At 46.1% G+C, this 136,254-nt stretch overlaps 1 protein-coding gene across 6 annotated transcripts; it reads right to left on the bottom strand.

Moving 5' to 3' along the window:
* Positions 1 to 25,296: 25,296 nt before the first annotated feature.
* On the bottom strand, positions 25,297 to 84,718 carry LOC103530912. Of its 6 annotated transcripts, none has more exons than XM_030448158.1 (6): positions 84,530 to 84,678; positions 84,126 to 84,445; positions 66,407 to 66,482; positions 64,613 to 65,103; positions 40,161 to 40,214; positions 25,297 to 27,621 (listed from the first exon to the last, which is right to left on the bottom strand). In XM_030448158.1, the coding sequence occupies exons 2-6, from the start codon at positions 84,192 to 84,194 to the stop codon at positions 27,493 to 27,495; spliced, it is 819 nt and encodes a 272-aa protein (XP_030304018.1). In that variant the 5' UTR covers positions 84,195 to 84,445; positions 84,530 to 84,678; the 3' UTR covers positions 25,297 to 27,492. The 6 variants fall into 6 exon arrangements, with proteins under 6 accessions (XP_030304018.1, XP_030304019.1, XP_008494738.1 ...); XM_030448160.1 differs by adding an exon at positions 29,793 to 29,878 and having other exon boundaries at positions 27,539 to 27,621; positions 84,126 to 84,680; XM_030448159.1 differs by having other exon boundaries at positions 40,161 to 40,211; positions 84,126 to 84,678.
* Between the last annotated feature and the right edge of the window lie 51,536 nt (positions 84,719 to 136,254).

A 136,254-nucleotide genomic window follows, 5' to 3' on the forward strand; every position in this document is an offset into this window, starting at 1 on the left:
TCAGCAAAAGAGGCAGAGAAACAACGTGTGAACAGTTATTATGGTGAAGAGCTGGTAATTCATTGTATACATAACAAATCTGTCCATTAAGCTGGGTAACAGTATTTCACTCTAGTCCTGTGACACAGCCAGGGGTTTTCCAGGCAGCTGCCTGGGTTTGGATGGCACAGCCTGGAGAGAGGAGCCAGGGCAGGGAGAAGATAGCAGGATGCCTTGTAGAGGTCCTCTGCTTGTCCACAAGAGGGACACCAGGGATGTGTGGGGTCCCTCCTTCAACCCAGCTGTGGTTACAAGCCCTGCATGTGCCACAGGAGAGGGAGCAGCTTCACCAAGGTGTCCATCACCTTCTTTTGCCAGTGTAATTAAAAGTACAGGGTGTTTGTTCTTCATTCCCCCAACAGGAATTACCTGACCAGGGATGTCAAGTCTGCTGCTTCCTCCAGAGGTTCTCCAGATGTCTCCAGCCCCTGCTGGTGCCAGAGCATGCAGGTTTGACCATGCTGTGGCAGGATGCCCCAAAGCAGCCAAGTGTAATGGACAAGCACAAGCTGGTCCCTGGTTTTCTTCACCCAGTCTAAGCCCAGGCAGGTGTCAAGTGAGGTGAGTGGTTAGGCACTGTTCAAACAAGCTGCTTCATAATAAGAAAAGTTACTTCCAGAGACTGAGTAACTCTATCCCTGTGACTTTGGCAGTTTTAGTGTCATTGAAAGGAAAGGCCTGGGGTAAGCACAGGAGGAATGGTTCAATAAACCTCAGAGTGGCATTATTCCTGCTAGGCAAATCTTGCTATTATTTGCCACTAAGGTTTCCAGTAGCAGAGGGAAGGGATGACCTATCTCAGTGACATTTGAACATGTCCTTTCAAACCCCTCTCATCACAGCAGCATTGCTGAGTCAAGAGACAGTGTAGATTGTCAAGTATGTGATGTTGGGGAACCAGGAAGGACATTACCCACCACAAAAAGAAGTCCCTTTTCAAGGGACTCGGGAGCAGTTGGATGATGTTGGAGCTTTTCCTCCCCAGCTGCTGACACACCAACCTTCTGAGTCAACCAGCAGCTCCTGATCCCTTCTTTTCCCTTTGATACTGACTGGGTTGAGTAAACCAAACAAGAAAGTTTGGTGCAGAGGAGAGTCCACTCCAGACTATGACCTCCTGGAGTAATCTGGGTGCCGTGTCTGTTCAGGGAATTGTCCTCTTAACCCTTGTTTGTGATTTGTCCCCTCCCATCCAGTGGCACATGCTTGCTCTGAAATATGCACATGTAGGTCATCATTGACCAGGGCATGGAAAGTGAAGAAGGAAGAGGCTGAAATCCATCTCAGAATCAGCTTAGGTCTGCTCCAGCAGCAGAAGCTGCTCACTCATAGCCAAGTGAGCAAAGAAGAAGCTGTCTGGGCAGCTGCAGGGGCAGGCAGACTGGTGGCTGTTTGACCTGACCACTCAAACATAGCTACTCCAGCCTGCTTCCAGCTTTTCTTCCTTGCCTCAGGCAAGCTGCATCCTGGTCAAGACCCTGTGCATTGCCACCAGTGCTTTCATCAACTCCAAACTGACATAGGAGAGCTGCTGGAAGAGGCAAATGGTGAATGTACACTGCTGCACTAGAGAGTCAAGAAATCACAAAAAATATACCCAGGATCAGGAGCAGGGCAGATTGTGTCTATGATCTGCCATGCTGAGTGGAGTGATAGGGGTCTGTCTCTGGTTTTGTGTCCATCTTAGTACTTGCTTGCTGTACTTTTATGGGGTGTCTCCCTGCCACCACGGAAGGCAGAGAGAAGGGGGGGGGATGAGAACACAGTTCTTAGATTTAGAGAAAGGCTGGAGCTGTAAATCAAGATCTTCAATGCATTTCATCTCCTTCCCTTTCAGTATTTAGCAAGAAAACAAATGCACAGGCAGGAAATAAGGAACAGATGCACAAGCGCATCTTGGGACAAAAAAATTAACATGCAAGTAAAGCAAGCAGGAGAGAGCAGCAGCAAAGGGTAATTAGACCACACGAGGACCACCAACATGGGGATGGATCTCCAAATATTGCCAGCACCCAAGAGGACCACTGCAAAGCAAACTCTACCATTTTTGGCAGTGATGGTCCAGGTCCCTGGACAGGACTTCGGCTGTGGATACAGACAAACTTGCAGAATCAAACTGCTTTGGGTTGGAAGTTTCAGCCCCCCAACAGGGGGGCATGGACAGGGACACCTTCCACTAGACCACGTAGCTCCAATTCCCATCCAACCTGACCTTGAATACCTCCAGGGAGGGGGCAGACACAGCTTCTCTGGGCAACCTGTTCCTGTGTCTCAATAACTCCATCATAAAATATTTTGTCCTTGTACCCAACCTAAATCTCCCTTCTTAGTTCTTAAAACCATTTCCCCCCCCTCACCCTATCACTACATGTCCTGTAAAAAGTCTCTTCTGGCTCTCCTGTAGTCCCTTCTGGTACTGGAAGGTTCTCTAAGGTCTCCCAGGAGCTTTCTCTTCTCCAGGCTGAACACAGCTCTACCAGCCTGTCTCCAGCTGGTGCTCCAGCACTCAGATCATCTTCCTGGCCTCCTATGGATTTGCTCCAACAGGTCCATGTCCTTCTTGTGTTGGGGGCCCCAGAACAGGGCACAGAAAGCATTGGTACTACTCTTTTTCTTTTTATTTGGTCTTTTAAAATTAGACAATAAACACTCTTGAAAAAAAACCTCCTAATGAAGCAACTAGAAGGAACCTGAATGCTGAAGGCCAGCACTGCTTTGTGGCAGACTTGTGCTCATCTTCTCCTTCAGAGGAACAGCTCTCTCTTATTTCCATGCTCAATCTGCTGCTGTTCTTTTTGCATGGCTACAGAGGGTTTGTCTTCATCTTCAATCGCCCTGGTCCTCAGAGTATAGGGATCCCACCTCCAGACCCCAGGGACCTTGGTGACCCTCTGAGGGAGAACTCCTGCTGCCTCAGCACAGCAACCTGGTAGCTGTGTTGTCTTGTCCCCTTTTGTAGGGCTCAGAGCAGTGGAGATGGCATCTCCTCAGGAGGGGTGGGGATAGGGGTAGGGGGCTGGGAGACAAGGGCTCATGCTGCCCATGGCTATCGACAGCATCACTCTTGGTTGCCAAGGGGTGGAATGGGTTAGACCACAGGGTGACCAGGCATGGAGGCTGGGCCAGTGGCTTGGCACTGGCTGGGCCCTGCTGTGCTGGGGTTGATAAGGTGTCTTGGAAGGGAGCCCTGGTACAGTGGTGTGGTGACGAAGAAGCCACGCTGGAAGTGGGTCCACTTCCATCGTTTTTTCTTGGGATTCAGGTGGATTGATTGTTCCTTTTTGGTCTTTGGGCTCACTGATCTCCATAGGCTCCACAGTGTCAGCCACATGACACTGCCTCCTTTTCCTCCATGGGTCCTCCAGCCATCTCATGCCCCACACAAGGGCAGGAGGCCACTAGCATCACCACTATGAGACCTCGACATGGGAGTCTTTGAAGTTCATCAAGAACTGTGGGCCAGCTCCTGAGGTCCCTCTGTCTATAGCACCTGACAATGAGGTGGCTTGTGATGTCAGGAGGCCACTGTGATGGTGATGTCTGTGACCAGATGTGGCTGTCTGAGGAGCTGTGGCATGAAAGATGAATCCAACCCCTCCATGCACAGTCCTCCAGGCAGCTCCTTCCCAGCTGTGCTGGAAGACTGAGATGGCATTTCTTTTAACCAGATCTCTTGCAAAGTTTCCCCAAGGTGGTGTCTGACCAAGGATTTTGCCCAAGGCCTGAGAGGTCCCTTCTCCTGCTCCCCACTGTGGTGACTGAAGGGATTCAGAGAGGCTGGACAGGGATGTGCCCTGAGCATGGCAAACTAGAGAACTGGCAAAAAAATATTAATGTCCTCCCTGTGACCAGCCCACCTCCCACCTCTGCTTCTCCTGCCTCACTTGCTCCAGATAACTGCATTCGGTTTCCAGCTAGACCAAAGCATTTCCTTAATAACTGAGTTCATTCTTGTTTTCCCCAGACAGGGTAAAGGTTGAGTACTTGGTATAAAATATCTGTGCAAGGCCTCCTTCCCAAGTTACAAATGACACAACTGTGCTCTTCCTTTCTTTTATCCCTCCCTCCAACCTCAACACACATTGTTCCTCCTCTGCCTCCTTTATCTGTAATCTACCTCCCCTGGACCTTGCTTTTCAAGTCCTCCTGGCATTGTCTTTTCTCCTGATCCTCCCTCCTCTCCTCTCCACCTACATTGCACAGACACTCAACAGTGCACTTGGCAGGAGCTGGGGTTCATTATATCTCTTCAGCTATCATCTGCTTTCAGGAGCTGCCCAGAGACCTGCTGGAAGCACACTGCAGGCTGTCCTCCAGTCATCAAGCATCTTGGTGAGGTGTTGGCACGAAGGTCTCAAGTTAGCAGGAGCAGTCTGAGTAACAACAGCTAGCACTGAATGCTGGACATCCCCAGCATGAGGCCATGTGCCTGCAGGGGGAGATGCCACTTTCTATTGTCAGAAGGGCATTTTGCTCCATATCCTTTGGACTTGTGCCCCCAGAACTATTTTTTTTTCCCCTCCATGTCTCCTGACTGAGAGGACTCTTGCCCCTTCCTGCCAAACAGACCATCTAAATGGGCATGCAAGTGGTACCACAAGGCATTTTCCCACAACTGCTGAAGCTTTTTGCTGCTGTGTGAAGGTTTCCCCTGAGCAGTCTGCTCTGGGAAATCTTGCTCTTTAATTACAGGACAACACAAATGGAAGGGAGCTGCTGGGCTGTATCTAATGCTTTGATACTTGGTCATAAAGTCCTCTGCAGAGACCTATCCGTAGCTCCATGGAGCTACACTGGTGAATGGTTGATTAGCAAGAGTAATATTTACATTAAGCATGAACCAGAGTCAACCCAAAAGCATAGGGTTTGGTTCTGGTTCTGCATTTCCTGAGCCAAATCCCAACAACACATGAAATCTCTGACTCTTCAGGTTTGAATTTCTCACTTCTTTTTACATGAGTGGCACCTCCAACCAGGCCATCTTGGTGTTCCACAGTGGAGAAATAACAAGAACTCCCATATATCACCCATATATCTTTGGCAGTGGTCCCAAAGATCATGACAAGCTATGGCAAGGTTTCTAGAAACCACTAGAAACCTTGCTGAGAAGCAGCCACCTCTGAACACATTGCAGCACTCACTGAATGGTTTCTAACAATGAGAGAGCTTCATTTGTGAGACTCCTAAGAAAATTGCATCCAGTTGTCACTGCAAAAGAGAGAATTTAAGGCATGCACAATGTAATTATTGCCACTGGGAACTTCCAAAAAAAAAAAAAACCAACAGAGGCACCCCATTGCTCTGAAGGGAAAAAAATAAAGAAAAGAAAATTAAAAATAAAAAAATTTAAAAATAAATTTTAAAAAAAAGCTGTACAATATCTACTGCTGTGTAGGGCCAGGACTTTGATGTCCCATCTCCTATGAGCACAGCACCCCCCATCATGCCTCCCCCTCTGCCAGCCTCCCAACCCCCCAAGTGCCACAGGAGAGCACCCACCAGGCTGGAGGCACAGGAGGAGTCCCAGCAAGCAGCCACAAATACTTGGGTGTCTGCTGTGGGAGCACAGACATGCACTCTGGCAGGAAAAGGTGCCTCAGGGTTACACCACCAGATGAAGGTTTGGAAGGTCAAAAATTTGCAGGATTTTATCAGCAAATCACTCAGATCCAGGAAGGGATTTAGGTAGCCAGTTCTCCTGTATTTAATTGGGAAATTTGATGCCTAAATACTTTTGAGGATCTGTCTGGAAAATGAAGGTAACAGTGCCTCAAATTTTCACAGAGGTTTGTGAGGAGACAGAAGCTCTAGCTGGTGAGGAGGGCAGCACTGGCAGACTTGGGCAGGGTATGTTTTAGGGGAACTGCCCTTCTGCACCAGGAGATCCCAAGCCAGAACCAGAGCAGGAGGCTCAGTCCCACTGCTCTGCTGCTGCCCTCCTGTCCAGAGGACATCCCATCAACAACCACAAGCCACAAGGCTTCCTACTCAGGCAGCTTGCTTCTTTTTCAGAAGTCCTGATGCCATTAACCAAAGACAGGCATCACTGGACTATCAGGCTGGAAAGGTCAGGACAATCACTTATCTATAAGCAGTCCCAGGACTCCCCACCACCCTCTGGGCTCTGGAAAATGTCTTTTTTAACCAGAGTTTTAAAAGACATGGGAAGCAACACCTGCATCAGATCTAGGCTTCATTAATCTGCAAAATGCCCTCTTCTTTCTTCTCTAACCAAGCTCCTCTCCCAACATACAAAGCAAAACATAGCAAAGAGCTCTGGGGGGAGGCTGAGCCTGGAAGAGGCTCAAAAGAACTTAATCTCATTTTTCTATGTATGTTTTTGCTTCATGCAACATTCTGCATTTGCTGTTGCTCCAGACGTCAGCAGCAGAACCGAGTAGCCGAGATGTGGGCAACAGAGCAGCCAGAGCAGTGGCAGGGCTGTCACTGGTGTGCTGGCCAGGCAAGGTGTCCATCCCAAACAGAGGCAGCATCACTCTCACTCTGCCCCATGGCAGCACTTGCAAGGCTCTTCGCAGTCTGACTTTGTCAGGATGAAAGACACCCCAGTCCCCTTTTGTAAGGACAAGCAATGTCTCATCTGATCCCATGAGGACAACAGCTCAAGTGAAACCTCTGGCTTTGGCTGATGCCAGAACCAATGGCAGGGGATGACCAGCACGGGAATGACACAGTCACAGGGAGCATCCCACTGATATTCAGTTGTACAGTGAGATGGCCAAAGCCCACACTGATTAATCTTCAGCACTGGCTTCAGATTTCAGTAGTTGTTTTGATCTCTGTGTTAAATAATACCAGTGCCTTTCTGGAAGCACATTTGCAGAGGTTTAACAGCAATTAAACTCATATGTATCTCACATAGGAGCTCAGCTTCAGTGAATATGGTTTCAATAATCAAGTGGTATTTTGTTTACATGCCATAATTACAGTATTAAAATCTATAGGCAAACATCACTGGAGACAACAGTCTTTTAATGTATGGCAGTCTTTGCAGCTGACAGCAGGATGGAGAGGTAAAAGATGACAAGATGTGGTGTGGGTACCCATAAGATTAACCCACAGTGCAGACACAGCTGAGTGGTGTCTCTGGTGACTGGCAAGATAGGCACAGCTTCCATCTATTCAGCTGAAAGCTACTAGATGACTAGCTGGAATTCCCAAAAGATGAGCACTAGCAGGAGACCAATTTAGGATGTTCTGTGACCCAACAGCCACAGCATGGATGAAGTATTTATCCTGGTAGTTGTGGTTGTAGACTTCACACAGCCAGGACTCACATTTAGCATGAAGATGATGCTCCTCTCAAACTACAGGATGCAGAGTCCTGAACCTCATCCCTTTAAAATTGCCTAGGGCTGCTAGAAATTTCTCAGAGAGGCACAGGGGAATTTTTTAACATTTTGAAGAACCAGAGAGAATTTGAGCAGACCAACAAACCCAGTATTATGCAGCATCAACCACCATAAATCAAAAGCAAGTGTCTCTGTACCGGTTCTGGTTCAAAGGCCTTCAGCACCTCACTTTCCCTCTCTAGATTTGTATGTTTGTGTGGCAAACTTCTCTACCTCAGTGTGACCTTTTGGAGACAGCTCTATTGAAACCCAGAGATTATACCAAGTTGTAGCCAGTGGCCCAGTGGGGACACAGCCACCACACTTAGCATGGGAGACAATCAATGGTGGTCTGGAGAAGTATCTTCAGATCTTGAATTCTCCATCCGTTCTGAATGTGGACAACACTGCCTCATTCCTGGGCAAAGTCAGATCACAGTGCTATGAACAAACCTCTGTCTTTCCGCTAGCACTAGAGGAAAGAACTCAGTACATGTAAGTAATGGTGAAAAGAAGTTATATTTTCATGCTTTTCATATCTCCACATCACAGCCCATGCTTCTCCCTGCCATCCCATCATCATCACTCCCAGCCACAATGCAGACAGGAGTGACCTGTGACTGCCTGGTTGGGGTTTCCTCCTCCGCCAGCCCCAGCCCAGGTGTTTTCTGAGCAAGGTCTGTGTACAGGGTCAAAGTATAGGGTGAAGCTCAGGCAAAGCCTCTGCATGGACCCAGGCAAAGGGTCTCCCTGTAGGAGAACAGCTGAAGAGGAGGCCTGTGTGGGATAGAGGAGTGCTGCAGATTCCCTGGCACTCGCTGACCCTGAAGGAGAACAAAGAGCTGTAAATAACTTAAGGAATTTGCCATCTGGCTGACATTATGTCCTGGTACCAGGTGAAAACGGGTAGATAAGGTTTTATGTTAGTAGAAAGAGCATTTTGAGGTGTAAGTTGCAGATCAATCAATAGATATTGAGATACTATGTAAGTGTAACAAACCACACAATAAGCTGATTCTGATTGTGCACAGCAATTGAGGTCCTTGCCTTCATGTCCTTTGTCATCTCCCCAGCAGCACAGGGGACATGTCTGCGTCTGCCTGTGGACACCATCACAGCTGGCACCAGGCACATCCCACAGGGAACACATCAGTCTTGCTGTGCCCATCAGCTGTACACCACTGCTCAGGCTCTCCAGGTTGCATTGCAAGACCACCTGAGCAGGATCCAAGGGTGGGATCACCTCCTCTCCTCAAAAATCTGTGGTCACAAAGGAGAGCTGATTTCTTTTTCATGTGTTGAGGCAATGACTTTTCTCTGAGCAGAGGAGTTGTGGGAAGAGAAACAGTCAGGGGCTGAAATTAAATGGAACCTCCGGTAATAACAGTGAAGCAGATATGCCAATAGTGACTTTTCCTTTCCAAGAACCTTGCCTGGATAATCTCAGTTTCTACCTAAGAGATAGCAGAGCTGTCAGGAAATCCTCCATGTGGTCACAAGAAAACACAGACAAGACCTCTTGGCTTTTAGGAACAAATGTAAGGGGAAGGGGGGAAAAGCACTAGAAGGGGAAGAGAAAACAATAAAACACACATTCATACAACAAACAAATGTAAGAGCTCCTATTTTTACTCAATAATTTACACACGTGGCCCCCTTCCTATTTCTTCCGTTTTTAATCTACAACAAATATCTCTGAGCTGTGTTGAGACAATAAATCTGGGCTCCTTTGAAGGCCTTGGCCAGCAGTGCAACAACAATACTCTTTATAAACCAAGCATTTCAGAGGTTTTTTTCCCCTTTGATCTGCAGCACGGCACCCCCACCGCAGACGCGTGCACAGCCACATCCTGCTGAACCCCCACATCCTGCTGAACCCTCCAAACTGCCCTCTCCTGCTCCCTGGCCACAGGAGATGGACACCAGGGAGCTCAGATGTGAGATGCAACACACACCCTTGCAGAGATGCACGTGTGAGCAAAGCCTTCTTGGTACAAGAGAGAAGGGACACCTCCGAAAGCAATAAACAGGAGAAATTAAGATCACAGTGGGAGAATTAATTGTTCAGTGGTGGGGGCAGGAAGTGATTGTAAGCAATTTTAAAGTTTGTTTATTTTGAATGAATGGTGAGAGAAAAGGGAAGAAACTTTACTGCATTATCTCTGTCTCGTACTCCTAGGGACCATCAGCAGGGCCATGTCCGTGAGATCTGCTGTGCAGAATTCAGCCCCTGAAATAGCAGAACAAGTGAGGGCAAAAGTTATTTGCCATCCTTTGTGTAAGTGTGCTCTGGACACTTTGCTATAGGTTTCATCACAGGCAGTTGTTGACAGTGAAAAAAATAACAAGGCACAGATCAGCCTTGCTGCTCTAGTAGCTGTACATCTGAGTCTACAGGCCTCCCACAGCCACTGAGCTGAAGGATGCAAAGTATTTATGAAATGCATGTCACTCACAGGTGCATCACCCATCTACTTCCCAAGTACTGCTCCCTTGGGACAGCAAGATGGATGTAAATTATCAAGCAAGCATGATCTCCAAACACAGCAATTTGGATCAAGAAATAAAAAAAAATCCACAGCTCAAAACAAAGAGACTGAAACCTGGTGTGTCATGGAATGTCGGGTTGAAAGGACCTCAAGGATCATCTGGTCCAAGTAATATTATTGTTTATATGATATGTCTCAGCACCCCATCAAGCTGAGACTAAAAACTTTCCAAATCCACCACTTCTTCTGCGTGGGAATACATGGCTCATGCTCATATTTCCCTGTCACAGTGATGTGGAGTCCCCATTTCATCAGATCAGTCTCCAGCAGCTTCAAGACAATACAAAAAACAAACCCAGAGGGCTAGGAATGGGGGGTAAGTTTGTCCCTGGTGTCTCAGGCTGCATCCTGGGGCTGTGTGTACTGGGGGTAGCCAGTATTTTCCTCCAAACAATTACAGAATCACAGAATCATCCAGGTTGGAAAGGACCTCTGAGATCATGAAGTCCAACCCTTGATCCACTACCACTGCAGTTACCAGACCATGGCACTGAGTGCCACATCCAGTCTCTTTTTAAATATCTCCAGGGATCGAGAATCCACTACTTCCCTGGGCAGCCCATTCCAATGCCTGAAATTAATTTTTTCAAATTATTCATGTGGGCAGTAAACAGGGAACTAAACACTGTCTCCATCCTCTGTGTGGTACAGCCTCTAGAGGGATGTCACTTCTCACCCTCCCTGCTCACAGTTTGCCCTCGTATCCACACCAGCACAGCAAACCATAGCACAGTAGTGACTGGATTCCACACAACAAGAGTATGATATTCATGAGTGAAAAACAAATACCAAAGTATGATGGGCTTCTGCCACTGGACACTCCTTAGAATATTCCCAGGGCCTTGCTGCCATGCCCTTTGCTGAGGATCAGAGGAGCTCAGAAATTAAGGCTTGAAAAGACCTCAATAGTTTCTGTAGCCCAGCACCAGTAGCAAGACATTTCAACTATCCCAACACTGTTCCTGACTCGTGTTTGTCTAACTTCTTCTTTAAGGCACCTCTGTAGACAGGCGAACCTTTCTTGGAGTACGGTGCTCCAATATCAAAGAGGTGTTCTCACCAAGGGGCACAGTCAGTGCTCCCATTTTGCTGCCTTTCAGACTCAGCTAGCCTCATTCTGTGGTTCTGCTCCAGACTCAGCTGACCTCCTCCTTTGGCTGCTCCAGAGGGAGCTGAGCATGTGTTGGGAAGCTCCCCTTTTATTGGCCCCCCAGTCCTGCTCATGTGCAGCTGAGGCAAACCCTGACTGGGAAGGGGGGGGGGGGGCTTAACACAGGTGGGCTTGACACAAGCTCACGCCTCCCACCTCGTAATTAGCACCTGAGTGCCTCAAACTTGGGGCTGTGTATGCATGCTCAGGCCATTCCTCTACACATTCTGCTACATGCCTCCATCAACTTACTTCAACCACTCCCTTGTTGTGATCCATTAGCAAGAATGACCTAGAACATGCTTAACAGCTTGGACAGGGAACAGAGAAAGAAAATTCTGGAATGATTTTACTTTCCAGGCTGAGAGAAGAGAAGAAAGGCAAACAGAAGGAAGGATGGGAAAACTGAGAGGAGCAGCAGAAAAATCTGCAAAGATTTTGATACATGTGTCCTTAGAGCCCCCAAGAGATGCAGAAAGCCCAGTCCTCTCATCACATCTGGAGGCCCAGGAGGCTTCCAGATGGTCTACAAATTACAAGTCAGAGACATGCCAACACTCCACAAGGTCACATCACCACTGGGAGGTGTGCGTGAGAGCATGACTGTCAAACCTAAGTCTTTGCCACGAGCTGGTGCTGACCCCAAGAGTAAGATCATGTTGGGGAAGACAGTCACTGGCAGATGCCACTGCTCCCTGATGTTAAAGCAGCTTCCTCAGGTTGTCAGACATCGATGGTACCAACGTCAGGGCCTCAATGCCACAGCAGCTCTCCAGCACTTGACTTGTTTCAGTGCAAGGTTTCCAAATGGCTTCAGGGCTGCACAGCAGAGCAACTCCACTCAGTACATTTCAACATTACCACTACTGTTGATCTTGGCATGTTATTTATTCATCTTCCCAGCCATAAATTTCCTCCCTGGACTCTGTGACTTTAACCATACTCTTTGCGCTGAGACTGCAAAGCCCTGGGGACAAGACCTTTGCCTCTCTGCTTTCTATTTAGGGCTATGCAGTTTTATGACACTAACAGAAGGAGTAACTTCTCAGATGACTTTGCAGCCACCACAGAAGTTTTCTGAAATGCTACTTTTTGGCTACTTTGAAGGACATCAATAAGAGTAGGCATAAATCTCCAGCCTGAGCTGCTACCACATGGTGGGGAGGAGACCCTGGTAGTTTGCTTGCAAATACGACCTACAACAAACAGTAAAGTCTTTGCCCTGTTCTCCCAAATGGATCAGCATGAAAGTCCACTCCACAGCCTCATTACTCAGCCTCTGTTTCCCAAGCTTGAGCCTGGAAGGAGGTGAGTAGCCTCACCATATCATCACCAGAGGCTCAGCTGCCGGCACAGATCTTTACACCAAGTTTTGGGAGCTCAGGCAAGACCATGGTTTGGACTGCCTGCCTTAACACCTCTTTCTCAGAAAGGCCCAGAGCTTACCCAGCTCCTGGCTCATGATAATCTCAGAATGCATCTGATAACAGCACCAGCCAGCATCAGTTGGGTCATGCTCCAGTACCCCTCCTGAAGTCAACCCTTCCTACCAGCTTTCTTGCTCTGGACCTCTGTGAGCAGACTGTTGTGGTTCTCTTTTCCTTGGGATGAGTAAATTTGAACAATGCTTTCCATCCTTGCCTGCCTCAACTCAAGTGTGCCATGAAAGGGGAGGATCTGAGCTGGATTACAGGGTGGTTCAGTAGCTTTTATAGCTACAGATTCCTGCATATGTTTCCAAGCAGGATGTATATATTCATACCTCAAAGTACAGAGAGCCCCCAGGGTTGAAGGCTCTCATTTATACCAGTCGTTCTTGGTTGTTCCCTCTTTGGAGGGCACAAAGAACACCTTGGTGGGCTGGGATCAGCAGGAGAAGATGCTCTAGGCTGCTGATATCCATCCCTCCAACTGGGCAAAGGGAATTGCTTTCTTTTGAGAACAGAGGCCAAATGGAGGGAATTATTTACACCATTGAGAAGTGGGTGTAACACTGCGATTTACTGGCATATTACAGTCACAAAGGCACTGACGTTACATGGGTAAGGACAACTGTGAAGAAAAGAAGGGAGGAGGCAATGAGGCTCAAGTAAATCCACAGAGATCAATCTTACATCAGATTTATGCTGGTTAGTAATCCGGTCTCAGATTTATGCTAGTTAGTCTGCTCTCTGCAGCACTGGTTTATCACAGCTCCAGATTATACACTACGGCCACTGGAAACAGGATCTGTCCTCTGAGGTTTGAGAAATAACCTCTTTTTCTCAAAAATCTCTTCTTTAGCTATCTGTGGGTTTAGAAAAGGAGGCAATGGTGTGTGGATGGAAAAGCAACAAAAAGAGAAATAAATTAAAATTAAAACACAGGAAGGTTCCAAAGAACTTACAGATGTCTCTGCTCTCCTATCCCCCACCCCCCACCCTATTCTCTGTGGTCAGCTGTAAATATTTATCTGGCAGGCTGCAGTGAAAGGCATGGGCCAAAACACTTCATCATCATTTCAGTGTGGCTGCCCTCCATAGCACCCCAAACACATGGGATGGTGGATTTGGTCCTTCAGCTTTGTAAGAGGAAGGTACCTCCATCCCTACACAAGAAAACAAACACTTTCAAAAGCAATTCATTACATCTCAAACATGGGATGCTTGGTGTTTGTTTTTCAATTCTTTCTTTTGATTTTTTTTTCTTTCTAAGGGCCCTGATTTTCTTTTATAACCCAAAATGAGAGAGATGAACGAGTCCTGCAACCCCACTGACAGCAGCCCAGTGCTGATTGCTGAACAGCAGTGGTGAAAGTGGAAATGTGAAGTTGGATGGGATCAGTTGGGAGCTTTGAAAAATCTTCCTCAGAGGCAAAGGAGTCATTATATTTCTATAATACACCCCACAGTGTTTCACAACAGTTGGTGAGACACAAGCCCATCTTCCCCGGCCAGGGTGGCTGCTCCTGGGATGGAGCCTGGCGGCTCCTATGGGATCCTCAGCTCTGCTCAGCAGAAACTTGGACAGGTAGAAGCACTGTCGATCCTGGTAATCATAGGAGCTTCAGTTTTGAGGATTTTTAGCCAGAAAAACCATTGTCCCAGGCTTCCTACACAGCAATAGGTTGTCAGAAAATGAGGAGCAAATCCCATGGGATCAGGGACTCCCGAGCTTCACTCTCTGGTTTTCACTCCCACAGTAAGTCTGGCCTTCTTCCTTCCCTCCGAAGACACCCAGAAAATTTCCCTGTCTTTGACTGCACCATCCCTCCCTGCACATGGAAAACCAATCTAAATATACGCTGTATATTTATATTTTTCTGTACAGCTGTATATGCTTGGTCCTACTGTGGCAATGGACTGCTGCAGAAATTTCCTTTCCGGTTGTTCCCTAAATGATCCTGTGTCCCCCTCACTCTCACATCCACACATCATAACCAATGGCAAAAGCTGAGGGTCATGTAAAAAAATTAAAAAATACTTCCAGCATTTATCATGACTCCATTTGCCAAAAGCAACTGCCTCCTCCTTTGGTTGTGATTAAGAGAACACTTTTCGTGTTTAACAGGGAAAAAAAAAGAATATAAAAGCTTCCTTTAAAAGTCTCAGCAAACACTTGTATACTTGGGTAGTGGGATGGAACCCAGGAGAAGAAGTTGGGGAACATCTTGGCTGGAGTCCCCAAGCTGAAAGAGCAGCTGGACCTCCTTAGCAGGTGGTGGTTAGAGGTGTGAGGAAGGGCATAGATCATTGCCTTCAGCTAGCACCAATGGGACGTGCAGGATGCTTCTATTTTGTCCTGTCCAAACTATTCCTCCTTTTCTTCATTTAACTTCTTCCTGCCCCTTCCTCTCTGCTCAAATCCAGAGCAGTATCTAGGCCCTATAAACAGCCAGCTGCTGACTTCCCTCAAAGGAGATACTGTGCTGAGACTCTTCCAAGGGCTCAATCTCTGATTTGATGTGCGGGAGATGGGAGAAGAGAAAAGGGAGACAGAACCATAACACAAAAAGCAGTGGCCCCTGTGGGACCACTCTCAGGGTCTTTCTCTAGGTTTGCTCTAGCCCCACAGCTGCTCAGAGGCTTGAGCACATAAAGGGGTGCTCAACATTCTCTTTGTGTCCTGGTGTTTCTGAGCTTCCAGACTCCCTGACCAACATGTGGCAGCATCTTTCTTTGGAGACAAACCCAGATGTCCAACCAACAGCTCTGTTGATACTTCACCATGACTATTGCCTCAGTCTCCAGCTGAAACATGAATTTATTTTGTTTTTACAGTTCATTGCAATTTTCTGCAGGAAGCAGCACAATTTGCCAAAGCAGAGGCATGCAGGACACCACATGTTCTTGTTGGCCTTTATTGCACTGAGATTCCCTCACCACTTATTGCCAAGTAGCTGGTTCACCACCTTATTATTTATCAGTCTGCCTTTATGCTTCCCTGGGCAGTGAGATTCACTTCATGATCTTCCTCCTTGCCACTTCTTCCAGTGGAAATGCTGCTTTGTTGGCACACCCACAAAGATGCAGATTTCCTTGAAAAAGAAAGTCCACTTCTTGCCATGAGCCAATTTAGAGCAGGTGATCAGTAACCACACACGTAATTAGGTTTAAGGTTAATCTATTATCCTTTCGGTGGCTCTTGCAATTTTTAACACTCTCAGAGCCTAGAGAGCTGTTTAACTCCCCTGTCTGTAAATATAAATACAGGAGAGTCTCAGCTCCCTTCAAAAAATAAGCAATGCTGTAACTGCCTTCTCTGCAGTTGTTATTGTGACCTTGCAATGCAAAGGGAAGATGAAAATTTCAGCTGTATCTGAAAGTTTTAAAAAACAGAATAGAGGGTAAGTAATTAGACTCCAAGCTGCACAGTTTTTAATGTCCTGGTTTTTTAAGCCAGTGCTGTGAAATTCAGGAAATTTGAAATCTCTGGGGCTGGCAATACTCTACTGGCTTAACTGTGTGCACTGATCACAGCATATTACCTGGGGGCTGTTGGATGCTCTGGGAGACTCGTGCCCTCTTAAGGCAGGCTTTTCCAAATAGCTCTGACTAAGAGAGGCAACTGGCTTTTTATTGCACACAGGGCACTGTGCCGTGAGGGATTTCCAATCTCCCCAGCCCTGCCACACTCAGAACCTACCCTAGTGCACCATGAAATCCCTGAAGGCTCCAAGCTCACCTTCTCACCCAGGAAAGGCAGCACACAGAGGTACGGGGGGCAAGGCTGATTTTAAGGCAGGGTGCTCTGAGCCTGGGAAGAGCCAGGATGTTACATGTTGCAGAGGACTGTTGAGGCCAGGCCACTAATGGACTCTGTGTAAGAGGGAGAGCCATGGGATAGGAGCAATGCCAGCATCTGCAAAGCGTGCTGGGGGCTTCCAACCTGTACTGGTCTTAAAAGATGCATTTCTGTGTGGCTGTTGTAAGGAAAGGGTTAAAGCTTTGACAGAGAGCTACAAGGTGCCATAGGAAGGTGGGATGAGAAGAAGTTACCTGGTCTGTGATACCCAGCTTCTTGCAATTGAAAGTAACCATGTATCAGGTGGCCCCAGCTGAAAAGAGCAAAGTCTATGGAATGTGGCCAGAGCATTTCCCAGCATCCTGCAATGAGCCCAGGAGCCTTGGTCAGCCTCATCTACACTGAGCAGCAGCAGCACCCAAAGAGCAAAGGACTGGTTGTGCAAGAAGCCCTTGGTGGCATTCCCAGCTCAGCACCAGGAGGTGCCTTTTGTGGGCTGCTCCTAAGCCTGGGGCTCCCTTGGTTATCCCAGACAGAAGAAGCTGGTTAGAGCAGCTCTTTCTCCCTGCTGGCCTGTGTTCCCAGGTTTGCTTTCAATATTGAGAGGAGCTGGAGAGGTACAGAGAGACTCTCAGGCCTCATCCTGTGCAGCCTGCATGGGACTGCAGTCCAAGCTCCTGCAGTTCAACCCAGTGCTTGGCAAAGCCCTTCTGCTGCCCCAGCTTCCCAGCTCTGCTGAGGAACTGCTGGGACACTCACTGGTGCAGTGACAAAGCTCCTTGAAGGAGCAATGCAAAGTGTGAAAACCTTGTTTAGGGTCATGGCTGCAGACAGTGCTGCCCATGGAAACAAAGAGAACTGGGTTCTCATGACCCACAAATTATAGGACATGTTCTTCTTTTAACTGGTGATGCAGATGATTCCAGGTAACTGGGATCACATGAAAAGGTTTTGGTGGTTAATCACTCTGCAGTATCTACCTCAAGCACCTCAGGTAGAGTGGATGCTCTGACCAAGTGCTTCCCTTTCCATTTCAGCCACAGCTGTAAAGCCCAAGTCAGCCCCGGGTTGAAGCACAGCCTGAAAGGATCAGCCTGGAATCTCCCAGGCTTGGCCCTCTGCACACCACATACAGACAGCACTGTGGCTCCTCAGGAAGAATTCCTTTCAGGCATCAAGAAAAATGGGATTTCCTTTCCAGTTTTTCCTGAGCCCATCTGCCTTAGGCAATCTGTAAGCAGCTGTGAGCAGCAAGGGGTGGCATCCACCCCTGGAGGACAGCAGTGTTCCTGGGGTGGGAGAGTACTCCAGGTCCTGCCAAGCGCCTGTTGCTAATGCTCTGCAGGGACCTCGTCTGTGCTCGGGGTGTTCTGCAGCAGTGGGAGAGGAGGTGCCTTGGCATTGCCCAGGCAGGGGAGCAGCTTGGTGATGAGGAAGAGATGGCAAGAAAATGTGAGAAGGAGCTGAGGCACTGGGCAAGACGCATGGCCAGTGTTAGATAGGGCAGCTGACATATTGCTGTGCCTGAGCTGCCAGCCAATCTACCCCACAACTGGGCCTGGGACCATCAGAACCTCCCTATCCCCAGCACAGAGGACATTTGACAGCTGAGCGGTTTGGTGGCAAATAACTCATTTGTGGACAAGCAAGCTTGGGAGATGGGAAATTGCACCCTGCACTTTGGAAGGAAGATGTTCCTTGCTGTGAGACCATCAAGACAGAATCTAGAGATGCAGGGTAAAGGCTTTGTGCAACCCAACAGTTTCACTAATGACCTAAAAGATTTGCTTACTCTGCTTGTGTTTCAGCTCCAAAGATCTTTCTTTGTGCAGTACGACTACAGTTCAGATATAGAAGGAAAAGTCAGATTTTGGTGTGCACAGGTAATAAAATCCTATTTACCTCGGATATTGCTCTGTCTCCCAAACGCAATTACAAGGTTACAGTTTGTAGAGCAGCACAGTAATGAAAGCCCCAGAAATACCACTGGAGATAGAAAGGTTGGATGATTTAATATGAACCATACGTGCTGCTCAGAGTTTTCTGAGTAATCCACCTTCTGCATGTCCTCACTACATTACAGAAATGATGCATCGTCTCCCCTTTTCTTGGCTTCATTGTGGGAAAGAATTTCCCCCAAGACCCTAATTGCTTCAAATGCTCTCTGCTCTATTTATATTTGATTTTACCCAGTGGTTTCAAGCAGTTCTGATCCTGAATTACTGTTGATCTAGGGCTGTACCCTGGCTAACATCTGCTTTGAAGGAGTTGCGTGCAGGTCTGTTTGAATAACATTACACAGGGCAGAGAGAACTTGGCTCTTCAATTAAAGGCTTTATTAGGAGCCAGTCAATACAGTGTTTTTCTTCACAGATAAAGCCATATGACTGCCATGGTTTTCATATCTGTGGATGCAATTTCAGGCCAATATGTATCTTTGTTATCTTTTTGTCAGGTCCTTGTTTTAGCCAGCCCTGACCTCAGTTTCCCCCTGACAAACTGGCTGTACCTCCCCCAGCTTGGGCCACAGGGGAACCAAAGCTTTGAAAACTTGCCACATCACACCTAAAATGGACTTTTTTCTTTCCCTGCCTAGTGGAAATATCTGCAGCAGGCAACATTGCTGGCATCCCTGGCATCCAGAGGTGAGCAGCACTGCTTGCTGCTTCTAGGCAGAGCAGTGTGGGGGGGAAATTTGTACTCTGCTCTGGGCACACCAAGACCTGCTGTATGAGGAGAGCAAAATGATGCCTTCCCTCCCTCCTGTCACAAAGACAGAGACAGGGCTTGGTCTGCTCGGTGGTGGAAGGTGGTGGGCAGGAGGAGCAGATAAAGCAGACAGATGGCTACACAGCCAGCCTGGTTATTACCGGAATAAATTGGGTAAATCACAGGCTAAGCAGTTGCTCTCCCTGTGGTAGAAGAGGATCTGACACTGTGATTGAAAATTATCAGCATCTCAGAGGCAGTCATGGCTGGGAAGCTTGCTGTGCTGTGAAGCTCTGCTCAAGCGGGTGCTGCGCTTGGACTGTGTTATTATTGCTCTTTAAACCACAAGAACAAAATGTTTGGGACATGCTAATGACACCAGGAGAAACAGAAGCATTTTGATTTGGTAGTAATTGTTGTAATTATTTTCTACCAGAGCAGACACAAATATAATATAATGGGTCTGATTATTTATCAGCATTCGACACAAGAAAGCAAGCAATGCCAGTAAATAGCACAGGGTTTATTCTGGGGAACTGTTTAAAGCCAGTAAAGGACAAAACATCCCTCTTCAAAACAAGGCCTGTGGAGGCTTTGCATTGAAGATCTGACAAGGGTTTTCAGAATTCAGAAGAGCTGTACATGACTGCGCTTTTACTCTGCCAAATTTGGCTTGGTTGTTCTGCCTGAGGACAGGTTTGCCAAGCAGCCTTCCACTGGGCAAGACCCTCACCAGCATCTGGCCAAAGGTCACCTGTTGGCAATGAATCTGTCCAGGGTGGAAGACTCTGGCTGTTCTCAGAAAAAAAAAATGGCAAAGAGGCTCCAACCATTTCCAGGAGTGGTACAGAGCTTGTCTACATGAAAACTTTCTCACTGCTAAGACTAAAGACTGAAACAAGGTGTCTAAGGAAGGGAGGATGAGAAAAACTGAGGGAAAAGAAATTGCACCAAGACACAGTCCCCAAAGCCTCTGGGTCTGCTCACTGCAGGGTCTTAGAGAAACTTGGAGAGAGTGAAGAAACTGGGAAGGCCATGAAAAAGACATGGTCAGGTGGAGGAAAGGCATTCACAGAGGGAGAGGAGTAGGTCCAGGAGGACAAAAAGGAGTGCTGTGTGCACATAAGGACAGGTGTCTCACCAGCAACACAGGGGAGTCTCTCAAATGGGGTCACTCAGTGGGGTCCCTCAAATGCCTGTGAGACCCCCCTGTGTGCTCTAAGGCCATGCTACATGGAGGACAGATGCTGGTTAACCCATCTTGGGGTGTCTGCAGGATGTGCCACAGTGACAAAAGCAGAGCTCCCAAGGGACCCTTTGGTAGAAAGTAACTTTCCTCCTGCTGCAGGTGGTGACCACTTTCCTTGTCAAAGGGATTTATTGTCTCTGTTTCTCCCCTCCCAACTTTGCACCCCTCTCTCATGGTACACCCAGTTCCTCCACTCATCTGACCACCAAGATACTGTGCTGTGAACATCAGATGGGAACGTGCAGTCAGTGCTGGCCAACCCACTAACAAACAGAGCTATTATTACAGCAGGCACTGATGTGAGCAGCCACAAAAAAAGGAAAACAAGATTTTTGGGCTTCTCATGTGTTTGGAGCTATCTGCACATCCTGTCCTGGGTTAACTGAAAACATGTGGTCAGGTCCTGCCAGGCTGGCATGCAGCTACAGCCAGAGTCAGCTGTCAAAGCATCTACATCTTCTATTTCCTCATTCCCTTTCTTGAGTAAGTTCACTAAAATCTAGCTCAGGAAATGGTGTGCTACCAACATGGTTGAATGCCCTCCTCGTCACTGATGTCACTTCTGCAGAGCCATGGTGTTACCATACTCTATGCAGCCATAGCCCACGAGTGTTACCAACTGCTGAAGGACACTTCTTGTTTTCCTAACTCATTCCTATACCCCAAAGTATATCATGTACATACTTTAAGCCTGAGACAAGGCTCAAACCAAACTCATGTTGCTATAGCACACAGACACCAGCCTGCTGCCCCATACAGACCTGACTTGCTGAGAGGGGGATGCTTTGGAAACCTGAGCTGAAGCTGGAAGCCCTTGTGACCATCCTCTGTACATGGTGACCTGTTCAGGCTCAGTCTGGCTGCAGCCAGGGGCACGATGGATGCCAGACAGGACCTGATGACCTGCAGTCCTCCTAGCAGGGATCCAGCACCTGCATACTGTGGGCAGACAGGACCTGTAGGATGCCAGTTTGCAGCCATACAGATAGATCAGTCAGCAGCCCAGGGTTCAAGCTACTCCCTGCTTCCAGCAGCTCAGCAGATGCATCAGCTCATCCACAACTCATGAAGGGCCAAAATCATGAGGGCCAAGTCATCACTAAGGCTTCTGTTCACTTCCTGGGAAGGCAATGGGGGGTTTGCCCCATGCTTCGATGAAAGTGAGATTAGGCTTTGTCTAGAACATTTGTTACCAAGACATTAAGTGAGAAAACAAAATACAGTTCAACTGGTTTTATTAATTACAAGAGTGCACTTTCTGAGGAATCAGAGTGCCTGTGTCTGTTTGGAGCCACTAACCTACCCGAACCCTGACAGGAGATGACTCTGTCCCAGACAAGGGTGAGATGGTGCACACAGCAACCCACCCCAGACCTCACCACCTCTGACCTCACCACCTTCCTCAACCAGAAGTAGCATTTGTGAAGGCAGAGTTTCCTGGGGAGTATTTTTTTCCATTTTTCTTTCTTTTCAAGTCTGGAGCTGCATAAACATTGAGCAGCCACAGCGTCCTGTGGCATAGGGTTCTTCTCTAGCACAACCCTGTGCTCTGTGCAGATTTGCCTCTGGTTGTTTGCTTTGAACCTGCCACCTGCTACTTTTATTTTATGTCCCTGAAGTCCTTGTCTGAGAAGGAATAGTGTACAATCACTCTCTATTCTGTAATGAGGGCACTTTGTTTTGGGTCATGGTTGTCCAGGTGCCTGCTTCTGTGTAATTCAACAGTGAAAGATCCCAAGTGCCTCAAGGACATAGATAAGGCATCTATAATTCTTTTCTTCACTTTTCCTAACTATTACTGCTGTAATTCTTTGCAAAAGTCTTCCAGTTGTTACCACAAATGGCTGAGGTTGCAGAAACAGCAAAGAAATACTCACTACCCTTGCCTTGGCATACATAACCTATTTGTACATCCTCCGTGCATCACCATCTGCAGACACCCACAAGCACACGGTCTCCTTCATGCCCCTCAACAGCACAAACTCTTCTGCCCATGCCCCAGAGGTACAGCCAGGCCCACACTTGTTCTCATGAATGCCTATTGCCTTTACTCCTCCAAGATTTCCTACCATGCCATAAATATAAAAGCCACAACCAACCAACCACAACTCAACAGTGGTGAGGCCACACCACAAATACTGTGTTCAGTTTGGGGACCCTCACTACAAGGGGGACATTGAGGTGTTTCCAAAGGAGGGTAACAAAGCTGGTGATGGGTTTAGAGCTCAAGTCTTACAAGGAGCAGATGGGGGAACTGCAGTTGTTTAGCCTGGAGAAGAGGAGGCTGAGGAGAGACCCTATCATTCTGTACAACTACCTGAGAGGAGGTTGAAGCGAGGTGGGGGTCGGTCTGTTCTCTCAAGTAACAAGCATAGGATGAGAGGAAATGACCTGAAGTTGTTACATGTCTGTACACACACACACACCTGTAAAAAAATGTCTGGACAGCACAAGAAGAGCCAATCTTGTGTGCTGTCTGCAAAGGGACTCAACAAGTCTCAGACTACACATGAAACAACTCACTTTGCTGCTGCTGTGAGCTTGGTTCATTTCTGTTATTTTTATAAGGCCACAGCATTAAACTAATTAACTAACTTTAACTGGAGAACAATATTAGCCTAAATTGTCCCACTTAAATCATGGGGAAGCCTTGGCTAAGCTCTTCAAACAGCCGCCTGTCCCCATTCACCCTTCTACAGGTGGTTAAGTCAGGTGAGTTCAGCACACCTTGGCACAACAGTCCTCTCTGTTTTCTGCTCTGAAGGAAAACACCTGTATGTCTTCAAGCAAGATCTGCTCAGAGCAGAGCAAGGTCTGATCTTAGAAGTTACGGGCTCCCCCACTGTGCCAAAACCCAAACCTAGTGGGAGGACTTGCTCTGGAGCTGGCAGCTCCAACAAACCAGAGCTCCTGAGGGACCTACGTTAAGCTGACCATGCTTGCAAAGTGCTTTGCTCACAGCCCAGACGGTGCCCCTGCCTGTTCCAGCAGTGGAGGGGGTGTTTGCACAAGGTGTTTGGCAAGCCACAGGGGTGAACAGCCCCACGCTGACATATGCCAGAGGCAGCCACAGTGGCTACATCAAGGAACAACCTTTGGAAGAGCACAACTAAGGTGGTGTTTCCCTGGTTTCTGCTGAGGGCTTCCTCAGTGGTCTTTGTCAAACAAAGAATCTGGCATCCAAAGGAGGCCAATGTTCTCAGCATCCTTTGTCAGCTATCCTGGTAACTTACTGCTGAAAAGTACCCCAATAAGATCTTCAGGAATACCACTAACCTGTTTTCTTTTAGCTTTAGAGTCATAGTTTGAGCATGAGGAACTAGAGGAGGAGGATTTTCAGACTCTGTAGGGACTGATCACCAAGGGGTCAATTCCCTCCCATTCCCTGCCCATACTCTATGCAGCTCAGGCAGACCACAGCCCCTCCTCCCTTTCCTTCGGTCTGCGCTTTGCTGCTTTTTCCCTGTGCTCCTTTATCCCCATCTGAACACTGCTCCTCAGAATCCACATCCAGAGGTGCTGGGAAGAGCTGTGGAGCCCCCTTGCGAGTTGGCCCTACCACAAGGGGCCCTCAGGCCAGCATCGAGATTGGGTTGTATCTATATTTATATATTTGTTCCTTATCCTGTGTGTTACTACCTTTCCTTTGTTCTGGTAAATGTTTTAGTTTCAAACTTTAAGTCTTCTGTCTTTATTCCCATTTTATCTTCCCTTGGGAAAGTTGAGTGGGGTAATAGAGAACAATTTTGACCTCTGGTTTTTGGTCTGCCCAAACCACTAAACTGTGACACCATATCAAAGTTTATCATGTTTTACCACAACACCTGCACTATTTTGTCATTAGCTCAGAGGCTTAGCTCTCAGAGGGACTGGAGGGGTGGGCATGATTTGATTTGATTTAACCCGAACACATGCCCTGGGTGCAGGATAAGCAGTTCTACACCCCAGCTTACCCCAACAGATTTAACTGAGCACACACTGCAAAGCTTTATGGCAGCTTTGTGCCATTCTGCCCGCTGCACTCTGGCTTTGGTGCACCAGGCATCCATACCTACACCTGGCTGATACAAGGTCAACACATCCCTCTCTGCACAATTGTTGACTTGTAAACAAGCTCAGCCTGGCAGAAGACTCCAGATAATCAGGGTTTGTGGTGCCATAGCAGCCCACCATGGTTTTGAACAGCATCTGGGGCCCCAGAAGTGGGGGCCACCACTGAACAATCGGGCTTTTTTTGGAAGAAACATCACAGAAATGAGAAAAAGGAAATTCTGTATGGGAGGTATGAGAGCATAGGGCTTAGGGGAGGCAGCAAGTCCACCTTGCAATGCTTGGAAAATGGGCCAAAGCCAATTAACAATGAGCTGCAGCTGTCAGAGAGGGGAGGATTTCAAGATAAGAGACATGGCAGGAAGCCTAGAGGAGATTGGAGCTTGGAAGGAAGAGCAGAAAAGGCCTCCTGGGAATGAGTCTAAGTAGGACTGCTAAGGGAATTTAAGCTAGTTTCTTTTGGGGGGCCTTGGGAAAGGGGACATAAGTAATAGCATTCTAAGATGCTGGTTAAGATAGGGAGCCAAGTCTGTGGGGGAGAGATGGGAATTAGCTCAAGGAGCTAACAAGGGGGTGGGTATTAGTATTAGCATTAGTATGAGCATTGCAAGTACCTGAGATGGAGCTTCTACAGCAAGATCCAGAGGAAGGGGTGAGCTAAAGTCATGCTGTGAAAGAGCATGAGGGCCCAGCTGTAAGCAAAAGGGCTGCCGAGATTCTTGGGATAGAGTTGCAAGACTTACCAAGGCTAAAATTATAAGCTAAAGACCAGCTGTGTGGGCATCCACCCTTCTGTTTTGGAGGGATGAAGACCTCCAACCAGGTCACATTCAACCCCCAAGCAATAAGCAGGTCACTTGAAAGCCACTTGAGACTGGCAGTGCTGTGTCACAGCTCACTCTATTTCATTCCCTCCTAAACCCCTGCCCACAAACACGCAGAAGATGACAAACAGACCCACCAGAGGAGGGAATATAGCAGCTGTTACACTTTAATTCATTGTTGCGTTTTTATTATTCCTTCTGATTGAATAAGAAAAGACAGAAAAGTTACAAAAGTACTAAAAGGCAACAACACTGGCAGGACATCCCTGTCCCCCACTCCCACACAGGGGGAGGCAGCCTGCTGCACCCACAGGCTGGCAAAAACACATCTCTGGAGCCAAGCACCTCAGCAGCTTTCAGTAAGCAAAGCCCAGGGGCATGAAGCCATGCAGGGGCTGCCACCCCAGCCATCTGCATGGGGAATGTGCCTCTTCAGTTGGGTACCAGGCTACAGATGTCCCTTCTCCTGAGCACAGGGATTTGGTCCGAAAGGTCAACGCTTCCTGTTCTGCACTGGTCAGCTTGATCTGGCAGCAGTTAAAAAGCTGAGGAGTGCCAGCAAAATGAGACAAGCAGAGTCTTTACGAGGGCAGAAGGAATGGGCAGAAGAATCAGTCTCTATTGAAAGGACTTCTTGCAGGGAACCAATATGCTCTGCCAGAGAGGCTCCTCACCAGCAAACCCAAGTGACCTCTTGGAGGTGCTGCTGGTGGAGGGACTGTGATCATCTGGAGCAAAGGAACATGCAGAGATGGGGCCTATCAGGACAGGTATCTCCTCACGGCCTTGCCCAGCTGCTCTGCCTGCCTGAGTGAGAGGAGGTTGGGGAAGGAGGAGGGCAGGGGTGAGGGATTCAGGTCCCCAGGACTAAGTGGCCTTTGGGGCTCAATGAAGGGCCCAGAAAGAACCAGTGAATGCTGGTTCACTGTGTGGCCTCCTGCTGGCAGCTGGACTGATCATTGGTCTCATCCAGAGTCGCATCAAAGACCTCCACACTGGAGCAGATTTTAAATTACTTTGTATTACTCATAGTTGCTCCTCTTGATCCAGACAAGAAGTAAACTACTCACTCCCTCTTGTACCTGCTAGACAGAGGCTCAAGGTGGGGAATACCATAGACAAAGAGGTTACTCTCCCTCCCAGGTGCAGCAAGGGGAAATACCTCACCAGGAAAGGTGAGAATTTGTCCCATTAGCTGTTACCTTGTAGCATGAAGCATATACACACACACCTCAAGACCAAATCTCAATCACAGTCCAGTGGTAGCTAACTGCCTTAGGACTGCTTGTAGAAAAAATATCCCACAGTCTCACCCAAACTCCCCTCCCGTTTCTTCTATCATCAACAGATGGCAAAAAAAAAGAGACCCTTTCTCCCACCCCATGCTACGTCTGGGAACACTTGTTCTATTGGTACAAGGTGGGTCTACATGAATTTATTAGCCATCATAAAAGGGAAATTAAAAGCTTGCTAGAGACTTTAGGTTGAGTTTGGTGATACAGTTACCTTCAGAATCATGCTAGGGCAGGAGGACAAAGTTGTGGATGAGTACTGCATAATCCAGGACACAGACATCTCAGCAAAGAGGAGATGCAAGAGCACACTCCACTCCATCAACTTCTCTCTGATGATGCTGAGACAACTGAAAGTGGCCACTATGTTTCCCTGGATGGCTGAATGCAGACCCTCCATTCTAGAATCTTAATCCCTGATCTACAACTTTCAACCCATTTTAGGTATCACCGAGTTGTTGGCAGACCAGCTGGAACACGCAACTAGATTTGCCAGCTGGCCTCTCCCACCTCCCTCTCCTAAGGTCTTCCACACAAGAGAGCTTGAAGTAGATCCAACAGTAACAGTGTCAGCGAGGGATTTTCTTGCTTTGCAGGCAGCCTTCTAGAGCCTCTTTTCTCCATCCTGAGCTCACTTTTGTGTGGGAGAATGATCAGGTACTCCTGGGGAACTGATTTGGTTTGGTTTCACTCTGATCAATCACCCCTGCTGTGTAAGGCCATGCTATCCCCTGAACTCCTCAGGGATATCTTCAACTACCACCAGGTGTTTGACACTGCCCTGGTGTCTGACCTTACATTTTCCGGGCCTGACTGGTTTGTTGTGCCCCAAAAGACTAACATCTCACCCTTTGCCACTACTCAGATATGGCAATGATAGGAAAACAGGCACTGCTGCAAAGCCACGTGCTTCCTGCTGCCAGAGAGGCTGTATTGCAAAGATGTGTCATTGTCCTCTTCTGCTCTCACCCATCCCCTTGGGTATCACCACCTCCCTTTCTCCCTGCCAGGCAGGTGGTTGGCTGATAGTTCCTGAGGTTTTTGGAGAAACTCCTTCAGTAGGCACATGATGGTTCTTCCACTGGAGCTATCGGGCTCAGCGGCTTCAAGGTGCTGAGGGACCGGAAGGCAAAGGTGGAGGGATCATACACAAAGTGGGGCGGCGGGCGGCCTCCGCTGATGCTCTGGAGGGGAATAAAAAGAGGGATGAAGTCAGTGCTCATATAAGCTGCAAACAATTAAGTTCTTGCTCAAGTGCTTTGTCACGTCCCTTTCTGGTACAATTACACCTCCTCAAATGAGTGATTTTTATTGTACTTGAAGCAAATGGCACTAACATAAGCAGTGAAGTGCTTTTCTTACTCTCTTGCTCCTACCCCTCAAGAGAAAAGAATGCATCCCCATTCCAGGACTGAGGGCTCTGGGATCCATGTGAATAGAACTCATGGCACCTGTAGATGCACTTAGAGTCTCAAAGTCAGAACAGCATCACTGTCCATAGATAACATGAAAAAGCTAAATTCTGATTCACTTGGCCTTGAAGGAGGATCTACTAAACTTTTAGAGCAGGGATATAAACCAGGTCACCTCTGAGGACACATTCCTTTATTCTACACTCTCCAGGAGGGATTTACAAATTACTCTTTCTGAATCTATGAAGTCCCCGACACACTGAAACACTCCAGAATTTTGTCTTCAGACTTCCCAGTTCAATGAGGAAAGGCTGGGGAATGCTTGGAGAAAAAGATCCCACATGAAGGACTTAAAGCCTCATTTGTACCATGGCCACCAAAAACATACTCCCTCCTTCCCTTTTGCTCCCGGTGTTCAGAGCAAGGTCAGAACAGATCCAGAGTCAGAAGGCCAGAAACCTGTGTGTTCCTTGTGCTGTGTGACAGAACAGAAATGTTGTTCCCCACTAGGCTCTGATGAGACTATAGATCCCAGAGGAACTACAGTGCCAAGGAAGTGATTCCACTTAAATATGAAATGTTTTCCATTTCCTGCTTGGGAACATTTTTTCTTTCCTTAAGCAAGCAGAAGCAGCAGTAAAGCACTCCCTCAGTCACTCTTTGGCCAGGAGAGGAGATCTTACTGCTCAATGGGCCAGCAGAGTAGATCTTACTGCTCAATGGGCCAGCAGAGTATTTAATCATGCTCCTGCAAAGTTCATTACCCAGGGATATGTGTGAGCTACCAAGTGCCACGTGATGGAGAATTCAGCAGCTCAGAAACTCAAACAAATGTCCCCAACTCTCATGTCACTCCAGTCCCTGTTGGGAAGGACTTGACCATTGTTTTCATGGGGGCCGGAAAAAACCCAGTGAGAAGACATCTGGCCTGAGCTCTGGTGTTTTGTACCTCTCTGCTGCTTCTAGGCCTTTCCTAGCAAGGTCCATTGTTTCCCTTGCTCAGTCTGCACTAAAGGACTGTTCCTCAGAAGAATTACACTTTTTAGGAAAAACCATCAACTTTGCTGTCTTCTTTAAGACAGCTGACATTTTGGCACTTCAAAGTCAGGTCTATCAGATTGCTGAAACCAAATATCAGCATGAGCAAGGTGCTGCTTTCATGCCACCTGCCTCTGCCCTGGCTGGGTTTTAACTTGTTATCAAAGGACAAGCACAGGTAACCTTTCCCAGAAAGCTGTTCAAATTGTCAGGTTTGTTCAAACAACCACACCAAATCACAGAGTGCTACAGAAGTGTCCAAGCCAGGCCCCAGGTGCTGCAGTCTCTGCAGCAGGATCTGGAAGCCCCTGTCTCCAGGATCCTGGCCTCAGCTTGGCCCCATGGGGCAGCCTTTATGTCAGAAAGGGCCTCCTTAAAAGCCAGTATGGCTAGCATGTTCCTGCCTAGTCAGTACCTCCTCTGCAAATTAAGATGGGCACTTGAGAGTAGAAACCACCAACATGGTGCTTGGCATCAGCTGTACCTGGAGTTTCAGCCAGCTACATGCTTCATGCCCTGCTACATCCCCCCTGACACCTTGGCCAGCAGCATAAGAAACAAGAGAGGCAGATTTAAGGGCCTTTACTCAATAGCCACCTGCTGTGGGGTTATATATGGTGTGTGCTCTGGCAAACCTCAAAGCTGGAGGGTAACATAGCAACCCCTATTCAAAGCTAAGGGGCAGAATAAATCAGCACATTTGTCCTTCTCCAGAGCAGAGAAGGTCCCCTGTCAGTGCCAAGAGGGAATGGGAACAAAGAACCTGGCAGTCCCCTCCATTTTGAAATGCCAGACAGGATTAGGGAAGGCAGCTGAATCAGTTCATTTCTGGCTGACAGCAGATGGAGAAGAGGCTGGGGAAAGAGGGGTCCAGAGGACAGATGAAAGTCATCAACAAAACTCACCAGGCTTTGGGTGCCAATGCATCCTGGGGTTCTCTCTGGGCTGCCTTCTGGGGCCAATGCATGGGGCAGAGAGCTTTCCCAGTGCACTTCAAGGGAGACAAGCACAGAACAAGGGCTGAGGAGAAGAACGGGGATGTCAGAAGACACAGGAGCATGCAGAGATTCTCAGGTGGGTCAGGCAGCTGCAAGTAAAGCTCAAACTTGCACCCAATCCTGCTTCTTTGTCATGAGATCTCTCAAGCAGCCACAAGATAATTGCTGGCCTTCAACAGCACATCCACAACAGCAGGCAAGGGCAGGGTCAGAAGGGCTCTGTACCCAACTGCAGGCACTAATAGGAGAGGCAGGAATGCAACTGCTGTCATTCATGGGGGCATCCTGATTGATCTGCTGGCATTTATAACCCTGAGCAGTACTGAGGCCTGTCTTGCACCTACTCCATGACTGGCAGAGGAGCACCTCTGTTAGGGATCTTGCTGGAGCAAAGAAATAGCACCAGCACCAAAACACTCTTCCTGGAGATGAGCGTGCTTTCTTTGGAGCTCCTGTTTTGCTTTGGGGAGAACAAGACTCGATCTGGCGCAGTCCTTGACACCATTTGGTATCACAGCATGTGGTGGTCTGGCTCAGATGAGCAGTGCAAAGCAAAGCTGGGTAGATGTATTCCCAGAAAGAAGACAGATAGGGCTGGCTGCCAGAGAGGGGAACACATTCCTCCCACCCCCTTGCTTGGGCCAGCTGCCTCCTTATAGTCCGAACAAGCATCCTAGCCAGCCTGACCCTCTCTCCTTGGGTGTCCAGTGCCAGCCTGTGACACCCAGGACATTGCTTTGACTAAGGAGGGCTGTTAAGATTTGCTGTTACTGCAGCAGGCACCCCAGGGAGCTTGCTGAAACCTGCCTGACAGCTCCTGCTGAGGTACCCCAGGCCCAGCTTCTGCAGAAGCTCCTTGGAGCACAAACACTCCAAGCTTGACATTAGAGGCTGGTGCGTTCACTCTAATGGCATTTGGGCAGCTGGGTAACGCACAAAATGGAGCCTAATATGGGCCCTGCACTAATGGCAATCATTAACCAGAGCCCTCAATTTGTTAAGCCATGTATTTACACAGCTGGAGAGCAGCCTCAGATACTAGCACTGGGCTGCCAACAGGAAGGCACATGTGCTCAGATGCACACTGGCACATACACACTCACCTGCTCTCACACGCCTCAGGGTCTCCCCACTACACGCTGCCCTTCCCTGGACACACAGACCTCTTCCTGTCTTGGTAATCACAAGGAGAGCTGTTCCCACTCAGACATCTCTTGTCTGCTCACATCTTAACTCAAGCCAAGCAGGGCCCCAAAGGCCACCAGCATCCATGGACAGTCCAAGAGAGCAGAGCTCATTGCTTGCTCGTACAGCTGCCCAGAGCAGAGGGCAGCTTCAGAACCTGCAGACACCTATGCTGCCTCATTTCTGTTAAATGAGCTCCTAAGGGAGTTTTATTGTGTTAAGATGTTCCAAGCAACTAGGAGCAGACCATCTCAGTCACACATATTTGTCAGCATGTGCTGAGACACACATTTCTTCCCTTATATGCATACACCTGTGCATATACTGCTGCAAACCCATTCTGTGGTCACCATTTGCTTTATTACCATTAAATAAATACAGGTGGCAAATAAGCAACAGGCTTGAAACATATCTGAAGCACATTAACAAAGAAGCACACCTAAAAATGGCACAGATAGTGACCAGATGCAGGTGTCACACAGAACACCTGTGAGATTAAATACCACAAAAAAAAATCCAGGATTTCAGTAATATTGGCAGCCCTCAGAAAACAGAAATAGGCAACTTCTCCATAAATACATCTGTAACATAATTGAACATTTCATCAAGGAGAAAGCACACAAGAAGATAAATAGGTAAAGGGTAAATCTACTAATACAAACCTGCATCCACCTTGAACCAGTCCCCTACACCTAGGAAGTCTGGGAAAATCTCATATGCAGATTGTGATATCACTTAATTTTTGTCTCATGGTGCCACAGAAAGGTGGTTCTTCTCTTCAGACAAAGCAAAAGCAAGCACAGCTCCAAGAGTTGTGGACTCAGCTGTGGGAATGACAATCCCCACAGGAGAAGGAGGGGAAATGAAGTTACCTAACACAACAACTCTTAGAAGGGAGTGGTGTGCTAGGGGTGATACAAAACTAAGCCACACTTAATACCCTGGTCCTCTTTCATAAGAGCTCTAGTATCCCATCAGGATTCAAGATTGGATCAGCTTGTGTGCTCGGCCCCTATGCTCAGGGCCAACCCAGCACAGGAGTCCCTTCTTTCCTATCTCTGAGCCCCGACAGTTGGGAAACATTGCTGAGCTCTGTTTAAAGGATGCTGCCTACCAGTGGTGGATTCCTCTCAGTAGTGGGTGAGTGATCCCTTTGCAGTCTGTAGAGTCACTTGTTAAAAGTCCTTTGGGGTGAAAGGCACCATGTAATTGCAAGTTGTAAAGGCGCATCCGATTCCCACCACTGCGCTGCGTGAAAAGAAATAAATCCCCAGAAGAGCCTTGGCAAAGACAGATGCCTGCCTGCAGTGCTGCCTGCAATGCTGCCTGCCTGCAGTGCTGCCTGCAGTGCTGCCTGCCTGTGAGACAGTCACCTTGCACAGGAGTGGGCAGAGCCAGAGGTATCAATATTCAAGCAGGACACAGAGAAGGTAGAGGCTGTCAGACTCCACAGTGGAGCATTTACAAGTACACTGCTTTTAATTCCACTTTGTCTTCCTCCCTCTCACCCCTGCCAGGTGGTTAGAAATGAAATGGTGACACCTCAGTGTGTGAAACCATGAGCTACAAGCAAGGAAAGGGCACCCTCAGGCCTCCTCCTAGCTATCTCTAATTCCAAACAGTACTGGCAAAGCTGCTTCCCACCATCTGTGCCTCAGTTTCTCCTGTGTATGATATGTACACCTCAGTCAGGCAAGGCAGGATGAGCTAATTAACATCTAGGTGTTGTGACCTTCTGATGAGAGGTGATTTCCTTTCAATTAACAGTCTCACTCCAGGCAGTTTTCAAGAAACAGTAGCTGACAAGCAGGACCAGCTTCTCCAGTGGAGCAGCAATTCCCATTTAACTGCTGCTTCATTAATTCCAATAGGGCTTCTGAAAATTTATTCCAGTCACAGACCTGGAGCAGCTCAAAGAATAACTTTTCAAAGGCAAAAACCTGCCCTTCTAAAAGTCTCTCCTCCACCTCCAGGTTCATTTGTGGTTTAATTTCAGGGGATAGTTAAATGATACACTATGGCAGAACTTGGTTTTGAGACTACTTTTCTCCCTTCCCTTCCAAGAAAAGAAGATCAGCTCCAAACACTGTTCTGACAAGGAAGAACAAAACACTGCAGTTAGCGCTGTTTTTCTGTGTTCTCTGTTATCCTTCCCTACAAGGCTGAAAAGCCTCCCTTCCTCTAACAGAATAAGGCTGCCTAATGCTTACTTCCTTCTATGCAACCACATTGCAAAGACCAGTTCAAATAGTTTATAAACACATCACTGTTCCTCTTAGGGAAAAAAATATATATAAAAATCTAACATTTGCAAATATGCATTCAGAGCTGTCACATGGCAACTACCAGACTTTGAGAGGTGCCACCAGACAGATGACACTGAACTTTTTTGGAAGGTACTTCAAAGAGCCTAGCAGATGGTTGCTGGTCACTTGCCCAAAAGCAGAAATAGGCCAACTTCAGATTTGGGTCTTGTTGGCACCAGTGCAATAAGCTTTTCTTCTCCTCTCCCACACAGCTTTGAGATGTGTCTTTGAGAAAGCTGACTGCAAGCTTTGATTTTGCCTGCCTGACAATCTGAAGGAAGGAGACTCCACGATGAAAAGGGACAGATGGGTCATTCAGAGGGGCAGGTTGTCAATGCACCCTGGTGAACCTGGGAAACTCACCACTACAGGGTCATGGTGAAAATTGTGCTCTGAGGGCCACACAGATCTCTTAAGAACAACTAAATGAATCACATTCCCCAACTAGTGGGCTGTGCCCTCTCTTCCCTTCCTCTCCTGCTCATATGAAATGGCCCATGCTGCCTTGCACACACCTGCAGCAGTTCCTACACACATCCCAGGGTCTGCATCTGCCTAAGTGGGAGGAAGACCAGGCACGAGAGGAGCTCTAAGCAAGAACAGATACTGCCAAGGCATGATCTGTCCCTAAATCTCTCATCTATACCCTGGTAGAATCCTTAGCAGTCTGTACACATGGGATACTACCTTGTCATCTCCTTCCTTCACATTCTTTTTCCATCCCTTCCCTGTGTGGCAGGAACATCCCCCTCCAGAGGAATCAGAGCTGTCTGCTCTCAGTCCTCAGCCAGGAACCCCAGGTACCATGACCATGCTTCTCACAGAGCTGACACATGGGGTGCATCCTTAGGCACGTGCAGCTTCCAGTTTCCATCAGGCCAGGACAACCTCACTCCTGGCCAGGCAGGCTGGCACAGAGCAGCACACAGCTTTCAATTTAAAGGGAACAAAAATTAAAACTGCAAAGTGAGTATTAATTACCCTGGCAGGAACAGGCTGCAAATGGATGCTGACACACTGTGCTTGCCTCTGGACAAACTGCCCCAGCTGTGGAAATCAAGTGCAGGAAGGAGATGTGTAATGGGAGAGGTGTGTGGGAAAAGAGGATTACAGCTCTGCAGACTGGGAGGGTGAATGGGTGCCAGGTTCCCCCAGCCATGCAAAAAGAGGAGCAGGGAGCAGCTGCAATGGGCCTGGATGGAGTGGTAAAAGCCATGCCTGATCTGCCATCTTGGACTTCAAGCTTTGCCAGAAACGGTGTCCCGCTCTATTCTCTAACACCCAAGGTGAGCCAAAAATCACAAAATCTGTCCCATTTTCTGTGAAACATGCCTTACCACTTCCCAGACCCTTAGCCCCACCAGCCACAGCCACCACCAATTCATAGGGCTGTCCTGGGAGCAGCCAGTCACTGGGCTGCACCTCAGTCCTAAACTCCTTTCTACCCCTCCCCATAGTTTCATTCTTAAATCAGATCAACAACCCACATCAGATACCCAGAGTGTGCTGAAAACAGGATGTCAGCCTCCTGACTCACTCATTATTCACTAACTTTCATGGTGCTGTCTGGATTTCAGAGTTCTTGGTTATTCCAGTGTCTATTCTGCAAGCATTTACACAATTTAATAGCTGCATGGATTATGGCAGAAATTTATGAAAAGCAGGCAGCAATAAAAATTCTTTTATTTAAGGAAGCAGAAGAGAGACATGACAGTCCCTCTTCTGGCTGCTATGGACAGGCTGAGTGCTGGTTAGTCTTTGCCATGAAATCCAATAAAAGCAATGGTAGATAAAACAATTATCTGTAGCTACTGTTTGGGATTGTTTTTAACAGACAGAGGCATTCCCACCTTGATCCTTGAGGTACACTTAATCCTTCCCCATGATGAAGCAGCTCTGGGATTTGGAACTAGATGATCTTTAAGGTCCTTTCCAACCCCAACCATTCTATGCAAGTCTCTTGTCAGAAATTATCCAGACCATTCCAACTTATAGCTCCCCAGCACCAGCTATCACTGCACTGAGACCTTAAGCAGACAGCACAGTGGCTGGGCTGGGAGGAACATGGAGAGAACTGGTTTAGCCAATAAGCAAATAGATATTTGTGCTCTCACTTAGCAGAGGACCTCTGTTTTGCTCAAAAAGATATGCCCATCCAAGCTGAGGGACTGGAGTGCTACAGTTTCCATGAGGGGCCTTTGCCCAGCAGATAACCCAAGGATGCAGATCATCAAGAAGGGAAGTCCCTCATGTTGCTTCTAAAGGGCAGATTCATGTTTAGGCTCTCAGTCACAAATTGAAGACACCCAGGAGGGTTTGACAAACTGCTAGCAAACTGCAGTTTAGGATCTCTGCTACCTGAGACTTCAGAGCTGCATGATATGGTATGAATACAGACACAGCTCAAAGCCAGACTTCAGTTCCCCTCACACTGACTCCCTTTGAGCAAGTCACATTCTCTGCTGGTTTCTTAGTTTAACTTGTTCTGAAATTGCCATCATGATGTCTATCTGCCTCTGACATACTATAGCACAGCTTGCAAAACACCTTGAGAGCCTCAGATGGAAGGGACAACATATGCGTGTTGTCCCTTGTTCTTACTCTTCTTATTTCTGAGAAATCTTTACTTCTTACTGTGCAGCCAGAAACAAAGGTTTGCACCAATACTGCTCTGTCACCTACTATGTCTTGTGTTTGTGACTAGCTCAGGTGTCTGCCAAGACGGCTCAGGTCAGCATATCTACTGCTCAGCTCCACTCTGAAAAGGTCACTTGTTTTAGAAGGGAACCCAGCATGTTTCTACAATGGCCTTATAGGATGCAGACACAAGAGATAAGAGATAGGGAAGTCATTCCAGAACTCTGGCCCCTATCCAAGCAGAGGGTGTTCTCAACATTGATAAGATCAAGGCAAGAGCACAAGAGGTTTATGTTCCGATTTAAAATTCTTATTTTATTTTTACATAGCAGAAAATATCTATCTGATCAACTAGGTTATCAGATTAACCTTGAAATCCCTCCTGCCTCTCTGCCTGTCCCAACAAGAGCTGTCAAGATACTCAGGGGCTTGCCAGCTGTGTCTTCTACCCACCTACTGCTGCTGAGATAAGCCCAGCTCCACCAATCCCATTCAGAGACTGCATGTAGGAGTTTGTGAAGGAAGAACAAGAATAGGACAAGATTACAGGCTTCTAACCCTCATCCCAAGAGGGCCTGGGGAACAGAAGACTTACAGAAAGACTCTGGAAGATGGGTCTCTGCATTCAGAGCTGTGGCTACAGCTGACCAAGCCTGGTGCAGGGTAGAGTTAGTTAAACCCTGCAAACACGTGCTCATACAGCCATCCTCCTTCCAGTGCTAAGGAAATATCTCCACCTAACATCCAACTGCATCATCCTAAAATACAAACACACACACGTGTACCCAATCCCACTGATATCTAGCACTTTGCTTCCAGTTAGACATTACACTGGCTGACAGTTTGGGGCACCAGCGACCAAGTCTGCAGACACACACATCACCCACCGTACTGTGCAGCACCCATGTAGGCCCACATTTACCTCTCACCTTGCACTGACATATACTGTGCTACATATATCATTCTACAAATCCATACTTCATACACACACTGTCACCTTCAATTTGTCTCTGCTCCCTTGTCTGCAGAGGCTGATTCTCTTGTTCCATTATCCTTTACTCAGGGGGTGAAGGGGTGGCACAGAGAACTTTAAATTATTTTCTCTTTACAGTCAGGCTCTGACCCATCAACAGCTGCTATTCCTGAAAACATTTCAAACATGACTGAGCTGCTACACATCTGAGAAGTTTACTAATCTCTCTGCCTTAATCTGCCTAGGTTTATAGATGTGTCACATCACTGTCCCATCAACCCATTTAAGAACTTCTGAGTGGAAAGGCTGTAATCCAACATCACCTGAATTGACTTCTGGGAAGCTGAAGTACAGGGAAAAATGACAAGGTGTCACCCTAGTTTTAAAACAGCATGTGGAGAAGCAAAGCCCAGCCTAGATCACCTCCTTGAGAACAACTCCCAAGGACCATGAATGAACCAGGGCTGAAACTGTGTTTCAGTGCCAGAGTGCAAAGATGCTGAGTCTCCATCTCACCTTTCCGTGGAAGACTTTCAGCAGAAGGAAGAGTATAACTGGAATGATGCATGAGAGAGCATCATCTTGCTTCCCAGTGTGGCAGCAAAGCTCCAAGATGTCAAGGCAACCAAAATATTAGTCAATAACAGACTATTTTTAAAACCATGCATTGCCTCACAACCACATGAGGACAGTGTCCTCAGCAAGAGCAGTATGAAAATGCTTCACTGATGTTACTAGCAGGTCACTGTCATCATCTGCCTCACACAGGACGCATAATATTTTGTTCTTCAAGCTATTCAGCAGCAGGGAAAATGGGGGAAGAAAGAAAGGATCCTTACTTAAAACCCTTAGTATACACCATCAGACAGCCTGCCTGCTCCTCAGATGAGTCCTCTCTCTGCATCCCCATTCAGCTGCACGCTGTCTGGATGTCACTGCCACCTCAGGCTCAGAAAGAGACTGCACATACTTACCTTGTGTTGAAACAGGAACACTTCTGCATCAGGGTTTCTACAGTGACACAAGCAAATTGGTTCACATGGTGATGTTTCCTGTTGTGACACACTTGTCAGGTTCCTCCTGTAACAGCTCATCTACCCATTTGCTATGAGGGCTCTGTCTTTGTCTTCCACCCTCAACAAAGTGACAAAGTGCCAATACTGAACCTGCGTCACCAGACCCTCAGCACCAGAGAACCAAGCCTCTCGCCTTGCCTCCTGCTATCATACTTTGCAAAAGGCCATATTCAGTAGAGCCTCAGAACAGCCTTCCCAAGTGAACTAAGGCCCCTGGTGTGGCCTGACTCCATTACTGAGTGCTGGGCAAGAGCCAGAAATCAAAGAATAGTTGAGGTTGGCAGGCACCACTAGAGATAATCTAGTTCAGCTGCCCTCCTCAGAGCGGGGTCAGCAAGAGCACATTGCCCAAGAACATGCCCTGGCATGCTTTGAATACCTCCATGGACAGAGACTCCACAATTTCTCTGGGCAACCTGAATTTCCTTTTGTTTGAACTTGTGTCCTCTATGTCTTGCCCTGCTGCTGGGAAAACACCGAGAAGGAACCCTGTGCCAAGCATGTGTTACAGGCTGGATTGAGGTTTCCCTTTATATGATGAGAGCACATAATCATCCTTCAGAGGTACTGACCCTTCTCAGCTGCTCCAAGAGTTCAGACACCTCAGCAATGCAACCAAGGACTTGATGCCTCCTTTCTAAGATAGGTACAAAAAAGTGGGCAGTTGCTGTAACTTGAAAAATTGAAGTAAAAATGCTCTGCCACCATGACAGACCAACAAGAGACTGTGAAGTATCATATGCTATTGTCATGGAAACCACAGGAGCACCTGAGGTAGAGATGCACTGTCCTAACTTGGCAGGGCTAGCCAGAAAAATGTGGCTTCTGTGCCATCTGTCAGAAGGGTGTACTCTCAATTTGTGTTGTTTATTTTAGCATGAGATGACATGGGCTTAGCAGGGAGAGAAGGGCTAATTGTGCCTCTCAGATTCTCCAGGGGCACAAGTATAAAGTCCAATAATGAGCTCAAGGTGTAAGGAGAAATGCCCCCCCCTAAGGCACTGCTGAAACCCCAGGGGCTGGGGACTGCCACCAATCAGCACTGGAAAGAGCTGCAGTCCAGGGACACCCAGAAAAAAAGCAGCAGTCACATGGGGCAGGCATAAAGGAAGGTGATAAACAAGCTGTGCTGAAACATTGCAGCAGGATTAGACTATCAGTAGGTCTGATAGGCACAGCCTGGGGAAAGCTCACAGGGCACAGGAGGAGACAGCTCTACTGACAACAATCAAGGCAAGAGCACAAGAAAATCCATAACAAATTAGGATTAATTTTGCAATCAGAAGTACCAGGTCATTGTGGGGCTGCTGGAACACAGGACTGAAGTGCCCTGGCAGAAGCCATATGAGGAGTTTGAGAATACTGTCCAGCTCTGCACAAGGCTCTAGCCAGCTCTACCTGCTTCTCTCTTCAAATGCCAAATTCACCCACAAAGCAGTGATGGGCCAGGGCACCAAACAGCATGCACAGAAACAGTGGCACTTCCAGGTACACAAAGGCACAAGCCCCACTTCCTGCTGGGCAAGGTGTAAGCCCTGAAGGGTTCTGGTCTCTCATTCATCCCTCTTAAAAGGCTGTAATTACTGTAGGGAAAGTAGGGGGTTTATCACAAAGTATATCAGTTTTCTTCACCCTAACATGTTTTTGCCTGTGTATCACAAACATGTGGAGGATCCTATGGGGCTCAATAGACTCAAGGCACTTGTTTTGGCTGCAGTGTACAAGGTCACACACATCTCCTGCAGCATCATACAGCACTGACCAAAAGAAAGCCAAGGTACCCCCAAAGAAGAGAAGCTGGCTGAAGATTCAGAGGATGGGGAACCAGAGACAGACTCAGAGTGCAGCTCCTCATTCATTTCAAGGAACTTTTGAGTGCAGTCTCCAAAGTGAAAAAGCCAATGTAGTATTAGCCTTGGCAGCACCTAACCTAAATTGCAACTACAGTCTACACTCCAGACTAAAAACTTTTGATATGAAAGCTCATAAAGCCACAGGAAGCCTCCAGAAATAATCTGCTGGGCTTAGATGTTCAAAGAGAATCACCACAGATACATGTGGAAAACTGAAAGAATAGCACCAGAAAACAGAAACTTACATGAATTTTAATAACTCTAGTCTTCGCTCCACAATTCTTCCTAAGCAGCATCTTCTGAAAGAGAAGCAGAATCCAAGGATTAGTAGCAGTAGCATGAGGGAACAGAGAGAGAAGTTGTAGGACATCTCTTTTTATCAACATTTAATCAACAAACAAGATGGATAGGTAGTTGAGATATGAAAGACTAAGAATTACTAAAGATGGCCATCAAGTAGTCATCCTAATCAGAGACTGTCTCATCCAGCCTGCACAGAGACCTTTGGTAGTGGCTGATCCCTGGGTTTAAAAAGAATATGCAAGAAATTCCACAGGGAAAGAGATGGAATAACTCCCTGCAAGGAAGCTTCTCTCTATTTTCTCTCAATTAGTGGTTAGACTCTGCCCTGAAGCAGGTGAATTTATCTTCCTTTTATGAAGAAAAATAGTCTATTTAATGTAAATGTAGATGTTCCCTTAAATTATTTTCATTATGCTTATTTTAAATTAAAAAAAACACTGTAAAAAGCACCTGCCCACAGTCCTAAATCCTTTTGCCATATACTGTAAAAAAACATGACAGTTTTCATAACCACACAACCTAGGGAACAGGATGTACTTAAAACAGCAATTACTCTGTGTGAGTGCAGAAATAAAAAGGTGAGTTGTAGCTCTACCCCAGTTTGGAGGCAGTGATCTGAAAGTTGGAAAGTAAATAAAATCATCCTTTCACCTAAAAAAAAATTCAAAAAAATTCCTGCTAACTAGGAAAACAAGGCTTCAAAAGAGAACAGTTTTCCTGAAAAGAGTACTTCAACCACATTTTTCACAGTGAAAAGCTTTGTGGTGGAAACATGTCTGGAAGAAACTCCTCATCAGCTTTTGAAAGAAATAATAGATTTTTCTAGCTCCTGTTTTCTACCCTTTTCCAGTTGGAAAGGTGCATGAAGTCTTGTCTTGGGTTAGTGCAGTGGTGTTTTGGAAGCAGGGGGGTTGGGAGGTGGTGTCCATAGAAGTGGCTCCAGTGAGAAGCTGCTGGAAGCTCCCCCAGTTCCAACCCCAGCCCCACTTCTGGCCAAGGCCAAGCAGATATGGGAAGCTGCATGTGCCTCTGCAAGTAACATACTCAAGAAAGGGAAATAAAACTGCAAAAAAGGCCTGCACAGGAGAGGAGGAGGAGAGAGCAATGCCAGAGCAGAGACACCAGTGTCAATGAGGAAGGAGGGGAGGAGGTATCCAAGCAGAGATTTCCCCACAGCCCATGGTAAAATGGCAGGATGTCCCCCTGAAGCCCATGGAGGAGCAGTCCCTGAAGGAGCACGGTGGGGCAGACAGGAATCTGCAGCCCATAAAGGATCACAGTGGGCAGGCATGAAGCTGGAGCTGTGAAGGGTCACAGGGAGGGCGGATGTGAAGCTGCAGCCATTGAGGACCATGGTGGGACAGACATGGATCTCCATGCAGGGGAGGTGACTGTTCCTGAAGCAGGCTGTGACTCTGTGGGCAGCCTGTGCTGGAGCAGTCTGTTCCTGGGAGGAATCATGTCAGGGGTTTCCTGAAGGACTCTCTCCCATGAGAGGGACTCTGTGTTTGTCACGGTTTAACACTGGCCCGGCGATTAAACCGAATAACAGACGCTCTCTATTAATCTCTCTCTATCCTTGATAGAGAAAGGAGAGAGAATAAGGGAGAGAGACTTATGGGTTGGAAACTAAACTACACAACTTTAATGAAACAGTAATGATAAATAGGTAAAATTACTAAATATATACAAATATACAGGAAAATGGAAACCACATTCCTCCCCCCTCTCCCCCAATAACTCTCACGTCACCACCGAGGCTGTAGGGCAGCCCTAGGAAAGTCCAGGCTGGACTCCTGGAGTCGGCAGCAGTCGGGAACCGGAGGCAGGAACACACAGATATGGGCTGGCATGGATCAGGACCACAGGCAGACGAATGGACAGGATCCTTCCAGGATGCCGGGGAGGAAGGGAAGCAGGAAAAGATCTGGCTCGGCCCACGTGATGCCTCAAATTTATACTGAGTGTGACGTATATGGGATGGAATACTCTGTTTGGTCAATTCTGGCATCTATCTTGTCCGTTCCTTCCTAAAGGAGGGCTCAGGTGGGGCCTCTGTGTCCTCCTGGACGGTAAAATGTTTTCCTCAGAGCTGAGTGTCCTTGGCTCTGCATACCAGTCTCTAGCAGTAACTATAAACATCAAGTGTTATCAATCCTAGAAACAGACACTGAGAAACTTGCTGTTAGTTTCAGCAAGTGCAGCTACTTACAAGGGACTTAGCTAAAAGCAAAAGTACAGAAACAGAAAACCACCTTTATCCTGGTCCAAACCAGGACAGTGTTGGAGCAGGGGAAGAGTGTGAGGAGTCCTCCCCCTGCAGAGGAAGGAGTGGCAGAAACTTGTGGGGAACTGACCCTAAACCCTCACTGCCCATCCCCTGTGCAGCTGAGGGGAGGCAGCAGGGAAGCAATTCCAGACCAGGAAGAAGGGAAGGGTGGGAGGGAAGGTACTATGATCTGGTCATGTTTCCTCTTTCTCCTGATAGATTATTTTTTTTTTTCTCCCCAGGTTGAGTCTGTCTAGTTTTTCCAGTTACTCTAAGTGGGGAGCAAAAAGCTCCCTGGCCTTGTCTCAATTACCCAGCCTTTGGGTGGATTTCCTCCTCCCTGTCGCACAGTGGGGGTGTGTGGGGTGAGGGAGAGGAAGCCTGGCTGATACCAGCTGGGCATAAACCACAACAAGAGCAGGGAAATGCTTACACACACACTTTAAACAAAGCAAGAAGAGTGTTTTTCAGATTAAATTCTTAACCAAGAAGACCTGTGGAAAGACCCACCACCACCTTACCAATATAGGCAGTAAACAGCAAGACCTTCCTCTCTTCTTTTGTTTGTAGTCTTCCTACTTTTCCCAGTAGAAGACTAGATAAAAGCTACACGGTAAAGACAACCTTGGAAACTCAAAAAGATTAAAATTCCCCCCAGATATATAGATCACTCCAAAAAAACTCAGAAGAAAAAATAAAACTAAAGACTGCTCAGGTGAGAATATACACGACTATTTTTCCAATACAAAGTACTACTGGGGGATGGGGCAAGAAGTCCCTAGTCCTCCATCACCTTGTCATTCTACACCCCATGAGAAAGTCCTTGCAGTGCCAATGAAGACAGCTGCCCAAAACTTGGGGAGGGGGCTAGAGACTCACCCACCATTTCTACACATGCCAGCCTCATGGATATAAAATCCATCCCTCGGCACGCTCACAGCCCACTTACATGCCTAGAAAAGAGATGGGCACTACAGCAAGTCTTGAAACCTGTACATGGGCAGTAGAAATACACTAAGGAAAGTATATTTCACTGTCCAAGCATGCACTGAGTGGAGAAGGGAGGTGATGCAAGAATTTTGACCTCTTTTTTTTTTTTTCCCCCCACACCCCTATGTCCTTAAGTAGGTGGATGCTAATGATATTATTCATCAAAGAGCTCAACAGTAGCCATGCCTGATTCTTCTGCCCCCAGGTCTGACCTGGCAGCACTGACTGCCTTGTCAGTGTAGCACCAAGGTTTCTAACCTGAAAGGACCCAACAGGTCTTCACAGAAACCAGGTAGAAGGAGACAAAGGGAATTGCTGAACTCAACTAACCCAAGCCTGTGCTGTCCAACTAAACAAGTAATTCTCCAAGAATTCCTATAAACAACGCAGGGTTCTGCTCCCAGCCAGGCTGTGAAGCAGTTATTGTAAGGCTGGTATTTACTGTGAGGTTACTGCTTTTCTTAAGACACCCTACAACTACAAAGTGAAAAAGATTGAGGAGAAGGAGGGAGAACTTGGTGGGGCTGACATACCCCAGGGGTGCAGGGAAAGGCAATGTGAGGACTTGCAGAGTTTTGGTCACTCCATAAGCTTTTCTTCAAGACTGCTGTAAAATGTTGGCTGGTGGTGATGAGGAAGGGCAAACTAGATAGCCACAAGCCTGCTGCTGGGGTAAAATATACAAGACAAAGGAGGATTGAGCAATAAAAATGAGAATCAGAACTCCTGATTTCAAGCCCCATCCTTTACACTCACTTCTTGATGCACTTAGTAGTAAAATGAAAACATAGCATCCTTTTATCGAGAGGCTGTAAAACTGGAGCATAAGTATCAGCAGAGGAAGTTCTCTGGACCTCCTTTCACTTAGACAGAAAAGGGGAGAAAGACCACTTGTGCTTCACTTTTCCAGCTTCACTGGAAGGGTCCAAGATCATCATAAGAGACAAAACAGAGGGACAGAGAGCAAGCCAGTGATATGATCTTGCAGCTGAGAATGAATAAATAGAAAGCCAGTTATCAAATGTTATTCTATTTAATCAAATCACTTCCACCTCACTTGCCACCACATGCTCTCTGCACCCAGCACATAAAGCCATGCTTTACAAAAAGTCAGTCAAACATCTTAGTATGGTTTTCCATCCCTCAGTTTTTCCTTTCCTTGCCAAATCAGAGTGCAGACTTTCAGAGGAGGAAGCTAAAATGCAGTGCTGCCTAGCAACAGCTGGGGACTTTCCACAAGAGCCTCTCCTCATCCTCCCTCTGGAGACCTCCACGCATCACAAGCTCACCACGAGATGCAGCAACTCATTAGCTCCTATTTACATAGATACAAGCTGAAATAACATTTATTTGGCTACATGACTTGCTGTAGCCTAGAGCCAGAGGAATGGTCTATAAGGAAGGTGATATATTCAGTTTAGTAACTCCAGGATTACTTCTAACTACTTGGCCAAAAAGGAAGTGCAGTTTTATTTCCTGGGAGCTGTGTGAAGAGCAGAGATTTGTCAATGGTCATGGAGAATGTTAGTAGCAGAGCTGAGGACAAGCCATAGGACTTGGTTTCTTCCACCTGCAGAAAAGGAAATGGAGGAAAGAGAGGAAGCATCTGTGCTCAGCCTCCCTATTTCAATTAAAACATCCCTCCCATTGCTCTCCATGGAACTCCTGGCATCAGCCTGAACACTATTATTTGCACAAAGGAAAATTTATTTTATGATCAGCTGTGGATTCTACTTAAGAGGAGGAAATGACAGGACTAAGGAAATGTTGAAAGTCTTTTTGAGGGCATAAGAGTTACACATTGCTCCAAAAACATGGCTGAATTGGAACATTTTAGTGTTAAGCTCACAGAGAACAGCCTAAGAACCCTCTCACCAATCTCACCTCCTGTTATACAAACCCTCTCTGCTCATAACCCAGTGATTCTCTCCTGGCCCTGGATTCATAAGAAACTTGGAGGGACTGGAAATGATCACATATTTACTGAATGACATGTGGTAATGATCCCCAGGACTGGCTCATGAGGACTTGCAGCACATCACTACACTGCCACATCAAAATACCACATTAGTAGCAAAGATGAACCACCACCCCTGCTCCTCTTGGAGCACAGCCCTCTGGTCCAGCCTTGCTTCAGGAGACATCTGCAATTAAGCAGTAGCAGTACAAGTCCTCCAATACTGACCTGAGAAGTTCTGAACTAACCCAGTCAAAAAGTGGCAAACAGATGTATTTGCTTATGCACATAAATCTACTTTATCCAGAACCATTATATACAAACTGCATCATTGAGATGTCTGTAGTATGTATAAACAAACAAAATATAGGTATTCTCAATGCAAGGTCATTCTGGGAATAGTAGAATCATCAAGAAAGATCAATTCATGACACACTATTGCAGTTCCAAAATACTCAAAACTCTGGCATTTAACAGTTTAAAGGCAGGTATCAGTTTAATTTTCAAACATATAAGAGTTTGAAAAAGTGCTTAAATTAGTATATAATGCAAAATACCGGCTTGAATAGTAATAAACACCTTTCCTCTTACACCTGCTTTTTATGGGCATATTTCTGGTTTTAGCATAGTTCTATTTTCACTACCTTCATAGGACAAAGCAGCTGCTCTTTTGTCTGCTGGAGGATTTTTTAAATTATAATTTATTTCAGTCTATTATCTGGTTATAGTTTTAAACCTAAGGGCCTGGCTAGAGTTGCATGCAGTTTAAATATGACCATTTTTTTTTAAACCATTTTAGTCTATTCCATGCAAGCAATCAGAGGAACTTGCAGTTCAATTTAATTCATAATTAAATTTACAGTAAATCAGCACACTCCATCAAATGCTGCATAGTGATATACAATCAGCTTTTTATGACTTATGATTATTTTTTCAGGGATTTTCAGTTGTTTAATGGAAAAAAAAATTTTAAGGAAGTCTGTATTGAGCAGCTGTGCTATAACTTGACTCAAGGACTAGACTTCCAGAACATCAAGGAGGCCAGAAGTGTGCCTTTTGCTGAGGACCCTCCACAGAAGAGCTGACGCACTTTAAGTATTGTTATGTCACCTGTTTGACATCTTAAAGCTCTTGATAGAACAAAGTTTTAAGCAGCCCAAGTTTTAAGAAAAAGTCAACTCTGTAACTCTTGTTTTACTTCCATGCTGTTAACCCTATCAGCCACTTTCCCAGGTTTCCAGAGTCTTCCACAAACAAGGCTGGTCAAACTTGAAAGTCTATCTCAGAAAATAAATATAGAAACAAACTGATGATGTCGCCTTGGAAAAAGAAAGAGGAAACATCACAAAGTGAAGAGAAACTGGAAACTGCACTCTTTAATTCATAGCAGAAGGCTGATGCAAAGGAAAAAAACAGAGCCAGGGATGCAAAGTATCCATGGCCCAATAAGCAGAGGGCTGAAGGGATGCCCAACACAACTCCCAAGACATGTGCTGAGCTTGTTGCTGGACCATAGCCCCATGGCCCTTCTCTCCTGGGAAGGGGGTCTGAGAGCAAGAGGCCTGCCCAACCTCCTTCCTTAACAGGCCCCCAGAGGCAGGTTTGGGCCAGGAGGAGCAGCCTTTCCCACTAGCCAGCTGCTGAACAGAACCCCTGCTCAGGCAGGGGAGTGCGCGGGGGGTTAAGGCGCAGGGCAGGGTGGGAAGATGAGGTCAGGCAGCCCCACAAAGTGGCTGTTGTGTGGCACACTGAGGCTGCAGGCTTCTACCTCACTGAGTCTCACCACCTTCATCCCACCACATGGCAGGGGGCAAATGGCCCAGGGGGCCACAGGCCAACAGCTACTGACTACCAGGGAATGGGGAGACACACTCGCAGGCAAAGCAGCAGCATCCTCGTGCTACTGATCATAGAATCGGCTGGGTTGGAAGGGACCTCAGAGATCATCAAGTCCAACCCTTGATCCACTACCGCTGCAGTTACTAGACCATGGCACTGAGTCTCTTTTTAAATATCTCAAGGGATGGAGAATCCACTACTTCCCTGGGCAGCCCATTCCAATGCCTGATCACCCTCTCGGTAAAGAAATTCTTTCTAATGTCCAATCTAAACTTCCCCTGGCACAACTTGAGACCGTGCCCTCTTGTCTTGCTGAGACTTGTCTGGGAAAAGAGACCAACCCCCACCTGGCTACAGCCTCCTTTCAGGGATTTGTAGAGAGTGATGAAGCAGGGGATTTCAGCAGGGCTCTTTTTACAGCACAAACTGAATTAAAGTAAGGGAACCTGCTGCCCCAGAGGCAGCATTCTGACAAGCCCAGTGTACAAACCCACACAGCCCCAGCCAGCAAGGCTGAAGGCTTTTGTTGCCTCCCTGACCCAGCAGCAAGGTACCTCCACACTAAAACACCAGAGCAAAACACCACAGCCTTCTGCTTTTGCAGACATCTGCCATGCAAGGAAGCAGTGCCCATGCTGCAGGGTGTGAGGGAGCTGAGCTGGGGCTTCTGTATTTTCACCAAGATGGTGATGAATTCTCTTCTAGGGCAAAGCCAGGTTTGCCCCTTCCAATCTGTTTAGGAGAGTAAGAAAAACTCCCCCAAAAAATAAAAAACCAAACCAAACAAAAAACAAAAAAAGTTTTAAAGCTAATTTGAAGACTGATTTTGGACTGGGTTTTTTAATTCCTTGGCACTGAGTGGTGCTGCTAGGGGATGGGCATCACCTCATCAGCTCTGCAATACAAAAACTGTAATGAAGAAGTGTAGGGCACAGGCTCTGCCTTCCTGCTGTAAAGCTGAAGCAGCTCCAGCTGACCTTACCCCCTACCCAAGCACACATGACTTTAATCAGCAGAGAAAAGGGGGGCCAGGCCTTCCCCACAATCACCTGAGGGTACTCTGCATTTGCACTGTTCCACACAGCCCTCAGCCAGGATGCCTGTGCCAGGGGAACACCCCCTGTCCAGGCCCAGGGGTGTAAGGCTGCTCACCAGCACATCCATGTGCCAGATACAGACACAAGCTCCCTGTCCAGCCCCTGGCAAAAGAATAACACCAGGATGGCTGCATTTCAGCCACAGCCTTAAATCAATTATCATCTGTCATAGCCTGCAGATGGTTCCCACCAGAAGTTAAACAGCCTCACAGCACTTTAAAATCCAGGCTAATCCAAGTGGTTTGGCCAGTGGTCCCTCCTACAAAAATAAACCCCAGCAACTGAAAACTGTAAGCTGTGGTGATACTGTGGAATATCCTGAAAAGCCTCTGAACTCCTTAGAAAGTTTTTCCTATTTCACATGCAAGTAGTCATTGACACTTTTTTTAGTCACATTTATCCTTAATCTGTCTGAAACCCCTGCAAAACATCAACATATTTGGTCTCTCAACACTGTCGTAAAGAGAGGCATCTCACCCAGCTATGGGATCCCAGTTTTCTGGGGAACACTTCTGCCAGCAAGTGCCATGAGTCCATAGCCCCTGTTCAATGTAAATACAGATTGCTTTGCACATATGGACAGAGTAGTAGAGGAAATGCTGATTACTAAGGAATCATTCAGAATAAATTCAAATTAAAAAAAAAAAAAAAAAAAGACAAACCATACAAGAAAACCACAACACAGTAACATCTGTGGTTACACCAAAATCCTCTCCAGTGTGATGTCAGTCACCTCATTCTTTGCACTCCTGGGAGAGAGAGCTGTCACTACTGAATCACTACTCTCACTCACTACTGAAGTGGGTGAGAGCCTGAACCACAGGTGAGTCTTAACTGGCAGAACAGAAAGTCAGTCCCCCAAATGATTCTTCTCTGAACAAGCCCAATCTGGAACGATGGACAGGTGGTCACCACAGAGCAGCACCAGGCTGCTGGGCCTACCTGATACCTGCTACAGAAGAGTGAGAACTGAAGCCTGGCCAGCAAGGTCTGCTACTTGTCAGAGCTTCCAAATTCCCATCGCTCCCAAGGTACAGAGAGCAGACAAAATTATTCGAACTACAGGCTGGTTTTTGAAGATGTCCCTGAGTATCATGCTAGAGACACAGCTAATGCTTCCTGCTTACACAGTTACTGTCTAAGCAGATACCCTATGTGTCTGAAAGTGACTGGTTTTCCACTGCTTCCATGTCACCTTTGTGGCTTACAGTCTCAAGATACACTCTGGATTCATACAGAAGGCCCATCCCTCTAGGTACAGATAATCAGGGATTTGCCCTGGGACTTTTACCACTAGCCCTTTGATCTGAATTTCGGGATGGAGGAAGTGAACATTCTCTATGGAGCATCTCTGGCTCAGCAGCCACTTCCCCTGCTGGTCTGGCAGAGTCTGAGTCTGCTGATCTGTAGGGTACATCAGATGGTTCATCTATTCACTCCTCGCCAACCCCAAATCCCTTGCTGAGTTTTCTTTGAGGCCTGGAAAAAAAAATGCAAAGCTCCATTTGTGCAGGAAACAGACCTGACCAAAAGCTCCAGCACCTGTGGAGTAACAAAAATACAGAGAAGGGGAAGGATTCATTAATTCCATACCAGTCATCAGCACATGCCAAAGTTACCAAAGTTCAAATGCAGAGCTCACCCCTCCTGCTCACTAGAGCTTGAGAAGGGAGGAGGGATGCAAAAGGGCAGGGGGGTCTAGTTTCACAGCTGGCAGGCATGGTAGCAGCTCCTGAGAAAAAGTTTACAGGGCTTTTAATTCAGGGTTGCCAATGTGAGTGTTTCCTCCCTTCATTCCTGGCCTTGGCTCTAAAGCTGTCCACAGGGAACATTCAGTCTGGTCTAACATATCATCTGATGTCTCTATAGTTTGTTTCTCTTCTGCAGTCCCAGCCTGCAATTATTAACTGAAGCCTTGGCTTGGACATGACTCCAAAAGCCCTCCCCTCCTCACGGACTTTTGCCTTAGGCAGAGCTGGGGCAGAAGGCACGCTGCCTCCTGTGGCATTATCCCATTCCCATCGGCTCTGCTGCAGCAGCACATGGGAGATGGCAGTGCTCAGGGCTTGGAACAAGGAGGCCCATACACTTCCCCTTATTTGCTGTTGAAAAGCTGTCTCTGAGCACACCAAGAAGGGGTTAAGTCATTAGCACAAGTCAAGCAACAGAGTAAACAGTTTCTCTAAGAGACAGAGAGGGCTCTAAAAGTCACACAGCTGTATACCATGGGAAAGAAGAAAAAAATTAAAAATTGGTGAAAGGTACAGATTCTTGTCAGCTGTGATGTTACAGGGACACAAAGTGGAAGAGAATCCATAGATGACTGCTCCAAACCCAAAGGATGCAGGACCCAGTGTGTGTCAGATTACCTTTACACCATTCCCAGGTAACTGGAAAAACTGCAAGGCACTCTGAAGGCTCTGAGCAAGGCACAGGGCACTGTGAGTACCGGTGAGACAGTGAATAGCACCGGCATCCAGAACACCACATTTTCAGGAAGCAGGGCACGCTTGCACAGGTTCACCCTGGCAGAGGAAAGGATAGATGTAGATGCATGGAAGAAAAACAAAAGAAAAGCTCAAAAATTGTTTCAAGTCAAGATTTCTCAGTCAATTTCATGTTTTTAGAGCTAAGCTGGATGTTTTAGATGGTGATGTCGAGTGTTTAACATTAAAGGTATAGTTTCTCAGCCTGCTTGACAGCCCAGAACCAAAAACCTGTCCTAGAGGGTACAGCTAGCACAAGTGACTTTTCAGGAGGTATAAAAAACACACTGTATCTATCTCTGATCCACCACAGAAAATATCCAATGGAGATGACTAGGTTTGTCTGGAAAGAAGATAGAACAAGCAACTTTGCAGCAGACTCTTAGCCAGAGGGTTGGTCTTAGTGTAGGTGCTGAAAAATAAGGCAACATGGGGAATACTCATTGTATTAAACCAGGAAAGGATTTTTCAGTATCCAGGAAGATGCATCTCTTCAGATGAGTGCAAAGGACATTACTCCATGGGAATCCCTTGCACTGGGTTCATCTGCTAGTGCTGAGAATACTCTCAAAGGCACCTTTAACCAGAAAACACACAAAGTTGTGTCTTCAAATGAGAACCTGGATTTGTGGACACAGGAGAAACTTCTAAAAAAGCCAAATGCAGACTGACCACATAAACAGCTCTGCGATGCCAAAACAAACCTCTCTCAAACAAATAAGCAAACAAACAAACATCCTAAGCCATGGGGCTTGCTCAGGCTCCACAGAGTCTGAATGCAGGGCACAGTCCCACCCCTTCTCCCCCCAAGACACACACAGACATATATCATGTCTGCACAGCCCTGCAGCATATTTCAGCATCTTCTCATGGTATCACAGAATTATCACAGTTGGAAAAGATATCCAAGATTGCCAAGTCCAACTGAGTGGAAAAGAGAAAGGAAAAAGAAGAAAAAAGAAATTTCACATGACTATGCCTGTTGGAGATGCTGTTTGTCTGCATGAGCACATGGAAATAATTTTACATAAACAACTACTATATTAGAAATTACTTTCTAGAACATTAGCAAACCAGAGAAATAATTTTTTTCCTTCAAATATACATCCATGAAGTGGGACTAGCAGAACATTAATAATCATGGAGATAAACTGATGGAACCCAACTGTTCCCACATTCATTACTTTTCCCTTTGCTCCCGTGCCCTGCTGAATTTCTCAGGCACAATACAGACAAGAGAACATGCTGAAGGGGGTAGCTAGCTGATAGGATAAAGGTCTCTTACTCTAGGGAGCTGGTCCCTTTACATAGCACATAACTAACCACTACACTTGGAGACCATTCTCCCGTGCTCACTGAAGCAGTGTCTGCCCACACCTGCCTCACAGCACAGAGCTACACAGCACGTGGGGGCTGAGGTGGTGTTTGTAGGGTGAAGCTCTGAGGTTGTGATGGGGTCTGACCCACCAACTGTGAAATGCCTGGCCTAGGCCTGCACCTATCTGAACAGCTTGCCCGGACTTCAGAGGAAGCAGTGTCCCCATCTGGTGCTCTGTCCTTATTCTTAAGCAGCTGCACGGTTGCCTTTAGCACTGGTGGATTCTGGTATCTTGTTGCAACCCCTTTGTCCACATCCTCACGGTACACATGGCTCATAGGCATAGAAGCTCATCCAGGGAAGCCCCTCCAATGCAAGGTAGCAATGTTTTACCCTTCAGTGGGCCGAGCTCCAGCATCTCTATTTGTCCATGGGTGCTAGAACAGGATTTACATTACTCCTGCCAACGCTTACCCTCTCCTATGAGAGAGCAGAGATGTGCCAGCCCAGAGCCAGAAGCAGACCACTCAACTTCTAAACAGGTGTTAGCAGAGCATGGCAACCCTTGGAGCCACATTCAAAGCTGGAGAACTGCTAACCTCATGTATACCACTCCATTGTCTGCATCAAGATCCACTTTCCAAATAGCTGGAAAAAAGCCTTCAACCCAATAACCTGTATAACACATGCCAGTGCTTGTAACACATGCATCAGACTTAACATAGAATCACTTTGGTGTTTCTTTTTTGCAGTTCAGGATTTTGGCCCATCTCATGCTTATGAAAGTCATGTCCCAGGCTCAAGAGAGTTAGGGTTAGGGTTAGGGTTAGGAACAGCACAGATCCAGTATTTTCACAAATTGTAAATTGAATTACAGAAGCAGAGAATGTTAGGGATTGGAAGACACCTCTGGAGAACATGTAGTCCAACCTCCCTGCCAGAGCAGGTTCATCTAGTGCAGGTTGCACAGGAAAGCATCCAGGCAGGTTCTGAATGTCTTCAGAGATGGAGAGTCCACAGCCTCCCAGGGCAGGCTGTTCCAGGACTCTGCCCCCTCAAAGTAAAGAAATTTCTCCTCGTGTTTAAATGGATCTTCCTATATTCAAGTGTGCCCATTACCTCATCCTGTCACTGGGCACCACTGAAAAAAAGACTGGCTTCATCCTCCTGACACCCACCCTTCAAGTACATTTAAGCATTGAAAAGATTCCTCCCTCAGTTTTCTCTTCTCCAGACTAAAAAGACCCAAGCCTCAAGCCTTTCTTCATATGAGAGGTGTTCTAGACCCCTAAATCATCTTCATAGCCCTTTGCTGTACCATCTCCAGCAGTTCCCTGTCCTTCGTGAACTGGGAGGCCCAGAATTGGACACAGATTTCCAGATGGAGCATCACCATGGCAGAGCAGAGGGAAAGGATAAACTCTCAACCTGTTTACCACACCCTTCTTGATGCACCCATGAATGCCATTGGCCTTCCTGGGCACACTGCTGGCTCATGGTCATCCTGCTGTCCACCAGGACTCCCAGGTCTTTTCCCACAGAGATGCTTTTCAGCAGGTCAGCCCATAATCTGTACCAGAATTGTTAAAACTATGTTTCTTAATTGTATTATGCTCAAACATCACACCAGAACCTACAAGAGTGCCTGATGAGTCTCAGAAGTAAAGTGCAAATTATGAAATTCCTAGAGTCTTCACAAGTCAGCAAACAACTTATCTACACTGTCAAAAAATAAGCTTAAAGAAAGATTGCAAAGTAACATAAAAGGCAATTCAGCACTTTATTCTTTGTCTTAACTGCTCAATCTATTTTTTCCACAATCAAAACACAGGAAGGTGAAGTTATAGCTTGCAAGGATATGCCAGAGTTTTAAAACACAAGCACATTTTTAGAATCAAATGTATAGTTTGCACTAGCATAGACATAAACACACACTTCATTTACATTTAAGTTGCTAACACTCTAGAGGATCCTCAGTTCTGCAAATTCATTCCTATGGAAATTGCTTTGTATGGGCAAGCAAACTCCAACAAGAGATTGAAAAGATTATTTTCAATGAGGAGAACAAGCAAACTTCATAGGGCTCCTCCTAAGTATCTTAATTTGTGCTGTTTTTTAATTATACCTGAGGCCCTGAGGACACCTATGCTTTTGAAACCTCAAATTTAGAAAAACTGTAATTACATGGTTTTGCCTTGCAGAGGGAGGGATTTTCTAACTTATTGGTCATCATATCATCAAAACCAACTGCAGCTCAACAAGGAGTACCCGGTAAGACAGCTCTGAAGAAGGACAGGAAGTGTTAGCAGTGAGTCTGCTCTTATTTAACTCTAGTCTCCAGGCACAAGAGAAGTAGATGCCTCTGTCAAATGCCTCCTCCTGTGAGATGAGTTGTGGACCTATGCCCAAAACTCCCATTGACATCAACAGGCTGAAAAGAAAGTGTGAGCAGAGCCCAGCAGTGTGGTTCTTATGTGAGCCAACAATGGAGACACTATTCAGAGCTAAGGAAAAAAAAGAAAATCAGAGCTAAACCCCAGCCCAGACCAAGGCCAGCTGTGTGGTTCACAGCCAGGCTGGCTATTCTACTGCACCAAAGCTTGTATCAAAAAACAGTATTTCCTAGAGTGTTTACTCACAGGCTTGGCCTTAAAACCTCAGCCTCAGAATAGTAATGGCTGCTGCTGTGTTTAAGCCTCAGACATGTTCTGGGACAGGCTGCTTGCATTTAGTCTGTGGTGGCAAAACTGAAGCATGAACACCCAGCATTAATAGTTCATCTGCACCATCACATGACCACGCTGTTTCTTCTGTTTCCAAACCTGCACTACCACCTCCCTCCTTCCTTCTGACTCACAGGCAGTGCCCCATGGGGAGGCTGCAGGGTGCAAAGCACACCTGTGTCACCTCTCAAACACCAGTGCCAAGCTGTGCTAGATGAGGAAGGTGCCTACTTCAGAGATATGGGGCTAAGCAGTGCCAATAGAAAGCAAAGGTAAAAACAAGCTCTTGCTTTCCATTTCTTGCTGCCATTGCTTGTGTATAGTGTTTTGAACAAGTCTCTTATCTGATTTTTAAGCAGTAGCAGCTCCTGTTATCACGTGGGTACTGATTACTAATTGGTTACTTGTGTTAAGTGCATAAGCTGGGAATTCTCTGGTTAGTGGTGGTAGTGGTAGGGTGGGAACAAAGGAAAAAGCCTCACGTATCTCTTCCACTCATTTTGGTTTCTTAATACAATAAAGTCAGAAAAGTGCTGCTGCCACCACCAGACACTATTCCTCTACATGAGGAATACTCAGCTTGGCTCTAATCAGCCATTTACTCTTTCTAATCTCCTCAATCTCACCTCACTGATCCTCCAAAGAAGTGAACTGTAAGGCCTTCTGCTTATGAGAGGTTGCTCCCATAAGCAAAAGATGTAACTTACCACACCTGAAGAGGAATCCACTCATCTGCAGACCAAATATAGCATGGCGAGTGACAGGGTACAGTGAAGCCACCTGCAAGCTCTTTTTCCCCACAGGCAAGCATGAGATATTTTTATCACAATGAGCCATGTGCTGGGGGAGGAGTGGGAAGGGAGAGGTATCTGGCCAACTCAACAGCCACATTGGGACCCAACCCAGGCAGCCCTCCTAGTCCAGACACACCAAGGCTGGGAGAGGTAAGGACAATCCAGCCCTATTCCAGAGACCACCGTAGAGAGGGTCCTGACCTTCACTTCTGAGCAACATCTATCTGTTCTTGCTGGAAAGTATAAACAGGTTGCAGCAAGACTTCTTAATCTGCCAGGCCCTCGAGGCTACTGGTGCTGAGTTAAGAAAGTGGGAAAGAGAACATGCCAGCATTATCCTTCTGCACTGTGTAGTATCAAAACAAGAAACAGAACATCCTTTAGGAAATCTTCTTTAAAAAGCACCTGCAACAGCCAATATACAAGGGACAGAACAGGGATGTGCTGCAGGATGGCCACCCTTGAACATCTAATGCAGCACCCACTCTGTGACTGCCATTCACCCCACCTCAAATCACATTAATCAGTTTGGTTGTTGCAGTTAGGATCTCTAGGTTTTGCTAAGTGATGTTGCTTTGTGGCCTGCTGGCAGCCCACCATAATCCACTGCCAGTAATGTGGGAGACTGGGCTTCTAGACTTCTACTAGTTCAGTTGGAATTATTCTCAATGGTGCTTTGAGAGAAAAATGCTAGAGATCAAGACTCCAACCTTCTCCATTCATGTGCAGAGATCCTGACAGCCACCTTCACACAGAAACACTTTTTTTTTTCTTCCCAAATTCACTCCCCCCAGGCCTACCTACAGTATCACTAGCATCACTCAAGACTTCTCCCTAAGTCACATCCCAAGGACACATGCCAGTGGTGCCCATATGCCCATTTGATCTCATCTCTCTGGTCTGCAGCCAAAGAATCAGCTTTAGTCTAATACCTTCTTATCAGGCTTTAGAGCTTAGAGAAAAAAGAAAGACAGCAGGGTTGGGAAGGTGGCCAGCAAGCCTGCCAATCTAAATGATAAGCCCTTGGCTTCAACCTCAATCTCATAATTTACTGCCACTGGTGCCAGGTGCTATTAGTATCCCTTTGGGAATCTTAATACAACAAAATTACTCTCTCCAGCTCTATCTCCATCCATCTCTATCTCCATCCATTCTTACTCACCTCTTTCCCCATCCCAACCCACAGATCTCTCTTGCCTTCTACACCTACTTTCCCAAACTTTAGCCACATCTAACTTCCTTCCTTATCTTCCTTTTCCTCACCAATCTCTCTGGTGCACTCCAAATAACCCTGATCAATGTAATCCCCACTCTTTTTCAAGATTCAAAGCAGCACCTCAAGGAAACAGGTTTCAGATGTTTCAACAGATGTTCAAGCTACTGGCTCAAGCTTTGAGACAGCCCAGATGGTACTCGGGGCTCGTGGTAGTCCACATAGCTATATTCACCAGCATGCAAGCTCACAGGAAAAGAAAGCAGTCTCATGGCCAGATACCCAGGGAAAAACAGGCAAGATAAATATTTCCAGGCAGAAGTACTCATATAGTGCTCACATGTCCATCTTCCCTTCAAGCTGTTGCCCCTTTGCATGCATTACAAAACCAGATCAAAAATGCATTGTCACAAAAGAAGGAAGGGATCAAGAGAGAAGAGCAGAAGTGTTGGCCCTAGGAATGGCCAAGACAACACTCTGTGCCAGGGCTGACACACTGGTGGAAGAGGTCCAAGGAGAGCTGTTTGAGCAGAATGAAAGTTAGCAAAACACCTGAAAGGTGAACATGGTATCAACAGATGTCCTGGGGCAGGACAGAATTTGAGCAGACTTGTATAGAAATTAATTCTGTATTTCAGCAGTGTACAGAGAACATAGATCCTCATAGAGAAGCTGTTGATATACAGGCTGAATAAGCCGACAGCAAGGTGAACTGAAAACTGTGTGAATAGCTGCATTCAGAAGGTTGTAATCAATGGCACAAAGTCTAGTTGAAGGCCAGCAATTAGTGATGTACCCCAGGAGTCAAGATCAGATGCAGTCCTGTCCAACATCATCATTATTAATCTGGATGATGAAGCAGAATGTACCCTCTGCATATCTGTTGATGACACAAACATAGGAGGAGTAGCTGACATACCAGAAGGCTGTGCTGCCATCCAGGACTCCTTTACAGGCTGGAGAAATAGGATGACAGGAAACACATGAAGTTCAAAGGGAAGTCCTGCACTAGGACTACTTCTACTAGCATAGAAACAGTCCTAGGAATGAGTATATACTGGAGGCCACCCAGGTGGAAAGCTGTTTTACAAGAAAGGATCTGGGGCTCCTGGTGGACGCCAGTTTTAATATAAGCCAGCAACACACCCTTGCTGCAAAAAAGGTGAATGGTATCCTTAGCTGTATTAGAAAGAATGTTACAACCTGGCTGAGAGAAGTGAGCCTTCCATGCTAGTGAGGCCACGTCTGGAGTGGTGCCTCCAGCTCTGGGTTCCCCAGAGAGTCTGATAGAGAGGCCACAAAGATGATTAAAGGACTGGAGCATCTGTCCTAGATGGAGAGGCTCAGAAAACTGAGACTGTTTAGCCTAAAGAAAAGGCTCCGGGGGGATCTTATAATTGCACACAAATATCTGAAGGGAGGATGGAGCCCAACACTTTTTGTTGGTACCCAGGACCAGGGACAATAGGCAGAAACTGAACCACAAGATTCTTTTCCTTTTGAACATCAGGAAACATTCTTGTGCAGGTGACTGAGCACTGGCACAAGTTGCCAAAGGACAACGCAGAGTCTCCATCCTTGGAAATATTCAAAAGAGACCCAGACATGGCCCTGTACAACTAGCTCCAGGTGACCCTGTTTGAGCAGAGAGGTTGGACAAGGTCCCTTCCAACCTCCCCCATTCTGTGAGAATGCTCTAACCTGTCATGCTGGTTGATGCTGAAATATTAGGAATAGGACTAGATTATCCTACCTGCCTTGCCCTTAGTATTTACAAGCTAGCACCACAGCAGCAGGCAAGTCTTACCACCAGTGAAGACACAATCAACTTACTTGCCACCTTCGGGACAGTGGAAATCATTACCCTTTCTAGGAAGCAGCTAAGCCAAGTTCTACGTGGGTTACTGCTCTCCTATGCTACAATTCATCCAGCACCAGCAGCACACAAACATTTCCATTACATCATGTTTTTGCATGGGTTGGATAACCATCCAGGGAACATTTAGGGGACATAGAGAAAGGGACAGATATCTGTTGCCTGGCAGAGTCATAATTGCCTTCTCAGGGCAGGGTTCCTCATGCCTTCCCTCGCTATTGAGTCTCTACCCTCCCAGCCAGTCCCAACCTCCTCTCTGCCCCTGTCAGACTACAAATGCCTTAATCGGCAAACCAGACATCAGCTGGGTGGCAGTCAGCCAAAGAGTCTTTGTAACAGACATCAAATCAAGAGATAACATCTCCTTGGCTCCTCCAAAGGCACAAAGAATGGGAAACCTCTACTATGCCCCATTGCCCACTCATGTGGGATGTCTCTCCTCCCAGAGCCTCCTGCCATATAACTAAATCCTTGCAGTTAAGCAGACTGAACAAGCTAATCAATCATTTCCAGCTCCAAACTTTCTCATGCTAGGACTGCCTCGCAGCAGCCAGGCATAGCATTGGGTTTATGTTGCTGGCTACTTCAGTGTCAAATACTGGCAGGGGTGAGGATAGACAGGGGCTTCTGTACTGGCAGAACAGCTGCTGTAGAAATATTTCTGGGGGTGAAAAATAAAAGCAAAATTGCAGGAGGTTACCAGAAGCAGTATTTCTCATTCTGCAATGGTGAAATGGGTTTCTGTAACAATTTCCTTATTATATTGCTTCAACAAGCACTTAGCTGCACCCGGGGACAAAGATCTGCTGCTATGGCCCAACTTCTCACACCTGGGAGACAAATTTTGGCAACTGTCTCCTTTAGGAAATGGTAAAAGCCACTACACTCAGCACTGTCCCCTGAGCGCTGCTCAGTCACTCTGGATAGCAAGGCCCATGGCAGAGACAGTGAAACTACCACCAGCACCAGCAGTGGGTTTTCCAGCACTCCCTCAGCACACAGGCATCCTCTGTTGCTGATGATGGCCAAACAGATGATAATTTTCAGGAGCAGACAAGGCTAGGATTCAAATGGGAGACCAAGATGTAAGAAGGATTCATGAGCTCACACAGTCTCTATCTGGAAGCTATTTGTTAAGTCCTGAAAAGACAGACGAGGGCAAAGCTCAGCTGTGCTAAGGATATGGAAACCTCACCCTCAAGCCACTGGCAGCCCAAGGCCCAGACCACAGCATACCAAGGATCACACACACTGGTTCTTGGTCACATGTGGCAAGTGCTGTCCTGCAGCCTTTGTGCAACTAGCACGGGCCCAAAGAAAGCTTTCAGTGCCAGTCACTCTAGTGCCAGTCACGCTACCAGGCTCAGTCCAACCAAAATGGCAGTATTCTTATATGCAGCAGGACTTTTGGGCTTCACATCACATAGCTAAGCCTCACAGGCTCACACTGTACCTGGGCCACTTTCTCTCTGTGTCAGCTAAGACAAAATTCTAATCACCTGTCATGCACCAAAACTACTCACCCACCAAAAAGGCAGTGCCTGCAGTGAGAGATCCAGATATGAGAACAGGATGTTTCTCTTCTGTGATAGCTCTTTTTCACCCTAGAATCTCAAAGCATTTAAATTATGCATTAAGCCTCCATGAGACAAAGGTATTATCTACACATAGATGCAAGGCAAACTACAGCATAAAGGTTTCACAGCTTGCTCAGAACTACCTACTGACTTCATAGCATAACCAGAAACGTGCCCAAACTCTCTGCCCTCTACTTCAAAACAAGACTTTCCATACCAGCCACCTACCTACACATACATGAGGACAATTTGGATTGCTTATCATGCCAACTCAAAGCTCTTCTCCTCTGAAAGATCTACTGTGATCTCTCTTTCCCTGCAAACACTACACTCAAGACTTCAAGTGGATGAAAGCAGATTTCAGAGAACTCCAGCCAGTCCCACTAACCAGCACAGGAAAATAGACCCTTATACTTCTTCTCTGTTTACACAATGTGCCAAGATCAATTACTCTCATCCCTTGGGAATGAGCTCAGCAACTCCAAGGAGTCTTTGTGACACCCTAGACTTCCTTACATCTCATCTGCCCCTCATGTCCCCTGGTGCCTTCACCTCAAGTCAAAGTCAAGTCAAGTCCTTCCTTTCTTTGACCTTCTGCTCTCAGCACTGCTGAAAAAGATAGATCTGCTGAGGATAGCAGGGTGGCAGAAGCCAGAATCTTTCTAGGACATGCACAGCCTTCATTAAAGAGCAAGCAGCTGGCAACAGGGCCTGCAAGTAATGACACTGCTGAGCAAGGACCATGATCAAGGGGTGTCTGGGAGAGAGCACTCACTGCAGCAGTACAATTGTCTGCACAAGCCAGGGTATTTCTGCCCAATTAAGGGAAAGAAAAGAAGTCTTCTGAGCTAATTTTCTAGTTCTTTAGAGGAGTTAAGAAAAGCACACACAGCCCTTGGTTGGCCTCAATAGGGAAGAGGCTGGGTGGCCAGTTGACCAGCCAGCCAGAATGGGAAATCTACCTGCCAACTCTTCAAACTCATGGCTGGGGCACAAAGGCAGAATCACACTGCCCCATGAAGCTGGAAAGGCATGTCCTGGCACCTAACCAGACAGCACTTCTCAAACTTGCTCCAGTGCAGCCTTTCCTGATGAGGAAGGCTGAACTAAAAGACCCAGATGATGGAGATTTCCATTTATACACAGGCCAGGGAGTAGAAGCACAGCAATTCCCTAACCCCTTAAATGCACTCGGATTGCCCCCAACCCACTTATATCTCCCAAATTTGATGCTCTTCCTTATCAAAATGCACCAAGACACTAGACCACAGAAGACATTTAGATACCATATGCCACTGATCCACAGCATTTCTTCAAAAGAGCTGCCTTGTCTGTTAAACCTAAGAACAGCTTAAGCATCCCAACACAGAGCTGCTTCACATCATGACTCTCTGGGCCAGTTTTCAATCATCATCCAACACACACAGGATTTGATGCAAAGGCAAAACACTTGGCATCTCTTCATCCACTCTTGAGGAGCCCACACCACATCACACACCTAAAAGTGCCTTGTCTCAGAACACATCTGCTTCTGGCACAAATTAATCTTGCCAGCTATTCCTTGTCATCTGTCAGATCTAGAGCTCCAGGAATGGAAAACAAGGCTCAGGGACATGAGTGAAAACCATATCTGCTGCTTAAAAAAGGTTTCATCTGATCAAGCATCAGGGGAGGTTTAGATTGGATAACTGCAAAAATTTCTTGACCAAAAGGGTTGTCAAACTTTAGAACGGGTTGCCCAGGGAAGTGTTGAATCACAGTCTCTGGAGTTACTGAAAAGATCTTGTAGATGTTGCACTTCAGGACATGATTCAGTGGTGGACTTGGCAGGGCCAGGTTAACAGTTGGATTTGATGATCTTAAACATCTTTTCAAACCTAAACAATTCTATGATTCTAAGCTTTTCAGCTGTATTTTCATGGGCAAGCATATGATAGTAAAGATAAGAATCACAAACTAAGAACAGCTTGATGTTCAGAGCCCAGATGAAGCCCTAGAGTAACAGGTTTAATATCATCATTCCTCATTTGCATTGTTTACTTCACTAAAAAAACCCATGATGTCAAGTGCTGCCCAGGCAGTTAATAAGAGGCATTTTTGGTGGAGAATGAAGACAGACCAATAAACACACATCCTGCTCCTACTTCACAGGTGAGGAATGGAGTTACTGAACGACACTTGCCCAGCTTCAGACAAGGATTTTGTGCCAGAACTCAAAACAAAGCCCAGTTTTCAGATCACACACATAAGAAATATCTGATTTTAGCTAAGCTCATGGAAAACCAAGTGTCAGTGGAGGACTGAATCTACAACACTATTGTTATTTCTATCATTATTTTTGTAGCAGAAACAAGTACACATATCAAACAAGAATTCATCATAAAGCTTCTAGATGCTACTAGAAATTGCTTGACAATTAACCAATACAAACCATAAAAATACAAATGACCAAACACTTACAATACTCAGGCTGCACCTCACTTTGCATGCCTCTTGCTAAAACAAAAAGGTATACCTTCAATTTAAAGCCACTAGCTGTATAGCCTTTCCTATTAACACAGATTCTACAGCCTAGAAGTGTTAATGACGTGCAGTAAAAACATTATTTAAAGAACACACCACCACCTCCACTCCAGATTTCATCTTATTCTGAACATTTTTTTGCCACAATTAATCCAGAAGTGTCATGAGCAGACAGACCAGGAAGCAAATTGTTCTCACAAAGTTTCCCAGAAAAACCCCAGCAGTTTGGAAAGTTTATTTAAATTAGCCCCTAACTTTCACCAGCACACTCCCAAACACACTGCTGAAAGAAATTTAAGGCAGAACAGGTAAATGCTATGTTTGGGATGCAAATCAAAGAAGGACTTGGGCCAAAAGGAACATTTCTCCATTTACTCACATGAATTGTGAAAAATAGAAGGCTGGACTCAAACTTACCAGCTTTCTTCTCCTCTCATTAGGATGTGAGACTAATTAAAGTCCCTCAATATCAGTAGATTTGGGTAATGTGAAATGCAAGACTGGGCTTTTTGAATGTTCTGTGAACAGAAACTTGGCTAGAATGGCAAAGAGGGGGTGAGGAAAACTACTGAAACCACAAATCTCTGCATTATGTATTCATGGGATGTATGCTGCCAGCAGGACTGAGAACAAGCAGCAATGTAATGCAGAAATGGAAGGGTCTCACTTTTATAGATCTTGGAAAATAAATACATAGTCCTTTATTTTAATGGTTCCATCTTGTAGGCTTTTTAAAAGGGGGTGTTGTTAAGTGAAGTTAAAACTAGCACATTGAGCCAACCAGAGGCAGTGAAATTCTTCCCTAATGAGAGAAAATCAGAACTGAAAATAACTGTCTAACTTACTGCAATTTACCAGGGGCAGCAGATGTCTGCAGATACTCTTTCATACTGTCACTACACCAGGGCAAGAAGGAAAACAAATAATGAAGACCCAGCTGCAACACTAACTCTGCAGCTTCTGAAGGGCACCAGATGAGCACTGCACAGCACATCCCACCAGAACCAGGCATACCCCATTTCCCAAACTCTGCAGAAATGAAGCAAACACCTCTCATTTACACACCCCAATGCTAGACTCCTGCAAAAATCCAGGAAAAATCAAGAGTAGCTGCATATATAGTGACCTGTAAACAGTTAATATTTGTAGAATATTAAAAAGGTAATAAGCACTGTTTTACATTGCTGTAAAACTCCTAGGAGGCATAAAGAAACCTGGATCCAAGGAGGTCAACCAGTGTGGAAATGCCCATTATTGAGTCTACAGCCACTTTCAGATAAGGTTTTGGGTTGGGTTTTTTTGTTGTTGTTGTTGTTTGTTTTTTTTTTAATACATCCCACAGCAATTTATTTATTTTGGAATAAATGGTATGAGTCAGATCCTGGCAGCAGGGCTAACCTGACAAAAGTGAACATCAGTGATTTTATTCCTGTGCCATGCACTGAACTGCACTGTATGGGTGCTGCCTTCCTAAGGGGGACAGCAAGAACAGCCCAACTGTAGCAAGAGCCACTCAAGTAGCAGTAGCTTTACCTCTCAAGGAAGTTATCAAGGAAGGCAAACAGTTTATCCAAGACAGACAGCAGAAGTATCACCTATGCCCCTGAAGATGTGATCAAAAGGACCAGCCCTATGAATTTACGGAATCATGCCTCAATAACACCTTTCTGTCTTTGCTTGCAACACCTTCTCTCAAGCAGTGTTGCCTTCCTCCTAAGAAGTTCTGCCTTACCTGCTGCATTTTTTCCAGGTCAAGGCTGGGCCTGCTGACCTTATCCCCATATCCTTGTCGATGTCTCTTACAAGGCATGACTTGCTCAAGACCTGCCCCGACACTTGTGAAGATTAAAGGTCTGGAGGCTGGGCTGCGCACCAGGGGCTGGAGTCTCTTGGGAGGGGAGGCACTGAAGAGCACGGGGCTCGGGCTGGCGTGCAGGCCATCAGCCTGCTCTGCCACAGGCTGGAAGGACATGGCACACAAGTTTTTCACTTCTTCGTCACTGGAGGAGGTGTTGTTGCTGTCACTGCAGCAGGCGAGCCTGCTGACCTGGGACCACTTCCGCTTCTCAGCTGCAAACTCGCGGTTGATGCGCTCCAGCTCCTCTTCTGAACTGTGGCGGTCAAGACTGGCCTGGAAAAGGGCCCGAACCTTGCAGCATTGGTTCTCTTGGTTCTGGAGCTGGTTGGTGGCCAGGGGGGTCAAGGTACAATTCCGTCTTCTCTCTGGTGGAAGGAGGAGATAGAGGAGTGGCAGAGGAGAAGTGTCCCGCACACTATTAAACAGCTTTCTCCTGGACTGTTCTTTTATATCCTCCCCAGTAAATTTCTGAGCTGTTTTGCCACCTTTTCTTCCCTGGAAGAAACATCCCCCCAGCTGAATGCTTCCCTTTGGAAGCTTCCAGATCTTTGTTCAGACCAGACTGCTAGACATCTTCTGCTATTGCGACTTGGAATTCTAGTTGCAGAGAAAGAACACGGACCTGCCACCCACTACATCCCTCAACATGGAGAAGACATGATCCTACAAATGTGTTGTTGGATTCTTGCCTCTAGCTAAAAACATTAAAGTTCTAGTGACCAGTTCTCAGGGCAAAGGAAAGCAAGCAAGTTACATTATCCTAAGCAGCACAGCTGTGGTTCAAATAAGAGAGACCTGTTTTCTGGAGGCAAGTGTTTTTCTTTCTATTACAAGGCTGGACATAGAAGAAAGCCTGCCTTCAGCCATAAGCTGGGCACACTTTACCTGTTCTGCTGAAGTCTTTCTACATAAAGCATGGGGAGCAGGGATTTGAATTTTGACAGGACATGTCCTATGGGTCACAAATTTAACAACTGCCTTTTTGTACGAATACACTTGAATTTGGCTGAACAACAACAGAACACAGGGCACACAGAAGTGGCAGGGACGTAGTATAGCTCATAGATGCACCAACCATTGATTTCACCTGCAGCTCTAAGCTGCTTCATACCAGACACAAAAGCAAGAGCAGAACACCTCTCTCCTCTATCAAAGACCCTCAGCTAGATCCAAGAATGGGATTGCCCAATACCACCAGTGCAGGGGGAAGAAGGAACAGAGATCAGACAGTGTGTCCATGGGGAATAGAGATCAGACAGTGTGTCCATGGGGAATAGAGATCAGACAGTGTGTCCATGGGGAATAAGGAAAGCAAAGGTCAAAGATTTAAATGACAAAGAGGAAACCTACAACACACATGATAAATGTAAGGACGTAGGATAAAAGATTGATTTTTAATTTCAGCTGTGCTACCAGCCCAATTGTAGACCTTCTCTGCAGCACTGGGGCCTTAATATATGGTTTAAAACTACTGTCTCTGTTAAGAAAATGCAACTGCAGCATCTGATAACACCATCTCCTCCCTGTTAGGTCCCAAAGACTTCAAGGTGACTGAGGTAATGCATTTAGTTGTGACACACAGGGGACAGAGGAGACAATTCCAAGAGCACAAGTGAAAAGTAAAACAAACTTCAGCTGTAGCATCCCAGGAGCCTCTTATCTCTTTACCTCTGTCGATCTGAGCAAGTTCCTGGTTCTCTCCCTCAGAGTCATCGCTGTCCTCATCACTTGGGGGGTAGGAGATCTAGAGGACAAGGAGAAAGAAAAGGCTACATCTTCAACAGTGAACATTACCCCGCTGATGCCCAAGCCACTTCCTCCCCCTCTCATATCTACAGGCATCCACCCCACCTAACAGCACACACCCAGGCATAGCACCTCCCTGTATGTACAGCTTCATTTCCCAACCTCAAACTCCCATCACATCCTCTTACTTGCAACAACACAGAACACACAGCCTACCACTATTTCCACCTTTCTGCACCACCAGCTCTTTCCCAGCAGCAATAAACATAACCCACCCTTAGCTCCCAAGACACCAGCCTTTAGCCATCACAGTCTACCACATCCACATCACATGGACAACTGAATCTCCAAAACCCACCACCAAAATAGACACAACCTGTATTATCATCTTGCAAGGCACAAATGGAAGTGGCATGTTACCCTTAGCCTTCCTACAGATACACCCACACTTCCCCCATGAAGGCACACACATAAGCCACCAAAGAACAGACTCATCTTGCTCTCCTATGGGATGACTGAAAAATGTGACAGAAATAAAAGAAACAGGATTTCACAGAAATGCAATCAATAACAATTTCCCCATCAGCACAGTGTCTTACAGTACCACTGAACATCCTTAAATGCTCCAAGAGTGATAAAAATTCATATATTTTATCTATCAGGAATTTTCAGGAACATTTGCTCTAGGTCAGCCCAAAGACTTCAAACCACTTGCCATGTACCCACTTACTCAAAACATGTTCTAACACTGAACAAACTTGGTAGTTCCTGCTGAGAAGGACAGAGACCTGAAACCTTTGTAGGTCAGATAGATCCCACTGCTCCCAAGTCTCCTACACAGAGGAAACCCTACCTACCTTGCTCCTAAAGTGACTTTTATTCTAATGCATAGCACATACCTGGAAGTTATTAGATCAAACCTCTGAGCTACACAGCTTAGGATGTGCCTCTGGCAATGGCCAAAACCAAATGAGTCAAAGGAAAATGTAATACTTCAAAAGACTTTTTTGTAAAAGAGACAGTTTTGGAATAACATGATCACCACAAGATGAGCTTCATTATTCCTTACATTTTTTTATTCAGCAAGCATTCAGCTGTTAAGTCAACACATATTTTTTGCCCATCCTCCAGGAGTGTGTCTGTGGTTTTTGCTCCCCCAAAATCCTGTTGCCAGCTATTTTTCTTCTACTTTTTTTTAAGCTACCTTTTGCCTTTTTATATTTATATTGCCCTCTAAGAAATCATAGAATATTTTTCTTCTTGCTAGTCTTCTAACTGCTTTCCCAACTGTCAAACAATAAACAGGGAAAGTGGTACAGATTTTTCCCAACTACTAATATTCTTGAAGTAAATGCAGTAGGTTGTTTTTCCCACTGCAGCTACGATTTTCTTGTATGTATTCACATACATGCATCATTTAAATAAAGGCAGCTGGCACTGAGGGGCACTGCCAAATTAACAGACTTCTAGTTGTCTCTAGAACAGGTATAATACCTTGTTTGTGCCATGGTAGTTCATAGAGAGGACAACTGACACTGAAGTGCCATTGTGCTTGCTGCTGTGCAGACAAACAGCTGTTCTGTCTTCATTACAAAAGCTAAGGCTCCAATTCTAACTCAAGAGGTACTGACCTTAGTCTGTGGCTCATTCCCACATAAAAACCTTTCACTTGGACATGGCAGGGTTTTCACTGAAGTTTATCAGCTCTCTGTGGGAAATCTATGTACTCCAGTTTTTGTACTACATAGACATCAATACATGGCAAGGCACTGCTAAAAAAAAAAAAAAACACAACAAAAAACCCACAGCCCACCACCAAAAATAAAAAAGAAAGAAAAAAAAAGGCAATGACAACTAGCACATGCAGGTCAAATAGCTACTGCACCATGTCACTGGCTTGAGATGCTCAAGATAGAAGTTGGATTTGAGTCAATGATTGACATTTTGAAGGTCTTTGTGTCTACAGCTCTTGGGCTTCCAAAATATTCACTCCTCCCTGAACAGTTTTGCAAGCCCCTGCTGTTGTATAGATAACTCTCCTCTGCTAATTCCTTCCCAAGACTAATCCTCTGTGAGTTACCTCAAACATTTCTCTCAAGGCTCTGTTCAGAGCACCTGTGGGAAAAGAGAAACCTCTTTTAAACAAGAAGAAACTGAGCCTGTGGATTTAGTGCCATAGTACATCCCAAAGAAATTAAAGTGGTAGGATAATATGGAAGGCTTAATGGATAAAAGAGGCTCCCAGTCTCGACAATCATCCTCCTTATGCTAACAATGGAAAAGTAAGCAAGCACTCTTCTAGAATCAACTGCAATTTTTATACACAACATATGAAGTGCTTTTCAGAATCAAGGTAATTAGAAACACCCATTGCGCCACTCTTCTAGACACCCATCTTTTCTTTTAGAAAAACATACCAGTAGCATATTTCTACCAACGTTCAGACTTGGTTTCTCCCATTATACCTTCAGAAGTAAGAATATTTTCATAATATACAGGAGAAACTAACCATAAAAAATCCAGCAATTATGCATTTTATGCATGAATGAAATAAAACTCAATAAGACTCAGAAGTCACATTGCCTCTGATGTCTCATGACCTGCACTGTCTTTCAGAAGTCTTCTCACCTCTGATTCTGTGTGGATTACGTACACCCAAATACTCTCCTGCTTAGTCTTCAGTCTTTCAATCAGACATATAATTTCCCCCCCATTTGTCATTTAACAAGTTCTATTTTAGTATTGTTACATTTTTAATTAGTAAATCCTTCTACAAATTATACCCCAGTTGTGGGAATGGAAGTCCCCCAGGCTCCTGTGTGAGAGACCCTCATTCCCATGTTCCCTTCTAGAGAACCATCATTAATGGTGGTTCCATAAGCCAACTTAACCATTAATCTTGCAGTGTTCAAATTTGACACGTAAAACTCCTTCCTATAATGTACCATTCATGCAAAGATTAATGTAAGACTGAAGAAAGCACTGTCTGTATGTATGTATAACAAGAATTTCCAGGAACTATAAAGGGAATCAAAGACAAATGCTCTGACTAGTTGAAAATAAAACAAATGTTCTTCCCCTTGACTCTTCCCAGGCTTTAGCAGTAACACTGTTCTTTCTCCAAAAACATTCCAAGAAACACAACAATATTCTTTTCAGGCCTCCATCCTCCCTTGCACAGTCCCTGTCTTATATTAGTCACAGATTTACTTCTGTCCAGTGCAGCATAGCCTTGTTTGCCTCACAAACTCTGAATTGTGGCACTGCAATAACAGAAAATTTGATCTCTATGTCAAAGATCCCATTAGATCATGGCTTCATTTACAGCACACGAATCAGAGAACTGTTTAGTCTGGAAAAGACTTCTTGTTATCATCTAGCTCAAGCTCCTGCTTCAGCTGAGACAGCTTGAACAGGCTGCCCAGAACTGCAGCCAGTACACTCTGCACCTTAATGTGCAAAAACAGAAGAAAAACTCCAGTTCCATCCACTTCAGGTACCCATCCACTCTCCAGTCTTTTTCAGGAAATGCATTGTATCTGAAACTCAAAGACAGCAGCTTTATGCTGATGAGGATCTCAGTCTTACACCCAATTCCTTCAGCTCCAGCACCAGTCACACCTTCTGTCAGGCTAAGGACTCCTACCATGCCAGGTGGAAACATGGGCAAACTTCCCCATGTTTCATTTTTTGATTAATCCTCATTAAGATGGGCTTGTGAAGAATAACTAGATGGTTTAAGGAGAACTGAGTGTAAAGCTTATAACTTTGAGGGAGATTTGACATGAAAGAAACTAGCAGTTATAAGAAAAGCTAGAGAGAAAAAATAAAATAAAAATCTTTGCCTTTCTCATCATACTTTTCAAGTGAGTAATGATAACAAGCTGCAGCCAGAACTGCCCAGGTCCTAAGGGGTCCAGTCACCCTTAGAGTCTAAAGCCCTGAAATATACTAGATATTAAAAAACAAAACAAACAAACAAAAAAAACCACAAACACAAAAAACCCACAAAACCACTACACTGAACAAAAAACCCCACAAAAAACAAAAAAAACCCATACAACTACCAGACAACCCACCCTGCTGAAGTGGAGCTCCTCATGGTTCTCCTTACATAAGGAAAATTAAACTGCTATCATATAATTAAAAGCAATTACATTAAGAATCATCTGGGAGCTTACAAAGAGAAGGGAATCCTACTTCTAATGCAGAACAAATCTCTCCCAAAAGGCTTCTCTTAATGGCTGTATTGTCCTAAAAGCCCCAAATACCAACAGGGTGGTTTGGTGCAGTGGAGGGGGTTTGTGTGAGGAGAAAACAAGACAAATGTACAACTAACCACAGGCAACCCCAAGTTCCCAGAGTTCCCAGCTTGAATCAAGAGTGTGCATAGGCTGGAGGGCATCACTCCCAACCCCACTCTGGGAAGGAGGGAAGGAGTTTGCCACCAGGGAAGTGGCTTCACCAGCAGAGGCCAATACTGCCTGTGCTGCCACATATAAGGCTGTTTGTGACACAGGCTCATTGACTTGTGCCCTGGAACTCCAGCCCTGGAAAGAGACTTGGCTGAGCTAGTTTCACTCTGTTCCTGGTACAAAAGCAGGAAGGGATGTGCAGCTCACTATGAGTACTGGTATCTCTGCTGCAGGGAACCAATTTCCATCATTTCAAACTGAAGAAATGAAACCAGTGCTCTCTTACCTTCTCCCTGCAGCACTGCCTACAGAGCAGCTGAGACAAGAGCATCCTCCAGCACAGGGCTCAGCTGCTGGCTCTTCCTTCCCAACAGTTTGGCTCTAGTAAAAAGATTTAACTAAATCTCCTCACCATTATTTTTCCAGGTCAACAATTGCTATAGTTACCACAGGACACTGCCTGATCTTGAATGAGGGAGATGCCATCCTCCCACTTACATGTCTGAGTTAGAGAATTTTAAAACAAGGGAGATTGAGGCACTGAAAAGCAGTTTTGAGCCATGGAGCAGAAGGAAGGAAGGACATCAGACAAACCTTCAAATTAACATCTAACTCCTCTCCCAAATTGTTCTTTAAATTTTATTTTTTATATGTTCAGCATTACAGGGAAGATTGGTGCTAGTAAAGGAGGCTGTGGTGCTTGCTCTCTCCTCAAGAAAAGCAGCATTGTTAGAGAGATTAGAGGAAAGGCTCAGTTCAGTCTTCAGACATCTGCAAGTGATATTGGACTGCCCAGACTAGATCCGAGTTTTACAGCTGGGGTCCTTCAAATTCCAGACAGAACAGTCCTACAGTGGAAAAGCCTTCTAAGTATTTTTTCAATTGTTATTATTTTCCTTTTTAATTTTAATAGCTCCAAACTCCTTTCTCCTTTTCCTTGCAAATGGCTACAATTCAAACCTCGAGTTCATAACCCTCAAACATTGTCCCACTTGACAGAGCAGCTGTCTGGCTGAGTCAGTGAAAGTAGTGATGGGCCAGTGGAATACAGCACTCCTCAAGGCCCATGTTTTCCAGGCCTAGCCCATGCCAAAGACAGAAAATTTTGTTTTTCATAGCAATGCTTCATGTTTAGTCAGACACATCATCTTCTGTGGTTTCACAGATTTGAGGGAGGCAGAGAGTCACTCCCAGCATCAGAGTCCAAAATATAGATGCTCTTTTTGTTGAATACTTGCCCTACACAGACACAGGTAAACATGGTGAATGGCAACTCTCCGGATACAAGTGTTGGGAGACATTAACCAAAAAACCCTGAAACTGAGCTTCTGTTCTGAGGGACAATGACTGAACTTCATTTCCAGAAGCATGGCCTTAAGCTGGGCTACCCAGATCTTGAGGAAAACACCAGGACTGCACAGAAGAGCAAAGACATGAGTAGCGGGGAGATGCAGGGAGACGCATGAGTGGTCCCCTTTTTGTCTTAAATCATCTTCCTCATCCTTCTGTAACTCTAGAAACAAATTAATATATCTGGTTTGAACATACTGTTTGCCCAGTGAGATTATGTTTATCTGCTCTCTACAGCTCCTGGACAGAAGTTACAAGTGTGGCCAGACCTGACTCTAACTGGGGAGATGACAGAGCACAGCCCTAGGCTTGGGGATCTTCAATTGCAGAAGGAGTGAATCAGAAGACCCTATGCAGAGACAAGAACCATGGCACTGGCTTCATCACTGAGAAAAGGCACAGAAACTGGCCAAAATACAGTTCATGCCAAACCCACACAACACAGCTGTATTCTCTGCAATGTCTCATCTGCCCCACATCAGTACTCTTGCAGCAGTTAGGAGTCTGCATCAAACCTCCTTTTCTAGCCCTCCTTTTCCACCCCAAAGGGGAAGACACCCGGGGCTTGCACAAAATAATATTAAAAAAAAAAACAACCCAGCAGGTCCTGATGCATCACCATTGCTCCAGAAGTACAGTATATAGCACCAACAAATCTATGGTGCATAAACATCTGAACTCCACAGTTAGCAGAAACAGCAGACATCAGATGTTCTCCAATCATAGGAAATTCAATGGAGTTGACACCTATAAATTGCACTCCAATGTTATACAACAGCTAGGAATCAGGTGTTAAACAGAGGTATCAGGTGAGCCACAGCAACAGACTTTTCCACTGACTCCTACCTAACACTGATCTTTTCTCAAAAGCTCTCAGGGTGAATATTGTCATAAGTGCACAAACATGATCATCCCTTCAAATTCCGCTCAAGATAAACCTCCAAAAAGCAGCACTTGGAAAAAGACTAGAACAGATTTGGTTCTACTCAGCAGAGACCAATGGTATAAGCACCCATGTATGGTCCTCTCACCAGTCATCAAACTTTTGTGGCAACAGAAGGCACAAAGGGAATACTGGCAACTAAAATAAGAGATTTTTAAAAGTCTTCTATGCAGCAGGCACCAAGACTCTGGTCCTTTGCACTCCAAGCACTCCAGATCATAGAGAACTCCAATCCATTTATTTATTCTCAAAGCCTCTATGAAAACCAGAATCTCTGTAGAAACATAGCTGCATGCTATGCAGCTATGGGGTCATGATTTAACAGCTCACAGTGTTGGAAATTACAGATGGAATGAAGTCACTGCAGTCCTCAGCACTGAAGCAGAGCCTTCAATCCTTTGCTCCTTGTCTTCACAGACCACTGTGTTTCACCAAGTAAGATTGTTCCTACAGTACTGCAGAAGTGTTACTACTGGAGTGCTGCAGCTCCATGCTGTGATATGTATCATCCTTCCCAGTAGGAAGGATTTTTACGAAATTCTCAGTCTATTCCTATGTTGTTAACTTAAGAAGCTAGTATAGGTTTACAGTTCTTACTACAGTGACAGAAACCATCCACTCCTCCAACTTCACTTCTGCCTGCAATTGAAGCTTCCAGATATGGCACTTCCCAGTAAGCCTCCAGCAAGTCCCCTGCTCTCCTCCCACCATTCAGTACTGCTCTGTACAAACACCCAGCACAGCCGCAGCTGCAGGGGATGAAGCCATACAAGTTTCTCTCCAGCTCTGTTACTTTGCTTACGTGACAGATTTATGGCCATTTCATATCCAGGTTTCAGGGTAAGAAAACTATCAGCCACCTGTTACCTTTCTCAGTCTGTACATGGAGAAAGCATTTTACATACATAGTTCAGAAGTAAATTAGCAAAGAAAACAGTGGTAAAGTGTCAGGCAGCAGCCATCAGAAAGAAGTAAACTAGAAAACAGTTGTGCTGCAAAGGGATCCTTCTGCAAAGGAGGTCAACTCCTCTGACAGCTCACAGCATGGAGCCCTGGCATGCCCCTGGCTCACATCCCATGGGAGCAGTGTTATTCAGCAGTGCAGATGCCACAAAGTACAACCGTCCAGAAAGACAAGAAGGAGCCCAAAGGATTAAAGACCTTCTTTAGGAGGCCTCATCCACCCTGTGTTAAGACATAGTGACTTAGCTCCATCTGTAATTTACAGCCCATTTGCTGCTGAACCTCAGCTCTAAACACAGTCAGATTAAAGGTAGCACTATTTATCACAGGCTGACAGCCCTCTCAGTCATAAGGAGAAGAGTCCAAGGGACACTTAGAACAGAAGAGGCACCTATAGCATAGCTAATTTTATCTGCAACACTTGTACTGAGAGGGAAGGATAGGAGATGGATACTCACACCAGTGCTAACCATTCCTGCTTAGGCCACAGGGTTTTAAATACACTCCTGACTCACACATCAGCCCCACTGGCCTAGCTCACTTATTACATACTGTGATGAGAAGAGGTCGCTTTGCACAGGCCAGCTGTGCTCTGACAGTTTACAGCAATTCCCCAGCATTGCATGGCTCCCCTCTACCAGGGAAATACAGCTGACAGCAGCTGGCATAAACACCACATCTGGAAACAGTTTTCCATTCCCTCTTCAAAAGACTCCAAGATACTTCATTAGCTGAGGAGAAGCTGCCTGTGTTAGGAGACCTCACTCAACATTCACCTCTCCTCAGCCATAAAGCAATACATTAGCCAAATTTGCAAACACAAGGAACAATGCCTTACAGTCAGGCTGGAAAATGCATTTGGAGTACGAGATATTTCAGGCTTCTCCTCTAAAAAAAAAAAACACATTAACCCTTCTGAGTCCAAGTGGCTGCAAGCCATTTTATGTCTATGGAATTACACCAAACTTCTTGTGTTGTATCATGGAGCAAGCCAGCAATGTAAAATAATCCTTCAAGACCAGATCTTTGATTCATCTGGTCAGACGTATTTAGAGTAAGAGTCAGGACCATACAAAAATTTAAAATGGCTCTCACAGAATCCTTTCCTGGAAGGCACAGTGTGATTCCAAGTAGTTCCTAGTTGGGACAATCTGGTCAAAGGGGTGGTCTCTGCTCTCCACATGTGGAGGGATGGACTAGAGATGAGTGGCACAGAGACACAGCTTGAACAAGCACTCTCTCATCCACTATATGATCCAGAAAGCATGACATTAAATTAGTAAGAGACAGGTTTAAACATAATCCTTCAGCAACATGTAGTTAAAGTGTGCAACTTTTTGCCACAAGGATGTTTGCCTGCAAAGAACCTGCATAGATTTGGTGAGGGGAAGTGGACAGGTTTAGGTACAAGAAGTCCACTGGGCTACTGATGTCCAGACAGCAGTTGTGTCTCAAGAAGACTCCCAAAACCAAAGTATGTGCTGTTCTTACAGTCCCCCCTATGTGCCCACCTCTGGCACCTGCAGAAGATAGAATACAGAGGGAAACTGACTGTAGGTCTAACACAGGATAGGTGCTCTTAAGCACTTTTCATAGCAGACCACACAACACATACATTTACTTGCAATGTCACAACACAAAGGGAGCACAGAACAAAACACAATAGGATACTTGCAGATCCAGCTCCCCTCACACACAACAGATGGCAACTGAGGCAGTGTCCAAGCACTACACAGTAAATTGGCACCCCCACATACCATTGCAGGCAAAAGACAGGGGAAAAGTTGCACTGCAGCCTTCTACAAAATACCACTGAGGGGTTTCCCAAGAATGACTTGTTCTGTCCAAGCCAGAATAAAGGGTTTTCTACAAACAAAAAATAAATACATGAAAGCTGCAGCTTAAGCCTCTATATTATTTCACTTCATATACTCCACACCAAATACAACTTTTCTCTCCTTCTAATAAACCTTTGGCCAAGAAAATTTTTTTCTTCAGAATAACCAATTCCTAGGAATAAAGAAAAATTATATATATATATTAAAACTCCTTCCACACAAAAACAGTCTGGCTGTGGAAAACTGTCTGGAACAACCACTTGGCTTCATGCGTAATAACTGGGTGACAGGATATGGAAGGATTATTTTATATTTTCCCAGCTTACATCCAGACACATTCTCAGCAAACTGGAGGACCTCACTGCCTGTCTGGCACCTTTCCTCAAGATGGGAAATTCCCCATTCAACTAAGGGAAATTTTCTTCTCATGTTATACCCATATAGAGCTTGGCAGATTGTGGTCTCTGATGCCAAGAAGTAAAGACATCAGTTAAATAAAAAACAGCCTGCATTGTGGAAACAACGTGACCCCATTAGGAAGGAGTAAGATGGGACAGATTTCTGAACAAAATGACTGCAAGGGGAAAGGATCTTTATACCAACAGGAACTTAGATTATATGACCTCATTGAAACCAGTGGCTCAAAACCAGGTTTGCAGCCCAGTGAAATCAATTAATCAGCTACCCAAGGCCAATCAATAGTTTGTTCCTCAGAAATGTCAGAAACCAAGGTCTGCCTACTCTCACTGTGGACATCAGTGCACACTGAGGTATTTGGGAGCACTTTATCCAGGCATCTTTCACACATCTAGACTCAGATAAAGACCATTTATCTTGCAGCCAGACAACAAACCTCAGGTCAACCCATCCCTGAAACAGGGGACATGACTAATAAGAGCCTCCTCAGGGTACTTAGGCTACAGTACTGGATTCCTCTTTCCCTCAGAAGCTGTTTTGTTTCCAGCCCTGAACTTAGGTCTTCTCATACGTGCTGATGCTGAAACAAGGGCTGGGAGGTGATCCCAGGCAAACATGGACTATTCTCAGGTATGTTTGCTGAGTAAAACCATGAAGCAACCCGCTCATGCCAATCCCACATGATGGCAGCTTATTTGAGCAAGAGAATCCATAGCCTTACAGTCTACCAAGCCTGAGAGACATCTCCCCAGGTTTCACATCTCCTTGCTGACAACACTCACTTAGAAGGTGCATGCCAGTGGGGCACAGGCATCACTTTCTGTTCCCAACACTTAGGCAAGCTGGGGGGCTTTGCAACAAGACTTCATTTTCACAGTAAGCCCAGATGAGCTGGCTGGCTAAGAGCGCTGGGGGAAGAGAGGTTTGGAAACAAAGACTGGTCCACACAAGCTGCTTGCTAAGCTTACAGTCACTTAACAGAACCTTCTTTGGACTTTTAGCCCCTGCCACCACCAGATGACATTCTGCCACGATAACCTACCAGAATAACTAGGAAGACCCAGGATTTGGGTTACTGCACATGCAGCTCTGTGACAAATCTTCCACCAAAATATGTATTTTGCCCTCCATGAAGCTATTGAGGCTGGACAAAAGAGGCAGTCACAAGTTCTTCAGACGATGTACCCAATCCAACACAAGGGTATTCTGTCATAGCATTCCCATTCTGCTAGGGCTGTCTCAAAGAAAGACTAGAAAAGGTTCACCTGTTCCAATGCAGAGTGTGCTGCAGTAATGGAAAGAGAAAAAGACTACTTGCCATGCAAGGTCTGTTCTCTGCCTCAGCCACCTCCCAAAATGCCCCAGCTTCAAAATGCTTGTTCTACAACAACTGAACAATTCAGTCTGATGTATATACCAAGGTAGACACAGAGGCCAGGTCAATGCCCAAACAGAGCAGCACCCAGCAAACATGAGGTTATTCTGGGTCTGAAAAGCAAGAATATAGCAAGAGGGAAGAAAACCACCCAAAAGCACCCTGAACTGTCCAACCCCAAGGACTGGCCAAGCTGGTCCAGAAGAAACCTTTGAATTGTGCTTAACCTATGTGCTGTCTCCCCACGGCTCAGGCAGGCCTGTGCCCATATGGGCACGGAGACAGTTCTGAAGAGGTCACATAGGGCCACACATCTTTCACATCAACTTTTAGGCCTGGGTAACAGCAGAGTTCATACTGCACAGGGAATGCTTTCTGTACAGACAAATGTCACAACTAACTGGCTTTTCTCTAGATCCTTGCTCTGTGTTCATGCTGAGCAGTCGTGAGTGGTGCTGGTACCTATTCAAAACCAGCTTAGCTGGCTGACACTGGTCACCAGTGGCAAGAGGACAAACAGGCTCTGCCCATGGCCACCTACAACAGTTACTACAGCAGCAAATAGCCCTGGGCACACACGTACCCGTGATGCTGGTTGCTAGGAAGAGTTGGGTCACCCAGCAACTACAATCCCTCTGAACAGGAGACAGATAAATGCATGGGGGCAGGAGGAGTTGGTGCTGCCTAAATTGCAGGTGGGAATGTATTTCCCCCTGAAAATGAAATACAGCTCTTGGTTCCCATATTGAGATAATCCAACACTACTTCTCTGACACCAGGCATGCTCCAGAAACAGGCAGAGAAGCTGGCCAGACTGCCATGCTACAGCAGTGTGGTGTGCTGCCCACCCACCACTCCACAGATGTTTTAAGTGGATGCAAGCCTCACTTTTTACTTTAAAAAAAGGTAAACCCACTGTTCTGCAAGAGTGATTACTAAAAATAAATTATGACCTATGTCTGCTTTCTATTTTCACTTCAAACATAAGCTATTTTCCTGCTCAGGAAAACTTCTAGCTACCCAAACAGTGCAACATAAATTTAGGAGCTGTAAGACCATGCATGACAACAGGAAATGAAGTAGAACTACACTGTCCAAAGCAAAATGTATTAATCTCTTTCCACTGAAATGCAGAAGCTAAATGCATAGTATTACATTTTCAGAACTCAATTTTTCATTAAAAAGAAAAAAATCAAGAATTGGGAAATACAAGGAAAAGCAATGAGAATTCTTTCTGGTACTGAAAGGTAGATTTATTTATTTTTTACTCCAGACCATATTTTCATATCTGTTGTGAACAAAGCCAGCTGAGAGGATGTCTCACTGAACTATCCCAATATCAACAAACTTCCCATTATGCTGTATTTGCAGTATCCACAGTTTGTCTGAAGTTCCATTCTCTGGAATTAAGTCATTACAAGAGATTATTGACACTGGGTGTCTGCACAGGAATGATGACAACTCCTGAAAATTCAGACCACAGAAGGTAAATATAAAGAATCACAAACCTATTACATTACAATACTTCTGGCAGAAGTCTCAAAAATTAAAGGCTTCTGAGTGACTGGGATTGCCTCCTCTATTCTTTGCCTTGACTAAGTATCTGTCACAGCATTTCTAACCCAGTAACAATAACTTTAGTCCATATTACCAGAAGCCCAACTTTAGTCATATTCACAGATACTACAATAGACAAAACAGTTCTTACATACCTAAATTCATGCAAGTGCTTGTCGCCCTCCTAAGATTAAGACAAACCAGAAGCATCGGAAGTTACCAGATGTTAGGAGGAGGAAACAAAAAGCTTCAATGTAAAACAGAGTTTCCTAGTCCTAGAGGAATTAACCTCTAGGGAGGGATGTGCTTAAAAAAAAAATCCATGAAGGAGAGAATACCTTCACACACCACAGGAGACAGAAGCTAGATCTTCCTTGTGCCAGGTTACCTTCAGCCAGCATGAAGACCATTAGTTGGCTGACCACATGATAAACAGTCAGCCTAAAGAAAGAAGGAAATTAATCTGTCCTTATTAAGCACAAGGCCTTACAGAGATCTTTGAAAGCACATACACTGTGCATTGATAGTGATGCTACTGCACTCTTTTTTGGTCTGAGGAGAAAAAATTCAAATAAGACTTCTAGCTCTGCTGAATAACCAGCTAGCACTAGGACAGTAACTCAGAAGTAACTATGAACCTAAGGTTCACTTTCTATAGCCAACTGAACCCCCTTCCTATATGAGGATCAGAATGATCCCCAGTCACCCATAAGGGCCAGTCAGCCAGACCAGAGTCTCATAGCTAACTCTGAATGCAAATACCAGCAGAAAAAGACCTGCCCTGGCTTCCTGGTCCCCAGCACTTTGTGTGCACACATACAAGCTGCAAGGGTATGTGAAACAGAGCTGACACAAAGGCTTTGCCTAGTCCACAGTACCCCTATAAGCAAGCGTAAGGCTAAAATTACTTAGCAGATAAATGCAGTTCTCTATCACCAGAAGCCTTGCATATGACTTCATTTTGCTGATCGACTTTAAGGAAATTACAAGCATGTCTTAATCACCTCTGCCCAGCACAAAAAGGAATATGCCAAGTGTGCAACTAAATTAACAACTTCTGAAGATTAGAATATCCATTGTATCTCCTCCAAACTTACTTGTGTCAACAGCAAAGTCAGAATAGAATTGTCACCCTTAAAGTGCTCAGTTTTCCTCAGCTATGTGTTCCAGCCAGTTAATTTTTTTAACACACCACAATTCAACTGTTTCATTCTGATAACACCTAGGGCCACTAATTAAGGGCTTAGTTTGACTGGCAATGCACAGACTTGTTCCAACCAGATGCTCCCTGCCTCAAGGAACTTGCTTGCAAGCAAAGCTTAGAAAATAGACACCTACACTTTAGCCACTACACAAATATGCAAGGGCACAAGAGTTAAAGAGGGAGTTGGAAGAAATCCATTTGTGGGAAAGAACTCTTCCCCAAGTGGCAGGGATGAACAAAATATTTGATTTGTAGAAAGCTCACTGAGTCAGTTGGAGAGCTCAGTATCAGTACTCCATCACATAAACCCATATGCAACCTCAGGACATGCATTTTAGAAGTTCCTTGAACAATTTTACTTGTAGTTCCCGAAGGGTTTCTAAGGGCTACCAATCCAAAACTAGGAAATAAAATTTTAGGAATCTGTAATTGACTGTAATAGTGGACAATCAACAAAAAATTCAGGCCTTGAGTAAAAGTCTGCTTCTCTCACTTCCCATATTTGAAGCATTTCACTACAATATGGGACAAACCCTAATTCTCACTCTTCTGTCCTACAAGGTCCACTCTGGAACAGAACCAGTTACCAGCTGTTATCAAAGATGGGCCCTAACCTGTAAAGTCAGACCTGCTTTAGGCTCTCAATTTCTAACATTGGACAAAAATTGGAGCTTTCCAAATCTAGTCTAATGTCCAGCAAGTAACACCAGATCACTGAAGCAAGAGGTAGAACAGGCTGAGGCACAAGGCTCGAATTCACAATCTTTTCTTGGATTTAGCTACATCAGCTGAGGGACTCTGAGCCAATGGAATGGACTATGAACTGCAACTGCTCAGAAGTAGAAGCACTGCCACTGGGCTGTCCCCAGCACAGGGACATGAGTGTCCAGTGAGGCAACAGCAAGGTCAGCATGACCAGACTTTCAAGGCTAAGAGTTCAAATTTAAACCCTAACTACCACACTTCCCAGCCCAGCCACCCTTACCAAAAACTGCTGGCAGCACATGTTAACCCAAGAGCAGGTGAAACATCAGTCTGTCAATCTCTCCCTTCCTGCTATGGTGACTTCTGGTGAATGGGCAATACAGGGGCAGCAACTTTCTCAGCAAGAGCAGCACAAAATATCAGACCTCTTGAGCCATAGGTTTCTGAGCAGCCTTAGTTGTCAACTGCATTAAGACCACTATTAGTAGGGGGGGAAAAAGTACCAAAAGCTTGCATATTTCCATATTCCACTTAAAGGAGGCAAAGGCAGCCACCAGCTTCTCCAAGCAGGGGAAGACTAGTAAAATCTATGACAGCCACACCCAATAGCAAAACAAGATCCATACAGTGGGCAGATATTTCATCCTGAATGGATTCCCAAAGCTCGGATGACAATCCAAGGTTGCTCAAATCTCCTAAGCTTACAAATATCAGACCATTTTATTTACCCAAGGACAGTCTTTTGGGACCTTGCCTAATGGTAGTGATGTTGCAAACTAGAACACAGCAGCATCTTTCTTTCCCCAGAATTTGAGAACTTCCAACAAAGATCATAATGTTCAAAAGCAAGTGGGTAAAGAAAGAAAAAAAAAAAGCATCTAAGGAGGTACACTACTTTTAAGCTCAGAAAGCTCTAATTTGGTCAGTAGACGCAGATCAGTTATTATATGCAAAATACTTGCTCATTCTCCACTTACACTGCTATAGACCTGATTTTACCCTCACATCTAACTTTCCCTAGGTTTCAATGACAGCAGACTGGACATTTTAAATAATGCATGTAGCACACATGCCAGAACACATACAAACCTGCACAGGCACAGACCAATGTGAGGAAATTGAGAAAGCAGGGGTCTGTTCTGTGCCAGGCAGCTCCACATCATCTGAAGGCAGAAGAGGGAGATGGTACAGGACACTTGGCTTCATCAGACTCCATGCCCAATGCAGCCATGGGAAGCTCCCACACCACTCATCACTTGTGGCATCTATCCAGTGTCTATACCTGCAGGGAGATCTGATCTGGCCCAATACTTACCAGAGCAATCTATGCTCAATATGCTAGCACAAGGCTCAAGCAAGACCAGGCAGCTGCACATGGTCTCCAAAGACCTACAAAACATGTATAAACCTAGATTTTAAAAGTCTGGCTTTCTGCCCATCCACATGTATACCAGTCATTGTACCACTCCCCATGGTGGGCTGCAATGCTACCTCTCATGGTCCATGCATTAGCTTTGCAAGAAACAGTGTAAGCACAAGTCTGTCCTCTTTAATGAGCTTCCAAAAATGCAGACCACCTGTTTGCAACAAAATCCTTGACACTAATATGAACAAAATGGCTGCAACTACCCACTCCTGCAGCTTTTCCTGCATGCCTGCAAGCATCCTAAAAGCTATATAAACCCCCAAGAACTCCTTCCAAAGACTCTCACAGTACCACCACCTGAGGCTTCAGGAGACAAATAAAGCTAAAGGTAACGATCACAGCCTCAAAGCCCAGCAACAATGTTTAAAAGAAATTCTCCACTGTCTCTGCAGAGATACTCCGCACTGAATCTATCCCCCACAACCTAAAGCATTGCTCTTATTTTATTTCCCAAAATGAAACCTAATGCTGCCTCCAAGAACCACAGAACGTGCAATCGCCCCAGGAAGTACAGGGACACAGCAAACTTTGAGGAAACATCAGCACTGTTTTTAACAAAGTTGCCATCAGCCTGACCAGAGTGAGTGCTGCAGAAGTGCAGCCACACAGCAATCCGCCTCTGTGTAGCACATACAAAAGACTCCACTGGAGTCGGGTGTACCAATCCCCAGCCCCCAGCTCAGGCAATGAGAGCTGCTACTTTTCCCAGATCCCTTCTTTGATTTGGGGCCTGGCACTCCGCTTCCTGGAGCACTGATGCTGATTTCAAGGGGAATCACTTGGTTCACAACACTTGAACCAAATAAAGATCTGGTAATTTTTTGTAATTAGCTCATCACAACTCCATTTTTATCCCATCACATGTGGCTCAAAAATCCTTCCTTGCATTTGGCAGCAAGGGTTTAGATATTCCTCAACCTCAATCTGTGATCTTCCTTTTTCTTTCAGGCCCTAAGAAAGGAGTTTGGAAAGCTACGGGTCAACACAGTGAGTCAAACTGCAAGCTTCAGCTCAAATTCCAGCCTTCAAGATTAGAAGGGAGAGAAATGCAAATTACAAGCTGAAAGGCACTTTAGGCAAATCACATTTGTACATAACTGAAGTGGAGTTTCAGCCAGGTGAGGGCTGGAAGACTACAGATTGCACGCATACAAAAGTAGCTATGTAGCTAAACGTGAACCCCGTTAAAAGTAGATGCTTCTTAAGGATCAAGCAGATACATCTGCCTTTATCCACCTTTCTGTATTGACTATGAGGGGTTTAGTAACAGGAATACATCCTAGGCTGGTTGCTACTGAGCACATTGGCTGAGACGAAACTGGCCCAGTGTCCTGAACACTGCAAGTTACCAGCTGCTCAAGGCCCCGCTGATAGTTACTTGAAGTGCGAAAAAAAACAAAACAAAACAAAAAACCAACAACAACGGAGACGAAACCGGCTTTTCTTACCTTTAGCTGGAAAGGCTGAATTTCATTCAAACTCTGGTTCCTGAGCTTTTTGGTGAGGATCTTCAGCATGGTACAAATCCGAGTAGCCAAGAAAGGGTTAAATAAACACAGGCGCAGGCATCTACATCTGCCGGGCCGCTACCGCTACTCTCGGGGGAGCTCCGCGTAGCTCGCATTCAGCACCCCAGGTACAGGGCGGTGGGGTGGGGAGGACGAGGCTCCGGAAAGCCCCCTTCCAGCTGTGCCCCTCTCTCCTCCGCCACAGCACTCAGTCTTACTGCCCTCCGCAGACGGAGGGAAAGGGAACCCTTCTCCAAAGACTAAAGGGAAAAAAAAAAATAAATACCAAACTTCCTTTGCTTTCCACCCCCTCCCCGGTTACGCTTCAGAGAGGAGGGAGGTACCAGCCGGCAGCGTGCTGCAAGGGACAAGAGACATTGGGCGCAGCGTTTACTGGGGGACGCCGGAGTTCCCTAGCCGAGACCCCGAACTCAGCTCCGCCTGCCCCCCTCAGCCCCGACGCCGTGGGCCCCCGGCAGACATCGTTCCTCGCTGCCCTCGGGCTCCGCCGCCCCGGGCCCCCGCACCGCCCCGCGCCCCGGCCGGCGACGGGGAACTTGTAACGAACGGCGCGGCAGCCACAGCCCCCATTGGCCGGCGGGGCGGGACGGGGCGGGGCCTCCGCTTAAAGGGGACGCCTCGGAGGGAGCGCCGGTGCCGTCCCGGAGGGGTTCCCCAGGAGCTGGAGCAGCCCCTCCGCGGAGACACCAACGGCCCGTCCCAGGCAGCGTTCCGCCCGGGGCTGTAGCAGGCTGGTAACCGCATCCTGCCCAGCGCATCCTGCTCACGCCGGAGGGTAACGGGATGCTGTGACTTCTCCGTCCTGTCCCCCGATACGGAACATCCATCCACAGGGAGGACTTTTCGTGTCCCTTGAGCCACCCAGAGAAGGTCGTAAAGGGCCTGCAGTGGCCAGAAAACGCCACCGCTGTTCTTCACAGCAAATGCAAGCGCGGGGCCAGGGTGGCACCGGGTCTCGTTGGACCCGTTGCCCTCAGGCAGGAACCAGGTACTCCATTTCATGGCCAGCGCTCCAGCACCTCCCTGGCAAAACAGCCGGGAAAGTTCTCGGGGATGACTGATGGGCTCCCAGCCACCTCCAGCCCACAGGAAGCCACCGACAGGTTTGCCAGCAGTAACAACAAAGGGCTTTCAGCCACTGCCAACTCCATGCCAACGATAAAATCCCCGTGTCTAGGTGAAAGGTCCCTTTTGCCCATTACCAGTCCCCTAGGGCCAGCAGAGCCTTTTGTCCCAACCTCCCTCCTGGGACAAGTTCGGAAGTGCTGAGGAGGTCTGTACTTGTGTACAAATTCCAGAGGAGAGGAGGCTGGTTGAGGTATGGGCTCCATGTTTGCAGCCAGCACGCCTGTAACGAGATCAGGAAAAAAGCACTTGTAAAATGCTGGCTGGGGAGAAGCAAGAGAACGTCTTTTCTGCAAGAGAAAGTGCCTCAGCAGAGCTCCAGTTAGCAGTGTTTCTTCTTGAAGGAGTATAACAGGCAGTGCCTGAGCCAGAACAGCATTTCTGCTTTTCAGACAGGGCCTTCTTAGAAGATGCCAGCAGTAGGAAACTAACTCATCTGTTACACCACACGCACTCTGAGAGTTCTGCATTCACATCATGGACTTATTTTCACCTATTTTCACCTTATTTTCACCCCCCAGTTCACACCAATCTGGAATTACCATCCAATCTGCTGAGTCTAAGCCACCATATGTTTTTACAAGTACTTCTGGTTTCCATGTTGCATGAATGCTGAAAATCAGGGAATGTTTCACATTATGATTGCTAGCCTAGCATTCTGCCTCCAACAGGAGAGAGGAACATACTACACAAAAGTCCATATAACATGCAATAATACATCTTATGTTATGAAAGAACTACTCCTGATCCCTATATCCCAAAGCCCCACAACTGAGATGCTCATATAATTTTCTTACCCAAGTAAATGTCACATAAGAAGATTCATATTTTTTTTTCATACAAAGCCAAATTCCCCAGGTCCTTATTCATGCCTTATTCTGGTAGTGGAGCCACTGGCTTTCCTGATAATGGCCTGTAAGATATGACCCAGAAACCACAGTCAGCTTAAACTACTAGGTAAGATTGTTTTTCAATATTTAAGCTCTCTGGGTTCCAGCACTGGGACAGGCATATGCCAGGGCCCAGTCATTTGTCTCAGGACAGATGAAGCTGGAAAAGCTCCCTGACACAGAGAGGAGAAGAATCTGCCACTCCACCTGCAACACCTGAACCCACACCACCCAACCAAGGTGCAGACACCAGTGGTGACCACAGCCTGGTAGTGGTTCCTGCTAGGCTACCTAACCTGCTCAGGGGCCAACACTGCTCATGACAAGCAGCAAAAGCAGGCCCCAGTAAGGCTTTGTCAGACATTTTTTATGTGAGAGAAACTAATTTTATAGTTCCTTGTATTAACTCAGCATCTGCAACCTTTGCATACGTTTGTTTCAATAGATGCCTAGAGAGCAGAAATTTCTATCTTGCTTTGTATTTTTTATAACCAGAATAGCCAGGAACACCAACTTTGGGTACACCTGGGTCTTCTTGGTGTCAAATAACACACACCTGATCCCAGTGTTTTCTCAGACTGCATAGCCATGAGCATCTCCCTATTCTGGAAGGCTCAAAAGAAACTCACACTCTCAAGTTCCTCCCTAGGTAACCTTGCACTTCACCCTGGTAAAGTATCATGGCCTCTTTCAGCCACAATGCCACAATGTTATTGTGACTGACAGACCACAAGCTCCCCACTGAGCCACAGCATCCAGCATCTCCTCTGAATAAGGCATGGTGACACATTGCTGCAACCAGTAACAATTTACCAGACTCTAGAGAAAAATAAGCCATTGCAGAAAGTAGAACTGCAGCCTACTGCTACAACTCTTGTCTTACGTGACCCCTGCCCCAAGGATAAGGCTTGACATGCTAGATGGGTTCCCAGCAGATGACAAGTCATGCTGCAGCATCATACACTTGAAAGAAAGCTTCCTGAGAGGTCAGGAGATGTTGCTCCTCCACACACATACAAAACGCAGAACATTACCATCTAAGTATCTATCCAAAGACAGAAAAATGTTTTCCAGGGGTAGGTACACAGTATTATTTCCAAAGGAGAAAACTAAGACAGAAGGAGGTTACATAACTTTCTGAAGGTCACTGAGGAAAGATGGAGAAGATCCAAGAATACAAGTGGTATCTCTTGGCCCCTAGACCAGTTACTAGATCACACTGCTGGAGCTAGGCAAAATTCAGTGGTTTCATTTCCCAAGTATCTTTGCTTTGGTTTTGGTTCCTGTGGGTTTCTCAGCCCTGGAGTTTTTATCTGCCTACTGGGTTCAAACCAAATCAAAATCTGAAACCTAGTCAAAGAGGCCAAGTTCCCTTTGGCCACGTGATAAAAACGCGAAAAATGTGTTGCATAACATTTATTGTAAGCCCACATCCTTGCTCCTGCATTTCTTGAAGATCTCTTTAAATTTGTCATGGCCAGATGAGGAGCAGAAGGGAGATAAGTGGCAAGGTCTCCCTGCAAGAACACATGGCAGTGCAGATGCAGGGAGAGAGCAGGGGGCTGTGAGCTGAGCAGGGTTCACTTCCACAATACCTACATGTTCCTACCTGTTGATGCCATAGGGAAGACATCCCTGGAGAACTGCCTCAGCTCCGGGTGTGCCACATCTTATTTTCCCACTGAGACATTCCTCTGTGGGAATCCTGGCTGAGCAGTACCACAGGAGAGACAGACAGGAGTGGTGAAGACAATGCAGTGAGGATTAGTTTAATGCACTGTTTCCCTCTGATCTGCGTTTCCTGTTGTGCCTATAGGACAATTTAATACCTTCTGCAGCTCATCCTGCCCAGAGTGTACCACTGACACTGAGAGACAAAAGAACAGGAATGTGTGTGGGTGCAGAAGACCCCATTAGGCAGGCTTGGCCAAGTCTTCTCATGAGGAAAGAGTTTGTTTTCACCTTTTGAAGTCTCCGGGGGATGTGTTCAACCCACCTGCGCACTGCGCTGCTCTTCGTCCTCCGTTTCCCGCACACCGTGACATAGCAGGATCGTGCTGCATCTGTGCGCAGGGTGATAGGAACGTGCCGGTGCTGAATGCAAAGGAAAAAAAAGACAGGGAAGGGGTTTAAGTGCCATCTACTGGGGATACCCCCTCATTACACCAAGGGAGGCAACGATGAGCTGGAAAACCCCACCCATGCCCTCTCTCTTAAGACCCTAACCGGGTGATGTCCGAGTCAGACACTGGAGCTACAGCCAGTGCCGGGCACGTAAAGAGCATTTGTCTGCAACGGGCTATGCAAAATCAGAATCTTGCTTGGAGAGAGATGAGGGTCCAACACCAAGCTCATCTTCAATGATGCCATTGAGCAGGGCCACCCACTGTCTCAACTGCAGTCCAATGTATGTAGGTAGCAGCAAGGGAGAAGGACACTCCAGAAAAACAAGAATTGTCCCAAGAATAGTATTACTGACAAAACAGGCAAAGGGAAGGATCTCTATCACTGAGACAGCCACCAATCACTTATGGCAGGTAACACAGGGCATTTCTCCTCCCACTGTGTGAACTGCTGAGCCTGTAGGCTCCTCCAGAAGGAATCACCTCTGATTTTGTCTCTGTGAGATCAAACGCGGAACAACATAAGCTGTGTCCCCACCATACAAACCACCCACTAGATAGGTTGCTCCAAGCCCCATCCAGTCTGGCTTTTAACACTTCCAGGGATGTGGCATCTGTAACTTCTCTGGGCAGCCTGTTCCAGTGTATCACCACCCTCACAGTAAATAATTTCTTCCAAATATTGAACCTAAATCTACCCTCTTCCAGTTTGAAACTGTTACCCCTCATCCTGTCACCACACATCCTTGTAAAAAGTCACAACCTTCCTGTAAGCCTCCATCAGGTACTGGGAAAGCTGTTGTAAGCTCTCCCCAAGAGCCTTCTCTTAAACAGGCTAAATTACCCCAATTCTCTCAGCCTGTCTTCAGGCCATGTGACAGCAGTAAGGAAAAGAGATGATCCTCTTAACAGCACTTCTGGGCAGCCCAATCTCTGCCAGAACTCCCTTGCTGCCCATTCTCTCCCTGCAAATTGCTAGGGCCAATTGGAAAGTCAGTATGTGGCTAATATACCAAGAACCAGGGAGAGAAGGATTACCACAGCCATTTACACCATGCTTGTCTAGCTGGTACTGCAGACATTTGTTTCTCTGCAAGGGGATCAAGAAGGGGCCTTATAACACCCACCAGGTAATGGACTTCTTGGACAGCACTCATAGGGCCAGCAGTTTAGCTTGGCCAGCCAGATGCCCTGGGGTAGCAGGGCAGCCTGTTTCTTCAGAAACAGAACCAAAGAGAAGTGATGATTTCTGCTTAAAATAGTTTTTTTTTCCTTCTGACCTCTGGAAAAAGGAATCATCTCATATGGCTAAAGTATCTTTGGCCTTCTTGCCTTCTAGTTTCTTCCAACAGCCACTGCAACTCACTCGCATCCCTTCATTTTCAAATTCCTTCATGATAACAGTCCTCAGCTGGGATCACACAGTGGTTCTGAGCCCTGCAATGCAGCTAGCCAGAAGCAAACCAGCCAAAGATGAAAGAATCATCCAGTCTATGCACCCTACTCCCACAGAGAGGGACAACCAACTCATCAGCAGCCTCAGACTTGAGGTCTTCAGTTCAAAGACAAGAAACCTCAAATTACAATGCTTAGAAGGGTAGCATCAGAGAAAGGACCTAGGTTCCTGCAGAAGTTCTAGGAAATGAGCACATTTGGTCTCTGTAGAGGAAGGAAGGGAGAAAATATTATTGTAGTTACCAGTTTGATGGGGGGAAATTCTTTTCTGAAACTTCCTGGCTGCCCAAACATCCTCTGGGCTTATTCCAAGTGTATATATAAAATAGACCTTTCAGCATCAAGTAGGTTTCTCAGTTCTTCACCCTTTCCAACCAACACTGCCAGAAGGGAGAGAGGCCTGGAAGGGTTCTTGGTTTTTCCTATCTAGATCTCTGTGAGCAGTTTCAGTGCTTCTAAGGAAAATCCATAAAGAGCCAGGTTAGTATCACCAGGCAAAGAAATTCCAGAAAGAATTTCCAGGGGGTGCAAGTTTGAACTTACTGCCTTGCAGCTCATTCCTACTATGGGCATGGTGCATGGATGAGGAGAGCAACAGCCAGGCTGGAACCCATGCTGTACCCTGTCTGGGCCAGCCTGGGGGACTCCTGGCCACAGTGCCACACTCTGAATCTGTCCAGACCTCTCAAATTGCCATCAGATGATCACAAAACACCAGCCAGGAACTGGTGATGTTTCACAGAACTACCAGGACTCCTGTCAGCCTACCTGTACCCCATCTCCATCTGCTTCCAGGTTCCAATTCATCAGTGGGGAGGGAAGACAGTGCATATACATGTGCTACTGGGCTGCTCTAAGCTTGGGAGGGAAGGATGGGGAGAAAAGCAAGAGTACTGCCTGAGGCCTCTGCAGGAGGGACAGCACAGCAGAATCCCCAGAGAAAGCCTTGGAGGTAAAATTTACAGCCCTTAAAATAACTGTAGATCAGAAAACGACTGCGGATTTGTGACCACAAACAATGGGGTCCAAGCATCAAATAAAACTGCACTTTGGAGAACAGAACAAGACAACCTGTGTTAACAAGCTTCTGCCTCAAAAGCTCAGATTGCTAAACTGGCCAAGGAAGGAGCAACCTTAGAAAATTTTGTAATATGAATAGAATCACAAGCTTGTAATTTACTCCTTGTTTTCTGCACTCTGTAAATTGACATTACAACTGTACAGCCCTCCCAGTTTATCTAGAGGCCAAGGGCAAATACTGGGGCCTTTATCAGTTTCTGAGGACAGATATTTGCAAGCTATCCACCAGAAATCCCAGTTGTAACAGCTCTCTAGGCGTCATGGTTGTGTAAACAAGGATGAAAATGGCCTTGCAAGGAAGGAAATTAGTTTGGCATCAGAAACTGTGAGCTTTGCATGCAGGCACGCTAGCACTAAAAATGGTCAAAAAATGAAGATGGGGTGAAGAGAAGATGGGCTCAGACAAAGAGCAGATAAAGGATGGAGTGTGATATTTGTATGGAAATCTCATCATACATCACTCCCTTATGTCTTTTGTTTCCAGGGTAAAAAACTTTCAGCTAAGAGGAGGTGTCAGAACAAAAGTAGGGTCTGGCAAATCCATGGAGACACAACAGCCATAGCCTGCTCCTGTCCTACAAACTAACCCTATTCGGGGCTACAAAAGACCTCCTGGAAAGCCCTGTGTTGCATCCGACGTTTCCTTGTTGCCTGTATTACATACGAGCTGTCCCCAGAGGGCGTAAGAGACCACCGCTTTGCCTCTGGACCGCCTCCCCCTTTCCAACCAACACTGCCAGAAGAAAGAGAGGCCTGGAAGGGTTCTTGTTTTTTCCCAGCTCAGCCGGCGTGTTCTCCCTCCTGGGCTGAGGGCAGAACCTCAGTGCATAGCAGCAATGATCCGCTTTATGTTGAGGAGCACACGAGCAAGTGGGGAGTTGCATTTTAGTATTCAAAGGTCTGGGTGTCTCAGGCACAGCCAGGTCACTCAGCCCCGACCCTCCCTTGTCAGTGCTTAATCCCAAGGACAGCACAAAAGGCCAGGGTGAAAGGATCAGAGCTTCCTCTGAATTCCACCCTAGGATGACCTCTCCTTGCCTGAATGCGTGAGAGGTGAATGCTAGAGCCTGATAGGAGTTACACTGCATGACCAGGCTCCTGGCCCTCAAAGGAGAACAGCAGCATGGCCACACAGCCTGACTGCATTCAGAGGAGGCAATGCTGATACAAATTCTGATGGTCTTTGTTTCCACACCACAGCCAGGCTTCCTAATTAGTCATTTTTCTGGAGCCTGTTTTTGAAAGACCTCTCTTTCTCAGTGAGACCTACTCAGCTGTATTCTGGTTCCCCTCTAGATCGACAATGGGCCCAGGTACATAGCATCAAATCCCCCAGATTAAACTGCTCACACTTCACAAAGCAGCACACACAGCAGGTGCATGGAATTACACCCATGGGAGACCTGCAAAGCTGCGTATCAAATCACAATAAAAATAAGACTGACAGATTTAGTCTAAAGGATTAGATTATCACTTCCCAGCCCTCACCTTTTCTCCCTTGTAAACCCAAATGAACATCCATTTTATGCACATCCAGCCCAATTTTCTGTATGTATGGCAGCCAGTCATACCAGCAGATAAATGGGCTTTTAATAAACTTCAGCCCAGTTCCTTGGTGCTTCCATCACCATACTGTATCCTCAGCACAGTATCAGAGCTGTCCCAACACCTATTTGCACATAGAGTGGGCCCTGGTTGGGATGGTTGGATATTCAAGTCATATAGTGCATAGTGGGGCACTGGTCCCACCAAGATGAGCAGGCTCACACAGATAAGAAGAGACACTCATTATGTCAGTGATCATCTCAGCTTTGGCCTACATTTTCTGATGCTGACGTGGTGGCTGCATTGACAGAAGTGACGTTCAAGTTATGGTAAAAGTCAGGCTAGCAGGATAACAGCCAGAAAGCATTAGGAGAAAGAGCTATGATTAGACCCAACAGATGGGTCAGGAAAAGCATGCCACTTGGAGCACTCTAATTAGCATCCTGACCAAACAAGTTTTGTATCTTCATATCAATGTAGGTTTGCTGCCACCATCAGTCAGACACCTTTCTGTGTCATTCTTTGGAGGACACGGAAAATATAAAACTCAAGTGCCTTCACATCGTGGAAACTTGATAGCACCATTCCCATGATATGTTATAACTCACGGATCAGTATAACTGAATGCAACTGCAGGAGTGTTCCCTTGCAAAACCAAAACCTCCATAAACTCAAACAGCAGAATTAGTGTAAAAATCTCCTGGGTGTCCTGAACGTGAAGGAAGCTATTTTTCACAAAACTTGATGAAAATTAGGCAGGCTCTGAAAAATTACTGGTTTATATGTTGGTTTCGGTTTTTTTTCCCTCTTATGTTTTACATTACTTTCTTCCCAATAATATAAAACATTATAATTAAATGGAATTCACTGTTGTTATATCCCAGTGTCATGAAGGCAGTGATAATAAAACTGTGTAATTACAAACCACTTCACCATCCACTGTGTGCCTGCTGTTCAGGGAAAACACTAAAGTGTCATTAACACCAGAAGGGAAGGCCTTCTGGCTAAGGTGATAGGAAAATTAAAGGATCGAGGCCCATGTCCACAAAACCCACAAGGTTCCATAAAATGGATCTTGGGAGAAATGGAGTTCCTAAGTCCAGGCATGTAGCCCTTAAAACCCTGCCTAATCCCTTGGGCTCTTAAGACTATGCTTATACCGGTAAATTAAACGTGCCCAGGACTGTTCTCTGGCACTGAGGGCCCTGGCACAGGATGGCTTGCACCCATAACATTAAACACTTTTATCCTTCAAGCAAGGCATTTGAATCCAAGTGGATGTTGGGAATGGCCCCTGGCCCACACTCACTCCCTCAGTCACGCCTAGGAACTGTTTTGAAGAGTGTTAACCAGCACAGGGCAAAACCACGGCAAGAATAAATTAACAGGAATCAGCTATTAGTTTCATAGATGACAGAGCTGTGATCCTAGAACATTTGTTGATACAGATTTTACCCTAAAATCATAGCATGTGCATATATATTATCTATATGTGCTTATACACTATATATACACACATAGAAACATTTATGTACAATATTATGCACTCATACCGTATATTTATAAATATCAAGTTTGGTCTGCACAGGAAGGATTTCTTGGTAAAGGTGCAGCAGGGAGGTGTTTATTGCTGGTTGATTAGACACCATCAGTCTTTACTTTGAAGCGTCTTCATTCCTCTCTTCCAGGCTAAGCTTGAACTGCTACCTTCTCAGACACTGTGATTTTTCTTCTTAATAACTGGAACTATTTGAGGATAATTTTCACATTCTTTTTCTCAACTGGAGCATGTATTTAGCCATGCTTAGAGGTGTTTGTCTGGAGATTGCCTTTGCTTTTGAGATTTACTTTGAACCTCTAAAACTGTTTCATGTCTATGATGTATATGACCTGGCAGATACCAGGAACAATATGAAGCTCAGGACTCTCCTGTGACTGAGGACCTCATGTCCACCGTGCTGGGAGAGAGCTTGAACCACCAGCTCAACGTTCTCCTCATGATAAACATTACAGCTCTTCAGAGCTGAAGGCCATTGCTCTGACCTGTCTGCCTGATGTCAGTCACACGATCCCATTTTGCAGAGCCAAACAGGACACAACAGGGATGATGGGATTGGCACAGCCATTGTGGGTCCATTCCTGCAACACACATAGGACCTTGGGTGTGTCCCAAATTACAAAGTACACTTTGACTTCCCCCAGCAATAATAGCTGTTTTTCCTTAAAACTATTCCAGGAAAGCTGTGTGAAGGCATAAAGTCTTTACTTACAGGCTTAGCCTTCAGACGACTGCTGTTCATCCATGGATAGCATAGCATCTTCTGCCCATCCAGTCATCTTGCTTCAGCAGTGCAACATTAGCAGTAGCTGGTCTTGACTTTTACAGGGAAGAGCCTGAGCTACTAAGCCGAAATCCCATGCTGTAGAAAAAAAGCTTCATATAAATGTGTCCATATACATTGCATCATGTACCTGTTCATATAAAACAATACATTGTGCACATCTTAGGTGCAGGGGACAGCGTTTAAACAGCCTGGACAATACCTGAATATAGGCTATGTTTCACTGTACCAGAAGCATCTGAATCAGCAGGGGTTACAACTTTCTGCCTTGAGATCTGATTCTGCTTGGTGTGCAGTGCTGGGAAACTCACACAAGTCTGCTGCTCTGTGGTTCTGTGGATCTTCCATGCTAGCAGGGCAGTCTGAGTTCAGAAAGCCTGCTCTGCCAGACCCTGAAGCTGACTTGCCTGTCCCATACTGACACCTTTAAATTAGCAGGGATACACAGTGACCATCGAGAAGGCTGGGGAATAGCAGCCTGCCAGCTGCAGTTGGTGCTTGATGGGTGGTATGGGGCCTGCAAGCCAAAAAAGCACAAGGCTTTCCTTCAAGCTGCCCGTGTGTGAGGGGGGGGCTATGTCTGCACAGCTGAAGGCCTGAGCCGGGGCAATACACTGCGACTGATGCCTCTGAGTCAAAAGGAAATGACCAACTCCCAGACAGCACTGCAGGAATCGCTGCCAGGATGGAATCCTGCCCATGCAGGACCAGGCAAGGCCGGCACTCGGTAACCGAAGGCATCTGGGGCAGCCAGGGGGTCAGGGAGGAGAGCGCATCCCGCCCTGACAGCCGCTCTCTGCCGGCAGCCGGCGGGGGGGGCCTTGCTCATCCCTTCAGCCAGGCGGGGAGCCACACGTCCCTATCCGAACACCGGGACGCTGCCGGTGCCTTCGCCCCCGCTCTCCGGGAGACCGAGGGCCGCCACCCCACCCCGGCCCGGGATCCCGAGGCGCTGCCCCTCCGTGCCCGGCAGGGGGCAGCAGCGGCGCGCGCAGCAGCGGCGGGCCGGGCCCGCTCAACGGCTGTAACGGCCGCCGGGGCGCGGCCTCCCGGCCCGGCCTCTGCCCTCCGCACTCCGCCCTCCGCCGAGCCCCGCACCCCGCGGGGAGCAGCCGCCTCCCTCAGCGGCGGGGCGGGCTGGCGTCGGCCTGGCGGGGCCAGGAGCGAGGCTGTGGCCTGAGGCCGCCCCGGGCAGAGGCTGCTGTCCAGCGTCACTTACCTGAGTGTCCGCGGAGGGCTCTGGAGCCCCAGCCCCTCACCCCCTGCCCTGCACTGTCACCTCCGAACGGAGGTACCTGAGGGAACCCAGTCCCCGACTACCAAGGGCCCGTTTGAGAGCATGCAGCAGCTAAAGCCATCTCGGTCCCCTTCTCCCTTTACGGGGAAGGAGAATCCAGGTTTCCTGTCACTAAAGCGGGACGGTGGCATTGAGCCTAAGGGGAGCGTGGCCTCGGCTGCTTCCTTGCTTTACTGCTTTACCCCGAGGCCTCAGCCAAACACACGGACCCAGGTTTAGGGTTTGTGGTTCCTTTCACACACCCTTTTCTGAGCATTCCTCTCTCCGGTGCAATCCCTTCTTGTAACTGTTGGGACACCGAGGCCAGTTGCAAGAGAGTGCGTGCAAGTTTCTGCCAAGATTTTCCCATTGTCACGGCTCGCTGAGTTCCTTCCCCTTCCTCCACCCACCAAATCCTGCTGGGTTACTGGAAACACTGCAGTCCTAATGTACCAGTGTCTCCAGGCCACCTATAGCAGGAAGGGATTTTTTCCAGGAAAGGCACTTAACACAATTACAGTCATTCCCAACTTCTAATTTGCCATTTGCAACTGCTTCTTCTCCTTTACTGAAAAGTGGTGATGACCTATTTCAACATTATAAACAACTACAGAGGAAAGGAAAAAATAAAAATAAATTAAAAAAATAAAAATAAATTTAAAAAAAAGTTAGGTGAATTGGTGTTCTCCAAGCTCCAGGACACAGCCAAGCTGGCCATGTTGGTCCATATAAAACCCACTGCAGTCACTAGCACTGTCTGTCAATGCCATGGTGACCAGCCAGAAGATGTGCAGATTACCTAGAGAGTGTCTGCTTCTCTTCCAAAACCTTAGTAATTTGCAGGGGGGATGGAGGGGTTAGAGAGCAGCCAAAAAAAAAAACTAAAAAAACCCAAACCCTAGTGAAACAATGTTGAACTTGAAACAAGGCCATAGGGCTCAACATTAATGTATTACAGGGTGAGCTATCATTTTCCAGATGACATTTCATAATTTCTCTGATCCTCATAAATTTCAATATAGTGGCATCCTGCTCACTTGTACAGTGGCTGGACCATTCTGATGAAGATCACTATGTAGTCAGGCACTTTAGTTATATGTTTAAAGTGACAATTGGATCTTTTCATGATTCTGAAGTAAAATTAGACTGCTCATTAACAGAATGTGGAGAATTCTCCATTAATGAACGCAGGACTATGAGGTTTTTGTTCTCATCCATAGGGCCAGATTATTCTGTACTTCTGCAAAATCCAATTTGCTTTTAAATGCTTTGGCTCAAACTGCAAAATGGAGGAAAATGCCTATTCCACATGAGCAATGTGATGTTTATTTAAATAAACAAATCACACTGGCAGGTTTCTTGGAAGCTGCCAGATAAGGGGTGTCAAATAAAAACAGAGAATAAAGTAACTATGGCTGATAGTTTTATCATGAAGGAAGTAGCAAATATTTTTGTCTTTATGATACTGAGAAGTATTAAGGAATGAACACCCGAGTTTTACATTGTGCTTTGCATTTACTTCCTGAGCATTCCCTGCTAGATACCTAATTTTCTACTGAACAGAACTCAGAAGGACTCCCACATTGTTTTCTTAGCACATCAGACACAATGCTACAGAGAGTGAAATGCAAACAGAGAAACAGCCAGAAGCTTTCTTGAACCATCAAAGAGGTAGGAAAAGGAGCAAGGAAAGGTGGCAGACCACAAAGTTTTCCCAAAAGAGAGGAAAAACAGGGGGAAAAGCATCAAAAGCAGACACAGGCATCTAAGAGGAAAGCACAGGTGAGTGGGAGGAAGACAATCCAGTAGTACAGAAATAAAGCCCCAGGCCCATTTGGGCACGTTCAGATTAAAGGGCAGGGGCCAGCCAGCAGGACAGCTACCTTGGAGCTCTTCCCCAGGGTGCAAGACATTGAGTGCTTTCTGGACATAATAAAAAAGCTTTAGGCACTTCTGTTCATGCCAGCTCCCTGTATTACTTGTTCTCAGTGAACAAGTCTGTTCCCCATGGTGATTTTCCCCAGAAGCCTTACTGGAACCCTCAAGCTAAGTGCTGCTTTCTTCTGCCCACATTAGCAGCAAAAGACAAGAGCCACCACACACACCACCATTGCCTGCCCCACCAGACCTACCAAGGCACAAAATCTGCTGGAGCAACTTTGCTAAAGACTTCCTTGGTTTGTCCACTCTGAGGACAAAACTCACAGCGTTTTAGTTGCATCTCAGGCACTCTCTTTACCCAGAATGAGGAGCATTAAGCAATGCTGGGCAGCTGCATTGTATCTCCACAACCATAAGAGCTCACAGCAAGGCAGCTCTGTATGGTACTGTAGTGGTACAAGCTGGAAATGCAGCTGGGAAATCTTTCTCTGCATAATTCCCACAAAGATATAAACATGGGAATACCCTGACATGCTGTTTAATGGCTTTAAAAACATTTAGTTCTTGCCCCAAAATTCAGAACCCTCTGTGTCCCTGTAGCAGAACACACGCAGTGTAACACAGCCCAGCAAATCCTGGGCATGATGTAGATGGACTCAAAGGCCCTAATTCCATCTGAAACTTTTTCTACAGAAGCCATCCTCATCACCCCTAAGTAAATTCTGCTCCAGTTTTGGCACCCTCCATGCACTGCTGGAATCTCAGGACTCTTCTTCGTCTAATATCTTGGGTTTCCTTAGAAATTTGGATTCACAGTATAAAAGCAGGCCCTGTAGTTGCCCCTTTCTTCACTGTATTTGTGAGCTGTGGAGAACTGGACTGGTAGGAGCCCCTGGACACCACACTCCAAGGTCTAGAAGAAGTACAGCAACCCAGGAAAGCTGATAGCACTTCAGGGTTATTGTTGCCTTCAAGAAGTTAGAGCATGATCCAGTCCCATCCGTTTTGAGGAATCTCCAGCCAAACTGTCCACTGTTCTTTAATGAGATACATGAGCAGAAAGAACACACCTGCTTTTCCCCACAAGCTTGGCTTGCCAGGTTAATGGCAGAGTGCTTTTGGTGTAAAACAGTGGGAAGAGCCTGAATATCAGAGTTCGTTCTTATCCTGGCTCAAAAAATCACCAGTGAAACCAGTCCCTTTGCCTTCCTCGATCTGAGGAGCTTGGTTTGACTCCATAGAGATTGCAGGTGATGAACTGGGAGGCAGAGGAGGATTGTGTCATTTATTAAAGGACCAGTTGCAAGTCTGGGGAAGGAGTCTATCCCATTATTAAGATATCTCCCTTCAGTGGGGGAAGCCATTGCCCTGGAGGAAGAATCTGAGTTCAATGCCATTCTTCAGGCAGGTAATTAAGCAGCAGGCTGCTGGAGGAAACAATCTCTTCAATCTCTCCTTCCTGCTCCTGTCTCCATAGACATCTTGCACCATGAGAGAGAAGTTCTTACCTGTGCACAACCCTTACCTATTGCCAAGTGTTGGGAAAGCTGTGACTTCAGGAACTGGTGTGAAAAGGTCACTGAACTGCTAAATTCTGACAGCATCTCCATCACATCTAAACCACAGCAGCCTCTTTGCTCTCTGCACCTCCTTCCACAGCTACAATACAAAGTGGGCAGCCCAGCAGTTAATGGTTGCAATTCAGAGTACTTGAAATTGAACAGGGCCCATTTCCAACCCTGCTATTGTGCAAGGCTAGGAAAGGCACCAATTCTCTCTGTTCTCTCCCCCCCCACTCCCTTAGTGAAACAAAACACCCATCAGGCAGTGGGCTGGATTGTCTGAATGAATTAATAGCTATAAAATAACCTGAGTTCCACACAGGTCCATCAAAGCCATTATCAGGAGTCAGACTCTGGCTGTCAGCCCTTCCTTCAGCAACAAAGGGCAAAAAGAGGCTACATCAGGTGACTGCAGAATGACCCAACCTCAGAGAGAGATTTGACATCATGCAGATACCTCAGAGTAACATCCATCAGGACTGATGTAAACTAGACTTGAACCAGGCAGTCTGGACTTTCATAGCCACCCTTTTAGCTCCTAAGGCTCAGAGCCTTAAAAGATCTAAGTATCTAAATACGACCAGCTGCCTGAAACATAAATATCTTTGAAGAGCAGGATTAGCCTGCTAACCAGTAAAGCCTAGCTTCATGCCACTGGGAACACCATCACCACCTGATACTTGTGAAGAGGCAACCGAGGTTTGAGAGCCCACCTAGTTAATTACAGCAGCGTAATATCTTGCTTCTTAAAAGGGAGATATAATCAATGTTAATCTTTTGGGTGTGCAACTAAATATCCAAAAGGGATGTTTGTTTTGCAATTTCCCTCTTCCTTAATGGCAGCTTTTCCCTACCCTGCACAATCAGTCGCCCTGCAATTCACAGCTATAAATATTTGGGCTTGCTTGATAACTGTAGCATTTCAGTGTCTTTCACTGCAAGCTTCACCTCATACCTTATCCACTGCTCCTTTGTGGCAGGGTTACTGAGCCCATCTCCTTCTGTTAAGCAACACCAGCTGAAAGCTCTCTTCAGAGATGCCAAGCTGATCCATACCAGGCACCTGAAGGAGGGGTATCAATAGAGAGCAAACTCCTGGCTTGGGCAACTCAGAGAAGCTGCAAACCACTTGCCTGAACCACCAGAGAGTGCAGAGATGCCCATCTTTGACTGAAGAAGATGGATTAGACTGGAAGGGGACTGAAAAAGGGAATAGAGAAGGAAGGAGGGAGGAGAAGGGTAGGTGGGAAGCATAAGGCAAGGGAAAGTTGAAGCAACAGAGTAAGTGGGGTAAGCTTAGAAGTCAGATAGGAAGTTTAGCTGAGGAGCCAATCAGTGGAGAAGACAGATCAAGTGGAAGAAGGCAGTTGTTGGTATGGATGGAAAATACTTAGAATGGAAATACTTAGATTCCTACCTGACAAGTCCTAGCTATGGAAGTAGTTTTGTAGTTGCTATACAGTGGCCTTTGCAAGGGTCAAAAAAATTCTGCAGTTTTTACAATGAGGCTTGAGAAATCTCTGATGTGGTGTCTGGAGAGGGCATGTCTAAAGCCTGACCCGAGAGGATGAACCTTTGTAACCTGGAGGCTCCTTTATGAGGCTTGCAGGTAGCTGGTGGGTAAACAGCAGCAAAAGGTAGCATTAGCATTTCTGGAGGAGGAAGAGCAGAAAGGGTGCGCAGAGAACAGAATTAATGGTTGCAGGAAAAGCAATGCTGGTACGGTGTCCCTAGCCTCTTGGGTGATCAAGTGTAAACACCTCAGCTGAATATGGCTTTGCTGAAGGCTTTAGAGCTAATGCCATTTTGATTTCTGACATGTCACTAATGGAGAAAGATTTAACATGTATTTATTCATTGTCACTAAAAATACTTCAGCAGCTGTGGGGGAAGGATGATTGGGTTAATCAACAGGGGAAGAGGGGAAGGCTTGCACTTTCATAAGGACTGAAATTTGATGCTTTCAAGAGGGATTTGGAAAGGCTTTCCCAGTAACTGCTGAGTATCCCCTGCCATGAAAACCTGCTGTCAAGTGTCATGTCAAATCAGGAAGATGATGGGCAGAGGCTTAGAGTGAGCCTTCTCCTAAGTGCAGCCTGATGGGCAGAGAGTAATTGCACTGCTGTGGCAGTGCCCAAACCTAGCAGGTTCTCATAAAAGTAAATACTGTTTCCCTGGTAGTGAGGGAAAGGTTTAATCTGATTTCACTCCAGGTAAGTTACCTTCAGTACAGTGAGTCCCTTTGCCACTGTTAATAATCACTGTATTAGCCATGCGTGGTCATCTGGCAGGTTTTCATCTGTTTCACAAGGTCTGCAGAAAGTGTGGGGCACTAAGTCAGCTGAGGGGACAGCTGGGTATCATTGCTTGCCCCTTCTCCTGCATGGTACAAAGCCAGGCCTCTAGCTCCTGTCTTGTGCTTCTCCCTTGTCTCTGAGCATGGAGAGAGTTGGATCTGCAGTGAAGGGCAGCAGAGAGGTTTCTCTCTTTCCACCCCAGAGCTGGATGCAGCCTTGATGCACAGCCTGTGCAGACTTTACAGATCTGCCCCTACTTTCACTTTGTGACCTGAAAAGGAGGCAACACACTGGTGAGGGGACCAAGGCTCCCTGCATTCTCCTGGTAAACCTGCTCTGCCTTCCCTGGCCAGGAGTGACTGCAGTGTTCAGACTTCTCCAACCCAACTGGGCTTTTGATCAATAAATGGTAAAGTGACAGAAGGCTTCTCTGTCCACAGGATGTATGTTTGTCCCTGTGCTTGCTAATTAGAGATGGTCTCACATAAACTTCTAAGATTCAAGCCTTCATGAGCACCAAGGGAACTTGGATCCAGATTAGACAGTGCTTGGATGCTTCAGTGATTGACACCTTAGAAATTACATAGACAGAGCACAGTGGAAATAATTGGGACTTTGCAGCTTTGGCTCTTCTTTGCTAGTTATAATTATTTAAGATGATGTTTCACATCAAATTCAAGCTTCTGTGCACATAGCAGCAGCAGAAAACAAGAGATCTTAGCCACCTAGGAGAGGATTATGTGGATATGACAATGTTTAAACCCACTGGGCACTGCCATGCTGCATTATTTAAGGCAAGTAACCAAATTTAGTAACCAGCCCCTGAGGCAATGAGAAAAAAAAACACAGATTCTAGAACTCTTTCCTTGCAGTCCTGTTGGCATCCTCCCTTAAAGGAGCCACCAGCTTTTCTCTTCTGTTCAGCCCCACCAGCCAGGCCTAACCTCCCACTTTGCTCCCAGAGGAGCAATGAAGTCCTCTGCACAGGTGTAATGCATGACACAGGTACAAACCATCACACACAGGGTGAAGCTGTGGGAGCTCCAGTGCACAGTTACCATCGTGATAGGAAAACAAGACCTGTTCCAGCTCCAGGCCTTCAGGATGCAGGGCAGAGAGGTTGTATCTGTGCAGTGGAGCATGAGGTCAGGTATAGACAGTCCAGCCCTACAGCCAACACTCAGTCTGGACTACTGGCTGCTTCCCAGCCATAGCTCTGTACTAAGTATCCATGTGTGTAGCGGGAGGAGCCATTCTTGCTCCTGAAGCTCGACAAGCTGCTGGTCTCTTCCAGGACTCCAGCCACCACACAGCGCTTCCAGGGTAGAAGTGTAGTGGGAAGAGCCTTTCTTGCTCCAGAGGCTCGACGAGCTGCTGGCCTCTCCATGCCTCGCACCAGAGTGAGCTGAGAGTCTTCTCTGTGGGTGTGTGTTCCACCTTTATTGGCCCCCTGGCCTTGCTCATGCCCAATAGGGGCCTGTCCTAATCAGGCACAGGTGGACTCACACCCACTCACTGGCAATTCGAGGCACCTGGTTGACAATGTCTCTCTACACATGTGTACTCTGGCTGCTAATGCCCACTCTGCCCAGACCCAGCTCTCACCTTCCTGGAAGCTTTACAGCTCCAGCTAAGTCTACGCATGAATGTGCCTGGTGGTAAAGCGTGTGGACAGAAGCAATTCTGGATATATGGACAGGCTCAGACTTGTGCTTGAGTGGAGATCTCTTCTAGCTTGCCTTCCCCAGCAAGAACTGCAGCTGGTGGGAAGAGGTGAGCCCATCTGTACCTCTCACCAGCTCTAGCCTTTTCTCATGGGCAGAGCTTTGTCACTGTTCCACAATTTCACAATGACAAACAATGGGACTTGTTAACAAATTTTCAAAAGGATTAAGGCCAAGGGAGCCTGGAAAGCTTAAGCAGACTCTTCATCAGTTTCTCAGACTGTTGGTCATCTGGCTAGTGGTCAGTGAGAAGGTGCCATGCCACAGCAGGCTCTTGTATCCCCAGTAAGATGGGAGTGTACATGGCCAGGTTCTCTGGAGCAATCTATGAAAAGGAAAGGTTGAACAGAGTGAATATTTAACCAGCACTGTGTAAAATGCAAACACACGTCCACCATGGTGTTTGTCATCACTGGGCACTGATCTTGTACGTACCTTTGAGGCAGTGCAGCTTAACTCCCCACTGATTCTGGCAGGGCTAGCTTGAGAGACCTAGAATTTACCTTGGCATGTGAAGAGGTCATTTCAGTAAAACCCAAGCTCCACCTCAGCGAGCCATGGAATAGTGCTGAGACCTGCTGGTACTGTAGGTGACTCCCACCACCACAGCTATTAACTGCAAGGTGTGTCCTCTCTATGGCGGCAACCGGACGCCACAGCCTCTTAAAACCGTCTGCTGTTCCTTAGATCCCTCCCTGGCCTCCTGCCCAGAGCCCCAGAGGCAGCAAGTTGGAGACTGGTGTTTACAAACACAGACTTTTAAACCGTGTGTGGAATGAGAAAACAGAGCAGGCCCAACTGAAAGGCCCTGGGAGGTACAGACCTCATTGGAGCTCGCAGGGAACATCTTCCTGAGCCACGTCTCTTGACCTAGATGAGCTAAGGCAGAGCTGTCAGGACACGGAGCAGTGGCAGGCCAGCAGCACAAGGGCTCTCCAGTCAGGGCTTCTGCCAGATCTGCATCATACAAACTGGGCCTCTTTGGTGGCTACCACACCAGGGAGCATACAGCAAGGCTGACTCTAATGGCAGCTCTGCAAGGAAGGAAAGGCTTTGGGGTTCCATGGATCACATTTGTGAGTCCACAGGCCATAGTATCTCTGACATCTTGTGCCATTCCCAGATGCTGAACTGTGGGTATTGAGAATTGCTCTGGCTTTCCAAATTTCTTTGTTGTTGTTTTTGCAAAACGCAGCCTGACCAAACTAGAAGATGAGTTATTTATCACGTACCTTGAATACCATGACACATCTGGCCTATTGCACCACTGTCCCTAAGCTGCCCCTACCCCACAGACATTTTTTCCATAAACAACAGGCTCCTTCCCAGTACTCCTATTGTTCCAGTGGCCACCAGAGCCCATACAAGCACTGGCCTCCAGTGGATGGTCCCAGCAAACAGGCGACACTTGGCATGAACTGAATTCTCCTCCCTCCCTGAGCCCTCATGCTCAGTCAGCTCTTCCCTCCCCTGCATGGACCCCCACCAAGGTGCCGTGACTGTGTCAGCGAGGATGGCAGTAGTGGCTGTCATGTGGACATTGGGCCTCGGAGAGCTGTCTTCATCTAACACGTCTGCTTAAGGACACCAAATGCCTGTCAGCTGCTGGCTGGTTCTTGCTGTGCAGTGCTGGGTGTGACACCCGAGAGTGGGGTGATTTTCTGTGAAGCCAATTTACTTGAGTCCTATCTGAGGTCTTGTCTCAAGGGGGAAACTCTCCAGCGTTGCTGTTGTGGGAGAAGTTACTCTGCAATAACTTTTAAAGCAGCTGCCCATGGGGACACAGTATGCTGGAAAAATAGTTATTTCATTCTGGTGTGATCACTTCAGTTTGTGAGTCTGGCTTCTCCTCCCTCCCATCCACTGGAAATTAGCTTGCTCGATTTAGCTGCAGGCTCCTTGAAGACAAGGATTTGAGGGCCGTGGTTTGGCTTGCAGTAGGACAGCCCCCCAGGTCTACAGGCTGCTGTGCTCTCCTCACTGCTTCAAAACAAACAGCAAAGCGTGCAAATGTGCAAAGCTAGCGTGTAGCCTGCTCTTGGGAAGGGATGTGACTCCTCAGCCTTCTCTAGGGACCCGCATGGAAACCAAGCTGTGAAAATAAAAATAATGGTCCTGGTGAGACCACAGCAAAGACTTCCAGCAGCTGTGACTAACATTAAACCACTTGGCAAAGGACTTCTCGCTCTCCCTCTCCCTGTCTCTCCCGCTGTCCGGGAACTTCAGAAAGGGGGTAACTGGAATCCCTGTCTGGGAAAGGGGAGGTTGAAGAACACACAGATGCCCAGCCTGGGATTTCCTATGACTATTGCTTGTAGCAGGCAGACAAGAGCCACGTGCAGCAGCTCCAAAAGCAAATCACAGGAAGGGAAAGGCGTGAGATTGTTTGTGTGCAGTGTATACACCAGGGCTGGCTAAGGGCAGCCCAGACCTCTGTGTCGTTGGATGTAGAAGTGAGGCCCAGGGTTTTGGCAGCAGCCTGACACAACCCAGCCTGTTCTCTTTTGCTAGCAATGATGCTTCTGCAACCAGCAGAACATCCAGGCAGAGGAGATTTTCAGGATGGGTTGCTTGGCAGGGAGGAGAGGAGTGAGTGGGTGTGAAAGAGGATAAACCTGTAGTGTTCCTCCACTGCAGTACAGAAGCAGGCCTCGGATTTCCTCCTAGGGCTCAAACTCACCTGGCAGAGCTCTTACGAGCTGTCACCCACACACTCATGTGAGGGAGGAGTCACCCCTGCCCGGTGCATTGGGCCCTTCCTGGGACTGCAGGCTCCATGGTTCTGGCCTAGGCTGACACAGTTACAGCCTTCTTCAGGGCTGACCCGGTTGCTGCTGAAAGCCACAAGAGACATGTGGGTTGGAGCAGAACCAGAAAGACATAGGCTGTTCTCTGGCACAGGCAGGATGACACAGTTCCTTGTGGGGGAACTACTTGGGGGCAAGAAATGTCCTGACTGCCTCTACAAAGAAGCAGGTTCAGGACAGAAACCTCTCAGAGTATTTGGGCACTACCCTTTCTCCTATATGGCACAAGCCACATAGTATAACACACTTCTTATCAGCTGAGTACACCATCTTTACCTGCTGAGCAAGCACCCTTCTTTCCCAGCCAGGCCATCCTTTCTGCAGCACCCACCTTTCTGAGAAGGGGAGACCAGGGGAACAGCACCTTTAAAACAGTCCGTCCCACAAATTGTGGCCCAAATATTGTTTGCACTGAAGTCCAAAAGAAGGAAGGATCAGTTGTCTAGCTTTTTCTCTGAGCAGTCAATAACTAACCTCTGGGACATAGCCACTTACGAGACATGGAGAGAAAATGTCTGAAAAACAGTGATAACGAGGATGTGGGTGCAGTAGGAGGAGGAAGGCAAGGAGGGGGAGAGGAGGGATACGCATGTCACAGCTTACCTCAGAGCCAGAATTAGAAGCTGGGCAAAAAAATAAAATCACAGCAGGAAATAATGTGTAGCTTAAAATAGCAACATCAAATGGGAGCGAGAATGGGGAGTGGGTGGCATTTGAGGTTGCTGCTCTGTTCCTCCCTCAATGGCAGGGTGATTAATACGTCTACTACTTGTGTTTATGTAACAAAGGGCACTAAAGGCCAAAGCTGCATTTTCACTAACGTTGCAGAGAAGTCTGCAAATCTTTTCTTCCTCCCATAGCATTAAGTGGGAGGATCTGCACTTGTGCTTCCTGCCCCAGAAACGCAAAAAAATAATTTAAAAAAATTCCATGCTTCAGCACTGCACACGCAGTTACATTTACACAGCTTGGCAGGGTGGCAGAGAGACCCTTAAGGCTTTGAAAGCCTTCTTCTGTCTTTCATGGCTCTCCACTGAAAACCCTGTTCCCAGAGCACACCTGTAAACATGGTTGGGTTGTCTCTGGCTGGAGGCTGCGCTGTAATAGCAGGCAAGGTACTGCTGCATGTTACTACACATTTTTGTGTGTTCAGTCTCTGCATTTGCAGTGAATCATAGATCTCTGAGATGGGTCATGCAGTTCATTTCCTTGCCAGCACAGGATTGTTCCCAGCCGTATACTTATTCCCTCACATTTGTCTTGGAAGGCAGTGATTCAGACTGATCAGGGTTTTCTCTACACACCATGTATCCTGAGAACTGCATTATAGACTGGCAAGCACACATTCTGATAATGAGGGGATATTTCTCTTAGGTGCATCAAGAAATATTCAGCCTGCTATATCACCCTTCACTGATGATGCTGAAGCTACCTAGCAAAGAGGCCAAGGGAGGTATTGCACTTGTTTTCTAGACTGATAGGTTCTCTGGATTATCAAGCAGGACAAGCCTGCTGTGAACTTGCAGAGAAAGTTGGGAAAGTGTCCCACCTGTGAGTGCAGGAAGCTTGACTCTCAGTTGGTGATTGTTCTGGTTTGGGCCAGGATAGAACTGATTTTCTGTCTTGTAATTTTGCTTTCAACTAAGTGCCTAGTAAGTAGTTGTACTTGCTGAAATTAACAGCAAGTTTCTCAGTCAGTGTCTGCTTCTAGGACTGATAACACTCGATGTTTATAGTTATGGCTGGAGAATGGTGTGCAGAACCAAGGCCACTGCTCAGTTCTGAGGAACATCTCATGCTCTGGAAAGAGAAAGGGAGTAAAGAGGTCACACCTGCAACCCTCCTTGAGGGCAGAGCAGACAAGACAGATGATCAAAATTGACCAGAGTATTCCATCCCATATGCATCATATTCAGTATAAATTTAAAGTAACATGAAGGACAAACCCTTTTGCTTTCACACTTTACTCTTCCTTTCAGCCCTTCTTCCCCTGTCCCTGCTCACTTCGGCATCCTGTGAGGATTCTGTCCATTCATCTGCCTGTGGTCCTGATCCATGCCAGACTAAATCTGTGTGTCCCTGCCTCCAGCTCCTGACTGGTGCTGACTCCAGGAATCCAGCCTGGACTTTCCCAGGTCTGCCCTGCAGCCTCGGTGGTGACATGTTACTGGAGGAAAGGGGGGAAGAACACAGTACCGTTTGCCTGTATATTTGTATATATTTAATGGTTTTTCCTTTTTTATCATTACTGCTTCATAACAGCTGTGTAGTTTAGTTTCCAACCTGTAAGTCGCTCTCTGTTATTCTCTCTCCTCTCTTTATCAGGTAGGGGGATTAATAGAGAGCATCTGTCATTCAGTTAATTGCCGGCCCTGCACTAAACCTTGACAGTCATGTTCAGTACCTCCCAATCACCTGAAAGGCAGGGTGCTGCTACAGTTCACCCCTCTCAATGTTTGGTCCTCTCAGAGACCAAAGACAAGAGCAAAGACTTTCCTTCATCTGCACATGAAGCATAAACCTGCACCCTCTCACAGTCACATCTCCTATCAAAATATCTGTTTGCAAATATCTGTACATACAAACAGTGTGAAGATCAAGTTTGTTGTGTGATACAACCTGCTGCACAGGCCTGATTCTGGTACTCTCTGACATCCGCAAACATCTCTGACATAAGTTGGGACATGTCACAGAAAGCAGAATATGGCCCAGACCTGATGCAGATCTGCCAGGCAGGCAGAGCAGCACTGTTTGTTCACACATGGCATGCTGTTGGCTGGAGACAGAGAGCAGTCCCAGCAACTTCATCACCATGTATAATATCCTGCTAATTAAATCCAGCCATGGTCAGCATCTCCACTATGTTATCCCTCCAAGCAAATACAGTACCTGTATGGAAGGAATTCCTAAGAATGTTTCCTGTCTGGAGCTAGAGCTTGCCAGGGACTGAATATCCTGTGAGGCTATCATTGGGAACGCAGAGCCCAGAAGGTAACAAAAAAATGAGATTATATGTATTTGAACCTGCTCTACACAGATCCTTCTCTTCAAGCACATTTCCCCTGTTTAAATAAAAATGAAGCACTTAAATTTTCAAATATCAGCTGGATTATTTTTCATCAGTGATTCTTATTTTGACCCCACTGCCTCCATTTCTGCCTATTTTTTCCAGCTGCAGTTCTGTGACTTACACATCCTGAAAATGAAAAAGGTTGTTTTTGCCAACAGCAAAGTTCTGTGCATCCTTTCAGCCATCTGGAAATTGATTTTTTATTCTTCCCTTTTCCCAACCAAACACACACGTGCATATACACAACCAAGTCTTTGTCTCTTGGAATCATTTCCCACACCAAGGCTGATGGCCATTAAAATAATTCAATAAAAACATTCCATAGGCATTAAGAAGCCAAGACAGAATAAACAGGGTGGCTTCCTGGGCACTTGTTCTCATCGAAAGTGCCACCTCACAAGGAAGCGATGAATGCAATGGAGCATACAGTTCAGCAGCTAGAGATTAAAAGAGGTAGTGAAGGCTCCTGCATTTTTGTCCTGGTGCTGCCAAAAATCTCCTTTGCTGTCCACCTGCTTACTGCCTCAGTCCCCCCAGATATAAATAGGGACACAGACACTGTCTATGCAGTGTGGCGATCAATGTCTTTGTGTTTGTGAGGTAAGCTCATCTCCAGAGATGAAAGGATTGATCTGAAGTGAAAACTGCCATGATAGCTCTATGCTGAGACTAACAGACTCAAGCAGGACAGCCTGGGAGCCAGAGACCAGACTTGATTGTCTCTTGCCCAGAGGCAAATGCTAAGTGAGCTATGTCCCCACGCTATCCAGATGACTGCAGGTCTGCAAGAGGAGACAAAGAAGACCTAGAGCCACACTGACTGGTACAAACATGCTTAGGGTGTCCAGCTGAGAATGAGTAACAGCTGCTTGCTCATCATCCTGATTTCTGTCACTACCAGTGTTTCTGAATGCTGAAGTGTCCCAATGCTGTGACTCAGGGCTGTGAGTCATGGGCTGTATGTCTCTACTGCATGGAATCACTCACTTGCTCTCTCTGATGAGATTGCAAAAATCACAGATCATCTTGGGTCTCCTATAGTGGTGAGTCTTAAAAATATGGACATATATTTACAAACACATCCAGAACAAAATAATTCTGTTGCCAAGAACTGCCTATGGGGGATTCATATCAGAGATCAATCTCACACATACGTATCCATCCAATAAATCTAGAAAAAGCATTTTTGCTTCGGTGGGCATTTAATGTCATATCCCCAAAGCTATACTAAATCCGGACTAAACAGGATGCAGTGCAGGTAGCATTCAAACTTTTGCCTCCCCTGCTTTTACCAGTCACATATTTAGACCTGAAATGCTGACAGCAGGGCAACACAATAGTTTTTGGCATGGGATCCGCCTCATCCTTGGCCAGGCTCTGCAGCCTTCCTTGTAAGGAAGCTTTGATATATTAGCACTGTCCTAGCCTCAGTGCTAGGCTGAAATGAGTTGCACACAGGACTGCAACAGGAATCCTCTCTGAGCTGGCTGGCAAGACCTCTGAGAAGACATCAGACACTCCTGAGGTGTCAAGACCTGTGTTGACCACATACAATGTGGGAGACAATTTTCCCATCTACAGACCATGAAGGTAACCAGCTGTGTGTTCAGGAGCTCATCTCCAGTTGATATAAATTCTCTGTTGATACAGGTGCAGCTGAAATGGCTGCTGCTTCCTCTTGAGATGAGAGCACAGGGGCTCCCCTCAGCACTGAGGTGCAAAGCCCTGAGTGATCTCACTGGCTGGGAACCTCCTGCACTGCCTGGCCATACAGCACCTGCTCAGTGAAGCAGAGGCCCCAAGCTGACAGGAGTGGGACTGCCGATACTCCTCTAGTGGCAGCGTGGTTTGTGTTGGCAAAAGAGTGTTTCTGTTGGCGTGTCTCTTCCCTAAATTGATTAAGTCACGCCTGGTTTTGAAAATGCCTCTGCAGCAAGGTGTTTTGCTGGTGTGCAGCTGTGGTAAAGCTGAGTGAGGATACGAGGCAGGGAGCCCTGCTGGACCTGTTGTTTGTGAACAGAGGACTTGCAGGTGATGTGGTGGTTGGAGGCTGTCTTGGGCATAGTGGGTAGATGTAGCAGACTAACCTTTCTTGGGGCACGGTGCTTCAAAGTCAAACAGGTGTTCTTGCCAAGGTGCACAAACATTGCTCTGATCTTGCTGCCTTTAGACTCGGCTAGCCTTGTTCAGTGCTTCTGCTCCAGACTCAGCTAACCTCTCCTCTGGCTGCTCGAGAGTGAGCTGGGCATGCACTATGAAGCTCATCTGAATCCTGCTCATGCGCAGCTGGGGTCAGCCCTAATTGGGCACAGGTGGGCTTAGCACAAGCTCACGCCTCTCACCTCGTAATTAGCAACACCTGATTGCCTCATTTCACTACAGGTAGAGGTTTTGATTCTTGGAGGAGGAGGGTCAGCAGAACTGCTGCTTTGGACATCTGGAGGGCAGATTTTGTTCTGTTTAGGAGCCTGGCTGAGGAAGTCACTTGGGAGGCAGACCTGAAGTGCAATGGAGTCTGAGAAGGCTGGGCTTTCATCAAGAACAAAATCTTACAGGCACAGGAGCAGGCTTTAGGCTTTAGCACGTGCCTAAAGATAAGCCAGTGGGGAAGGACACTGGCCTGGCTGAAGTGGCCTGAGAGCTTTGGCTGAAACTCAGGTAAAAAAGACAGTCTATGACCTTTGAAAGAAGGGGCAGGCAACTCAGAAGGACTACAGGATCTTGTGAGATTATGCAGGGAGGAAATTAGAAGGGCCAAAGTCCAGCTACGGCTTTATGTCTACTGTCACAGAAGACAGTAAAAAATGTTTCTATAAATACATTAGCAACAGAAGGAGGAGTAGGGAAACACAGTGATCATGGATGAGAAAAAGATTGGGGTACTTAATGCCTTCTTTGCCGCAGTCTTCAGTACTAAGACCAGTTGTTGTCTGGATACACAACCCCCTGAGCTGGAAGATAGAGACAGGGAGCAGAATGAAGGCCACATAATCCAAGGGGAAATGGTTAGCAACTTGCTACACCAGTTGGACACATATGAGTCTATGGGGTTGGATGAGATCCATTCAAGGTAACTGAGGGAGCTGGCTGAAGTGCTCACCAAGCCACTTTTCCATTATTTATTAGGCCTCCTGCCAAACTGGAGAGGCCCTAGTTTGCTGGAGATTAGCAAATGTGACCCTCATCTACAGGAAGAACCAGAAAGGAGAGCCAGGGAACTGCAGGCCCATCAGTCTGATCTTGATGCTGGGGAAGGTTATGCAGCAGATCATCTTGAGTGCCATCTTGCAGCACATACAGGAGAACCAGGTGATCAGGCCCCATCAACATGGGCTTTTGAAAGGCAGGTCCTGCTTGACCTGCTTAGTGAGTGAGGAAAAGGCTGTGGATATTCTCTACCTAGACTTTAGTAAAGCTTTTTACTCTGTTTCCCACAGCATTCCACTGGAGAAACTGGCTGCTCATGGCTTAGAAGGGTGTATTCTTTGCTGGGTAAAAAACTGTGTGGATGTCCAGGACAAAAGAGTTGTGGCAAATGGAGTTAAATCCAGCTGGCAGCCACTCACAAGTGTTGCTTCCCAGGGCTCAGTACTGGGACCAGTTCTCTTTAATATCATCATGAAGAATCTGGACAAGGGGGGATCTAGTGCACCCTCAGAAAGTTTGCAGATGACACTAAGTTGGGAGGGAGTGTTGATCTGCTTGAGGACAGAAAGGCCCTACAGAGGGACCTTAGCAGTCTGGATCAGTGGGCTGAAAGAGCTGTCAGGCACTGGAACAGGCTGCCCAGGGAAGTGAAGGAGTCACCATCCCAGGAGAAATTTAAAGCACATGTAGATGTGGTGCTTAGGGACATGGCTCAGTGGTGAACTTGGCAGTGTCATGTTGACACTTGGACTGGATGATCTTGAAGGTCTTTTCCAACCTAAATGCTTCCATGATTCTGAGGAATCACTCTCCCCACACAACCAGTCTGACTCCTTCCCCCAAAACAAGATAAAAGACTATGACAGCAAGCTTTCTGTGTGCTGAGACAGAGCAAGTGCTCTTATATGTTTGAACTACTGCAGACAACCCCTGAGACCTGTACTGGGAAAGCAAACACAATGCTCTGAGCACAGGGACTCCTGAGTGACAGGAAGTGACTTCAGCACACCGATTCCTCTATTCCCGTAACTCTCTGTGGGTTTGCCAATAACACTCGTTGTCCCTGCTGAGAAAGGAGTGCCTTTGCTAACTGATTACATCCTCCTTTCTTTACTGTGGTCAGCCAGTTGCTGCATGCCAGAAGCAGCTGGTATGATTGATAGATAAGCAGATATCTCAATGTATTTTCCTCTGTCTGCTGTAACCACATCCATCCCTGCAGCCAACTAGAAAGGCAGTTTTAGAAATTAGTGAAACAACAGTTTTTTTGTTACCAGTGTTAGTTTTCTAGAAACACTAATCCAGGGAATCTCAACTTTTCCTGGATTTCCATATAAAATACTGCAGGTCTCTATGAAGAAATCTGGGATGGTCCCAACCACAACCCATCCCACAGCCCAAAAGCCCCTGCAGATGAGGTAATTCACCTGCCAGACCAAGCAGATGCAGGGTTCAAGACCCCTAGGCACCCAAATCCAGAGATCCCATCTTTCACTTGGCATCAATTCCCTGCACTGAGGCAGGGTGGGGGCTAACAGCTCAAAACAAACTAACCAAAAAATGTGGAAGACCAGACTCTTTGAGGACAAGCATGAATGCATTTGGAATTTTATCCCATTTTTATTAAAGTTCTGTTCACCTTGAGTTCAGCATTTTTTGAGAGCCTCAGAGCATTTTTCAAATGCTGAAGTTTCAGAATAGCCTCTACTCCAAGCATATCACCCTCTTTTAAGCAGCACATCATGACAAAAGGCATCTCATTTTTCATTGATTTGAGTCACAGAAGTTACAACAGAGTTGTAGTTAGCCCAGCTTATTAAGTTACAAGAAGATGGCAAATTTTATCTTTGGGTTTTTTGTTTGTTTTTCTTCCTGTACTAGTTCCTGGAATTTGGTTTGTAGATGCAGCCCTTTCCTTGCTACTAGCTCACACCATGAGGTGGGCAGGGATGTTCAGATAGCATCTTCTCTGACCTTTCTGGTACTGAGGTGATTATCGTTGCTTTTTTGGAGTCTTCTAAGCAGCTCCCACAAGCCTCTGCCTCCCTATCTCCTGAACTGTATCTGCAGCATCCAACCACAGTCCCTCTGGAGGGCAGAGTGGCTCTCACAGTGACGACACCACACTCCTAATTTGTTCCAGCCTGTTTCACACTGACATTTTAGCACTGACGTCATCAGCTGCTGAAATTTCATTGCTGCTGCTAAGAATAACAACCCTTCTCATCCCCCACCTTACATAAAATAATTATTTATTAATATGGTAGGGATCTAGACTTATCTTTTTCTGACACAAATCAGATTCTGGTGGTTAAAAGAAGTAAGAACAAAGCACCAAAGGTGCTTATATGTTCTGCCAGTTGGGGACAAAAAAAAATTAAAAAAAAAATCAAAAGTGTATTGTTAAGTGGTAAAAGTGCTACAGAAATGAACAGGAAGAGTTCAGACCTATCTGTCTGAAGGTTTCCTTGCTGGAGGGTCTTAGGTACTATGGATTGCTTAAATACCCTAGGCTAGAATCTGCCCCAGAAGTCCCTTACAAAGCCCCTCCAAATTCTCCAAGACTTTGTACCTTGAACATTTGCTTATACTGGTGCAGTGTGGGTGTAAAATACTGCCAAATCAGAATTCCCTGTTGACTCTGGGGCCTGAACCAAATCCCATTGATTTCCGTGGGAGGATTTCTATTAACTTGAATGGGCATTGAATCAAACCTAAATTGGCAGTGCTCTGCACCCATTTGGCATTGTGTAGCTGTCTGCATAAGGTGGAGAATCAGGTCCAAAGACACTGATAAATGCCTTAATTAAGAGCATTACTGCAGAAAGCAAGTTTTTCCATCATAAAGCTGATAAGTTGCATTTGTTCCATACTTTCAATGGCAAAGGGTCAGATTTTTCAAAGACACTTGGTCTAAAGATGCAGATAAGTACTTACAGGATTTCCAACAAATGTTTAAAGGAAAATGAGGTGCTGAAGAGCCTCTCAAATCAACAGGTGTCTTAACTTATTCATACATCTGAAAATCCTAGGAGGTGTCTGTTTGCATTTTTGGTAGCCTTATGAATCTAATCATAAGTCATATGATTACTGTTTTCTGCAGCCAGGGGCCAGCTCTACTCACTGATTTCAGATCAGTGCCTGGACTCTCATAAGCACATTGAGCAGCAGCTGAGCAAAACTGGCACCTGGTGCAGTAACTACAAGAAGTGTGTATTGCCTGTAGGTATTTGCCCTATAGCCCCTCTTTGCAGGAGAGCAGCACCTCTGGCAGGTGCAGCAACTCATCTGCTGTCAGGGGTGACAAAGGCCTTGAAAAAACAGACACACAATGGTCCTGGAAATGTTATTTTCAGCCAGTGCTGGGGAAGTCACAGGCCAACACCACTTGTGCTCCATAACATAGAGGGACTAGCACCATGTTAAGGAGAAAACTCTCAAAATTCTTCTTTGTTACCACTTCCCCATCAACTATAAGGTCTGGCATCATTTGCTGCTGACCTTCTCAGGCACCTTCCTCCACTGTTTGATCTTTTAAAGCTGCCACAATCATTACATCTGCATGTCCTTTTACTGCAGAGTAAGGGAAGCTTTAGGAGTTGGCCCTTCCAATGGATCCCTTGGTTGCTTAGCTGGAGTATCTGGCCTGGCTCCTACTTTCATTTGGACTTGAGTGCTGTCTATGCTTGGCATAGACTTTTTCTGGAAAGCACAGGGAGATTGATCACAAGACACAAAATACAGATATATCTGCTTACAAATCCTAGAGGCCATAGGAGAGAGAAGATGACAGCAGCATTGTCACACTAAGATGCCATTCCCTGAAGTGCTGCAGGGTAAGAGATCCAGAAAAAGTAGATGCTAGTGAAGAAAGCAAAGAGAAAGTGGAAGTGTTGTTAAAGCTGAGCCGTTAAAAAGAAGTACAGGAGCTAGGAATGCCTCCTCTAACCCCTGGCAACCATTCTTGTTCAGCCTGGATCAATCAGCAAGATCACATGCTGCTGGGCAGACAGGAGCATATCTGTGAGCTGACGTGCTTCTCCCAGAAGACTTCAGGACAGGCTCGGCTGGAAGCCTGAGGAATTGCTGCGGCCACCTGATTTCCTCAAAACCCCACACTAACCTCTTCCTCCCCATGACTAATTTCCCTGCACCTCCTCCCACGCATGCCCCCAGTTCCTCACACCATGCATTTTTATGCACAAAGGAAACTTGCTAGATTACACCACCTGCTAATGGAGTAAATAACAGGTAAAGATATAGGAATGTACTGGGGGACAAGATGCCTACAAGCCAAGGGAAGAAAAATTTCTGCCTGGCACTGACAGGCATGGGAGCAGCAATCCGACCAGCTCCTTCTAATAAACACTCTGATTTTGGGTTGGAGCTGAAAACGTTCTCTAAGAACTACATATAGTGGCTATATAGTGGCTGTTCACTATGAACAACAAGGCCTCAGATTCATTCACGCCTGTCTCAGGGAGTCAGTGGGACAGATGATACCAGAGATGGTTCAGCTCCAGCAGGGAAAGTCATGACTTGGAGCTCCATGCTGAAAGCAAAGCCATGCCCAGCAGCATTCCCAGGTCTCAGCAGGAATGGTGCTGCCCCACTATATATTTTTTGATTTCTTTTGCTGACATCTGCAAAACTATTCCCATCTTTGGGCTATGGTCCTGGTCCTGTTCCCTACATTTTACTTTGGTGCTGCTCCAGCTTTGAGCATTAGCTTCCCTGGGGTGAGCAAGAGGGGAATGAGGGTGCTTATTTGTTGCTAACACCAAAACAAAAAACAAAACAAGAAAACCCAACCTAATTAATAATCCCTGAAAACCACATGCATTTGCAGAAAGGGCTCCACTTGAGAGGAACCTCTTGAGGCAAATAAGTGAGTAATTTTTCAAGGGGTTTAGACATTTATGAAAATAGCCTCTATAGATACACTCGCCAGGATAAAATGACAAGTGTTTTCAGTCCTCATACTTCAGGGCATAAGTTGATCCTCAGCTGGGGGCCTGGGAGGAATTTCCTCCCAGAGGATATTATTGTCCTGTGAGGTATCTCATGGGATATTCTCCAGAGTATTTGGCATTACTCATTGCAGGAAAGGGGAAAAAAAACAAAAAACAAAAAAAACCAGCCCAAAACCACCAGAGCAGATAGTGCTCAAAACGATCCAATGCTCTGGTCTCCTCTTCCAAGCTCTGTGTGTCATACTTACAAGCTATATTTACAGGCTGCTCACTGGGCAGCCGTATTTATAACTGTTTAAGGAACCTGGCAGCCCCCCTGACGGGGAGAGAGAAGGTGGACCCGCACCGCGGTCGCTGTCTCCCGTGGAAGCCGCCGCTGAGCTTGATCCCACCTCGCCCGCTACTCCGCCAGCCCCGGCCCGGGCACCACGCAACGGCGGCGAGCGCATCACTGCCGGGCCGAAGCGGGTCGGGGGCGGCCTTGTTGCACAATCTCCCCCGTCCGATGTTGTAAGGGACCCCGGAGGTCCGGGAAGGGCGGCGGGCCGGGCGCCGGGCGGCCCCGCTGGTTCTGGTAAGCGCCGTGACTCAACCTCCCCCCCACAAACCGGGACGCCGCAAGGGCCGCGACCCCTTCCCGCCGCCCCGCCCCTCCCTCGGGCACAGCCAATCAGCGCCCCGTAGATTTGCATACGGGCTCCAGGAGGCTTCTGGGGCGTCAGGGGAAGCTGTGCCTGCTGCCTCCCCCCACCGCCATGGCTGCACCCCCCGCCCCAGGCACGGGGTCTCATACCGAGGATCGGCCGGGGGAACAGTTCTGAAAGACACCCCCTCCTCACCCTGACGTCAGGGCGCTGAAGCGGTGGGAGTTTATATATGGAGGCGCTGGGCTTCCGCGGTTGCCCGGATGACCCTCAGTGGTCTGGGGTGCAGGCTTCAAACCTGTAGCTGTCTAGCGACAGAGTGGTTCAATTCCACCTTTCGGGCGAAGGGGTGCAGAGGTTACTGCCAAAATACACCTTTTACTTTTCACTCCGGCGACGGGTGCCGAGTGTCCCCTGGGCGACAAGGCAGCGCCCGCTGGAGCCTTATGCAGAGATGTCATGGTGCTGGGAGACATTTTGGTTGCTCTCCCTCCACGTGGGCGACAATTCAGATTTTAATTGGATTCTGCTAAGCGGATCTTTGTTAAACAGTGTCACACATCCTACAAGAACAGAGAAGTAAATAACAGAAGCCATTCTCCAGATCTGCTCCATATTGACGATAACCTATCTCCCACCCACGCCGCAACAAAGATGCTTCACTTCGGCAGTAAGCACGGGTACTAATAATGTCACCAAGCCCCACGAAAAAATAAAGGTTATCATGTAGCTAAAAAACATATTCTTCAAGCAGAAGGCTTTTATTTTGCAACATCCTACTTGAATGACTCCGTGAGATGATTTGCAAAGCCTCTAGTTAGGATGGGACAGACCCAAACCACCTCCAAGCACCCTTGCCGTCAGGGAGTGCAAGGATTTGAAGGACATTTCCTAGTTGCCTCCTGCTCCCACGGGCAGGAAGGGTGATTCTGCCTGATGAAATTCCCCAGAGGGAGAGAATACCGAGTTAATCATCATGTCTCCAGTGTTCCTGGGTGTTTTCTGAGGGGGCAGCAGTGCCATCCGGGGTTGAGTAGGTAAGAACCCCTGAGGATCTATGCCAGAATGACTGTGCTTCCTTTACACCAAATGACTCACAGCAGCTGGAGGCCTGGGAGGAGAAGGAAGGGTGCAGAGGGCCCTAACACCGCTCCCACTGGCTCCTGTTGCTTCCAGCCTGTGGAACACCCGAGTCAATCAGAGGCGAGCAGCCGTGGTGCCAGCACGACCCTCCACTCCGGGAATACACGAGCCCTTTATGGGAAATGTGGGGAAAAAAAAACTCTCCGCAGCCTGCACGGCACTTGCCAACTCTTTTATGGCCTTGCAGGAGATGTGCGTGCACTCTTCCCACCACAGCTGGGAGTGCCCCAAGTCCCAGATGGCTATCGATCTGCTCCGTCCTGCTCCTTCTACAAGCCTGTCTCCTCTGCCCATAATGAACTTTCTATGTGGAATTTTTCTGCGGCCTCAGAAATTGGTATCTGAGCCGCAGTTTGGCCGGGGGCTTTTGTTTGCATCAGGAAGGGGGGAGTGTTGGAAAGGCCTTTGCCCAGTAGTGGGCAGCTGAGAACATTCACATTCGATGTCAGTTACCAAGTAGAACATAATACAGCTCTTTCATGTGGTGTTTATAACTGAACATGCTGTTTTGTGTCGGCCTGTGTTTTTTGTTTTTTTTTTTTTTTTCTTCCAAGAAGTAGTTTTGGATTAAATTATGACAATTACATTCTTATATTCACACACACACACCCTGCCAACCCCCACCCTTGCCCTGCGTGCACACAAACACAAATGGGAATTATGTGCTTGGAGCACGATTTGAACTATACAGCCTGGGATCTGTGCCTGGCATTGAGTTCACTTTTTTCCTCCAGAACAAAAAAAGGCCACATCCACTCTGCACTCTTTCATCGCCTTAGGATAAAGTAGGGTGGTCAGACTGATGGTTTGGGTGATTTGTCCCTCAAGGAGCTCATGAGGAAAACAGACATTCAAGCACATGAAAGAGAAAACAAGGGGAGCCCCAGCTGGGGAGGCTGTGGTAAGCATCGTGGGGGGCTGGGTTTGTGAAGTCCTGTGTGAATCCTACTCTGAGCTGGCCCCTGCCCCCTCCTTGGCTGGCTGGAGTACCTGGGCAGTGCCTCATGTGGTTGGTGATGCCAGCACTTGAAAGGAATCGATCCCACCTCTTGGGGCTGTGCCCTCCAGGGCTGCACCTCTAGCACATGGCTGAACCAAGGGAAACACGAGGTTTCATTAGGGCAGGAGGCACAGCAAGGCTGCTCTTGCAGCTTTAGCTGACACAGTAGGTAGGAGATGGCATTAGGAAATGGGGCACGCTATCTTTGCTGCTATTCTTTAAACACCCTGTGAAGGACAACACTAGTGTGGAAGTCTGTGTAGATGATCTGGCTGTAGGAGGGACATTCTCCACAATGCTATCCATGGCTTGCCTGAGTCGGCTTTCTTTGGACTCACTCATTAATCAGGGAAAGCTTTCAGCATTTGAACCTGAGTGTCACTTTGTTCCCTGACAAAGGGCCAAACTAAGAGGAGCCAAAGGCTTCACCACTGGTTAGAAAGCAATCCAGGGGTTACTCAGAGCCAAGACGCACGAGAGCCTGGTTCCTCAGCCAAACGTAATCTGCCTCCTGTTGTTTTCCCAGTGGAGTCAGCACAGGGTGAGGAGGATGTGCTGGTGACAGATGGCTGACGCGACTTGCTAAGAGTGCGGGTGACTGGGCTGTGACTCAGCAAGTATTTGGTTACAAGATATTGGGAGCATGTGCTTCTGCACTGCTAACAGTGGCCCTAGCTGGGTCTCCTGGAGGACTACAAGTGGGCTGTCATCTGAAAGCTCTGACTGCCATCCTCCATGGGAGGAAAGCAGGCACATGTGGCCTATTAGAGCAGAAAGTTGAGCTCCTAATTACTGTTTATATTGGTAATGGATAATGAATGAGTGCATATAAATATATGGCCTGCTAGTGGTGCTTAGATGTCCTGTTGGCCTTCAGAAAGGAAACCATTCAACATCCTCACCTAAAATAATGACCACCTTGCTTGGAGAGAGTAGGACTTAAAAATCTTATTTTGCAGTCAAGTCACTAGAGGGGGACAAAGACCTACTCTGGGTACACATTCCTCTACCAGCTCCCCAGCTCCAGCTGTGGGAGACACCTTAAGCAGAAGCAAAGATGGCCCTTGCCTTCCCCAGATCTGAAGGTGCCCAAGTACTGGGATAGATTTCCAAAGGCTGAGCAGGCAGGTGGGGATCAGCAACGTGTTGAGGAAATGACACCACTCCTTTTGCCCCAGAAGCAGGATGGCACATGCATGTGCACGTGTAATTTAGAAGCCTTTACATTGGCTCTTCCAGCATTTCTCCCTCCGTAGGGCCAGCCTGTCCATAGCTGGCTGGGGCTCTCAAAGGCTAAATTCCAGCCATTGCACAGCACAAGACAGCGTCACTTGGGCAGAGGACCCAGGCAATCATGTGTGTTTATAGGCACATACCATTTTATTCCTTCCACCTCTGTTATGAATGGGGAGAGCTGACTTCTCAGGTCTGGATAGGTGCCAGGTGTTCTTGTCTCTGTGAGTTAAAGATGTCTTGGAAATATTGGAAGACTCAAACTCAAACAGACTGTACCTGTGTGCATCCCACATGGACACAGATAGCTGAAGTGGCCCTGGGTAGCAGTGTTTGCAACCAGCATATTGACCTGAAGTGCTTAAAAGCCACTATACACACTCCCCTGGTGAAATGTTGACTGGAATGACTCATACAAATGGATCGTGATACGAAGTCCTCAGCCCAGCCAGCCTATGTGAGGAACCAAGACACTCCCATTTTCTCCCCTCCAGCATAGTTTCCTGACCAAATTCAGGACTGAGCCATTTGGCTCTGACTGGAGCTGGTCAGAACATGTTTTTCTTTTCTTCTCTTTTCCCCTCGTTCCCCCTTTGGAAAATGTTGACATTTCAGCAAAGGGCTGAAAACCCAAACGCTGAATATTTTCCATTGGAAAACGCTGGGGGAGAGGGAGGGCAATCATCCACAAACTGCCAACAATCAAATCTCTTTGGCTTTTAAGGCTTTTGGGCAGGGGGTGGGGGGCACATTTGGAGGACAGCAAACACTTTCTATGAAAATAACTCTTCTCTCAAACCCATTTTTTCACTAGAAAAGTGTTCCAACTGGCATCCTGTTCACTGATTAGGGTTTGGACATTCTCTACATCTAATTTTGGAACTGACTTGAAGAAATCTTAAATCTTTTTTTTTTTTGGCATAAAAGAAACAACTGACACTCACAAAGCACAACTGATATTCACTTGGTACTCTCAATATGAGAGTACTCTTTGTCAACAGTGCTGTTTACACAAACATCTCAAGCAAGTTAGGAACCCTGGCCTTCAGACATGAGAGCACATTCCTGAAGGGATTCTACCTTTCAAATCACAGCAAAGGCTGTAAAGGGAGAGATATGTACTGAGAGGCATATTACTTGTGACTATCCCTGGAGTAACTGATAGCACAGGAACACTTACAAAGCATTTTGTTCTGATGTCTTCAGCTGATTTAAATTTCTGTCTGAATTGTAATGTAGACGTGAAACATCTGTTTCATCTTGTCTTTGCATTTTATTCTGCTTTCCTGTAAGTTAAAAATAAAAAGGGACAATGTTAGTGTAACAGAACACACATCTTTGTAGGAGATGAATTACGCCCTAAAACTTTTACTTTTGCTAATAGCAGGTTAGAGTTTAAAAAAAGAAAGATCTTAAAATGGATATACACTGGTCATAAATAAATTTAGGCTGCAAACTAGCAGAAGGTATCAAAACAACAGCAGAGTGAAGTTCAGAATAAGATTCAAAGAGGAACAATGGGAATAAAAGCCATAGCTGTTCAAAGACATTATTTATCAGTTGTGAGATATCATGATAGCAGAGGAATAAACACAATAGTGCAGAAGTCCCTTCTAATTTGCTGTGCCCCCTTCTAATTTGCCCCCCCCCTTCCCCCTTCCCCCCCTTCCCTTTCTTTTCCACACTGAAACTTACCACTTATTCTTTACATCCTCTCTGGTATGAGTTTTCAGTTGAAAATCTGTGTGCTAACAGATCTCTATCGCTTGTCATTTTGAGATTTTTCTGAATTAGCCTACTGTATTTGAATTAAGTGAGCACTAAAGAAGGGACATATTTTTCTTCATCAAACATCTATTTTTTCTTTTCAGTTTAAGACTATCTGTCTCTCATTGTTAAAGACTACAAGGCAGTGGACTTAAAAAGATAATGATGCAAACTCTCAATTTTAGACCTCACCTTTGTCAGTTAGGGACAACTAAATTGCATGTTGATAAAAGGGAGAGGCACTGAATAGTTCTGATACCTTAGTGGCAAGAAAGGAAGAGCTCTAAGGACTTGCATTAATGCACTATGTCCTCCTTTGTCAGAACTCTTTAAGATAAGTAAGCAATTTTTCACTTACTGAACTCTTCTTGTTTGTTAATAAAGTCAAATGATCAAGAGCTTCATTTCCTCACATTGGAAACACAACTGCATGAAAGAAGCCACAGCAGAAACCTGAGAAATATCCATCTGGAGATGCAGAGCTGTAACTACCCATTGGAAACCCACAGACATGTAGCTGAGATGTTGCTGTATGATCTGTCACCGGGTGCGCTGTCCTTGCTCCCATCAGTACTAAAGGGGCAGGTGCAGAAACAAGGAGATCCCAAGTGAAACATTAAAGGGTCAGCTGAATCACCCAGTCACTGTGAAATATAATGTCTGAGAGACCAAACAGATACAGCCAGGGCTTGTGACTGTTAACATTCATTGAAACATCTTCCACAAATCCACCTTTCTAAGAAAAATAAGATTCTAGCTTCCTTCTCGTAATTTAAAGAGGCAACAATCTGTTCATATGACCTTCAGATCAGGCTAGCACAGGCACTGATTCCTACAATAAAAACTGAGGAACAGCACTTCTGGGCCAGAGCAATGGTCCTCCCCAGCCAGCCCTGTGTTCCCAGCTGCGACAAGGTGAGAAACTATCGAGGGAGCACACACAGGCCTGGACATTTCCCTCTTTCTTATCTTTCCTCAGCATTCACCTTTGTTGTACTGGGATGTTAGATTGTACATCCTGCCTGTTCACTTTAGTGTCCATTTACAAATCTGTTGTCTGGGAATTTGTCTAATCCTATTTTAAGCCTGCTAATACTGTCTGCCTCTGAAGCCTGCTGGGCCAGCAGCTTCTACAGGTTCTCTACCTAACATGATGCAATTTCTTTAATCTGTTTTAAACTCGTCTTTTACTAGCTTCCCTAAGTGCTCCCTGTTTGCTGTTGAGGGACTGGGTTACTAATGGCTCTGCATTCACTTCAGCCACCCTGATTCGGTGAAACCACTCCTTAACCATCAGAAAAAATAGCTAAGTATTGCCATGTTGGGTTTCTCAGTTCACTTCTCTCTCTGTTGCTTGCTGACCTGCCAGAGTGGTTTCATGCCTGGAGCACTCTGGCTGTTACCAAACTCGGAGGGAAGAAAAACGACAGCAAAGCAAATGGAGTGCAACTTCCTTCCAGTGCTCTACTCCTTGTGCAGCTGTGCGCCAGTGACGCAGCCGCTCCGTGTTGTGGTTAGGAACTGGAGGCTGAAGGCCCCGTCCTTCCCTGGGGAGCTGCAGGTCCCTGCCCAGCAGGGGGCTGCAAAGCAGCAAGGAGAATTTCGGGGAGGGTAGGCTGGCAGCCCCGGCGGGGGTGTCCGGGGCATCTTCCAAAGTGGCTTTAATTAATGAGCACATGTGCGGCGAGGAGAGTTACAGCATCCCACTCAAATTGTTGACTTGGAGCCGCTTCTGGAGACAGCCGTATTCTGCTCATTAGGAAAGAGCTTTTTTGCGATGCCCTTGGATTGGATGGCTCTTGGATTGTACCACGAGATCAAGTCCACGTACGGGCTGCCTGCCTTTCGGCTGCCAGCTCCAAGAGGGTTGTTTTTCTTGTCTTCTCATTCTCAAGGAGTGCGCAGCCAGATGGCCTGTTTTCGAATGCACTGTGCGTTGGTTGGATGTGTGTTTGGAGAGTCTGCCAGCTTCACGAGAAGGAAGAAAGAGCAAAAGAAAGGGAAAAAAGCACCATTTGGTATCTATCTCTGGGTCCCAGCCAGAGTTGAGGCTCTGTTTGAAGAAGGGGGGAGTCTTAAGAAAGAAACTCTAGACAAAATTGAAAGCTGGAAAAACTTTCAAGCTTGACAGACTGGGAGACTGAAGTTCTGTACAACATCCATCCACTACCTGGCTCCCTTGCAAACATGTAGCAGACTCCTTCAAGAACAACAGTAAAAGCAAGCACAAAGCACACGATGTCTGTCTTGCTGCTCCCCATTATACCTCACCTATGGGCTGAGCTGCTGTGAGGTGACCCAGCCAGCCTGCCTGCTGAGTCTGGGTAATGGTGAGCATGGCTTCTGGGATTTTGCCCTCAGATCACCAAAAGCTGAAATTACAGCATGCAGTCTGGAAACATCAGCCAGCAAGCAGAAACTCGATGGAGTAGAATGAAATCACCACCACCACAACCCAACTTTCAAAGAAGCTAGCTTCAAGTTTACTACAGGCCAATGTAATTTTCTTGCTCCCTCTGATATTCTCTTCCCAGAAATACCTTCTGTTGGTCTGGGGGAGCAAATAAATACAGGCCAAACAAGGCTAGCAGCTTTTTCCAGCATTTATTGGCAAATAGTTTGAACCTGGCAAGAAAAATCTGTTGGTAAGGGGACAGAGGAAGTTTTGAAGTTTGGTCCTAGGCAGTAACTACATCATGTAAATATATTATTGCATGGGCAGAAAGGCTGCATGGTCTGTAAATATCTCAGCATGGCATGAATGGTACCATGTTGCCCATAATGGACAAAAGCCTTGAATGTGGCTGTACCTGAGTTCAGTAGCAGGCTGGGCTATTATGAAGGATGGTTTCCATTTTGCAGCAGAGCAGATCACTTAGGCACCATCCACCTTGAACAGCTCCAGGTTTTCACAGGGAGTGAGCTCCCCAATCCAACTATAAAACAGATCCCCTCACAACCTTCCTGCATGCATGGCCTCACTCTGTACCCAAAAGCTCTCAAAGCATATTATTAACTTCATCAGAAAAATAACAGCAGCAAGAAGCAATGATGGGAAGCACATCCAGGTTCTATTTTCCAATTGCAGGGAAAAAGTCTTTGTGCTCCTCTGAACAACAGGAGATGGGACAACAGGCAGAGGACGGAGCTAAACATCAGTAGCATGGATGTGAAAATTGAAGCTGGAAATCTGGCTTAAGTTTAAAGTCTTTAAATAACCAGAGCTGATTGTGCCTGAGATCCTTATTGCCTAAGTTGTCAAACTGGCACAGGCCAAGCATGGAGCAAGTCCCATTCTCCTGGAATGTTTTACTCACATTCATTCTCTCAGTCCATGAGCTTCCCATGATTTTGTTGGTGGTCGTATCTCCTGTAGACCATAAGTTTGACATAACTTGGAAAAGCAGAGGTTAAAAAGATCAGAACTTATTTTGAAGTTAAGGGAAGGAAAAACTTTAGAGGATGACTTATGGCTAGAAGTAGCTCAATCAGTCAGATACACAGATGCATTTGGCTCATGACTGGAGCTGGATTTAAAGATGAAGATGGTTGCTTAAAAAATCCTAAAAGAAGGAAGTAGAAAACAACAGAGCTTTTTCAAGAAATTGAACTGTCAATACAAATTCACTTCCCTATCATGATGACTGGCTTTTGGACTGTGGCTGCACAGCAGTTCACAAGTCTGTTTTCAGAAAGTGTGTGCACATACACACAGAGAGGTAAATATTATAATATATGTAGCTACTATTCATATGTGATTTCCCAACAGGCATTTTACTGGAATGGGCTGACGGGAGCCTTATAAAATGCAGCAAGGGCAAATGCAGAGTTCTGCACGTCGGAAAGAAAAGCCCCTGCTGTGGTACAGGCTGGGGATTAATGGGCTGGGGAGCAGCTCTGCAGAAAGTGGGGATCCAGGCAGAGAGCAAGCTGGGCAGGAGCCAGCAGTGTGCCTTGGCAGCAGAGGCAGCCAAAGGCATTCTGGGCTATTTTACCGGGATCACTATCAGGAGGTTGGCAGATGTGTTTATCACCCTCCCCTCCATGCTCAAATGGCACTGAAGTACTGAGCCCAGTCCCTCAGTGCAAGAAAACAGTTGACACGCTGGAGTGAGCTCAGCAGAGATGACCAAGATGGCTGCAGGCTGGAGCCCTGTGAAGGGGAAGCTGAGGGAACTGGACTTGTTGGCCTGGAGAAGATATGCTTTTGTTGGAGACAAACAATAGCCTGAGAGTTACTAAAAGGAGTTTAACAACATGATGGAGCCAGGCTGTTGACAACAGCACGTGGTGGGAGGACAAGAGAAAGTGGACATAAATTAAAAGGAAAGAGGTTCAGGCTGGCTATAAGAAAAAGCATTTTCATCACTACAGTGAAGTAGTGCCCAAAGAAGCTGTGCAGTCCCCATCCTTGAAGGTTTTCAGGAGTCAGCTGTCAAAAGCCCTGAACAACTTGTTCTCATCTTTTAACTGCTCTCCTCTTTCTTTGAGCAGGAAGTTAATATAGAGACCTCCTGAAGTCCCTTCCAATCTGAGCAATTCTGTGATTGGCCTGTTTTGAAAGGTATTTGGAATCTAACTGTTACCCACATAAGGGCCAGACACAGTACAATGTGAGCTGATTGACCAGTCACTGCACGAGTACAGACTATTCCAGCAAAAGGAGAGGTCAATGAATTGCAAAAAGATTTCTTTGCATAAAACAATTTATAGAACACTTTAGAATAACAAATAGTGAGGTGAAAGTCAATCTGCCACTGAATAAATGCAATTTCAGTGAATTTATTACACAGTTTCACTTTTCTTTAATGTCCAGTCACCAATTAACAGATTGAAAGTCTGTTCTCTCTCATGGAGGGTTGTCATCTATACATGAAAAAGAATGATAATGCCAAATACCAAAGGCAGCTAGAAATATTTCTTTGATTATTAATATGGCATCTTCCAACTGAAAACTCAGATTGCTTCACTGCTGTTAATTAATTAAGCCAAGAAACACTTATGCCACGAAGTTCGATATCATCACCCCTTTTCTACAGATGGGGGAAAAACAAGATATAACATTCACTTAGGGCCACTCAATGAATGAGGGGGAGAACCAGAAATAAAACCTGGGAATCCTGGCTTAGAGTCTCCTTTCATAATCTCTAGACAAAGCTTCTTCCCTATAAAATTCCACCTAAGCTCCTCATAGAATAATGAGAGCCAATTTATTTCCTCACTCGTTAACAATGAAATGTGACAGGCTTTGTACTCAGGATGCTGAAGCTCAGCTAGGGGACCAAGGCTCTTCTCCATGAGGGGAGGCCTGGAATGTCAGTCTTTAGGTGGCTTAGCAGGGGCATGGTTCCAGCTGTCAGGTACTTGAACTATTGCCCAAATCCCTCTGGCAAAGCTTTAGGGAAGAACAGGAACATAAATGACCAAAGTGATCTACCACAAATGTTAGGGAAGGATTTAGACAAATAGCAGCTGGTTTTGTAATTATAATACTTGCCCTCAGTCACACCTAAGAAATATGAAAGGACACTTACCAGCCTCAGTATTAGGGTTTTTTCTCTTTTCCTTCAGTTTCATTTACCTATGAGCCATGCAGGCAGTTTTTCAAATGAGCAAGCTCTGAGACACAGGAAGGTTCAGATGTATCCCTCAATTCTGCTTTCTTTAGTTCCATCATATCTGGAGAACTCAAAGTTCTTAAGAGACTTACAGCTCACTAGTGGGGACTTGCATTACCTTGGGACGTGTAGGCAGGTAATGAGTCATAGAATTCCACACCTTCCCTACCCAGGGCAAATGGCTCACCATCGCATGCTATCACTTCCAAGGTTTCCTCAGTGGCTAAGAAACTGAGACACAAAGAGTTCCAGAAGTGCTGACCATCCAGTGTTCTGAAACTAACAACTCCAAGGGTTGCTTGTCACCTCTTAATAACAGACCATTATTTTTTCATTTGTAGCATCCCAAACCAGAGGATGCATTTAAAAATGTGCTGTACTTTCTCAGCATCACATGAAGCAAGCTCGGGCAGAGTCAAGATTTCCTCATTAAAAAACTTCTACTTTTCATGTTCTGATGTGATTCCTTGTGTGTTTCCCTCTGCTAAGCAATATAAGAAAGACTATTCTCATAGAACTAGGAAAATTCTGCATGCCCTCTGCCTTGCTCTCTTCAGCTTTTTGCTATATGAAAGCTTTCTACAGAGAAAAGCTGAGGACACTGATCTGGTGATAAAGTCCAGAGACTAGAACTGGTGAGGGAGGGACCATCTTTTACAAGAAATCCTTGGGGCTTGTGGAAGTTCATCTTCCCTGAATCTTCTGTGCCATCTGCCCCAACTCTACCAAGTCTCCAAGCTCAGGTCCAGTAGGTGGCATGTTTGAACTGACCTTGAACATTTGGAAATACTTTCCCCTCTCTTAAAGCTCCATTTGGCCCCAAATGTCTGCTATGGCCCTTCCCTTTCCCTCTTGGGCATATCTAGCCATGAGGACAAACTGTGCATCACCTCGGGCAGCAAGGCAGACTGGCAGAAAACAATGGCAGGAAAGACAATTCTCTTAACATTTGGGGCTAAATCACCTTGTTTCTCTGCCTGCCCAATTCCCTTGGTCCAGCATTGTCTTGGTGACCTATTGAAGCAGAATCTCATACACACCTTCTCCCAGAGGAATGATAAGGTCTGGGGACCAGCCAAGGTCTGGGGTGGGGACATGGGGGGGTGGGTGAAAAGGGGGAAGAGAATGAAGAGAAAAAGCACAGAAAAGAGCACTTCTGTCTGCCAAAGCAAAACTGAGAAGTCCAGGGAACAAAGGAGGCTGACTTTGGCTTTGGCTGAAGATCAAAGCCAGGAGGTGGCTGTCTCTTTCTGAACTTCTAGCTGACAGTATCAGAAAGAAGCTCTTTACCTTACTGAGGGCACTTGAAGCTGCTTGCAAGGGTCCAGAACTGCAGTAAGCAAGCAAGACCTGAGGATGGAAGCTTTCCCATCACCCTGATTTTCACTTGGAGGGGGAGAGGCTGGTGAGATTCAAGTGTCATGTAGCAGGGAAGAGGCTTTAGGCTGTATGAGATCAACAGCTTCAGAGAGACAGAGAACAAAACCAGCCACAACTGCCTATCTGGTTGAAGCAGGGTGAGGGGAGGCTGCAGGATAGGAAAGGGGATATTTCTTCACCAACCTGTGTGTTCGATGGAAACATGAGCTGGCAAAAAAAGTAGAGTTCTGCTGAAGCCTAGAATGTGAAATTGAACAAGTGGCTTTCTAAATAAAAGCTAAAAGGGGAAGTTCCACAGCCTACTAAATTGCAGAAAATGATGGCAAAACATGGCAATCAAGGAGAAAGGAGTCAGGTTAATGTGTAATTTAGAGAGGCTTGATATTTTGCTAAACTAAAATTTGTGTAACTATATTAATTATAGACAGTTTTCTTACAGGTATCTTTCAACTGTAAATTAGAATGAATGAGGACATTCTCAAGAGAGGATAGCTTTCTGTGGTGTTGAATTGTTGCTCATAAGTCACACCAGCCTTCTGCTCATTCCCAAATACCTCAGAATGACAATCACCACCGAGCCAGGTAATTAGGATAAATCACTGGGATTGAGAGGCTAGGAAGTGCTAGATACAGTAACAAGTGTCATCTGTAGCAGCCACCTAAAAAGTTTCTTGGGGTGATAAGCATGCCCTTCTTTCAGGGATTCCCTAGTTCAGAAGTACAGCTGATGTATAACAATATTTCTCTCTCACAATATCTTGTGTACTGAAGGATTCTGGTAATCTGTAGGGAACAAGAAATGCCACCCAAGAGTGGCTGATTTTTAAGTCCTTTTCCATCCTGAAACATGGGAACATGTAAGTATGTTGGTGTCTCACTGTGGCTCAGCTGGGTTTGATGGCAGGTGGCATAGTGGCTTGTCCAGAAGAAGGACTAACACCACATAAAAATGCCTTCTATGGCCAGTGGAGCTGCAGGAGAAGGAGACCTTTGCAGCTGTTCATGTTAATAACTCACAGACAAGTTAACCAACCAGTAGGAATCTCATTGCAAATTCACCAGGCAAATATTCAACCATCTGAAGAACGGCTTGACTAATGAAAAGGTTATTTGTGAATAATTCCAGAAGGATGACAATACATTGGAAAAAGTACAGAGAAAGGGATACAGGGCTGATTAGAGGACTAGAAAGCATGCCTTACAGTGAAAGACCCTAGGAGCTGAGTATGCTTGAAGAAAGATCAGGTGAAGGGCTGACTTGATCACAGATCACAACCTCTCAGTGCCAATAGGAAAACAAAGGTTTGATAATGGATGTCTGTTTAAATGGCAGAAAAAGAAATAAAATAATTATAGGGAACTGAAACTGGACAAATCCTGACTTTAAAAAAAAAAAAGATGATTTTGATTTTTTAGAAGTGAGAGTAATCAAGTTCATGTAAGGCGTCTGGTGGATTTCTCCATTCACCAGCAATATGTAAATTAAAAAAAAAAAAAAAAAAAAAAAAAAAAAAAAGAGACATAATTTCCCTGAAAGTCACTCTGTATTTCCAGGAAAATGCAATTCAGAGTGACCCTGGAGCCTATGGTATGCAGGAGCTACAACTACTGATGCCACTGGCTCATTCTCACTTTGTAATCTCTGAATTAACATACAAGTTACTCAGAACTGATAGCAGAAGGCACAGTGCTGAACATACTGATACCCCATTCATGAATGCTATTCAGAAAGTTCTAATTATGATGTTTGTGATGACTGAGGAGATCAATGGAAAGACTTCTAGTGACAAAATCACCTTGAGTAAATTACTGTCTCCAAGACACACCTCCACTCTCTTTGTCCACCAAGGAGAAAAATTCTCTTTGCAGATGCCTTTTGCCCCTTGCTCTGCCTGTATCTCTGTGCCCTCTATTAGTGAAAGGAACTTAGCACTAACTCTGGAAGGATTTGTGAGTTCTAACTTAAGTTCTAACACAATCACAGAGCTCACTAATAACTGCAGCTCATGTGGGAGATTCAGTCTATGTCTGTGAGATCCCACTCATTTATTCCCTTAGACAAACAGGGCGAGGCACTTGCCAGTATCTGGCAGATATTGCAATAACAACTTGAAAAATAGAGTCTGACAGAGAATTAAAAAAACTAAAAGTGTACCAAATTTAAAGGCTAGAACGGGGATTAGACAAGGCTGCTTAATCTGGTAATCCAGAGGGAAATTACAAGTTCCTTCAGGAATAACAGTATCATTTGTAATGCACTGCCTGAAACGTAGCTAAAAAAATATGCCACTTTTGTGGCCAAATTCAAAGCCACTCTTTGGATCAGGGGATAATGTCTTAAGGTTTGGTCTGATTAATTTTAAGAGAGGAGGTTTTCATATCAGTGAACAAGGCAGTTCAAAAAATCATCTCAGTCTCTACCCCATCATCAGATTTCACATCTAAAATCATAACAAAAGCTGCTAGGCCCACTGCCCAGCTGCCTTTGCATGTCTGCTGGAATCCAATCTTGCAGAAAGCTCTTAGCCTCCAAACTGAACACTAGTTGGATCTGAAATAAATATGAATGAACAATGGTTAGGACACTCAAGAATTGACAGTAATGTGGTAATGTGGTCGTATTGGAAGAGAAGAGAGGGATGGGTGAATACAGAAGTCCATGTGTGCGGGTTCCTTTGACAGTGGCTTTGCCTTGCTGAAGTATAATAATTCCATGTACTTCTACAAAGCTTTCTTTTCAAAGACCTCCAACTTTTTTATACATGGGGAGATGAATCTGTCCTTATCTTAGAGCTGCCAAGAGGTACAAACAGGGACATGTAGCCGTCCTTATCTCAGAGCTGCCAAGAAGTACAAAGAAAATGAACTGCTCAAGACCACACAGGAGGACTGCCTGATGTGAGGCACTTAACTAAGTGACCCAAAGTGTAGTTCCCCTGCCAACCTACAGCTAAGGGGAAGAGATACAGTTTCATCTGCTCTTTGGTGTGGCACATCCCCTAGATGACTACAGCAGTTGATGAGGTTTTAAGTATCTCATGTTGGATGGGGTGAGTTTAAAACCTCAGCCCAACCTCTTTATGCATTGTTTTAGCTGAAAATCCCTCCACAAAACTCAGAAATCAGTGGGAAACCTCTCAAGGATACCAGCGAGCTTAGAAGAAAGCCATGAGGCTGAAGATCCAGGCCATGGTGGTTACTACTTCATTTTGGGACTTTTAGTCTAGATTTTCAAGAGTTCAACTGCTGGTGCCAGCCCATTGCCAGGACTGTTTCACTAGGTCTTTCTGGGAATAGATGTTATTTTCTGTGGGATAGTCAGAGGCTTGGGAGATGCAGCATTATCCCAGTGACAGCTCTGAGCCATGCATATGGGTCAATCACACACTGTCCAAAGTGGCTGGAGTCCTGGATGCAAAATGCAGTGGAAGACGGTTTCTTTGTGTGTGCTGTTCCACTGCTCAGAATTTCTGGATAGCCACAGGCATACTGGAAAAATTTTTATTTTGCCCAAGAAACTCAGCCACTCCTACCTCATTTCTGTTGATCAGTCATTGAGTTACAGGCTCCTTCTGGAACACAGACAACCTCACAGGAAGCAATGGCAATGAGAACAGCAGAGCAGGCAGCTACTCCGTCCGCTCTGTTAACCTGGGATTGCAGCAGAGTTATGGAAGATTACACACCCCACCCTTCTTGGACTGCATCACCAATTGCAAGTTGTTCCCTTTCTTAAGAACAAAAATCAGAATCAATCAAACAGCCTTTGCTCTTTGTTGTAGTTCACACTGTTTGACCTTTCTGCTCAGCAGTTCTAAGAATGAGAAAATGAAGCCAAGATTGGCAACTGGTAGATTTACTTGAAAGGTTAAATGATAAATTGAGTCTGACTGAATGAACCCCAGAGGCCTACAGCAATTCAGTCTCTCTTGGATCTTTGGAATTTATTGAAAGGGGTACAGCTGCATGTGATATGAACATATACAGTGCAGACAGAGGTGAATGCCCTATTTCTAAGCTTACTGTCATACTACCAAAGCCCTTGGATATATAAGGGTATACTGTACATACAGCCTGCCCTTCAGGAAGGACCACTGACCAACCTGCTGTCTCTCTCAATTCCACTCACAGGTGTCTCCATGTTGGGCCAAAATCAGGACCCCCAATCACTGGCAGTAGGGCAGAATTTGGTCACTGCAGCATTTCAGGGGTGTACACCCCAGCAGACCATCTAGGCTCTTACAGAGACTCTGACAGCTCATGATGTCAGTGGCACCCAGCACTAGGACTTTTAACGGGAAGAGCAAAGCAAACTGAAGGGAGGAGACCTTTCAGATATTTGCTCTGAAAGTCATTTCTGGGAGGGGTCATGCAGAGCCCAGTCCTGGGGAAGAGCCACCCAAGCATTTACAGCAGCTGGAGATGTAAGATACTATTGTGGCTGAAGAATGGGCTACGATTCTTGTTAAGGTACCAGTTAGTCACTGGTCTCAGTGCTGCTCTCTGAACACAATGCAGTGCTGGGTCCCGACTTCACATAAAAAGAAGGGAAAAGGAACCACCAAAAACTCCCCATAGGGAGATATTTTCCATAGGCAGAACTTTAAAAAAAAAAAAAAAGTGTGATTGTCCTTTTTTGGTTCAAAATTTGAAGCTCATAGATTTTTCTATGTAAACTATTTTGTTAAAAAAAAATACAAAAAACAAACAAAAACACCCCACAAAACAAACAAACAAACACCAGTAAAAAATGCTTTCCTCATAATTTCCTCATCCTTTCTTTCCCCTTTCCACTTTTCTCCACTGCCATCACTGAAAAGGGAGTGAAAGGGAAAATTATGATAAAGCCTGGGTTCCTCAGGCTTCTGAAGAGAGTAAAAAGTTCATTGTAGGAATATTTTTTAGCAAAGGGCTATGAGCAACTCTGCATCTTGACTTCTGACACATTGAACATAGTTTCTCTGTTCTTTAGGAAATTCCCATTGACCCTTAGGTTAAGTGGTTCAATTATTAATCCAGGTATATATTATGTATATAACAGCTACTAAATGAAGTGTGACTGCTCACACATCATATGACTGGGAACATTCACAAAAGTGAATAAAGGTGTGATCAAAAAAAGAAGGTGCTATCAAGAGATCTTGCTGTTGTTCTTGTGTAACTCTGCTCCTTATTAAGTTCCCTGAAGGTGAGTTGATCAGCATAAGACCTCTTGAGAGCAGGGGACAGGTAAGTCGGTACAGAGGGTTTTCATTCTCCCTGCTTTCCAATTATTATTCCATGAAAAATACATCAGTTACAAAATCTTTGGAATGTATCCTGAGCTACATATGGAAGTGGATTTTTTGCCAGAGCTGGATGCTACCATAACATGTACGTCACCATGCATTTCTCAGTTGGTGACTAGTGGTGTGCAAAGTCTGGGTGAGCATGGAGTGATTTTACCAGACACGAGTGAGATACTATGTAAAAGCTCTCGTATGGTGTTTGAGTTTTGGTCTTGTAACTGACTCCAGCATTCAAATACACCTCCTCCCAAGCTGTTGTTTCCTACTCTGTACATAAATCTTCCATCCACTTAGTCTGAATTTTGGCTAAGAAAGACCTTATAGATATGAGACACGATTGCCTAGAGAGAGCAGGCAGATACTCTCGGTTGTAGAGTTTTATTTTTCAGTGTTAGCTTTCTGGGTTTGCCCTTTAAAGATATGACAGTTGTACATAAGTGGAAGTAATTTAGCCCTGGAGGGGTGAAATTCTTTTTTAAGCTCTTCATGTAATCTCAGTTTGTTATTGCAAAAAGATCTCTAACCAGGAGCAACTGGGTCCAATCTGATGCTGAATTATAAATAACTAGAAATCCTGGGGCAGTTCTCTGTAGCACCGGGGCGGTTGCCAGACACAGTTGGCGTCAGACATACGTCCAACTCCAAAGCTCATGCCTGTGTTTCACCCACGGGAGGGCA

The sequence above is a fragment of the Calypte anna genome, chromosome 3 (assembly GCF_003957555.1).
Source record: "Calypte anna isolate BGI_N300 chromosome 3, bCalAnn1_v1.p, whole genome shotgun sequence".
NCBI classification, from domain to species: Eukaryota; Metazoa; Chordata; class Aves; order Apodiformes; family Trochilidae; genus Calypte; species Calypte anna.

Excerpts from the sequence above, each read along its gene's own strand:
- LOC103530912 (XM_030448158.1), bottom strand. The coding sequence starts at position 84,194 with ATGCTGAAGATCCTCACCAAAAAGCTCAGGAACCAGAGTTTGAATGAA. Across the intron at positions 66,483-84,125 it reads TTCAGCCTTTCCAGCTAAAG|ATCTCCTACCCCCCAAGTGA; the intron begins GTAAGAAAAGCC and ends CTTGTCCTCTAG. Across the intron at positions 40,215-64,612 it reads ACCTGGAAAAAATGCAGCAG|AAGATGCTGCTTAGGAAGAA; the intron begins GTAAGGCAGAAC and ends CTTCTCTTTCAG.